Here is a 143,524-nt window from a genome sequence, read left to right on the forward strand (position 1 = left end):
TAGGTGCAGGGAGGAGCTCATGACCATGAAAGCTGCCACAGGAAAGGTAAACCTTCTAAGGACTAAGTGCTTTGTGAAAGTGATCCTCTAAGCTAAATCACTTGTTTTTTAATACCAGAAATACATTTTATAGCTTAGCCTGTCTACATTCAAAAGGTAATTCTCTGGAGAGACCTAATAGTGACTTTCTGGTACCTGAAGGGGGCTACATGAAGGATAGAGAGAGACTGTTTGCAGTGACAGGATGAGAGGCAATGTCTTCAAACTAGAGAAGGACAGATTTAGACTGGATGTTAGGAACAGGCTCTTTACCATGAGGGTAGTGGAGCACTGCAACAGGTTCTCCAGGGAGGTGGATGAGGCCCCATCCTTGAAGATACTCAAGGTGGAGCTCAGCAGGGCTCTGGGCAACCTGATTTAGTTGAGGATGTCCCTGCTGACTGTAGAGGAGGTTGGAGTAGATGACATTTTGAGGTCCCTTCCAACCCAGATGATTCTATGAATTCCTCTCAACTTCTGCTATCCATAGCACTGCATGCCTAAGGCCAGTGGAGGAAAGAAACCATCTGGGTTAAGCATAGAAAAAAGGTGTGTACACCACTGCCAGCACTCCAAGGACTTCAGCAATGGGCAGTCTTGACCTGTGCGCTTTCTAACAGCATGGAATGATTGAATTTGCAACTGTACTAACATCCTCTGAATGTGAGTAACAGAGAGCAGTGGGTTAAGGAGACAGGGAAGATTTTCACTGTTTAGAAGGGGACAGCTTTAGCAGTCAAATAGAGATAACAAAGGTGGAGAGCACAGGGCTGCTACATCGTGTCTGAAATGCTCACGCTTACTAGGACAGTCAAGAAAGAAGCACTGTCTCTGTGTTCTTGTTTTTGATAATACAAATCTGTGATAGTCCTTAGAGAGGTCAAGGCTCCAGTACCAGGCACTCACCACTGCTGCAGGAAAATGGTATTTGCATTAAGGAGCCTACAGTTCAAATAGTGCTCCTGCTCCTCTCCCATCCATGTCTGCCCAGTCTGAGAGTTAAAGCAGGTGGCAGGAGTTAGAGCTGATGGCTGAACTTCTGAATCCCAGTGTGCTGATGCATCTGTTAAACTCTGCTGCTGTCTGCACTCATCCTGAAGCCAAAAGGTCTGAGTAAATGCTCAGGGCTAAAAGCACTATGGGATTTCTGCCCTAGAAACCAGAATCCAACATAGGCTGATTTTAAAGGAAAAAGCAAATGTATTGGTTCCTATTCTGACCAGCTTGCTGCCACTATAGCACACAGTTTGTATTCTGTTAGGAGAGGAGAAGCCCCATTAAAAGAGTAGGATGACAGCCCTGAGCCTTGGGGGGAGATGCAGAGGTACCCAAAGCTGTTGATTTTGGCCAGGGAATACACAGGTTAACAGTAGTTTTAGCATTTACACAGGACCTAGAAAGGTCTTCAATGCTTTGCACAACAAATAAAGTAACTTCTTAATTGTGTCCTGAAGATTTATATGTGATGTTAGCAAGGCTAGGGCAGCAAGAACAGCTTTGACTGCAGAGCAGATGAAGGCAGCTATGCCAGGGAGGGCTCCAGCTTTGTGTTCTCCCCACCCAGACCAGCCCCCTTGCTTCTAGGCCATCAATTTACCCAGTGCTTGAGCAGTCAAATTCCATACTGGATTCTGCAGGAATTTACATGAGTCTTTTTGTATACAAATCTCAGCTCCTCTTCCCTCTCAACTTGGTGGAAGTGCCAATACACTACAAGACTTGCTTCTAGGACGTTACTGGTCACTTTGAGAAATGGAAGTTTGGGGATTAATTTAAGTGCTTAGTTGTCTTTCTGTACAGAGATGTTTGATTAACAGCAGCAAAACCATCAGAAGGAGCAAATCTGGGTCATTATGTCACCGCTGTGAGAGAGTATGACAGCATATGCTTTATCTGAGTTTAAGACATCCTGCTGCCAAAACCAGCCTGCAGAATGGTCAGATTTCATAAAGGTAGCATTCAGACTATTTGTACTCGAGACTTGTGCATGTGGTCTACCTGGAGTTCAGCAAGGCCTTTGACACTGTCCCCCAGAGCAAACTGCTGGCTAAGCTGTCAGCTCGTGGCTTGGACCGCAACGCTGTCCAGAGAAGGGCAACAAGGCTGGTGAGAGGCCTTGAGCACAGCCCTATGAGGAGAGGCTGAGGAAGCTGGGATTGTTTAGCCTGGAGAAGAGGAGGCTCAGGGGTGACCTGAAAGGTGGTTGTAGCCAGGAGGGGGTTGGTCTCTTCTCCCAGGCAACCAGCACCAGAACAAGGGGACGCAGTCTCAAGCTGTGCCAGGGGAAGTTTAGGCTCAAGGTGAGGAGAAAGTTCTTCATGGAGAGAGTCATTTGTCATTGAAATGGGCTGCCCAGGGAGGTGGTGGAGTCACCGTCCCTGGAGGTGTTCAAGAGGGGACTGGACGTGGCACTTGGTGCCATGGTTTAGTCATGAGGTCTGTGGTGACAGGTTGGACTCTATGATCTTTGATGTCTCTTCCAACCTCGGTGATAACTGTGATACTCAATTACAGGTTTATTTTAAATTTCCTCTTGCTTTACTGATGGGACTGTAGTGTTCATTTTTCACACACCAAGCACTGTTGTGTAGTCTCAAGGGAATTATTGTTACAGATTTAACAACTGTGACACATTTAAGGAAGAAATTAAAGGCTGAGAGGATATGACCCAAGGTTTCCACGGAGGTTTGCCAAAATGTCACTTAAATGCCAGTGTGATTTTAATAGGAATTGCTCTTTCAGAACTCATCTCAGTAGCAGCCATACTGTCATTGCACATGCTAGAAATAACTTCCTAAATTTTATTTTCATTTGGGAAACTCCTTTTAACTACTGGGTGATTAATGTGTTAGCTTTCTGCACTGTGCAGCTGATTAACAAGGAGGAAGTCGATAGGTGAGAGTGTGTAAGCAAAAATGTTTGAGTTAGATGCCTCATGTGCCCAGAAGACATTAACATCCTCAGTCCCACCATGTAAAACCTTTACTATCATTTTTTGAGCACTTGTTTGCACAGTAAGATATGATGGAGAACAGGATAACTTGATGCATTACTTCCAAATGTTTCACAAAAAGGCTGCTTTAAAGGAAGCCTTAAACCTTTACTATGGATATATTATTTCTAATTGGGCATAGTATTTATGTCCTATTTGTAGCAATTGATCTAGCTATTATTAGCCTGTTACTCCTTTGAAAAAACAGGATATTGGAGACTTGCTGCCTTATTTGGGCTTCTTTTTAGCCTTTACTATTTTAGAGGTAGCTCTTAACCATCTCCAAGGTAACAAGGCTTGGGCTACATAGAGACAAGTTGGGACACAGCTAAGTACAAAGCCCATGTAAGGGAGACTGTAGGAACATACTAGACTCTTCCACCCTTTAAAAGGCCTGTGGACAAATTTCTGTGGAGCTCTGAACAGCAGCAAGCAGAGCAGTATCCAGCACAAATGGCAGGTGAAACCATGCTGCCATTATGGCCTAGTAATCCACAGCCTGGGGAGCTGAGAGCCAAGTAGTACAGAAAGACAACAGGCTGTTGAAAATAAAAAGCAACAGAGAAGGTAACAACAAAAGCATGTGCGCAGGCTTCCTGCCATTTCTGTTTCTTGCTGTTGCCTTTCTACCCAACAGCAGAACCCGGCAGCTGATGTGAAACAGCCTTGCTTGAGTATTTATCACTTGAAATCTCAAAGTGGCTATGGTGATCCTGATGTTTGGTTCCCTTTGTTATTGTATTTTATCAGAGCTAAAGCAAAATGTGCCTGTGAGCAGTCCCTCTACTGTACTGACAATCTGACTGCAGGATTGCAGTCATCAAGATCCTTTCAAAGGACTCGTGTTTTTTCTAGCCCCAAATCACACCAGACCAGTGAGCTTCCATAAACATCTCCCTGTACTCATCCAGCCACAAACGCACACTTTGTGTATACCCTGTACTTTCTGGTGGCATTTGCATTATTGAAGGAAAAAACTGCCAGCAAGCTCAGTGCTTGGAGTGCATCATGCTGGGTTTGAAAGACCCCTGGGTTTCCCCAAGGCAAACAAGGAGTGCCTAGAAGTTGTCTTGAACACAGGCACTGCTAATGACACACTTGTGTTCCTTTTAAGTGACCTGGTAAAGCAGGAGGCAAACATAACCACCTCTGCTGGCATAGCATCCCTGCCTACCTCAGCTAATTAATTACAGCAGTTGCCTGCAATTTACAGCCACCTTTGGCTTGATGCTCTGATCATCACCATTTGGCACTCCAGGGGATTCAGGAATGATCATCAGGCTCTATGATGGCAGCTCAACAGAAGCTCCTCCCAAACTAAGAGGTAAGATGTTAATAAATCCCCAGCTGCTGAAACAAAGTCACTGCCAGCAACTTAAAGTGGCAATGAATGAACAGGACTCCATAGCAGCTGGGAAGGAATGAGCACTCAGCAAACAAAAGCACTACTCTCAGCATCCTAAAAATCTATCCTTGGAAATAACATACAAACATACAAGTGTACAGTTCCCATTTATTTTACTTGAATTAAATAAAAAAAAGTGTGATTTCCACATTACACTTCTAAAAATTTTTTTTTCATCTGAAGCAGTCCTAGCAGAAAGGAAATAAAATCCTCCCACCCTCCCTTGAAATTTAAACATACCAGCTGGTAGGCCCTGGAAAAGTTTGTAGCAATGTTACCTCATTGCAGAGTGAAAAGGACCTCAGGAACAGACTCCATTGCCAGTCCACCATGACTAACTTCTTGTTAACCCTTCATGGTTTTCACTGTCTGAACAGCATCCAGAACTCCCTTCTGGGTTGCCAGACACATATCCTGACAGAAAATCCAAACTGTGTTCTTGCCCACTGAACGCTGGCACTGCTGGTAAAGTCTGAGCAGAGTGCTCGTGTCTAACGAGGTTGGCCAAGCAGTCCTGCTTTAGCTGCCAGAGCTTCGTTCTGCTGAATGTGGTACTCTTGAAACCTCATAGAGATCCTCTGGGTCATTTTTAAGTATTTCTGTAGGCAGTGGTCTGAGCATGTCATCTAGAGGAAGAAGGAAACAAGAGGTATTAAACAGTACAGGACCCCAAACAGGACCCAAAGTATAATCACATACAGGGATAAATGATTCTATGACTACATCTCATATTCTGTCTTAACCTTCAAGATAAGGCCAACAGCACCTTTGCTTGCATCAGACAATGTGACACGGAGGACTAGGGAAGTGAATTGTCCCATTGTGCTCAGCACTACTGAGTACCTTGAATACTGTGTTCAATTTTGGGTTCCTCACTATGAGAAGGACATTGAAGTGCTGGAGCATGCCCAAACAAGGGCAGCTGAGTTGATTAAAGGTCTAAAGAACAAGTCTTACGAGGAGTGGCTGAGGGAACCGCGTTGTTTATTCTGGAGAAAATGAGGCTGAGTGGGCCTCTTATTGCTCTGTCTAAAAGAAGGTTTGTAATGAGTTTGGTGTTAGTCTCTTCTCCCAGGTGGCAAGTGACAGCATGAGAGGAAAAGGCCTCAAGTTGCACCAGGGGAGGTTTGAGTTGGATATTGGTAGAAACTTCTTCACTGAAAGGGTTCTCAAACACTGGAATAGGCTGCCCAGGTAGGTGCTTGAATCCCCATCCCTGGAGGTGTTTAAAAGATGCAGAGATGTGGTGCTAAGGGATGTGGCTTAGCACCAGACTTGGCAGAATTGGGTTGGTGGTTGGACTTGATGGTCTTAAAGGTCTTTTTAAACCAGAATGATTCTGCGAGGGCCTAAGTGAGCACAGCCTGTCTGTGCAGTGGAAAATGAAGTCTAGTTTTTGAGGGATGTCTGAAACAGCTTTTAATATTCCTTCTCATATGAAAGTCTTCATGGAAACATGCCACATCTAGGAGATACTATCATTTAGTCCTTGGGCTCCTCTTGTGAAATTGAAGTATATCAAGCATTTAATTTTGGAGTAAGTGTTAAATCTATTACATTAGCATTTAAAATTGTTTAAAACACATACTATTTTTGACAGCCAAATACAATCTACTGTCTGCTAGTTCAGTTTGATCTTTTTTTGACCTTATTTTTACTAGCTTTATCAGGTTCTTGTATCTGCTTGGCTAACCTTCATGGAAGCAAGTAAAGCACTCGCAAGTACTATCAGTCAGCTGAAGAGGGACAGAAACAGCAGGGCCTCTTCCACCCATGGTATTGTATTTTAAACTTTGAGTTTGTTTTGTTTTCTAAGTGTATAAAGAGTTATGGGATTGTTTCTGAGCGATTCTAAAGATTACCGTGTTGCACAATTGCTAGAGAACCAGAAGCTGCTTTGATTCTGCATTAAGGGATGTGAAAAGCAGAGAGGATGCCGATGTACACACCTTCTCTCTCCTTCACCTGGCATCAGCTACAGCAAAACCAGTTAAGTGAGAGTGAAGCCTCAATAGGAAACAAACCCTGGAATTACCCCAAGCCCCTGCTCCCAGAGGGTGTGGTATTTCTGCTGAGGTGCTTGGGGATGTTTAGACTTGCAGTGCAGCCATGCTGTAAGAAAGAGGTCAGAAGCTATTGTTGTGCCCTTTTTTGGGGGGGCAGGGTGAGGTTGGGTTTTGTTTTCTTTCAGTTTGTTTTTCTCAAATGTAGATTCTGAGGAGATTCATGGAGGTATTCATCGTAATTCTTTAGTAAGAAACTACATCTTTCAATAGGTGCATAGACCTTTCCATATCAGATCAGTCAAGTGGTCCAAAGAAAACAGGACATCCCAGGTCTGCAGGGAAGTGGGTGTCAGTCTCTTCTCTGAGTAATAAGTGATAGGACAAGAGGAAATGGCCTCAAGTTGTGCCAAGAAAAAAAAACCAAAAGGGTTGTCTGTCCTTGGAACAGGCTGCCCAGAGAAGGGATGGAAGGATTTAAAAGACATGTAGATGAGATGCTGAGGGATGCTGTTTAGTGGTGACTTGGCAGTGCCGGCTTAGTAACTGCACCCAATCTTAAAGGTCTCCTCCAAACAGAACAGTTCTATGAATCATTTTAGAAGACATTTTAGTAAGACTTTGGGTAGCAGAAGAAAGTATAATCCTCCACTGGAAAACAGACAGCATCCCAGAGAGGTAAAGAAGTTGTGCTGCTAACAATTCTGTCAGTTCTGTTGAATGACACTCTTTGTTTTGGTCAAGCAATTCAAAATGAGCTGGTAAAAGTAACCAGACCTTAGCCAGAATAATTCTGACCTTCTGCAGTCCAAAATCCCACTGAAGCAGATGCAGAGATCAGGGAAACAAGGAACAAGCTGAAGGAAGATGTGATTTTTGCCTGTGCTGAGGAGGAAGATGATGCTCAAAACCACTGGCTACTTTAAAACTTTAGGTTTTTCTCTCCTCCTGCCAGCAGAGTTGAGCAAAGGCTTTTAATCAACAAAATGATAACATTCTCGAAGATGAGAGGCATAAAAACATGCCACCTGTCTTATCAAGAGCTTAATCTCTTTTTTCCTGTGTGACTCTGATGGACTGCCCTGCAATGCAGAGAAGGGGATTTACCAGTCAGAACTCAGAGGCCTGTGCTTCTGTGATTCACTACTACACAGGGAGTGTGGGCAGAGGTAAACAAGTATTTCACTAGGACTCTACCTTCAAAGAATGAGATGCATGAGGTAGGGGGGCCTATAAAGATACTCCCATCAGAAGCTGAGGCACAAGAACCTCCTCTGGTAGCTCAGAGAATGAAACACAGAATTGCAATAAGCAGCCAATACTCAGGTGAGAGAGGGGAGAATTTCTGTGTGACAATGGCACAATTCAAGAGGTCCTAGCCTTTAGTTTGTCTGTAGCTGATGATCAAACACATCAAAAGCAATAGGTCTTGGATGGTTTCTTTTGTAAACAAACTATTAGGACACGGAAGCATTTCTCATCTTTGGATGTATAGGGAGAAGCAAAACAACAGGCAAGACATTTCTTCACTAACTTGCTTCCTTTCTCACTTGGAGACATGCAACTCATATGTCACGTGCCATAGTCCCTACATTCCACTGAAGAATGATAGCTGGCTTTTTAGCTGGTTGGAAGATCAAAGCTTTCTTAGTTGCTTCTGATATTGGAATGCTACATAGCAACTCCACCAAAGGGGCATTAAAATCATTTACCTACCTCTTCTGGTTGAACCTCTCTGCTAGTGAAATCCTTTATGCAATCCAGGAAGCAGTTTTCTGTAAGTTTATTGTATGTTCCAAGAAATTCCTTGAACTAGAAATAAAAATTGGTCAATGAGTATTCTAAAGATTCTGCATTGCTTTTTCCTTACACACAGCTGCATGGGCCATCTGGTGACACTAACATTCAAAGAACAAGTCATTGGAGGGGGTGGAAATCAGGGAGGACTTCAGTACTAAATGCTGATATACTTAAATCAGATACTATACCCTGCCTGCCAATGGGCAAATGTTTACATTTTAATTGCTACACAACTAGCCTTAACTCTGACAACTTAAAACTTTTTTTGTCTTTCTCCATGGCTTACACCTTTTACTATACCTGACAAAGTAATACAAGATCTCCAAAGCCACCACTCATGCATACAATATCTTACCTGTTTGATCTGATCAGACTCTGATATTTGTCCAGCCATTTTCCACCACCTGTGATTCTGTCACCTAGTCTGGAAAGAAAAGCAGAGTTTTAACACGATGGCGATTGGAGTCAATACACATGACCAACATGATTGAGTATTGTTCCAGTATTGTAGGACTATAGTGCGAGCATATAGCACAGTAATGTAAAGCAAGGAAGAAGAAGGGAAAGTAGAAGTATGTACCAAGGGAACTTCTACAACTTCTATAAACTCAGCATCGCTGGCATAGCTTCATTGGTTCTCACAAGTGACCACACATCGCACTGTTATAGATTATTGGTCCAACTACTAAAGACGCGCAAGGTTGTTGATGGAGGTGCATGTCCTGTTGTCCCAAGATAACTTTCTATGTTTATAGCTACCAGTGTCCCACTTCAGTTACATGCTGCAGGCACAGCGCTCTTTTGCTACACTGCTAGCTGGCTCTGCACTTATGCTGAGCATGGCCTACTAGCATGTCAGGCTCTAGGCCTGCACTGCTAGATTGCTCACACTGCTCGTCGCTGGCATTGCCAGAGTTTCACACACAAAGCATATATATGGACAGTAACATTTGACAACAAATGGAATTCTTCACATTCTCGAGGTGTATTTAAGTGTAACTTTTTCAAGCCATCTGCTTGAAGGAAAGGGATCTATCTGAAATGTATTCCAAGACAACTCCAGTTATGAAACCTTCCCCAATCTACCTGTTAACTGCTTTCCTTTAAACCCTTTAAGCATTTCAAACAGGTAAGGTGACTTAAGCACTTAAAAATTACCTTTTTTACAAAGTAAAAATGGGGCAGGAATAGGGGGAGAAGGAAACAATAACATTCTCTAGCCTTATAGTTTTGGTGACTTTAGATGTCATCTGTAAAAACAGTAAGGAAAAAAGGCAAATATAAGATGGTAGCCACTCTGAATAGATGCAGCATAAGCCAGCCTGCATCAGAGAAAACAATGTCTGGTTTCTATACATTCTCACCAAACACTTCAACTAGAACAAATGTTCTGGTCACTGGATATAGTGAATTAAAGGCAAAAAAATACCCCAAAAATATAAACAAATGAGAAGAGCCTTACAGGAAGTGAAACAGACAGAGAAATAGAAGAATGAACAGCCATGGATCCAAGAATGTAAGCAAGCATCTTCAAGAAAGACTTACATTCCTAATGCAGCACAGTAAACAATTTAAGGCTTGAAAGCATCCCTGCAGGTTTCCTAGAATACTGAAAGCCACTTTTCCTTTCTCCTTAATTCACATCTTATGTAAGACCTATCACAGATGACAATGCAAGCTCAGGTTGGGTGTTGATGAGAACAAGATCCTTCAGTTCAATTTACACAATTAGCACTGAAGTGTAATCACTTTGTGAAAGAAATTCATTTAGCCCTTTAGCAAGGGCCACTCACAATTAATCTTACATTATGCTTTGCTGAATTCTGGGCAAGATGCTCACGTTTTAAAAAGCTTAAACAATTCCACTGTCTCATCAGTGGGAAGGGAGAGTGAGCAAGGCTTCTGAACAAGAATAAAAGGACATTAAAAATTATTTTTACAACAGAAAGAAAACTAACCAACTAAAAATAACACCATGGAGCTCTCACAAGCATGCACTCACCCTGTACTCCTTCCCCGCAGAAGTGATTATAATGTCTCCCTCTTAACATTACACTTTGTCACTTCACAGAAACGCAGTTCAGGGATTGGAGGCAAAGAGCACATATGACTCCTGGATTTAGGATGACTGCCCTCAGGACCAAGAATTCCTCATGGGCAGGTTAAGAAGACCCTACAGGATATGGTTGCTTTGCAGAAAGGTGGTGTTACTCAGGTTAGGGTACAGCTCCAACTTGTTTTATGAGACATGGATGTAACTGTCACCTGGAACAGCAAGTAGTGAGTGAAAGTGGATAGCTACTCCACTCTCATTTTCAGCCTTTTAGAAGAAAGAAAGTCAGTCAGTGACAATTCTATAAAGTCAGATTAAGTGGATTATTAAACAGAGAGCTGGAAACCACAGAGTAGAGGAAAAGACTTCAGTCTTTTCCAAGCAACAGACAGCTAAAAGCTCCAGCTGTCAGCGCTGCTTTCTCACACTCAGTATTGCTTCATTATGCTGTTTATAACATACTTGAGCTTTTGTTCTCCTGTGACTAAGTTTGGCAAGCTTAAAATTACAGATTTACTGAACTACAGTTCCACAGAGCTTTTACACTTGCACTTGGGAGACAGCCGATTTACCTCAGCACAATGGCACTACCTGATTTGAAGTGTCTGAAGCACTCCTCCCTCTGCAGGTATTTTACCCTTTCCACACAGCAGGCAGTGAAATTATATAGCTCTACTGCGCCCCTTCAGTAGCTACAAACTGCAGGCAGTTGCCTTAACATCTAAAAATGTGCTACCTCAACCAGAAATGTGGGTATCTGGTTTATTCATGGAGGCTGTTAAATGTATCATGTTACTGCTGTTTGTTCCCTTTCCCTCCACCCTGCGAGACAAGGGAAAATAAGTGAAGAAAGAGCCTATTATGAGGCCTGGCAGCTCAACCAACACACCACAGAGCTTCTTACCTAGCTGCTCACACAACTTCAGCCTGCTTCAGGTTTAAGTCTTTGCAGCTTGGTTTTACTTTCTTCTGGGCTAAATGTGATTTGAGATTTCAGCATTGTGCTTTTAAACATGTCACACTGAGGGAAGTAAAATAAACATGTGGCAACAAGGGCCACATGTCTGGATGTTCTGGTTCACCAGGAAAGTAGCAACAGCTGGAAAGTCTCCCTTCTTGAATGGCCCTGGAGCTCTTCCAGATGTTTTGATGTTCTAAAGAGACCTTCTCTTAAGATAAGCCTCTCTGAGCAAAACTTGTAGTTAAGGATAACCTCTTCCATCCTCTTTACAAAGATAGTAAAACTTTTAGCCTATAACAGTTGGACTTAATTATCTTGAAGGTCTTTTCCAACTTAAACAGTTCTGTGATTCTATCCAAACCTACTCTCTCTGCAAAATCCATGTCAGCTCCCAGCCCTGTTTTTAGAATCTGGAAAATGCCTCCAGTATTTCCAGCTGCTGTGGCTGCCACTCCCATTGCCATGGAAACATGAAATCACTGCAGAGTGACAACTTTTAGAAAAGATCAAGTACACCCAATGATTAGGTTAAGGATTCCTAGCTACCCTGGGTTAATCATCTGGTTGCACAGCAGGAGGAACAGGAGGCAGAATACAGAGGTCAGAACTCTTCTAAAACTTATCTGCAGGAACACAGCTTCCTCAGCTGCATCTCCAGACCTTTGGAAGCAGAGGCTCATGAACATAACTGAAGCACCAGTAACTGGAACAGACCTTTTGATTGTTACTACTGTCCTGCTGAGTGGCTGAAAAAACCTGCTTCCATTTAACAGCCCAGAGCTCTTAGAGTCGAACCACATTCCATAGACTACATCAAGGAAGGCTTTTTTCCCCAGTGATGTCATCATCATCAGTGTCTATTACCTAATCTTGAGTCAACGGTAACCTTTCCCATGGAAACTAAACAAGCCCTGTGTTTCGGGGGAGCTATTTCAACCTTATTGCAGGGGACTATATTTTATTGTGGTGGTGGGTGTGTGGAGAGACATAAATCCATCACATTTTTAGCCTGAATAACAGCTTGAATTAGGTGTAGGTATGACCTACTCTCTGCGTTTTCTTCAACCTTCAGTTCCAATCATACGCTCACGAGTGTGCACATACCCCCTGAGTTTCTGCATGTGTGTAAAAGGGACAAAGAAGAATAAAAATAGCAAGTCAAAGAAATATGTGAAGATAAAGTACCCACAATTTAGAGAGAAAGGGTTTGGGTTTTTTATCATTGGGAATTACTATGCTAGAACCTGATTCACATCAGATTAAAAAAAAAACAAACCACATTGATTTAAAGAGCTCTTGAGCTCCCAGTGCTGTGAACCTCAGCAACCAACTCTCAGTGTTGCACCAGCACAGAAAGGCATTGGAAACAGAATAAACAGAATTAACCAGGCTGGAAAAGACCTTTGAGATCATCCAGCCCAACCTATCACCCAACACCATCTAATCAACTAAACCATGGCAGTAAGTGCCTCATCCAGTCTCTTCTTAAACACCTCCAGTGATGGTGACTCCACCACCTCCCTGGGCAGCCCATTCCAATGGCCACTCACTCTTTCTGTGAAGAATTTCTTCTAACATCCAGCCTAAACCTCCCCTGGTGCAGCTTGAGACTGTGCCCCCTTGTTCTGTTGGTGGTTGCCTGGGAGAAGAGCCCAACCTCCACCTGGCTACACCTTTCCTTCAGGTAGTTGTAGATGGCAATAAGGTCTGCCCTGAGCCTCCTCTTCTCCAGGCTAAGCAACCCCAGCTCCTGCAGCCTCTCCTCATAGGGCTTGTGCTCCAAACCCCTCCTCAGCTTTGTTGCCCTTCTCTGGACACATTCCAGCAAGTCAACATCTTTCCTAAACTGAGGGACCCAGAACTGGACACAGTACTCAAGGTGTGGCCTAACCAGTGTTGAGTACAGGGGCAGAATGACTTCCCTGCTCCTGCTGGCCACACTATGCCATGCCCCTTCCTGACAGAAAGACAGAACCCAGCTCTCCCCTACACCCAGAGCGGGTTCAGACACTTCCCTCCAGACTAGGTCTTGTAGTGTGGTTACACACTAAGGTTTTCTTTATGCACCACAGTCAGCTTTCAGAGGCACATGGTGAGATAATAAAGGGACTGGTCAGAAGGTGGCTGCGTAGAAAGATGCAGAGATTGCTTTAATGCATGATCTTGTGGAATAGCATATAATTCATTATCTAGTGGAGGGTGTCCCTGGATGTGCCAGGGAGGTTGGAACTCCCAGCCCAAACCATTCTGTATGATTCTATCTCACAGCTATCAGCTAGACCATACTCTGAAGAGAAAGAGGTCAATGGTAGAAGTGGTGCCTTAACACCAAAGGTGAGTTAACATAGTAAGTTGGAAATCAGACATTCCAAGAGCCTTTTTGAACAGACTGAACACATGCAATGAGGTCTGTCCTGTGAGAAAACACACTTTTCTATAAGTGGTTGCCTATTTCAAATCATAGAATGCTGTAGGGTTGGAAGGGGCCTTTAAAAGTCATGTAGTCCAATCCCCTTGCAGTCAGTAGGGATACCTTCAACTAGATCAGGTTGCTCAGAGCCTGGCACAACCTGAACTGGAATATTCCCAGGGATGGGACATCTACGAACTTTCCCAGCAACCTGGGCCAGTGTTTCACCACCCCTATTACATAAAGTTTCCTCCTTGTACCTAGTCTAAACCTCCCCTCTCATAGTTTAAAGCCATCACCCCTTGTCCTGTCACAACAGGCCCTGCTACAAAATCTGTCTGCAGCTTTCTTACAGGTCCCCTTTAAGTACTGAAAGGCCACAGTAAGGTCTCTATGAAGCCTTCTCTTCTTTAGGCTGAACAACCCCAACTCTCTCAGCCTGTCCTCACGGCAGAGGGATTTCAGTCCTTGTATCATTGTCGTGGACTCCCCTTGCCCCACTCCAACAAGTCCATGTCTCTCTCTTCTGTGCTGAGGACTCCAGAACTGGACCCAGTACTGCAGAGTAGGCTTCATCAGAGCAAAGGGGCAGACTCCTTCCCTCGGCCAGATGGCCACGCTGCTTTGGATGCAGCCCATGACACAATTGGCCTTACAGGCTGTGAGCACACATTGTCAGCTCATCTCCAGCATTTCATCCACCAAATTAATTTAAATTAGACCTGGGTGATACTTGCGACCCAGCAAGACAAAAACCTGAGCTGGAGATAAAACAACTGCCACACGATTTCGGGATATTTTTGTTTGTTTGATTGCATCCTTCAGTTCTTGCTTTCAAGGGCACCTTGAGCCCCTTCACCTTAAGGAGACCCTCGCCAAGCCAAGCCCCAACCCAACAGAGCAAACTCTCTCCGGGCCTGTGCAGATACAGATCGCTTTCCATCCCATTGGGAGAAAAGAGTAGGAAGCTAGGAAAAAATCCTCCAAATGGACAGCTTTTAATTCATCCATGGCACCTTTCTCCTCCCTCCCGCCCCACTTCTCCCGGTAATGGCCGCACCTGGCGGCTGGCCGTGGCTTGCCACCCCCAATGCTGTCCCTCCCCGCCGCCGGGCCAGGCGGCGCTGCCCCGTCCTGCCTGCCCGATCCTGCCTCGGGCGCGCCGCCGCCCGCGCACTCACCCGCACCGCCACGAGCCTGGACCGCGCGGGCAATGTAGAGTAGAGTGGAGTAGAGTGGAGTAGACTAGAGCAGCACAGAGCACACCCGGCCGCAGCGGGCCCAGCGGCCTCGCCGATTCGCCACGGGACGAATCAGCCAGCGCTGACTTACTGACGGCTTTACTTTCCTCCCCGCTGCGCAGCGCTGTTACATGACACTCGCGCTGTCCTGCCGGAGGTTCCGGGTGCAGGTTTCCTTCGGACGCTTTTGAGGCGCGGACCCGAGCGCCGGAGCTTGAGGTGCGACGGCAGGCGCCGTTGTCATGGCAGCGGGCGCTTCCGGTGCGGGCGGCGGGAGCGGGACAGGTAGTGGGTAGCGGGGTTCTCTCTACTCGTCGGGCCTCCGGGGAGGGCAGGTGTGCCCGGGACGCGGCGGGGAAACGTTTCCCGGAGCCTTCTGGCCGCTTTCCCTGCGCAGGGGTAGGCGGCGGGGTGGCCGTCGGGGGAGCCGCTGCAGTAGTGCCAGGCCCTTAGGGAAGGCCTCTTTGTTAGGGTGCTGCTTTTGGACTGTTTTCTAGAGCTGCACGATGCGATCCACATGGAAGAGGAAAGCAATTCCAGCTTCAGCCAGGACTCCGTGGCCAGTCTCACTGCGGGCGACGTGCTCATTCATTCCACTGCTGTCCACAGGGAGAAACCTTTTGAAGCTGTGACAGCTGCTGGTGGCCCTATAAAAAAAGTGACGATAGCTGTCAAGCTGCGTGACGTGGTTTCTCCCTGCCAGACAGCTGATGCGGCTTCGACTGGAGAAAGAACATCCGGCGTTCCTCCAGCCTTGTCAGCAACCAGGGCTCCAGTCAGGGGGGTAACCCCTGACAACCCCCGCAGCACCACATCAGGTGCGTGACTCACCACCATTTCTGGCTTGAGGTACCATCACTGTGTAGTATTTGCAGTCCTATACTTTTTGTATTCTGGTTCTGCAAATACCAGCACTCTTTCAGAAGTTGTGTGTGTTTGTTTTCCTGGACTGTTTTGCACATGAAAAGCAACTCGGTGCAGGATGAGGTGGTTAGTCAGAGCTCCCAGAGCTCCCTTAACAGAACTCTGGACTTGACTCCGGATTGTTGGCCCTTCAGTGTTGGGCAACTCACCTTTATCAGAGAAGTCATTAATCCCATTATGACATTTCACAACTACACTAAGCAGTAAGGTTTTAGTCAGCACTAGAGACAGTGCAAGAACACAGGCACCTAAATAAGAAAGTTAAGAAGATTGATGTCTTTCCAGTGTGTCACTATTCTTAATACAGTTTGTAGCTGATCTTTTTAGACACAGTATCTATCTGCAATGTTATGCCCAAAATACAGTCAGCAAGCAAATCTGTGGAAGATTGTAGAAATAACGTTAAATTGTGTCGAGATGCAAAAAGGAAGGCCAAAGCTCTCTTGGAACTAAACCTGGTTAGGGAAGTGAAGGATAACAAGAAGGGCTCTTTAAATACATCAATAGTAACAAGAAGAATAGGGAAAAAGAGGGTCCATTGTTCAGTGAGGTGGGAGACATGGTGACAGACAATGCAGGAATGGCAGGATTACTGAATGGCTGCATTGCCTCAGGCTTTACTGCAAATACCATCCCTCAGGAATCTCAGATACTGGAGGTACAGGAGCAGCTCTGGAGGGAGGAAGACTCTCCACCGGTCAGTGTGGATTGGGTTAGAGATCACTTTGGTGGAAGTAAAAACCGCACAAATCTGTGGGCCCTGATGGGGTGCATCCATGAGTGCTGAGGGAGCTGGCTGGTGTTGCTGTACCACTCTCTGTCACTGTTGAAAGATCACAGAGAATACAGGAGGTGCCTGAGGACTGGAAGAAGGCCATTGTCACGCCAGTCTTCAAAAATGGCAAGACAGACAACCCGGGCAGCTACAGATCAGTCAGCCTCACCTCTGTCCTTGGGAAGGTGATGGAGCTGCTTGTTCTGGAGGCCATCTCTAACCACATGGAAGAAAAGAAAGTTATCAGTAATAGCCAGCATGGATTCACTAAGGGGAAGTCTTTCTTGACTAATCTGATAACCTTCTGTGAAGGTATGACCAAATGGATAGATGAAGGGAGAGCAGTGAATATCATCTATCTTGACTTCAGCAGGGCTTTTGATACCGTCTCCCATAACGTCCTTGTAGGTAAACTCAAGAAAAGTGGGTTAGATGGTTGGACCATGAGGTGGATTGGTAACTGGCTCGACAACAGAGTTCAGAGACTTGTGGTCAGCGGTGCAGAGTCTGGTTGGAAGCCTGTAGCCAGTGGTGTTCCCTGGGGATCAGTACTGGGTGCAGTTGTGTTCAGTATCTTTATCAGTGACCTGGATAAGTGGATTGAGTGTACCTTCAGCAAGTTTGCTGATGATATGAAACTGGGGTGGATGACTGACACACTGGAAGGCTGTGCTGCCATCCGGTGAGATCTGGACAGGCTGGAGAGCTGGGCAAAGATGAACCTCATGAGGTTCAGTAAGGACAAGTGCAGAGTCCTGCATCTGGGGAGGAAATGACACCAGGCACCCGTACAGACTAGGGGCTGTCCTGCTGGAAAGCAGCTCCGTGAAGAAAGACTTTGGAGTTCCAGCAGTCAGCAAGTTATCTATGGGACAACAATGTGCCCTTGTGGCCAAGAGGGCCGATGGTGTCCTGGGGTACATGAAGAAAAGTGTGTCCATCAGGTCTAGGAGGTTCTCCTCCCCCTTCTGCTCTGCCCTGGTGAGACCACATCTGGAATACTGTGTCCAGTTTTGGGCTCCCTTGTTCAGGAGAGACAAGGATCTGCTGGAGGGAGTCCCAGCAGAGACCTATGAGGATGATTAAGGGACTTGAACATTTCTCTTGTGAAGAAAGACAGAGACCTGGGGCTGTTTAGTCTTGAGAGGAGAATGCTGAGAGATCAGTGTGTATAAATATCTAGGGCACGGGGATCAGGATGAAGGTGCCAGTCCTTTTTTGGTGGTGACTGGTGATAGGACAAGGAATGATGGGTACAAGCTGGAACACAGGAGGTCTCACCTTAACATGAGGGGACTTTATGGTGAGAGTGACAGAGCACTGGAACAGACTGCCCAGTGAGGTTGTGGAGTCTCCTTCTCTGGAGACTTTTAAAACCCACCTGGATGTGTTCCTGTGTGGCCTGCCCATGGTAGTCCTGCTTTGGCAGAGGTGTTGGACTAGATGATCTCTGGAGGTCCCTTCCAACCCCTAACATTCTGTGATTCTGTGCTTGCCAGAGTATTGCTCCTACAAACAGAAAGCTCTGAGGAATCCCAATATTTGGGTGTTCTTTGTGTTTTCATGGAATTTTGTGAGATATTTTGTGGTTTTATACCGGAAGAGAGCTCAAAAGTCTTTTAAACAGCTCTTCTCTCTCTTTACTTTAAAAGATGATTTATTTTTTTTACCTGGAGGGTCTGAGCTAGTGGATGTTCAAGCTACAGCATTACAAGTTTGGCTTTTAAAAGATATGTTTATTGCACACTTAGAGGTTAAATATTAAATGTTGGAAGTAAGCATTCTGAGAAAGCCATTCAACTCTAGTTTTAAATTGCAGAACTTTTGCAGGTGCTAGGGAGCAAAATGAATTTCAGAGCTGGTCAGTTGAACTCTTCACAAAACTCTTGGGAAAAATACCACATTTCCCTGCTAGCTACCATAACTTTAAATTTTACTTGTTAAAATTATTTTTCTTCCCTTGTAGCCTTGGAAAGCAAACAAACCAACCAACCAACCAAGCCTCCTCTTCCTAAAGCCACCTGCTTGAAACAAACAACATACACTGGTCAACCCCCTGTACCAATGAAACTCACATAAATGAGTATACAAAATGAATACAATAAATTGCATCCTTTTCTATGACTTTATTTAAAAATTCTTTGTAGTAGTGTGAAGTAAATAATTTTAAGCATTTTTTTATTAATAGAATGAAACCACAGTGATGCACCAGGTACTCTTCAAATTCAAAACTGACACAGTCTGTGTTAATTGCATAGTCACATAGAATATTAATTTTGTTCCTTGGAGTTTGAGGAGAGGATTTTGGTCTTTTGGAGGTCAATGTTCAAATAGCTTCAAAATGTGTTATTTTTGTAGTGTTAGGAAGACATATTAGTCTGTGACATAATTAAAATGTGTACTGTCCTAAGTGGTCTTCCTCTGCAAGTTATGTTATCATATTATTGTCTCTCTAGACAAGTAACTTTCTTTTATCCTATGACTTTTAGACTTGAATTTGAGCTTGAGATTGTATATTTTTAAACTTTTTTTTTTTAGTGCTGTTTCTCAGAGACTTTTTCCTCTATTGCCAAGCAGGTTTATGTTTTCAGGCTCAGAGAGTTCATTAATGCTTGTAAGCTTTAGCTTGATGATTGTGTCCCTTTCTGCTGCAGAAGTCTGTTTAGACATTCAGTGATACAGGCAGAGGAAATGTTGTGATTTGGGTCGGTCAAGGTATATAAAAAATGTATTAAAAAATCAAATAAAATTTTATTTTAGTAGACTCAAGTGCTAAAGGACATCCAGAACATCTGGTTTCAGCAGAAAATTCTCCTGAGCCCATGTTTTTATCACAAATGGTAAGAAAATTACTTTTGTTTCATACAGTCCCAAACTAAGAGAATATCTTTTTTTCTCTACAAAATGCTTCTGTAAAGACATAGCAAATCTTTGGCCCAGTAACTGTACAGCTGCTTTCCTCTTTTGAGTTGCTGCTCCTGTGATATTAATGCTGAACTGTTTGGAGTGGCTTCATTTACTGTACTGCTTCATGTTGCATAATTGATGCCAAGACTTGTTTTTAAATTTTAGTGTAATTCTGAATTTAAAAGATGGTTACACATAGAGTCATAGTAACTTTTAGGTTGGAAAAGACCCTTCAGCTTATCCAGTCCAACCATTCACCCAGCACTGTCAAGTCCAACTCTAAACCATGTTACTGTCACACCTACATGCCTTAAATCCCTCCAGGGATTGTGACTCCACCACTTCCTTGGACAGTTTATTCCAGGTCTTGACAACCCCTTCAGTATCCAACCTAACCCTGCCCGCTTCACAGCTTGAGGCTCTTTCCTTTTGTCCAGTTGCTTGTTACTTGAAAGAAGATGCTGACCCCCACCTCACTACAACCTTCTTTCAGGTAGTTGTAGAGAGCAATTAGGTCTCCCCTTAGCTTCCTTTTCTCCAGGTGAAACAATCCCAGTTCAGTCAGCCACTCCTTAGAGTCATTGTTCTCTGGACCAGCTTTATTGTCTTTCTGTGGACATGCTTCAGACCCTCAATGCCCTTCTTCTACAGAGCGGGGCAAAACTGAACACAGTATTCCAGGTGCAGCCTCACTTTGGCACAATATTTGCTGAAACCCCTAAAACCTCTTGTAGATTTTGCCCTCCGCCTTCATATCATCGATAATGAAATGAACAGTAGTTTATATGGAACTCTTAAATACTTACAATTAAAGTCTTACTTTCTTTTGATGAGGAAACTTGTCTCTAGGGTGTCCATATGGTGGTCAACATGCGCAGGGATAAAACTAAACAGTGCTGTGAAGGGATTGTTCTGCATGGCTCAAAGTAGAAGTCTCAAAAATATGGTGGCATACTCCACCATTAAATAAGGTTAAGGAAGAGATTTTTACCTACCTAACTTGCCTTTATGACTTCTCATAAACTTTGATTATTCATGGTTTTCACTTCAAGAAAATTAATCTCTGTCCCTTCACTTCCCCAGTCAGTGTTATGAGTGTTTAATTCTGTGTGCATGGGTCATCTTGAATTGTCTGAGATCAGCAACACAAATTTAAACATGTGTAACTTCACTACTGCTTCTTTGGCTGTTGAAGAAAATAATACATTCAGTCAGCACCTTAGAATAAATACTTTTAATCTGTGCTATGCTTCTAGCATTTTGTCATGTGAGTCGTTGACTGTGAAGTCCAGATGAGATCCTAACATGCTTTGTTCCAAGGTCTTGTGTTAGTGTGTGGAGATACTGACATTTGTGTATTCAACAGTTCCATCTGCTTCTAACATCTTTGCCACTGATAGCAGAGGCTTTGATCTATGTTTTTCTACTCTTGTTCTGAAGCAAGAGAAGCTTCCTAGAGAAGCTGCAGTACAAGAAGATCCTTCACTGATTGTGGAAAATAGCAGAAAACCTAAAGGTAAGACACATTGGTGTACTTCTACAGCCCCTTTTTCTGTGAGAAAGCTGATAATTAGAGGAATGAGGAGCTTTAATTTTATCTTAGATATTTTTCTTCAATACAGAAACCTGGGAGTGAAAATATTCCAAAGTTTGTTTGGTAAGAAGATGGTGATTGTAATTCATATTCTTAAGTCTTGTGCGTTTTACTTCAATCTTACTGGCAGTGCATGGGCTTCTGTAGCTCTTGTGATTAACTGAGAAGGACATCTACCAGTGCACCAGAATGTTGAGATTACTTTTGCTCATCAAACTATTCCTTTCTCTGAAGAGAGCACCTGGGGAGGGACCTACACCATAAAAAGTGTATTTTTAAATCCCTAAGAATCTATGAAATCCCATTGTCAATGTCTTTAACTTGTGAATCTGCCAGTCAGCTCCAGGCAGATTTGGGAAAGTGAAGGCTTTCGAAGGAAAATACATTTCTGCAGGTTTCTGTGGCTGTGTGGAGGAAAGAAACACAGATCACTACCACTATTTAAGGCCCCAAATTGATACTCTAGTTTCCTCTTTTACACTCCAGAGGCAGCAGATCGCTGGCTTACCAGCATGTGTGTAATCAGTAGCAGAGAAACACAAAAACTGCTGCATCTCGGGTTGTCACCTTTGCCCAGCAAACAGTGCATGAGGGAGAGCCTGCAATCCTTTTAGCACAATTTAAAGCTGTTGTGAAAATTTACTGTGATTTATGATGATTGCAGGGAAGTATTCTTACCACAATTTTTTTATTTAAATTAATTTAATTTCAAGTCAGGATTTGTAGTTTTATTGAATGAGTTATCTGAGCTCAAGTTACCATTTACATGGCTTTCTCCACCAGGATTTTATGAAAGTAAGATATTGTCATTTTCACAGCATAACAAAATAGATTCTATTGATATCAGCCTTCACTACTATATATAATTGTGTTAAATCTAGCCTACTCTTATTGTGATCTGCATCTGCTACTTAGTGTAGGGAAACAATTTGCTATTGGAAGAGATGATGTGGTTTGTGCAGGCAACAGGTTCCTCGCAGCAATTTTGTACATGACTATCTCTAAACCAGACATTTTGTGTCAGTAATCTTAGTGAAATATGTTTTATGTCCTCCACAGATGATGTATTTATTTCTCAAAATGCTACTGGTCAGAAAGAGGCTTTGAGAGCAGTATTAAAGCAAAAGTAAGTGTCTCAACTCTTTCTGTACAGCTTTGCTACTGTACTACTTCAGTTTCAGCTAAATTGCATAGCTGCTAAGGAAAAGTATTCTTTATTGTCCCATGTTAATATTCTTTTTTCTGTCTGTGAAGATGCTTTCCATTTATTTTACCATTCAGAGCTTACTGGAATATCTTGTTTGTTTTGTATAGGTCTGGCAATGTCTTTAGACTATTTGAATTAATGATTTCATGCTACAAGAGTCAATCAAGTTCTGCTCTGATCAATAATGCATTTTGTACCAAAAAACATAAAATGTTTTTAAAGACACGTAAGGACACCTGCTGCTTACCCCTTAGGCTTGGAAATCTTGAAGATCAGAAATTTAATGGGACTTTACATTAAACTTTGCAAAACACAACCTGTAAACCTTTTCTTCATTGTGGTTGCAGCCATCACAATGATATGCCTTTTATATTACATTCTGTCACATAATTCTGAGAAAATTTTTCATGTTAAAGTAAAAGATGAGAATAAAATAGTTTCTTAGGTGTCAAGAGCTTCAAAAAGAAATGCTTATGTAAATAGAAATATCAGGGCTACCTGTGGGAAATCACAAGAATTGTTTGGGTTCTAAGATATCTGGTTCCAAGCCCATGCAATGGGTAGGGACAACTCCTACTAGACCAGGTTGCTCAATCCTATGCTTGGAGGGGATACAGAGAAAACAATGCTATTTACAGGCATGTGTTTGTGTTTCTAGAATTCAAAATGCTCCCGTACCTAAGGAGGTGAAGGTACAGCTCTTAGGAAATGCCCATATGGAGAAAAAGGAAAGTGTTAGTCCCGACACCAGGTCAGCACAAAGTGAAGCTGATTCTGCAAGAGCCATTGCAGCAGCAACTGCTGCTGCCATTGCATCTACATCTCCACTTCTTAAAGTAAGTAGCTTGTGATTATATTCATTCTTTGTCCACTTAATGTAGTATATGTTCTAAACAAGCCAGAAATTGTTGATGGTAGAGCCAGAGAGAATTGGATGTGTCCGTGTCAAGGATTAGTCACTAAATGAGTGGCAGGCATTCTCTTTTAACCCCTTCTCTCTTCCCAAAGGGGAAGAGAAAGGAAATAAGGAAGTGAGACTGATGGGTCATAAAAGAAAGCTGAAACTACTTTAGTGAAAATAATAATAAAATATAAACAGATATAAAGTAAAATATAAACAAATATAAAATAAAATACAAACAAAATCAATATTGAACCCAACCCTGCTGATGTCAGTTATGGCACCGTCACCACTCATGCTGTGGCAGAAGTCCCAGACTGAACTCAGTGACAGACGGGAACCAGATTCAGGAGCTGGGTTTTGGAACTGGATTCAGGAACGCATGGATTGGGGTGAAAGGCAGAATAGACAGAGTCCTCTTTGGACACAGGCCATTGAAAAAGAAGAGTTTGACCCTTGTGATATCTCATTATACTAAATATGACATGTGTGGAATGGAATCCCTTGTTGGTTAGTTTAGGGTCACCTGAACTGTCTTCTCGACTCTGCAGTTGTGGCCTTTTACTTTCAGCACACTTGAAGTGATACACAAGATTAGCAATGACCTTGGTCTGCATTCCAATCCTTGGTACTAACTGGAAACATCAATTCTTACCACTACTAGAAGCAAACACTGTGTGTGCAAACATGCTGTTCTTATCAGGAGATGCAGTTAGAAATACTGAGGTGAAAGGCAAAATCTCTGCACAGAATTGATTCTGTCCTAACTCAAGCCAAGACAATCTGCTTATTGTTTTCTCTGTGTTAGTAATCTCCCATATACCAGAGAGAACTTATTTGCATTTGGCTAAACAGGCAAATGGACAGACACCACTTGAGTTATCTTTTAGAAGAATTTCATAGTAATCCTAAACCACCAAATGTTAGGGCTGACTAGGATTTTATTTGTGTCTTTTGGGAAGCATATTAAGCCATGATGATGGGAGGGATGTTTTATTCTTTTCATGCTTGCACCTCTTTTGCAGTAAGGGTTTTATTCTCTTCTTTTTTGTTTTTTTCCCCTCCTCTCTTGCAGGTTCAGAATGATTTGGAAGCAAAAGTTAACTCAGTTTCAGCATTACTTCATAAACTAGAGGAGACAAACAGACATCTGCAGAGTGTTGCCGAACAGCAAACAAATAAAAAGACTCAGCATGAGAAACCTCACTGTCATGAAGGGGTCCGTGAGCTTGAAAAACAAATGAATGCTTTCATGATGCAACGGATTCAGCATTTGGAAAAGTTACAGGAGCAACAAATGGAAATTCAGGTATCTTAAGTAACAATGTAAAAGCTTTACTGTAATCATTTCTTCTGTATCTCCATGTTAATAAGAATTTGGATTAGATCTTAGTATTAGAAAGAAAGAAAGATCCAGTGGCCAGCACATGAGCTTGGAGCTTTTTTGGCAAAAGTTTTATTTCTGGTACTGTCCCAGATACCTGCTTCCCTCTCCCCCCAAACATTTGTACCTGTGGAAAGTACATGTGAAAAATTGTGAAATGATCACATTCCTGCTAAGAAATTGTTCAGACCTTTGTTAATTCAGGCAACTTTAATTTAATAAGTAGTGAGTCTGATGAAAATTTTAAATACAGTTAGAGTTTCTTCACAGAGTCCTGCAGCTTCTTAAAAGGCAGAATAATGTCCAAGCACGTGTGTGTTCCAAGGCCTTCTGTAAAGGACTTTTCTTTCAAACAGCATGTCAAGATTTGTTTAATGTGATTACAAAGCAAGTGTTCATGCTTAGAGTTTTACTTGAGGAAAATAATGTATCAGAAATATATGCTATTCTGTGATTTTCTCTTCAGGACAGATCACTCAAAGTCCAGTTACTCTGGCTCAGTGTAGAGTTGTGACACTCACTAGCACTTCCGTGTTTTGAGGCACTGACAAGTGAAATTGTAAACTCAGAAAGATTCAGTCCAGGATAGATAACCAAATGAACACGAACTCCAGGTTTAATACAGTTGTCAACATACTTGGTGTGATCATTGGATGTATAATGGGGTAATGGCTTTAATCTGGAAGAGGGGAGAGATAAACTGGCAATTTGGAAGAAATTCTCCACAGTGATAGTCGTGGAACATGTTACCCAGGGAAGGTGTGGGTGCCTCCTCCCTGGAAGTGTTCAAGGTCAACCAGATCTAGTGGAAGGTGTCCCTGCTTATGGCAGGGGTTTTAGAACTAGATGATATTTAGGCTCGCTTCCAACCTGAACCATTCCTTGATTCTTCTATTGTATATATCAGAAAACCATTGTAATATCAGTAATAGTTTGTAATACTTTGTCTCTCAGTCTCATCTCATTAGCTCTGCAGTCAACCCAGGAGGCTTACAGCGAATTCCTGTGCCTTCCTCCAGTCTCATGGCAAAACAATCTGAGAAGCCAGAACAGCGACTGCTTATGAACAGAGTGCCTTCATATCACAGGGATTTATTTCCTGCCAGTGCCCAAGGTGAAGACAAATTCTTAATATCTTATTTTCAGTATTAGTTCTGCATTAATTTTGTTTTGATTAATGTTGGTTTGTATATTGCATCAGTAATGAGTAGTGAATGTTTCTTCTGTATAGTTTTTTGTACTGCCCCAGTCAGTAAAATAAGAGGGTGTTGGTCTCTTCTTCCTGGTAATAAGTGACAGGAAGACACGAATGGCCTCAAGTTGCACCAGGTTTAGATTGCATATTACAAGAAATTTCTTCACCAGAAGGGTTCTCAGACACTGGAATAGACTCTCCAGGGAGGTGATTGAAAGACACAGAGATGAGGCACTGAGGGACATGGTTTAACACCAGTCTTGGTAGTTGGCTGGACTCAATGATCTTAACGTTTTTTTCCAACCAAACCATTGCTGTGGTTCTATAGTATATTACATATACAACATATTCTGAAAATCTTCCATTTTAATTTGGAGTTTTGTATTTACTAAGTGCTTAATCTGTACCAAGAGAGGCCTAGATTTAACCTAAAATAATCTTACTGATTCTAATGAACTTAATTCATAGTACACTTAGGGTTTGGGTTTTTTTGGATCACTTCATCATAACACTCAGTAGTATGAAATTATCCCCTTGTTTAGTTTTCTAACCAGTTCTGCATTATTTTGCATTTCTCTGAAAAATTCACAATGGTGATGTGTTTCTTTTTCTAGATTTTTTTTCCTATGAAGAAAATTGTTAACATTTAAATAACTTTAATTTTTTCCCTTCTTCTTTTGAAGCATATTCAAGCCAATTTCAAAGTCATGGCATTCATACACAAAAATCTCCTCCAACAACACCAGTTCCTCGGAGATATGCTCCAGAACCTGTATCAAAAAATGTGAAAATCTCAAACAAAGGAAACCCTGTAACAGAAAAGGGAAATATTCATAAATCTACAAGTGAAGGTACTGTGAGTAAGACACTCCTGTTCTCCACTGGCATGAATAGTATGGCCTGGGAATTATTTTGTGTGGTCCTTACCTATTCTGAGCTGCTGGGTTGCTGGCACTTAAATACATGTATTCAGAATATTTGAAAGTACATTTGGGAGGGGTTAGTTTTGTGGATGACCACTCTTAACAAACTAAAGACTTCATGACAGTACTGAGCTGTAGCATTTCAACATAACTGCGCGCTGAGATGCTTTCTCAGATGGAAAATTGAATGACTGTTCATTGTCAGCTGTAAGAAAGATTATATACGAGACTGTAAAACTTGGGAACTCAGTAACTTTGTCATTATAATTGGAATTGGAATTTTTTTCTCCCAAACCATAGATCCATGGAGTCTCTAGGCTGTCATAGTGAAAACAGCACACGTAAAGCAACTGTGGAGTAATTTTCTTTTACTGTTTTTGATCATTTTAGTGTCATAAAACTCAGTTTAGAACAAAAAAAAGGCATTTCTTTTAGTTGTTTGTGTTTAGAATTATTTGAGGAAGAACGTTTTAGACAGTATTAAACACATTGAACAAACATAGCAGTAAATGTAACCTCCTTTTTTTAATGCCTTAGATGAAGAGAGACACTGTGAGCGTGTTCTGAATTCTCAAGAAATGCCACTGAGGCAAACTGAGTCTTCTGAGAAGATAGCATCAAACAGCAATAAAATGAGCTGGCATTCTGTGAGAGACAGGTAAATAAATACAACAGTCCTAAATTAAGGAAGAGCTTTTGTTTGGTTTAATGGAGTTGAGAAAGCTGTGTTAGATACTGATGGTATAATAGAGTCACTACTGCGGTCCTTAAAACTGACAAAGCTGTGCTTGAAATAAAACACTGGAGCACTGGTGTTTCTGTGCTCCTTTGGCTTTCTGTCATACTGAAGGTAGATGAAGACTTGTTGCTAAGGATAGCTGGTAACACTTTTCTCAGAGGTCAGTGGTTATCACTTGGAGTGTTTTTCTGTCTTCTGAGTCTATTTCTTCTATTATAGCAGCTTGGAGAGTACTGTCAGGAAGCCAGCTCTACAGGCATTGTGCTAAAGTGTGATTGCCATTGTCAGTGAGACTCCAAGCTGCCTGCTAATGAGAGCTATGTGAGAACACCTTATTGAGAAGGAGCAGCATCTGCCTAAAAATTTCTAAGCTTTAAAGTAGGCGAGAAAATGTTCTTAGCCATCCGGGCTGCAAAATATCTTCTCCAGGCAATAATTTTGATGTCCAAATTTCACTAATATAAGGAGAAACAGCCACATATATACTGCCTTATTTCTGATAGGATAGACAAAAATGTTAATTACTTCGAATAGAAAGATGTCCAAAGTTTCAATGTTGCAGTTAGATATGAATTTTAGGTGTAGGTTTGCTCTGGAAAATACAAGGGTATAGTTGTAGGTGATAGGTGGTAAACAGAGAAACCCCAATAACCTGCCTGTAACCTCATGTGAAAATGCAAACTCTGTTGTATAGAATGGTTTGTTTTTCTTACCCTTTACATTCGTGCTTACTTTCACTGTTGGCTGCTTTCTTGAGCCACATGAGGAGCCATGAGATGTGTAATCAAGGGTATTTCTCCATCAGGAACACTGCTGTGCATGAGGACACATGTCCTGCTCTGGAGAGCAACTTCCAAAACGGCAGTTCTGTTGAGAGAGTGGTGAAAAAAGCAGATGCTTTGCTTACAGATCTTGGCCGGTTGAGACAAGAAATGCATAATGTGCTACAGGTAAAGTCCCTGTGATCAGAATGACCAGGATTTGAGTAAGTGGAATAAAAAATGTGGAGAAAACCATAAAGGTTTGGGATCAATTAAATGTTGCTCTTGCTTTTACCTCTGTACTAAGACTGAGGTTGCTTGAAACGTGGAAGTCTTGTGTATATGGAGAAGCTTTGAGCCTTAATGTCCCTATGAGTATGCAATGGACTGGATTGTAGAGGCTCTTACTGCCATTCTACCAAACAAAAAGCAGGTTGAAAAGGAAGAAACTAACAAGAAAAAAAAGTGCTTTATTTATTTGTTTGGTTTAAGGTTTTGAGTATTTTCAGTGCCTGTTTTCTGGTGGCTCTTTTCCTGTGATACCAGAGCCACAGAGGTGATCTAACATTCCCATTTGGGAAAGAGCAATGTTCTATTTATCTGCAGTCAGCTTTAGAGATGACTTAAGCTCTAATACTGTGTTCAGTTTTGGCCCTTCATTACAAGAAAGACATTGAGGTGCTGGAGTGTGTCCAGAGGACAGCAAGAAAGCTGGCGAAGGGTTTAGAGCTCAAGTCTTACCAGGAATGGTTGAGGCAACTGGGATTGTTTAGTCCAGAGGAGTCTGAGGGGAGACCTCACTGCTCTCTACAACTCCCTGAAACAAGGTGGGGTTCAGTCTCTTCTCTCTAGTATCAGAAGACAGAATGAAAGGAAATGACCTAAAATTGTGCCAGGGGAGGTTTATCTTGGATATTAGGGAAAATGTCTTCACAGAATGAGTTTGCCCCTCATTGGAACAGGCTGCCCAGGGAGATGGTGGGGTCACTGTTCCTGGATGTGTTCAAGAAACGTGGGCATGACGCTTCAGGACATGATTTTATGGCTATGGTGGTGTTAGGTTGATGGCCGGAATCAATGGTCTTAGAGGTCTTTTCCAACCAAAACAATTCTGTGATTCTAAGTTGCTTCCTTGCTCAGTTTGCCACTTCTTTTTGTAAAGAGTGCTGTTCCCAAAGAACTGCCTGGCACACATCAGTGTATTGTAGCTTGTCTCTGGCATTTGACTAATGAGGCTTTTATCTGTTAACCTGGTTCATTTAGCCTGTCTTCAGTGGTAATCTGTTCTTGTAAATATACTCAGTGGGGAAGAAGAAAAACCTGAAGATTTAGAGGTTTGTGAGTTGGCTTGGAATGCAATTAGTTAATTTCTGTGGCTGAAGGTTTCAGGTTGTATACTTCCCTAAAAATATTTTTTATTACCTGCCAGTTATTTGTTGATGCATCTTTAGAAAACCTAGCTTCATCTGTTGTATCTAATACTATAGCTGATGTGTTGTTTCATAGATTTTGTGAGATACTGGTGGATAGCACCTTTAACAGTTCTTACTAGTAGGAATATGTGCCATGTGTCCTATTTATATTGCAAATATTTGCTTACCATATTTGCCAAAACCTGAAATGGAATAACATACCTTACTACAGGTGGCATAGAACAGGAAAAATGGGAGGGGGAATGGCAGATGCAAAAGGCACATTTGACATAAATGTTTTCAAATCTCTTCTTTCTTATGAAAAAGGTCCCTAGGAAGATTGGGTTGATACTTCAGCAAATGTGGAGTTGAGTCACTTAGATTCACTCTCATTATTGAGAGATTAGTAGAGTGAAAAAGTAAATGTTTGGGATAAATGACCTCTAGCTTTGCCAGGCAAGCAGATTTAAGAATTAACTGAGACATGCTGCAACGCAACACAAGGTGGTGCTCTAGTCCAAAAGAAGAGAGTTAGTAGGTGGCAGGGAATTCGTTGTGCCCGTTTACACTGATCAAACACCTACCCAAAATTTTACCTTGACAGGTCTCTCTTTAGATAAGTTTCAACAGCTCTTCTTCTGTCTCTTTAGGAAGCAAATACCTGGAGATCGGACATGAATGATCTTATCAAGGTATACTTTGAATTTTTACTTTATTTTAAATACTGTAGTACTGAAACAGTTTTGAATACGCTTGCAGTGAGCTAAAACTACAGTGACTGGTGCCTACCTGCATTAGTTAGAAAAGGTAAAGGTTGTATTACCTGAAGTGAGATTTAACTGGGTCTTTCACTCATTCAGTCCTACTGAACTACCTTGAGGGAATCATACAAACGTCAAGCATAAAGCTTCTGTCTCAAATGGACATAGACCCATTTCATGATCTGGGTCTAACTGGCAGGTCTACAGCATCTTGTGACTGAATACGTGTCTTACACTTTCTCACAAATTTCACATGTCTTACCTGAGCTTGTATTTACCAAAAAGTTTAATTTTTAAAAGTAAAAGCTGTATAAAGTTGGTAAGCAACCTGGTATATTGCGCTTTTTTCATCAGGCAAAACCAGGGTCATGGGATCAGTGTGTTGGTTTCTGTTTTGTTATGTCTGTTGCTATTTGCCACTGCACCTGTTAGAGCATAAAGCTTTGTTTATTTCTAGGTTGATAAAAGAGTAGCCTTAAAGCCCAAACTGATTTGTGATCTCTAAGATTTTTTTCCCCTGTTTATTCAGCTGATGCTTTGTCAAGCAGTTTACTCAAGTTTGGATGTTTCGCTTTTGTTTTTGGGTTTCTTTATGAACATTTATAACTTCTTAAATATTTTTCTTTGTGTTTCTTTCTTTTTTTTTTTTTTAAATGAAGCACTCTGCTTGGGGACCTCTGGGTTTCATCAGGAGTGTGAAAAGGAATGTGAGAACTATAGCTCCTTGTTTCCCATCTACTGCTGTCCCTTCCTTTTGTGTTTAGCAGCTAATATATGCTTGATTTTTATCTCTATAAAAAGGTTTTGCAAAGTAAGAGGCTAATAGCTGCTTCATTGTTCCTTCTGAAAGGTAGAAATTGGTGAAAGGAGGAGTGGATCATGATGCTGTTGAGTGGGTTATTTTGTTGCTTTCAAACACAAGTATATTGCATGATATTTCTTGGGACAGTGATGCCAAATGACTACATATATTTAGAGGACTTTAGTTTTTATTAGGCTTTTAATTGTATTTAAATACTGTTGGAGAGATTTGCATGTGATACTTCACATATTTGATTGCCATCTTCTCACATGCTTGCTATCTCCATTAGCCTTGCTTCTTATACATTACATCATTTTGCATTTGAGAGCTTTTGGATGTCTTTGCATTTGCTTGCCTTTTAAATATCCTTGCCACACAGTGAATGTTCCTGAGTAATTGAAGTTGATGATGGTACACATGGGGTGTATTTCATATGATGAACCTGGATGTGACAGTAAATTAATAGGAATTCTGATCAGTGTGTAGAAAACTGATGAAGATTGATCTGATCAAAAGCTAGAGGTTCTGTTTCAATTTTAGTTAAAAAACCCCACTGCTGCATCTGATCTCCCTGAACACCATCAGCTCAGAATACCATCCATCCTTCAAAGTGTGGAGGTGCCAACATCTGTACTGAGGGATGCTGAAAGAATTTTGAGAGAAGTTCAGAACAATAAAAAAGTTCTTGAAGAAAATTTGGATGCCGTTGTTCGTGCTAAAGACAGCGATGCCATGTATGCTTTTATTAACGCCTTGACTGCAAACAGGTTAGACCCCGTGATTCTGTGCTTTGTGTGACTCATGTATGGGCTTCTGTCACTCTTCTTCCATTTTTTTTAAACTCTGTGCATTGAAGAACTAGTGCACTTTGCTGCAAAAAGTATTTCTTGACTCTTCTGAACAATCACCAGATGATTCTCTTGACTTTCAAATGTTTTTGAACCTTCTGATCTGAGTCAGATATTTGATAGGTGCCTCTTCTTGGTGAAGATCATCTGGACAAACTGCTCTGCTGTTTTGACAAGGGGACATTTAGATTTTTGTAGACAAACTTGCATTAATAGGAAAATGAAAGAGTAATTTCATCATCCAGAACAGATGGGACTTCATAAGATGTGTATGTTACAGAATTTATCATCCTTCAGCATATCTTTGGCTTTTGAACTTTCGTTTCATTAGTTGTGTTAAATAATCCTACTTGAATAATTTTCAACCTGGAGAAGAGAAGGCTGTGAGGAGACTTTGCAGTAGCCTTCCAGTACTTAAGGGGGGCATACAGGAATGTTGGGGAAAGACTCTTTATCAGAGAGTGTAGTGATGGGATGAGGGCTAATGGTTTCAAACTGAAAGAGGGTGGATTTCTATTAGACGTAAGGAAGAAATTATTGTGAGGGTGGTGAGACGCTGGAATAGGTTTCTTGGAGAAGTTGTGGAGGCCCCATCCCTGGAGCGTTCAAGATCCAGTTGGACGGGGCTTTGAGCAACCTTACCTAGTGCAAGGCATCCCTGCTCATGTCAGGGGGATTGGAACTAGATGATCTTTAAGGTCCCTTCCAACCCAAATTATTCTGTGATTCTATGATACTTAATTTTGTGTTTTCCTGAGGAAAGTACTTACTTTCTTCAAGTAAAGATTTGTTTTCCAGTCATGATATCTGCAATAATTATTTTTTAGAGAAAGTAGTAACTGTTTTTGTTATCCCCTTGTTGTCTTTAGGTTTGGAATAGTTTTGTTGCCTTGCCTTTCAATTTTTGATCAAAATAGGAACTGACACCTGACTGCCACTTATTCATAGCTGCTGGTAATAATGACAGTATGTACAAGTGAGAAGGTGATTTGCAGGAAGCATTATGTCAGAATGTATTTAGGTTTGGGTAACTCTGGTAGACTATGCTTAGTGCCTTTTGGAAACTGTAGAAGTACATCATCTTACTACCTCTGTCTTCTGTGTTTTTATAGTGTTTATAGGTCACTACTATACTGGAACAAATCTGTGCTGCTGGAGAAGCACTGACCTAAAATAATTTTCTTCTGTTTCAGAGATGTATTGGAAGAGGTTTGTATCAGAAGGACCGTGGATGAGTGGATTAAGGCAATCAGTGAAGAAATCCAGGTATGGCTGGAAAAAAAGACTTCAGGTTTCTGCATTATGTTTTTCTGTCTTCTTTCATATCAATAGTTAAGCATGATTGACTCATAACCTAAAAACATGAGAAAACTGCTTGTTGTTACTAGCATGTATTATACTCTAATAAAATATTTACTTCTCTTTGAAAACTGAAGCTGATTAATGAAAATCACTGGTGGCAGTTGCTGGCTAACATGAAAAACAGGCCATTTCTCAGAACTTCTGATGGCCTTGAAGATAAAATCTCCTTTTATTACGTTTATGTTTTATCTTTAGGCTGAAATGGCAAGAAATGATTCAGAACAGGTGAAATGTGATCAAAAGTTCCCATGCAGCAAGAGAGCCCAAAACATCAAGGTCATGAAGACCAACAGAGAAATTAAAGAGAAAAATCAAAAAATCCAAGGGTGCTCCACAAGGAAGCCTTTATCTGCAGCTAAGTCATTGCAGAAGCAAGCAGAAGATAACAAAAGCAAACAGAAATTTAGATCTTACTTTTCTTCTGAAAGTTTGCAGAGGAAGCAAGAAATGGCAGCTGTGAGTTCCCAAGTAGTTGGCTTTGGATTTTGGTAATGACTGCTATGCTTTAGACTTCAGCATGCATGTGAAAAATTGTGTCTGTAACTTCAGTAATTTTAAATGAAATTGATAGCCCCGTCCTTCTGGTTTTTCTGTTCTTATTTTCATGCGCTGTAGAAGCCTCAGCTAAATGTCCATAGCAACTTTTGCAGCACTACTGAGGTGTTCACATTTTCATCCATGAAGAACTGTAAACTATTTTTTTTGTCTGTGTGTCAGGGTCCTGTGAGTGGAAGTGTGGTGGCACAAAATGAAGACTATCTGTGCCAAGTTTATGGGAAACCAGTTTACCAGGGCCATCGTAGCACGCTTAAAAAAACACCGTATCTGAGATTCAACTCTCCCTCTCCCAAATCTAAAGTTCAAAGACCCAAGGTGATAGAGTGTGTTAGAGGTAAGCAATACTTTCATGTGAACAAGGCATTCCCTTCCTTTTTTTCCTGTTAGAAATTCCTTATTTAAATGAAACTATTTAATTGTAGCTCACCTGCTCTTCAATTTAAAACTTAAGCAGCTGCACTAGGGAGGTGATTGGTGCCCCAGTATTTAAGAGGTATTTGGATAATGCCCTTAATACCATACTTTAATGTCTGATAAGTCCTGAAGTGGGCAGGCAGTAAAAGTAGATGATTGTTGTATGTCTTGTCCAACCAGGATAGTCTGTTCAGAAAAAAATCTCTTACCAGAGATAGCATGGCCAGCAGGAATAGGGCAGTGATTGTCCACTTGTACTCAGCGCTGGTGAGACTGCATCTTGAATACTGTGTTCAGTTTTGGTCCACTCACTACAGGAAAGACACTGATGTGCTGGAACATGTCCAGAGAAGGGCAACAAAGCTGATGAAGGGACTAGAGAACAAGTCTTATGAGGAGCAGCTGAGGGAATTGGGATTGTTTAGTCTGGAGAAAAGGAGGCTCAGGGGAGACCTTATAGCTCTGTACAACTCCCTGAAAGGAGCTTTTAGTGAGATGGGGGTTAGTCCGTTCTCTTAAGCAGCAAGTGACAGGATGAGAGGAAATGGACTCAAGATGTGCCCAGGTGAGGTTTGAATTGGGCTTCAGGAAAAATTTCTTCGCCAAAAAGGTTGTCAAAGCCCGGAACAGGCTGCCTGGGGAAGTGGTGGAGTCGCCATTCCTGGAGGGATTTAAAAGACCTGTAGATGTGGTGCTGAGGGATGTGGTTTAGCAGCAGACTTGGTAATGTTAGGTTAATGGTTGAACTTAATGGTCCTAAAGGCTTTATTCAGCCAAAGCAGTTCTATGTATCTATTCTTTTCTAAAAGATGCTCTTTTCAAAACTGACAAATAACAGCAGGTTTTCAGATTTGCTTTGTGTGTATTTCACTTATTTTGGATTGTCAAATTAACACTTATCTCAAAATAAAATAAACACCTTTGTGTCTATTTATTATTATTCAAATCTTAAAAGAGCTGAATTTCTGGAAGGAATGGCATGAGCACCTGCAAGATCAGCTTGCTGAAAAACTAACTGAGCTGTTCATAAAGGTTACCGAGAGATGTATGCTTCATGTCAGGTTTATCCAGTCATGTCATCTAAATGATTGACTTATTCAGAGTTAAGAAATCTATTGGGATTTGAAAAATTAAGGAAGCTTCATATTTCATTTCCCACTTCTGATCCATTAATTGAAATATGAAAATTTAAGTTCTGAGTGTGAAGATGACATCTAGTGACTTGAAAATATTGAGAGACATGTTAATCAGAAGCATCAGCTAAGTTCACTATATGCAGCGAACTTATTTTGTTAGTCAAGTCAGGGTTGAAAGTAGAATGTAACTCGTGTACTATCTTGTTAAGGCTATTTAACTGATAAAGGTTATTAGTTGATTAATAATTCCACTCATTAGATTTGTAGACGAAGTATTAGGATCAGAAGATTCTAATTTTCAAACCCTTGAAAAATGTGTAGAAATAATTAAAAGGGGAAGCTGTGTGTCTGATATGGGCAAATGCAGATGAGCTTTATCCTGAGTTAGCAGGAAGTCCTGTTTTAATTGGATCTGGTTTATTTCGTAATACACATCAGTGTTTCTGACATCAGTTATCTTTTTACTGCAGGAGAGAGTGAGCAAATTATATGCTAAAAGATAATGATGGAGAGAGAGAGTGTAAGAGGCAGTTGAACTGGTAGTGGACACAATGAAGTTAATAAGAGAAGTAGAAAAATATTAGTTGGCTTCTGTCTATGCTTCCTCCACTTATGCTGTTGTTACTTATGCAGGGAAAATACACTTGATGCAATCTTAACTGTCATGTTTGAATAATGGTGCCCAAGTTTTTATTATGACTGTCAAAATATTATATTCTGTATGAAATATAGGAGACTAAAGTGAAAAGGCAGTCATCTGTTGAGACCATGTTTTTAGACCATTAAAATGTATGGTATGAAACATAGCTATGTCTTTGAAGGCAAGCACTGTTGTTTTGGAGGCTGTGGAGGGTTTTTGATATTATGATGTACATCCACAGTGGTAAATCCTCAAAATGCTGCAAGAATCTTTTGTTAAGCTTAGCATAGGCTTTATACCTTTTTCCTGGCACTTTTCATACCTGTGCTCTGGAGTCCAGTTGTGATCTATGAAGATGAAGTGATGTTGCTAGAAAGTACTCACAATTCTCATAACCCTCCTGGAAAATGTGGGTTATAGTCCAGGCACAAATCTAGAACTTTCAAAACTTGCTTTATTTTTGAAAGGTGAGGACTTGGAACCTGAAAACTTTTGTGTTTGTATATGTTATTTTACCTCTCTTGAAACACTTCTTTTCTTTGTGAAAAATTCTGGAGAACCTCTCTGATCTATCACTCTTTTTGACAACTTGCTATGCTGCACGTCTGTAACTTAGTTTATACTGCACAGACTTTTCTGAATAAAATGTGTGCTAGTAAGCACTTAGCCTAGCAATAACAACAACACTGTGACCACTAAGATTTGGATTGAGAACAGACACTTCTTTAGAGACATTTAATCAGCAGTTCTGCTTTTGCTGAATCCTAAATGACATCTTTCCTCGATATTTATTGGGCTCTTGTGCTTTATAGAAGGTCACAGCCTTTCCATGGAGGCCAATTTCATCATTCCAGAAACAATACCTTGTAAAGAGGCAGAAAAAGTGCTCCCCTTCCTCCCAATGTAATTATAAGAAGTAGGCTGTTTGATCCTGCCAGTTTTCTACCAGTAAGGGGTTTCATTCAGTAGTGCCAGTGAAATGCAAAGGTACAGGTTGCACACAGTTGCAATAGGCTGCCCCTGTGCTGTACCTTGTTTGCTGCTGGGGGCAGATAAAAATGAAGGAGAAGACTGTGTACTAGACCCATGATGCATTCTTCTAGACCTCCTGTGTGTGACAAATAACAGTTGAAAAGCTCTTTGCTTGAAGACAGTGAACTCTGGATAGCCTTTACCCAAAGTGATTCTCTTCCAAGTCATGAAGTCATACTAGAGCAGTACAACAATGTGTTTGCTATAATAAAGTCACCATAAAATTTGTTTCTCTATTTCACATCAGATTGCAGGTACAGAAAGTTGTGGTTTTGTCTTTTTTTTGACAGTAAGTAAAATAAGACACCTCCTTGTATTCTCCTTTAAGGAAGAATATGGACATTTGTCAGTTACCAGACTAGCATCCCTATTGATATAGGTCCTGTTTCCAAGTTTTCTGATCTTAATGGATTTAGAGTGAGGTCAGCCTTTGTTTGGTACTGGCAGTACTTGTCTTTGACTCTTCTTCTAAGACAGTTGGTCAAACTGCATAATGTTTCTGCTTTCCTACATCTTGCCAATAAAATGGAAAAGCCTTGGTCTTTCACATGGGTCTCATGAAGACAAAATAGTTAAATGCTTTGAGGGCTGCTATTGTGAAAGATGGTATTATGGCAGGAAAGTATAAATAATAAAATTAGCAACAGATCTGTACTCATCTAGAGTAGGGGTGTAAATAAAAGGAAATAAAGTTGAATTAGCACTTTAAAGCACCAGATTCTTAAGAAAAGAAAGAAATCTTGCTTAGATTAAGAATGGTTAGTTCTTTCCTTCACAGATCTGCACCCAAAGATTCCCTTCCCAGCACTGATGTACCAGGTGATAAAGGCTTAAAAATTATTAGAAGTCTTTGGCCTTGGGTTTGATTGGCTGGAAAACCCAGACTTATTAAATGACTCTTATTTTGTTAAAGTAGTCTACTGAGCTTGTTTTAAATTAGTGTTAGAATAAGGATGTTTATTTAAGACTGAAATGGCCATCTGGAGAGTCTCTTTTCAGTCATTTTATAACTCAGCCATTTTCTTTGCAAATAAACTGTAGTGACTAATGCTTGGTTTCTTAAGGGAAGTTAGGGAAAAAAAGTCCAGCTAACACTTTCCTGAGTAAGAGGGCATTTCTAAAAAAAAGTTGTTTTCTTGCATCATTTGAACTGATAAATATATGTAAAACATTAGTTTTTAAAGCTAAGTTTAATTAAATGTCTAGTTTTTGCCTAATGCAAATAAACTTTTCAGGGGGAAATGAAAAGTTGAAAGCAATTAAAACGAGGTGCTGTGTGTATACAGTACTTAATCATTCTTACTGTGAGAACCTTGTTTTTACAACTTGGTAGTATTACAGATATGTTGCCAATTCCTGCTTTTACTCAAGAGTTCAAGGCCAGGGGGACTGTTAGATCATGTGGTGTGACCTCTTCTAAATCACAAGCCATTGAACTGTATCTATTTATATTACTGAGTCCATTAATTTGTCTTTGAAGGACAATTTTTCTGGCTAAGCTACTCTTTGCAGAAAGGCACGTGCTCATCATTTAAACAGACCAGAAATCCTGCCCTTAATGACTTCTCCCCATGTCTATGTATCTTATGGTTCAGAAGTAAATGGGACACTTCAAATTTATAGTGAGCTTTTGGCTTCACTTTACTGCTACTTCAGTTTCCAGGTGATTTTCCTTAGAAAAATCAAAAAGGGCTTTTAATGTCCAATCTATTTTAATATTTACAGAGACAGAGTTAGTACTGAGTGCAGCATTATCATGTATGGAAGTCTTCTGACTAACGTCGTGTCCAGACATCCCACTGGCCACAGCATTGTATTGTGATTTCTCATTGTATTGCTTATCCAACATGACCTTAAACCCTTTTTCAGAGACACTGCTTTCTGACCTATATTTTCTCACTGAAGAGTTATGACTTGTCCTTCTTGTTTCTAGACTTATAATCCATAGTTTGTGTGTACAAAATACCACTTATTGAATCAATTGCCTTACTTGCTTGTCTGCATTTGTTGAAAGTCACATTATCAATCTTTATTATCTCTAAATTTTATAATCACTATTAAATGTGAACAGACCTAAAAAGTGCTTGTTGCTGTGTGTTAACTGTCCATTAGTACAGGAGGGGTGATGATTAGAAACAGCAGAGGAGTAAGATGACATTTTTCAGCTGTAGTGAAGATATGAAGTTGGTTACCAATGGGATTCTTTCCAGGTTCATTTTTCTAACGCCTACAAAATAGCAGTAGAAGCACTTCTCTTTGATTCATGATTGTTGAGTACTTTTTGGGGGATGTACCACTCAGTTTTTACCCATTTGGAGCATTCATAATTTCCTTAATAATATCCATTGTTCGCAAAGAATACAGGTTGAATAAGACCTTACATGGTGAGAAACACACAATAAATGTTCTCCCCTGCTGTATGCTTAGGCACTGCTCCATACAAATTACTTCTGGTAACAGAATAAATGTATTTCCAAAACATAACAATACCTTTTTGAAACTGGACCAAAAAACTAGTGCTTCCTCAATGCTGCAAGTCAAGGCTTATGAATATTGGTTGTGGCATTATTTTCCAGTAGCAGTGAGTTGTTAAACTGGGTATTTGTAGGTTATAGGTGTTCCTTTGAGTACCTGTCAGTCTTGTGTCTGGAGACAAACTGTGTGTTTATAAAATGGAGGCAGTTAATCAGATAAACAGCAGATGAAATTTAGGCTGTATTCTAGAGCCTGTATATTTTTAATGCAGGTTCTTCTAATCCTCTATTTCCAACCTAAATCATGGATTTCCTCTTAGGTGATGAATCACGCTTCATTCCAGCCTACTACCATTCTTGTGTCCTTTTCTTCACATTTCTATACCTTTATTTGCTAAATGCAGATGTTTAAAAAATTGTAATTTTAACTCCTTCAGTTGCTGTCAATGCTGAGACATCTAACTTGCCACTTCCAGGCTCTGCCTTTCCTTTCCTTCATTCCTTCCATCACTCAGCAAAACATGTATAGTTGTATCAGTAGAAGGGCTTAAATTAGTTGAAGGGCTTAAATTAGTTGAATGTGTGATGTTACTGGGTTTGTACATGCGTTGATGACACACAATCTGTCTGTCTGCTGTTGTTCCAGGTACAAAGGTCAAGTCAGCAAGAACACAGACTAGTTCTCACACACAGAAGGTGGCAACCAGCCCTAGGAAGCAGCCTCCTTTGTACCCTCTTGCCCAGGAAAATCAGTATTTTTTTAGTCCAAGCCAAGATGATCCTGCTGTCTGTGGTCCACTTGAAGGTCACCTAATTCCTATGGCTATTCCACTAGGTAGGAGAACATAACCTGCAGAAGAATTTGTGAAAGTTAATTACTGCCATTTCATGGAAGTACAACTTCCATCTTATGTCAGTGATTTGCCGTGAGCTGTGAAATTTCAGCTGCCTTTCTTGTGGGAAAGCTACAGAGGGGAAGAGCATGAAATGTTCTGGTTCTCCTCCTTTGCGCTGGATGTCTTGCAACACCTTGAGAGGACCGTTATTTGCTTAGCCATAACTTCTATGGTACATTTTACAGTTCTAGGGTTATTTTATGGCTTTTAAGTTTGGTATTCATTTAAGCAGGAACTGAATCGTGGGCGCCTTGAGTTCAACATTTACAATGACTTCAGCCCAACAGTTTCAGCAAGATTCTGCCAAACACACTAAATTCATTGTCATGGCTTCTGTATTTATGAACCTTCAATAGAACCTTTATACAGATCTTGTGTGGGGAGGGGTTAGTATTATATTGGCATTTAAAGAAGGTAATTATTAATAAAAGGGAGTGTCTCAAACAAAAATGTGTGGGATGCTATGCTAAGTATAATAATATTCTGAATATGATTAAGAAAAAATGAGGTGGAGAAAGCATAGCATGTAATTTTTGAACAGCAAGCACAATGTAGCTATTCCGGGTTTCAGCAGTAGGTGTCATTGTAGTCGAGAGAAGTGAGTAACATCAAAAGATGGCAGTGTTGAGTTCACAGTTTCTGCTGGGAAAGCCTTAAAATTCCCTGGTGAAGCACTATACTTTACCTAGTGTTAACAGGGGACTTTTTAAATTGCTCTGTAATTGAGCACAGGATCTCCATCTCTCATGAAACACAGATGCTCAGAATTCAAGTGTAATTAACTTATGAATTTACTGACTGTGGAGATTTTGTTTTATATATATATATATACACACACACCCCTGTAATTTCTTTTTAAACTGTCCTTAGGTCAAACCCAAGTTAGTGACACCTCCCTGCAGCCTACTGGAGTAGTTATTGGTAAACCACACCCTGTAACAGTTACAACCTGCCTTCCTCAAGTGCCACCAAAACCGCTGTTTGAGGTAAAGAAGCCAAACATAGCTGTAATAGAGATGAGATCAGAGAAAAAGGATCCACCTCAACTGTCTGTGCAGGTATACATCAAGAGTGGTGATTATTTGTTTATTTTGATAAATGATGACTAAAGACAGGCTTCATCCATCAGTAACTTAACCTTGGACATCAGCAAATGGTTTTCAGTGAGCATTAGAAACGTAGAATGAAGAGACCAAGATGCTGTCATGTTATGCTAATATTTTTAGTTGTATTTTAACAATTACCTTTATTATTTGACCAGAATAGAAAGTTATTCCTACCTATGCTGGGTATGTGTAAAATAGCTCTGTGTCACCTTTTTTTGTTTGTTGGTTTGGTTTTTATTTTTCCTTTTAAATGAGATTGTTGAGCCAGGACAAACTTAGAATAAAAGCAGAACACTGGAACAGGCTGCCATGGGGGATTGTAGAGTCTCCCTCTCTGGAGATATTCAAAACATGCCTGGATGTGTTCCTCTGTGATCTGGTATAGCGGTTGTATTAGATGATCTTTTGAGGTCCCTTCCAGCCCCTAACATTCTGTGATTCTGTAATATAAATGTCAGTTTTCTTGGATTACTGTATTGGCCTTTAAGATTTCTGTTTCAAACATGATAGGCAGCCCAAGGATTTCACTCCTGATTAACATACCACTTCAGTCTTTACTTAGTGGGTTGGCTGTTTTTGTTGTCAAGGAAGTTAATGTTTCTTGCACAGTCATTACTTTGGATTCAAATTGTTGAGAATGTACACACTCCTACACACACCTTTCAGATACAAATGATTCCTAGAACTCACAGAGTTAAATATGGGTAGATTAGTGTGTGGTTTGTTCCCTTGCTGTTATTGCTGCATTCCACCCATGTGCATTTTGCTGTTATTTCACCTAATTCTTAAATGTTTAAGGTGACTCTTTTATTTTTTTGTTCTCTCCCAAAGAATCAAGCAAGCCATTAATTCTGTGTTCTTCAGAAAAAACCTCACAATACATTTTGACCCTGTAATGGACATGCCTTTATTACAAACTATAATACAATTATCCCTTTATTTTACTGTAGCATATGTATGACAATGTGAAACCAATAACCAGCCTACACAGTGGCTGGTTAGACCAGCATAGTGTAAATGAATTGCAAGTCAAGAACACCTCTGCTGTGTAAAGAGTTGTAGGTATACTCGCCTTTCGTCACATGCAAGACTGTGTATCAGGGAATTAGAGAACAGGGGAAATCAGGTACTGCAAGAAAAGAGGTGAATATTTCTGGGGTTAGTTTTGGTGTGTTACAGTATTTTGTTTTTCAGAACCAAGTTATCAGATACAGGTATGAGAAAAGGAGCTCTCCAGCAGCAAGTGGAAAAGAGAATCTAAAATGTTTGATGATAGCAGTCAAGCTAATAAATAGATTTTCAGATTGGTGCTTTTTTCTATCCTAGGTGTTACCCAATGTAGATATTGACAGTGTTTCAAGTGACAGTGGAAGCATAAACCACATTGTTCCAGGCTCTGAACCTGCACATACTCCTGTCAGTGCTGTAATACAGGTATTGATTATCTAAATGTCTGCGAATTTAATTTGTTGATAAAGAAAATATGTTAAGTTGTTAAATTTATTAATGTTAAATTTATTAATATTACATTTACAAATGTTAAATTACTACAAAGTTATCTCATTATCTCATACTTTTAGTTAGAGAAATGGGACAGTTCCAGGAAAAATGGAGTAATTATTCCAAAGAATTTATGAGATATTTGCTCAAGAAAATAAAAAATTGCAGCAAGACACTGTTCTTCCAAGTCTAAATAATCACCATAGCAAAACTCTAAGGAAAACAGCTTTTCTTGGTCTGCATGAACAGCAGGTTGAGAGAAGTGATTGGCCCCCCCAACTCCACTCTGGTGAGATCCCCCTATTACAGGAAAGATACAGACGTGCTGGAACGTGTCCAAAGAAGGGCCACGAGGATTGTCAGAGGGCTGGAGCACCCCTCCTATGGAGACTGAGAGAGTTGGGGCTATTCAGTCTGGAGAAGAGAAGGCTCTGAGGAGACCTTATTGTGGCATTCCAGTATCTGAAGGAGGCCTACAAGAAAGATGGTGAGGGATTTTCTAGGGTGTCAGGTAGTGATAGGACTAGGGGGAATGGAGCAAAACTAGAGGTGGGTAGATTCAGATTGGATGTTAGGAAGAAGTTCTTTACCCTGAGGGTGGTGAGACACTGGAACAGATTGCCCAGGGAGGTGGTAGAAGTGCCGTCCCTGGAAGTTTAAGGCCAGACTGGATGACACTCTGAGCATCCTGATTTACTGTGAGGTGTTGTTGCCCATGGCAGGGGTTTGGAACTGGATGATCCTTGAGGTGCCTTCCAACCCTGACAATTCTATGAAGTCTGAGGGTGTTCTTCATTCCTCCATGTCTCTTGGCTGTACTTGAGTGGTTAGTGGCATGTAGGCAAAGCCTCTTCACTGGTAGCCTGTTGTGTGGAAGTGGCTGGTCAACTCTATTCTCTTTCAGAAATGCTTTTAATCTAATCTAAGCAGCAACAAGGGTGTTTGTGTAACAAAAAAGGTCAACTAATGCATGCTGGATGATGAAGCTGTAAACTAGGGCCCATGTTGACAGGATGGTATATTGTTTCTACCAGTGGACTTCTAGTTTGTGCATTGCACAGACTGGACAGTGTGAAGGTGGGGTGATGCAGTCATTACTTTTGTGTAGTTACTGTACCTTCTATTTTCCCTGTGCATTAGCTGCTATCCTGATTTAAGGAGTTAGGTCCTCCAGAGTCCAATGGTCAAGGTATTCACTGAATAAGACGGAGACTGTGGACTAAATTAGTGATTATTATTTACAAATTTTATTATTAAATAACACTGTAGAAATCACAGGTAAGTTAATTCCTTAAGGTAATTCTAGACTCTTGTGTGTGGAGTTTTGCAATATTTCATCTTGCTGGATTGTTTTTGTTAAGAGTTACAGGTATGGTCCTAGGACTTTTGATGTTGAGCTATTCCATTAGATTTGGTATCAGCAAGTTTTAGTTGTCAGTATACAAGATAAACTCTGACAGTCTCTCTTTATGCCATGCAAAGCAATCACTCATAACTTTAAAGGCGGGTAAAGCATTTTTTCTGGATTCAGGCTGTTGACAGTGAGTGGTGATTTAGTTGCATTTTTGTCATGAAGTTTTTCTGCAAATGCATTTTCCCTCACAATGTGAAGTACCTAACTATTTTAATCTGTCTTTATAAGACTCCAGAAGATCTCCATAGTGAGGAGGAAGACACAAATCTTCCAGGAAATAATTTAATTGATGTCACTGATGTCCTGCAGGTAATTATATTGCACAGGTCTCCTCTCATTTTAAACACTTTTTTTTTTTTAAAAACATTATTCTGTCATAACTGAAAGTGGAAAACTGGTTTGCTTAACTAGCAACTTTGAAAATAGAACAGAATAAACCAGGTTGGAAGAGACCTTCAAGATCATTGTGTCCAACCTATCATCCAACACCACCTAATCAACTAAACCATGGCACCAAGCACCCTATCAAGTCTCCTCCTCAACACCTCCAATGATGATGACTCCACCACCTCCCTGGGCAGCCCATTCCAATGGGCAATCACTCTCTCTGTGTAGAATTTCTTCCTAACATCCAGCCTAAACCTCACTTGGCGCAGCTTGAGACTGTGTCCTCTTGTTCTGGTGCTGGTTGCCTGGGAGAAGAGACCAACCTCTGCCTGTCTACAACCTCCCTTCAGGTAGTTGTGGAGAGCAATAAGGTCACCCCTGAGTCTCCTCTTCTCCAGGCTAAGCAACCCCAGCTCCCTCAGTCTCTCAATACTGAGCTATTCACAGTGCTATAACTAATATTAGAAATGAATGTCTGTTAGTAAATAAACTTTTGAACAGTTACAGCAAGAAACTAAAATTAGCTTTTATTCAAATGTGTTAGAATCCACTAGAAATGAAAGTAGTCCTCTAAAATCATCAGTGATTACAGCACTTAGATTTCACAATTTCAAACCCTCAGTGTAATGCATATGTAAGATACTCTGACAAATTTTAAATAAGGAGGCCTATGTTTAAAAGGTAAAAGCATGTTCTGAGGGTTCCCTTGTAAGAAATTTCTGTACAGAACGATTTGCATTTGCCTTTGAGGTCCTTACGTGCTTTTAGGAAAGCATCACATTTCAGTCAAATGTTGTGTAGCTTTACAAGGACAAGTGGTGTGTGTGAGTTCATGCATACCACATGGTCTATTTGTTTCATGGATCCCATTACGAGTTTACCACTTTTTTTGTTTTGCTGGATGCCTTGTTAGTGTGCCTGTGAATGTTTAACCACATTGTTTCTGGATTACAGTAACATGGGTTTACTTGAGATACTCTTCTATGGTTTGATTTTTTTAGGTAGCAAGTTCTTCTTTTGAGTTAGCTGACCTCTTGTCAGGCAGTAGGGGCTGATAAATGCTCTGGATTGGTAGAGCAGCCTGTATTTCACTTCTTCAGATTCAGAAAACCTCAGAGGTAGCTGGGAAAGGCTGCCTCTGAAGGAAGCAAGATGCTACCACCCAGGTCTGGTGGAGTATTTTGCCTCTGTGGATGATCGCAGCATTCACATCCTCCTTAATTTAGGACTCAGTAAACACCAAGAGCTTGATAGTGCTATTGCTGGTTAGTATTTCTCTTAAAGTGCTTTTTCATCAAGTTTCTCTCCAGTGAGCTAGATTTGCTGTGTGCCTATCAAAATCCACCAAAAAATGAATTCTCTTCTCCTGTTCTATGTGCTGTCAATCGCAGGATTAGTGTGTGCACTAAATATTAACTCCATAGCCTATTTTAAAAAGAATTAATCTTTTAACATTATCAGTTAGTAAAAAAAAACATTCCTAAATGGGTACTTTACCTATCAGTGCTTTATTGATTTTTAGTTTCAAAATTATGTTATTGGAGGTGAGGAGTTAAATCTACTTGGACAGCTTTCTTCTATTAAAAAAAATAAAAGCTTTTTTATATTAAAATAAGTAGGAAAGCTATTTAAGAGATCAGTTTATGAACTAACAAAAAAATGCTGCAATGTTAAATTTTTTCTATATGAATAATAGTTATTAATATTTTCTTTTTTCATTTTTCTCCTGGATTGCTTTTATCTTTTATTTTTGGCAATGGGATATATTTCAACCACAATACCAAAACATGTTCCAAGCGAAACACATGTTTGGCCTATGACCACACAGACAATGTTCTAAAAAATGTGCAAGGCAAACACAATGTGAAAGCATAAAATCAGCCTCTGGAGTGGCAGGGGTATTTAAGACATCAAGAGGAAGCAAAGTTATTGTTATAAAAGAGGCTTCAGATTCATGAAAGAATGTGCATACAATGCTATACAGGAAAATAACTTATTGTTGTCTTCCCCCACACTCCTTTTATTATGGAAACTTAATTCTGTTTCAAGGGAAGAGGGTGTTTGTATGAAATATCTTTATTTTTTTTTTTTTTTCTTCCCTGATAGATTTTGCAAAAAAGCCTCAGGACCTTGTCTCAGGTGTCTCCTTTACCAAGGATTTGTTTTACCTTGTCTACTAGAAGAGACCTGTTTAAGAGATACTTAGATGTTGCAATGCCAGCTGTTAGCTGCAGTAGCCCAACAGAGGCAAGGCTGCCACAGCTGCCTGCTCCTGGATGCAGCCAGTGGTGAAGGCTGAGCATGTATTGCTGGTGGGCTCACACAAAAGCACACTTAAGTGATACATGTGCACATACCTGTACATGGGTGGCTTCACAGAGCAGCACTCAAACAGCACCAATGTGCTGATTCTGTTCCCCTCTTTCACAGCTCAGGATGGAGGTCTAGGAGAGAATCACAGAGTCATTGAACAGTCTGGGATGGAAGGGACCTTTAAAGGTCATCTAGTCCAACCACTCGGCCGTAAGCGGGGACATCTTGAACTAGATGAGGTTGCCCAGTCCAACCAAACCTGCAGTGTTTCCAGGGATGGGGCATCTAGCACCCTCTCTGGGAAGCCTGTGCCAGTGTTTCGGCACTACCACAGTAACTTTGCTGTCTAGGGTTTAAAGATTGACTCATGCTCCAGAAGAGTTGAATTAGATGTTTGTTTCACAATAGGAAAATTCGTGTAGAATAAAGCAGAAAAAGCTATTACAGCTTTGATTCATTTTTGATCAGTGGATGAAGCTAAAACAAAGTAGATTCACATTTTTTGCACAGTTGTTCCATAATGCCAGCACTTGCATCAACCCTGCCGTGTCCCAGAGTGAGAAACTTGCTCAGCTAACATGAGCCCAGAACATACTCTCAGACTTAGCCACATCCTGCAATACTTTTAGCTAACTTACTAGCGTTTAAAATTAGAGACACTATATAAACTGCAGAGATAAGAGCAAAAGAATCTTCCTCAACCCTGGTGTCCCAAAGATGCTCCTTGTTCTTTCACATGCATAACTCTTCAGACAAAAGATCACAGCTGGCACCTGCAATGCAGCATGACCTTACTTGTGAAAATTGCTTTAGAAATCTGTCAGGAGGAAATCCATGGTTAAGTTTTGGGTGGCTTTAATACAAACCCATGCATATACTTGTTTGGAAATGGAAAAAAATAAATTAATCTATACCACCTAATAATTTCAAACATTTTTTTTTTTAAATTTAATTATCTGAAAGTAATTTGGGATATAGAATTTTGGCTTGATACTTTATTATAAAGTACAGTGATTAATATTCCAATCATAGCTGAAAGACTTTCTAATTTATGCTATATTTTGATTTGGAGTCATGATAGATATTTTCAACTGTCTCCAGGGAGGTAAAACTCAGAGTTGAGTGCAGATTATTAAGAATTGGTTTACAAGTTGATATATGTGCAAGTTCAATCTGTATAATTAAATACTGACTATTCAGCACAGATAATGTATCACCCCCAAATGAAAATAATTTCTTTGGGGTTTGTGCACTATTTAATATAAAATATTTTTACACATGATTTAGAAATGTAGAACTGCAAAAGTTTATCAGAAACTGCTAAATATATGCAAGATTTATTGTATGTACTTGGTTTGTTTAATCCAGATGTTTATATTTTGCATACTTTCAGAAAAGATTATATTAAATAGGCAACATCAAAGAAAATTTATGGAGTAATGCAGTCAGAAGAAAATGCATAATGAAACTCTGGACAAAGATGTCTTTACATTTGCTGTCAGGATGAATTATGGTTGTGAATACATATATCCTAACAGAATGAACTGCTTATCAGCTTGCAAGGCATCCAGTGCCGTTCTGAGTTTAACTTCACTGTCTTATTTCTGTGCCTAGAATGGTTTAAGAGATCTTTGTCACCCAAATATACATATTCTGGTTTGCCTGCTTTTTAAGTTAGAGCTTTTTTTTTGAAGAGCTATTACTATTCAAAGATCCAGAAAGATCCCACTCCTTGATACCTATTTTTTCCTTCTCTGTTCTTCCTGGTTTCTATGATTTGTTCTTTTATTCATAGAAAATGTATAGTGAAGGTATTTTTAAATATTTTTTTTTTGTGTTAAAAGTAAATTTAATTTATATAAGGAAAAAGAAAACTTCTATCTCCTTTCACTATGTTGAAGATTAATTTTTGTAAGTGTACATTTACAGTGAGCTCTTTTATGCAGATCACATACTTCTTACTGGTCAATTAGGGCTCATCTCTTCATCCCTGTCTGGCATGCCAAATTTTCTCCTTAGACAATCATATTTCTATTAGATACATTTGTTTTTAATGTTGTAAGTGAAGGATGCAGGTTCTCATCTGTCATGAGGCATTTCTAAAGCATTATGGTACGGTGGGTTGGTGACTGCTTTTTTGGAGCGTACACAAGCTGTGTATGTGGTCAGGGTGGGAAAGGAGGGTGGCATCTTTCAAAACTGTCAAACATTACACAACACACACCAACCAACTTCCTTAACTTCTACAAAATAGCACATTAAGCTTAAATGCAAAGTGTCTGAGGATTTTGTGAGTTGAGTACCCAGTACCTATTGACTCTTGGCAGCTGAAGCTAATGGAAGTGCAAACATACATGTAATCTATGCGTAGACAAGTAATATGTAGTCTTCAGTGCTGGCAGCTTTATTAGAGCTTTGACTGACTACATGCTTGTTAACTTTTGGGAATGTAGACTTTAAAGTGGAATTTTATTTTCTAAAAAAACAAAACAACAACCCAAAAGGCCAAAACCAGAACAAAACCCCCCAAACTAAACCACCAAAACCCCACAAAACAACCAATCCCCCTCAAACCACCAAACAACCCCCAGACCAACCCAAAAACCCTAATCAAATGCGTTACTGTGGAATGTTTCCTAAACTTTGTTTAAAGGAGGAGCACTTCTGGAGTTTATATTAAAGAAACCTGACTTACATCACGAATAAATTTCTCAAGTATTAGCATTACCATTGGCTCCCTGCCCTGTGCAGCACAGGCAGGAAATATGAGCCAAATCATGTTTTACTTAGCAGTTCCTATAGCTTTATACCCCTACAGATTTATGAATTGCTAAGTTTAGAATTACATCAATTAACTTCAACATACAAAAAGGGAGAGTGTGGTTTGTGTGCTGTGACACATCTACAAATGTTTCTTAAAGAAAAAAAGTTGACAGTTACCTTAATGACATTACCTTCCAGAAATGCACTGTAACTTAATTTACTACTTATTTATTAGGATCAAGAAGAGGAGAGAGATGAAATTCCAGAATTCTGTGAGCCTCTTCTGGAACTCAATGGACAGCTTAAAGTTGCCTCACCAAAATACAATGGTCCTTTGTTTCCTCCAGTGGCTTCTCCTCCTCAGCAGTCTTCTGATGTTTTGGATGAACTGATTCAGAGGAGAGAAACTATAGAAAACAGGTTAATAAATTGGTGAGTTGCAAAGTAACAAAGAATATATATGGAATAGGGAATGACTCCATAAAAACACCTTCCCTTTCTTCTCCCCTCCCTTCCCTTCTCCTTTCTCCTTTACCTGCCTTGCATTCTATGTCAAGAATGCTCTTTTGTATACTTTTAGGTGTCTTGGTGTTTGCTGATAGTTAAATGGGTTTTATTTTGCTAGGGTGGAACAAGAAATAATGGCAAAAATTATCAGTGGGATGTGCCCAGCTCAGAAAGAAACAGTCCCCAGTGTGAGCACCTCAGAAAGTGAAGACAATGAGACTGTAACCTCTGACATTGGTAAGTAGAAGTTATTGGTCTTAGCAGATGGATTATCTCAATTTTTTGCTGATTTTATCAAGCTGGATAGGTAGCTATCGCCTGACCATAACAATGGATTATACTGAACCAGGGAAACTATAAAATGTGAAAGTGCATGTTTTCATTTATGTTAAGATAGAGCAAGTGTTATAAGGCCTTTGAAATAAATAATAGGAAAAAAGAAAGAAAAGAACACATTAAATACTCCACTGTACAAATCAACTTCTGTTATCAGCCATCTAAATCAGATCTGGCATTTTGCTAAGCTTCTTAGGTTTGCCTTTTTTTTTTATTAATAAGCATGGCAAAAATTACCCTTTATAAATGTGTGAGAATGGGAAACAAGCATTTCTCCTGTGATGTCACAGGCCCTTTGCTGCTGCCATCTTTTATGATCCTGAATTGCCTCTCTACTGTTGTTTCTTTATCTGTAAAATAAAACCATGTTTTGCAAAGGAGTGGTTAAAAGTTCATGGAGAATAAAATGAGTGCTGCAGTACAGTACATTGTGTTTTAAGAAGTGAGACTTGGATGTGTACTTTATATTTCTTCATTTTCAGTTGAATTTGCAGGTGGTAGAGGAGTTCAACTTTTTATCGATGCTGGCTTACCAGTGGACTCAGACATGATCAGTCATTTGGTAAATGAAGCTCTCACTGAAACAATTGCCACTATGCTGGGCAACAGGCAGGCTGAGACAGCAGTTCCTGCTACAAATGTTCTTCCAAGTACAGTGATCCCTGTGGTAAGTGTTCATTTTATTTAAGCTTTCCTACCTATGTTCATAGAATCAATAAGGTTGGAAAAGACCTCGGAGATCATCCAGTCCAACCTATCACCCAACATCTCATGACTAACTGAACCATGGCTTCAAGAGCCATGTCCAATCCTCTTCTGAACACCTCCAGGGATGGTGACTCCACCACCTCCCTGGCCAGTCCATTCCAATAGCCAATCACTCTTTCTGTGAAGAACTTTCTCCTCACCTCAAGCCTAAACCTCCCCTGGCACAGCTTGAGACAGTGTCCTCTTGTTCTGGTGCTGGTTGCCTGGGAGAAGAGACCAACCCCCACATGGCTACAACCCCCTTTCAGGTAGTTGTAGAGAGCAATAAGGTCACCCCTGAGCCTCCTCTTCTCCAGGCTAAACAATCCCAGCTCCCTTAGCCTCTCCTCACAGGGCTTGTGCTCCAGACCTCTCACCAGCATCGTTGCCCTTCTCTGGACACATTCAAGTGTCTCAATATCCTTCTTAAATTGAAGGGCCCAGAACTGGACACAAGACTCAAGGTGCTGAGAACAGGGGCAGAATGACTTGCCTGCTCCTGCTGGCCACACTATTTCTGATACAGGCCAGGATGCCATTTACCTTCTTGGCCATCTGGGCACACTGCTGGCTCATGCTCAGCCTACTGTCAAACAGTACCCCCAGGTCCCTTTCTGCCTGGCTGCTCTCCAGTCACTCTGACCCAAGCCTGTAGCACTGCATGGGATTGTTGTGGCCAAAGTGCAGCACCCAGCACTTGAACTTGTTAAATGCCATCATGCTGGGCTCTGCCCATCTGTCCAGCCTGTCAACATCCCTCTGCAGAGCCCTTTCACCCTCTAACAGATCAGCACCTGCTCCTAGCTTGGTGTCGTCTGCAAACTTACTAATGGTGGACTCAATCCCCTCATCTAGATCATCAATGAATATATTGAATAGGATTGTGCCCAGCACTGATCCCTGGGGGACGCCACTGGTGACTGGCTGCCAGCTGGATGTGGCACCATTCACCACCACTCTTTGGGCCCGGCCCTCCAGCCAGTTCCTAACCCAGCACAGAGTGCTGCTGTCCAGGCCATGAGCTGACAGCTTAGCCAGCTGTTTCCCACAGCAAACTATGTCAAAGGCCTTGCTGAAGTCCAGGTAGACTACATCCACAGCCTGCCCCACATCCAACAGACGGGTCACCTGATCGTAGAAGGAGCTCAGGTTGGTCAGGCAGGACCTGCCCTTCCTAAATCCATACTGGCTGGGCCGTATCCCTTGGCCATCCTTCAGGTGCGCTGTGATTGCCCCCAAGGTGATGTGCTCCATAATCTTTCCTGGCACTGAGGTCAGGCTGACAGGCCTGTAGTTTCCAGGTTCATCCATCTGGCCCTTCTTGTGGATGGGCATCACATTCGCCAGTTTCCAGTCATCTGGGACCTCTCTGGTGAGCGAGGACTGGTGGCAAATGATGGAGAGTGGCTTGGCCAGCTCATCTGCCAGCTCTCTCAGCACCCTAGGATGGATCCCATCCGGTCCCATGGACTTTTGAGTCTCTAAGTGGCTCAGCAAGTCCCTAACAACTTCCTCATGGATTTCCAGGGCAATACACTGCTCCCTGACCCCATCTACCAGTTCAGGAGGCCAGTTATCCTGAAGTCCTCCTGCCTTACTGTTGAAAATGGAAGAAAAGAAGGTATTTAGTACCTCAGCCTTTTCCTCATCTTTAGTTACAGTGTTCCCCTCCAGGTCCAATAAAGAGTGGAGGTTCTTCTTGCCCCTTTTTGTAGCATTAATATATTTATAAGAATGCTTTTCATTATCTTTCACAGAATTAGCCAGCTTAAGTTCTAACTGGGCTTTTCCCTCTAAAGGCCTTGAATTCCTTTTTGATTGTCCTGGTACCTTTCTTACCAATCTCATCGCTTCCAGCTTGGATTACCAACAATGGGTAATAGTCAGAGGGCTGGATTAGCTTGGGTGGTCAAGTTCTGAGGGCTAATTTCTCTGTGGCCTGATGGTTTGACGATGTGCAAGACAAAGACAGTGGAAAAAGGCTGATGAACTGAACATGTATGATTTGCATTTTGAAATTATTCCTTATTATATCCCAGCAAGCAACAAGTTGAAACCTATTTCACATTAAAAAAAATATAAATTCCTTTGTGCTGCATGCAGCTTGCTATACTTATACATTGTGCTTAGGAGGCTGTGCACAAAACTAGTCTCTAAAGGGAAGACTTGGTGCTTAATTTCATGGTGTCAAAAGATAGCTCATGTTATTTTCAGCAAAAATAGCTATGCTACTTTCCTGTGAAGAAATGAATTATGGAGAAAGTCATTTCTTCCTATAAGAGGAAATAGAAGCTGAGAGGGATATTATTTTTGTCTTATGGGCTTGCAGCCATTCTTTAATATCTGTAAAATTAAGCATTAATTCTTTCTAAGTTCTGAGTTTGTTAGTTTTCAGTTAATGCTTTAATGGTTGGTAGGGCTTCCTGTAAAACAGGATAATTTTCTCTGTTCCATTTGATAATCAATGACAGTTGGATCTTATTTTGATGTCTGTGCTACAATCTGGTGTTGTATAATGACTTCGGGATGAATGTGGAAATTAATGTGCTTAGAAATCTAACTATTCAAAGTTTTATTGAAAGTGAGTTCAATTACTCCATTTGCTACAGTGCAGGTAGCCTGAAATACCACCTAGTGCCTGCTGTAAGTGACCAACAGATTGTTCTGTAGCCAAAAGAATTTATTTCACTGTTGCAGGCTTAAATACAGGCATTCTGCATCTAAAGACCTCTTCCCCACTCCATTACAGATTAAGGAGGGTGTGGTGGTAAAGAGGACTGTTCTTTGCAGGTTATTCTTCTGATACACAAAATCCTCTTCTAATAACTGTTCTGCATTTACTAATGGACCTCTTAAGCATTCTTGTTTCTATACCAGCTTAAACTGAAATATCCTTAGGCTGAAATGGTTGTTTCTTCCTTATTCAGAGATCAGTTTTGTCCTTTGGGGCCTTTGTTTGATTAGGCTAAATAAAGCCATAATCTGTATGTGTACCTTTATGTAGCTCCTGCTGGTGGGCAGCACTTTTATGTTTCCTGGTTTAGATTGGTCTTGACTGTGGGTAGCACTAGTGTGCTAATAGACACTTTTAATAATAATAATAATAATAATGTAGTAGCCAAGATGGTGTTTCCTCAGTGCCTTGTGCTATAGTAGTGATACTCTCTGACCTTCATTGAATCTCTGGTAGCTAATAATATGATTGGTTTTTTTAGTCTTTCCTCATTTGTAGCTGATAATTATCCTCTGGATGAATTGTACATTCATAAGGGTTTTTCTCTTCTCATTTTTCCTTTTCTGCCTAGCTTAGAGCAGAAGTTCTTGAATATGTAGTTTATACATTCTCGATCTACCCTCCTTACCGTGAAAGTTCCTATCTATCACTTTCTGGAAGTTTCCTATCTAGCTGCCCAGTTACCAAGTTCCGTTCACAGTGTCATGCGGTTGTTTCTGAACTGCCAAATGTGTTAGCATGTTCCACTTCCCAGAGAAGATTTTAATAAAAATCATCAGGCTGAGGATTTACTCTTCAGAAGCTAGCTTGGCAGCCTTCCTTTAGCTCCATTATCTTGTTTTCTTTGTAAAATGTTGGAGAACGGGGCTGGAAAAAACCTGGAAAGATCCATAGCCTCCATAGCAGGCTAAAAAGAAACCATCATACTTACTTGTCAGATTTATCTTCATGGCTGTCATTTTTTTAAGGAACATCAAACTATGCTTGTGCTTATTTTAGTGCTTTACTGGCTTGGCTATTGCTTTGTTTGTAATCTTTTCTTTAGCTAATTCTTTTACCATACAGTTATGATACTGATTCAATTTTATCCATGTCACAAACTTTTCTAATGTAACATTGTATCAAATGTTTTATTAATATAATCATATAATTCATATTTATACTGGACATTAAGAAACAAGGGGGTGGCCAAACACTGGAACAGTTACCCTAGAGAAGTGGTTGATGCCCCTAATTCGTCAGTGCTTAAGAAACATTTGGACAGTGCCATTACCAATGTGCTTTAAGGTCATGTCAGTCCTGAATTGGTCAGGCAGCTGAAATAGATGATTGTTGTAGGTCCATTCCAACTGAAACACTCCTATTCTATTCTATTCTATTCTATTCTATTCTATTCTATTCTATTCTATTCTATGCTATGCTATTCTATTCTATTCTATTCTATTCTATTCTATTCTATGCTATTCTATTCTATGCTATTCTATTCTATTCTATTCTATTCTATTCTATTCTATTCTATTCTATTCTATTCTATTCTACTCTGTTATATTCTATTCTGTTTAATCCTAATTCTACTTCTGCTTGTACTTCTAATTCAATTCTATACATAATGATTTTCAAATGTAATCATTCTAATGCATAATTTATTGGGTTTTAATTTATTTTGTCCAGGCATTCCAATTAACCTGATGCAAATGTATGTTTAGATGGAGGAGTTAGATCCGTGAAGCATGTATCTAAGCAACAACTGTTCCTGTTCTGTGGTAACCTGCCTTTCTCTCTCTTCCTCAGCTATCTCTGGGGATATGCAGAAGATAGGAGTTTTGCATTGAGATAATAACTCTGGTTACATTTTTTTTTCCCCTCAGGATCCTCATGTGCCTACTCCATTGCCAACACCCCAGGCCACACCACCACAAACACCACCTTCAGAAAAAGAGTTGCCCCCAGTCAAAACTCCAGAGTCTTCTCTGTCTCTTACAGAAATGAGTGGGGATATTCAAGAACATGAAAAAATTAAAGAAACAGGTAGTGAAAATATTTATTGAAGTTTAGAAGTATCAAATATGCTTTAATCTACTGCCTTTAATTTTCTTCTTCAAAGACATGTTATCTCTCAGGATAAATATTCTTGAGGCTATAATTTAAGTGAGAACTCAAGTAGTATAAAAATTGTGGCCTGATTCGTATTAAAAAGAAAACATCTCTTATTTTCAAACTTAGTGCACATTTCTATGGTCTGTGTGATTTCTATCCCTCCCACCCCCTCCACACTTTTTTCACATCAGAAAAATAGCTGTCCTTTGCTCTTTCCTGTGTTTCTAATGTTAATTAAGTGAAAGATACACTCTCCAAGTAAAGAAGCTTATTTTGTAAAATGTAGAGCAATCTTCCTTGTTAAATGGAGTAAGAAATTGAGGTTTTCTTCTAGCTCCTTTGGTTGCCAACAGCATATTGAAAGAAATGGTCTTAATCTAGTCTTGTCTCCATAACTATAAAAAAGTATCACAAAAACAAGTGCTCAGTAGAACTGACTATCTCTCTGTCTGTGATCTTCTTCTTTCTCTCCTTTCTGATCTGAAATTTGACTTCACATATGGAGGAGTTAAGATTCCAGCTGCCACTAGTCGTGTTGGCACACCTGTGGTTACCCCTGTCAATACACCTCCCAGAACAACCACACCAAGCCCTCCTTCCTCAGAATGCGTCTCCAAAGACACAAAAATGGAAAGTCCAAAGCTTCCAAACCCGTGGGATGATGCAGAACTTCCCCTGGAAGAAGAAAAACCCAGTCCTGAAGAAGTGTTCCATCCCAAGGCTGTGTGAGTTGAACAGTCTGCATGGTTTTCTCATTTCTTAAAAAAAAAAAAAAAAGAAAAGAAAAATAATATATTCTTTCTGCATATATCATCAAAAAGTCAGGAGAAAGAAATGCTTAATGTATGTGTCAGGAGGCACTGAGATAAACCAGGATTTAAAATCTTTTTTTTTTAGTTGCTAGACTTGCATTTTGGAGAAAAATGTGTATTCAGGACCTTTCTCAAGCTTTATCAGTCCTTATTCATCACCCTCCTAAATGTTGCACTTAGTAAACTTATATTTTTATCCTTACCAGTAATAAATGTAGTGTCAAAGAAATATTGTATTATTAGCATTTTAGGTTTTCTATTAGCTCAATGGGAATACACATGGTAATTTTTAGATACAACCAGAAATTCATTAATGATGTTACTTAACCATGTTGATTCTCAAAGTATTCTATCAAATGCTGTGCTCTTTTATTTGAAAAAATACTTGCAAATTAGTTTCTTCTCAGTATTTATTTAAGACTTTATATTGATCATTGTGTTTTAGTGTCTTCATATTGTGTATTCTTAATTTTGTAGAGAAATGTCAGTGGCTAATGATGAGGAACCACAGGCTTTGATTTTGCCACCTCAGCAGTCATCACCGAGGCTCCTTGAATTACAGGGCAGTGATCCACAAGTTCCATCACCTGTGCCTACAGTTAGTTCGGAGCAGTCGACACAGGAAAGCAGCCTTACCCTCACAGAAACAGAAACCGCAGACAGACCCATCTCAGAAGGGGAGGTGCTCTTCAGCTATGGACAGGTGCTGGCTGAAAGAGGTAACTAACCAGAGAAATTTGTGGAAATTAGAATTTGGATTAATTTTTTTCACGATAATCTTATCTTCCAGTCTTGTGAAGCTACTTTTCATACATTTTCTAATAAAACTGCAGATATGAACCTAGTCCTTCACTTCCAGTTCATGGTTTTGGATTTAAGAGAACTCGTTGCTCTTTTCCTTCTCTCTGAACAAAATGCTTCTGCTTACTGATGAAAAAAAGGCTAAATCTGCTCATTTGTCATAAGATCAACTTGGGAAATAATTGGGATTGTCTTGCATGAGTACCATGTGATACTAAGTTTTTATTAAAAGCAAAGTATAAGACCAATTTTCTTGGGAGCTGAAAATATGTCTTTATAATACACATCTGGCAGTAGGAATTTCCAGCTTTACTGAAACACTGTGTTGCAATTATTAAAGAATGTGGCCTTGGCCTTCTTTCACATAACTTGCCTTTTTTTTAGAGGTTGTAACTTAAAGTATTTTTCAGCCTTAGAAGAAGGACTGTCTCTTCCAAACCATGCTGAGAGCTTAACCAGTACTCTACAGGATGCCAATGAAATGGTAAGGAAATGTTTCACAAGGAAATCGAGTTCCTGCGGTATTCTACCTTGAGCATCTTGATAAATTGGATGTGCTTTAAGCATTTTTGCTTATGAACATTTTTAATGTATGCTCTTAAACTGTACACTTAACAAAGAATGTTAGAATGTCAGGTGTTCAAGGGAAGATTGGACGTGGCACTTGGTACCATGGTCTAGTCATGAGGTCTGTGGTGACAGGTTGGACTCGATGATCCTCGAGGTCTCTTCCAACCTTAGTGATACTGTGATACTGTAATTTCAGAGTTCCAAAGTAAACCCCAATATTATATAAGCTAATTTAGATTTTAAAAGAAGTTGAGTAATTTATGTACTTCTGTAGGTGACAGATAGCTAATACACATTTTAATTTCTTCATCGTTTTTAGTTTTAAGACATCTCAAACAGAATAGAACATTGTTGTGCTTTGAGCTGTTTCAGCTTGGAGCCATCTTTTAATTGATTGTGTGCTTAAATTATTAAAGTAGGTTAGCTAAGGCTGGAGTTAGTTACTGCTGCTTAAAACCCCAGTGTAGTTTCATATCTGATGTCTGCTTTAGTCCATTGTCCTGGAAGACTTCCAGTTCAAGGTATTCTGCATTCTCTTTGTCTTTTAGCACTTTCTTTCTGCAAATGCATGGGCTAAAAGGCAGAAAGGAGAAAACGTTGTGTTGTCAGTTTGCTTATTTTTAAATGCCTAGATTTTCATGATACCACTTTGAAGTGTGGAAAGTAACTAATTTTGTACTAAAGCAAGAATTATTCAGGTTCTTACAAAAATGGTTTTGGGTCATGTATTATGTGGATTTTGTATCTTTGTTTTAGGATGATGATCCTCCCAGTGAAGGGCAAGTGGTGAGAAGACCAGGCAAAGGCTTTCACAGGGATCCTGTTCTAACTCTTTTAGCCAAATTAAATCAAGCGCCAGTGACTGCACAGGAAGGGATGTACCATTTGGAGGTAACTTACAGTCTTTTTCCTTCCAATACAGTAGTTTTGAAGTGATACTTTCCTACTCAAAAGTGGATAAAATATTTCATGCTTTTCCTTCCGTTGGCCATAGAGCAGGTCTGGACATTTCATTCCCTACTGGAAGTGATCCCACTTCTGTTGGCTGTGTTCTCCTGTAAAACCTTTTATAAACACTGAAGGTTAAGTGTTGTTATAAACAAGTCAGCTGTACATAGATCACACATACCTGGTTTTCAAGATGTGTATGCAACTGTTCCAGCACACCACATTTGTCCTGTCCTTTTGAATAGCAGGGAGGTTTTCTGTCACTTCAGCAATATAGGTGGTGTGTTTGACAGTACATGTTCACTGCAATTTACAGCTGTGAGGGTTTTAGTGAGGTATGAAGAATAACTCAACAATGCACTTTTGCACATTCTGTTGGTAGTAGTATGGAAACTGAACCTTTTAAAATAGTCATATTTAGCTGACAGACAAAACCCAGACTAACAGAAAAATACAGAGATCTGCATCACAAAGAAAAAAAGTAATTTTTTGTCACTCACCTAAGTATTTTCTATGTGGAAAATAGCAGTTTGGACAGGTCGTCTGTTCTCACTGCCGTAGCTGGAGGAATGTTTAAATGAAGTGAAATTTGAATCGTAGAATCACAGAATGGTTTGGATTGGAAGGAGCCTTAAAGATCAAATTGTTCCAACTCCCTGCCATGGGCAGGGACACCTCCTGCTAGACCAGGTTGCTCCAAGCCCCATCCAGCCTGGCATTGAGCACTGCCAGGGTTGGAGCCTCCACAGCTTCTCTGGGCAACCTCAGCACCCGCACAGGAATTTCCTCCTAATGTCTAATCTAAATCAAACTTCTTCCCATTTGAAGCCCTTACCCTTTTTCCTGTCACTACATGCCTTTGTAAGAAGTCCCTCTTCAGGTGTCCTGTAGCCCCCTTCAAATAGTGGAAGGCTGCTATAATGTCTACCCAGAGCTTTCTGTTCTAATACAGTATGGTTCATGAACGCCTTTATTTATGGCAGATCTTGCTTTTTGTGATTTTATCAATACATATGCACTTTCTTCTTTCTGTTTTGGTCAGTTTAGTCTGAATAATTGCTAACTTCACTCACTTCCTTAACTGTTCCTTTGTCTGTCTTTATTTTGCTTAATGAGCTCTGGTGGATGGATTTAGTGAAAAGCTTTCTACAGTGTCAGCTCTGAGTCTGACTGGAATTGTAGTGACATTTTCTCATCAGCACTGCCAATTACAAATGCATCTCTAATTTGCTTTTTCTCTTTCCCATAGTTACAGACAGCACAGTCTGTCCACACAAGACACTTACAAACTACCACCCCAGGTGCTGGCAAGCATGCCTTCTTGAAAAAGAAGGAGCTCTTGAAGTGCCTTAGAATGAGTCTGTGCAGCTGTGTGTATCTATATGCAGCCTGCTTTCCTGAATAGAAGCAAGCTGGGTTTTCCTCTGCAGCTTTGAAAGTCAGAACCCAGAGGACTAACCCTGTTTTAAGTGCCGTCCAAATGTACTTAATAATTGAACTTTTTCTCTGACAGGCTATACAGCAGAGAGCCAATAGCTTATAGATGTTTTCAATGTTGTAAGGTCAGACAGTCAACAGTGGCCACATGTCTAATATTAAAGGCCTTACGTGCTAAAAATGTAACTTAGGTTTTGATCATGTTGGGATACCACTAACAAAATGGCTGTAAGTAATTCCTTTCTGTCCAGTACTGATACCTAGAGATTTTACTTTTAGACCCAGTTAGATGTTATCTTCTCAGCTTCTGTTTCTTTATTCAATGCTTCAGTTTATATATACTCTAAGGGTTAGTGTCATTAGGTAACAATGCTACTTTTGGAAGAAGGACATTGGGGAGGTTTAATACTTGATGTTCTGATGTTGCTGCTCTGTGTAGGATTCTGATGATAGTGTTGGGGAGCTCAGTGAAGGCCAAAGACCGAGGCTGACCAGAGCAGCAGAAAGAATCCTGATGGGACACTCAGTTTGTATGGACCATCCAACTGCTTGGACTTCTGAGAACAGACAACACCAGGGTTTCCGTTCTCTATCACCAGCGCAGCTTGGCCAAATTGGAGGTACAATTGGCCTGTTATTTCTTCTCTGTGATACTGATGTGGGTTCTGAGGATTTTCTCTAACAGTAGCTGAAATAATTTCAGAGGATATGTTCAAAATCCAAAGTTAATAATTTACAGGCAACTGCTGCAATGAAATTAGTAGCATTCCTATTCTGAGAACCAAATTTAATTCAGATCTTGTCTTCATTCTTCTTTGTCTGTAATAGGCTACAATTTGGACAAAAGACATGACAGGTAGCAACTTATCAATGCAAAAGTTGACTTGCAAAATAGGTATTTTATTCTTTTAAATCAAATTTAGTTCTCAAAAACACTTAGTTTGACCATTCTTGATGTCACTTTCTTTAGGACAGGTATTAATACCAGCAGATTAAGTTACTTCTCTCTGTGCACAGCACTCCATTGTTTTTTTTACTCCATCGCTGCATTGTCTCATGACTTGGTAACATATTTCAGCTTCACATATTCCTATAACAACATAGAGTCTGTTTTTTTAACCAGATGGGTAGCTGAGGCACACACATAATGGCTCACACAAAATAGTGCAGAGATAAATTGCTGTGGTAAAGCAGGAAGGTTAATTTATTTCTTTAGTTGAAACTAGTGCTGTAACCAATAGCCTATCCTTCCTCTCCCTTTTTTTTTAATCCCAGTTTCTCAGCTGTTATCTGAAATTTACTTCTTTACTTGCTTAATTAAACTGCTTACAAGCATGTAGAAATGCTTCCTTTTGTGGACTGTGGTTTTAAATATGATTGAACTAATCATTATTAAGCTGTTACAACACAAATGTGGTTGCACTGATTCATTGAAAGTTGTGTAAACTAAAGTGATCAAACACGTGGCTGTCTGTCCTTTTAATTTTCATATTTATTAATTTGACAAGGGAAGCATATCTCACATTATCAACCCTTAACCAGCAGGAAGTGGATTGAAATTGAATGTGTTCAACATGTGGCAAAAATAATCTCAAGAGAAATTATCATGTTTGCTTAGTTTTGAACTGAAGTTACATTTGAACTGGTTACACAGGGAGGAAACTTTTTAAGATCACTGTTACAAAACATTTTGGACCAGCTACACCACTGTCAGCTTTGAAAATAGGTTCTGATATGTGATGTATTATCAAACTTTTACTTGAAAGTAGCTTTTTAGATGTTTGGAGATTGGTTACATTTGGCTCCCTGACACAAAATATTTCTCCAAGTCACTTGTTTGACGCTGCATTGTGAGAGGACAGCCAGCATTAAGAAGGTTGTGATGCAAGAACAAATTAGTGATCTACAATATCTGTAGTGTTCAGGACCATAGAGAGAATTAGAAGATGTGCCTTAATTGGGGGACCCACCTACTAGAGGACTATTTCCTTCTTACCCAGGCTGTTTGTAGCTGTATCTGGTGTAAAATGTTTCTGTCACCTCTATATGTATATCAAAAATGTATTTAATTGAATTCAGGATGCCTTTTGTCTGTCCTGTAAGTATCTAAGACTTTTAAAACCAGCTCCTGCATGTGATGATAATCTAGAAGCAGTGTAGTGTTATTTCTGTTATAGCGCTCACCAAGGTGAGCTCTTTTTAGCTCAGTGGGCTCATGATTCATCAGGACATCAAGGCAGAGATGCAACCTACCAGTGGGCTCGTGACAGATCCATAGACAATTCCATGGGAGCTATCACGCAAGTCAAACTGTGGGGATTGTGTGTCTTTGGATGTCTTCAGTGTTGTGACCAGGTTTTATTTGCATTAGGAAACTCGATGTCTGTTTGTAGGATGGAGCAGGTGTTGCTTCTGTAGGTATATGTCAGCATCTTGATGATCAGTCTTTCATTTATAAATCCTTGTTTTCAGTGCTTAAAGGCATGGATATAAAAAAACCAACATGCAAATGAAATGTGGCACATGTAGTTTTACAGTGAACAATAATTACAGTTAATTAAGCAATTTTTATACTTAATTAGTCTTAAAATTCATTCTTTGGCTCTGTGTGATAGCAGAAGGCTAAAGTTAGTTCATGAGCTGTCAGTACGTTTTCCATAAAGATGCTTTACCCACATGCAGGCTGCAACAGCGTGATAAATGCTGGGTTATACAGCAAATTATCCCTTTAAAGAAGACTATATACAGGTTTCTTTTCACACAACAGTGAAACATTTTCATGAGGAAGCCTTTCCAATCTCTTTCCAGGGTACGTGTTAAAGCTCATTAAGCATATAATGGTATGATGAACTGCACAGCTTTGAGGCTGTCATAAATGCTTGCCATGTGAGAAACCCACAGATGATAAAACTGATTTATTTTTTTCAATTTCCACAGACACTTATTTTTTATTTCTTTTTTTCCCCTCAAGAACAATTTAAAGAATATAGAGTGAGCCATGTAAGGAGGAAATAATGCTCGTTAACATTGTATGTCCCATTGTTGAATCTTGAAAGGCTCTGCATCCTACCACATTAGTTGAACTGGGAGATTATTTCTCCAGCTCATCAAGGAAATTTTTTCTCTTTAATTTTTCTCTCTAAACAGAAATTCTTGAAGGTGAAGTTACAAGTCATGGTCCAATGCTGATGGCCGAATTGGAATCGCAGCCACTTTCAAATCCTGTTCTGCAATCAGCCCAGCTAAGGTGCAGGGTGACATCTCTCTCAGAGGATCTGTCCCAGGTAAACTGAAAGGATATTTTCTGTGACTAGTAAGAAATTGAAGACTGAAACCTAAGAAAACAAATTTTCCTGTCTCACTGTGGTGACTGAGGTCACCAAACTGATGCACTTAAAGTGACACGTTCAGCTGAGAAACCAAAGTCAAAAGTACGTGTGTGTAATAAAAAGGAGTCTGTTTGCTGTGATGGAATATCACATGTGTCTACAAATATCTGAGGGGTGGGTGTCAGGATGAAGGTGCCAGTCTGGTTTTGGTGATAGGACAAGGAACAATGGGTACAAGCTGGAACACAGGAAGTTCCACCTCAACACAGGGAGACACTTCTTGATGGTGAGGGTGATGGAGCACTGGAACAGGCTGCCCAGACAGTCTCCTTCTCTGGAGACTTTCAGAACCTGCCTGTATGTGTTCCTGTGCTTTGGCAGAGGGTTGGACTCAGTGATCCCTGGAGATCCCAACCCCTAACATTCTGTGATTCTGTGAATCCTTACAATATGCTTTCTGATAGATTCAGACCTCCTCTTTTACCTTTTCTGCACTTCCTCACAGCTTCACTGGTCTCACAGGATGTCATAGTCTACATACTCAGTTCAGATGGGGCATTCCTCTGTTTTAGGGGCACAGTACTTTAAATACAGAAGAAAAATATAATTAATATAGAGGAGAGGAAGCAACAACAGAGGTTTGGCCTCAGAAATTGTAACTCACTGATTAAGCATTTCAGGAGATTAGTTCTTCCTAACAGAGGCAGTGTAGGAAAGTCAGTAATGATGATGTACCTCAGAATACTTGAAGGTAGAGGAAGATCCTATTGATCTCTGATTGAAACCTACAGAGTTAATCTGTTGCTACTTTACTGGTATGTGCTGTTACCCTAGAGATGATGATTTAATCACTAACTAAAGAGAAATTACAAGAAGGAGTGGCAAAAGCTGAAAATGAGGTAGCAGACTGCACTCTGATACAGTAAGCTTCACAGTGTGTTTGAAAGTAACCACATACTTAACCCTGATTGCTGTGTTCATGGATGCATTCTATCCTTCCCTGATGTTCTATATTAAAAATAACCTGAAGTATCTTACATGGACCTATCTTTGGGTTTATTTTTTTAAGCCTTGATGTGTACTGTGCCCTTGGTACCTGAGCAGCTCTTACATATGTCATCTGCAGTGATGTACTGCATTTTCAAGGCAGATTTTAAATGTTATGCCTCATTCACTCTGAGATCACTGGAACATATTGTTTCTTGGAATGATTGTTCACAGGCAAGACTGGATTCTGTTAAACCACTGTGTCTGTTGGGGTGAAGCTCACATCCTTCTTATCTTTTCACAAAGCCAAAAGTAAAAGGGACGGAGAGGGCAAAACATGTTTCCTTCTTTTTTAGCATCATTAGCTGTGATAAAGAACACATCAATACCTGCATCAGATACTCCACCTGATGGGGTTAGGATTGATTTTTATTTGCCTGGGGACAGGCAAATGGTAATGTACTACGTGTAAGATTACCTGGGGAAAAACATTAAAAAATCCCTGTACTGGCTGATTTTAAAGCTTATTTTGACAGCATCTATCTACCATGTAACAATGATGAATCTCTTCCCTAATTTTAATAAGGGATGGCATCTGTATTCAGATTTACAGCTGTATCTGCTTTGTCACCTGCCTGTAGGAAACAGATTTTTGTGGTCGCACAATGTCAGCTAGGAGAGCAAGAGATATGCAGGCTTTCAGAATGATTCATTCTATGTCATATTTAAGGCAATCACTTTAAACTTCTGAAAAGATCTCCTCCCAAGTTATTCACTGACTCACATCAATTGTTTCACATCTTGGTTTTGATGTCTAAGACAGTGTTTGCCTTCATTGAAATGGAACTGTATCAGCTATGTACAAAGCAAGAAGACAGATCTATGAGCAAAACCAGGCTGTTCATGGTGTTTGCTGACAGCCCTGAGAAAATACACTCTATTTTAGATGTTGCCCAGCAGGGTCTTTGGTTTGGTGGAGGTTTTTTTCTCATTCAATTGCCAACAATCCTCGTGGATGTTAGAGTTTGTTATGGCAAAGCTTGGATGGTTTGTGTAATCTGAACAGGATCCTCATTTCAGGGAAGCTGTGGGCAGTGCTGTTGAGCTGCCATACACCTGCCACTTGTTCGCTCCCTGGCACCAGTGTGTAAATCAGATTTTGACCAACAGGAAGTGCATTGTCTTTCTATGTAGGGCAGGAGCAAATGCCTTTTAGTCATGAAGAGTGAGGTTTGTGCGTGGCCTATTACTCCAAAACAGGAATTTTCTTATCTACCCAAATTCCTTGGCTGCTCCTCCTCCATTTGTGGCATTGGATGTTTTTGAGATTTATATCTGCTTTTAGGCACTGTTAGACAGAACGGAAGACTAAATACATCTTTGGTTTGACCCCTTCTGTCCATTCTTGTGCAACAATACAGGAATTGACTGTAACTTGTGGTCACTTTGCCCCTGTGCTCATAGTTCTAAGAAGCAAGAGAATCACTAGGAGGAAGCTTGGTTCTTCCTATTCTAGATAGATCATTTTGTTCATGGGAGGGACATGAACATTGAAGTAATATTAGTCATATTAGTGATAAATCTAAATCATGTGAAATCCCAAATGCATTGTTCAGATCTTAGAAAATGAGTTACTTGCGAAATATTTCCATAATGTTCTTAAATAAGTATGGATGTTTTTATACAATCAGCATTTTTTAAGTGGGATTGTCAGTTTGGTATTCTCATTATCTTTCATATTTAATATTTCAAAAGGCATGTTTTTTTAATCTTTGGGAATGCATAATTGTAGGTTATGAATCTTGTGTTATCTCTCAAATTCTTTTTGCACATCAGTTCAAACTGTTTTTAGGTTTCTCTTACTAAAAATTCAAAACAAAACAAAAAAAGACTTCAAATGGACTCATTATTAGGCTGTTATGCTGCTTACATTTAATGTGTTCTGTAACACTGGTGTCCTTCGAATATATCTCTGTAACAACTTGCTTTCAGAAAATCATCTTAACTCTTTATTGTGTCAGCTTTAAATGATGAGCTGTGGTGTGTAGAGGTGCCAAAGCTAGTGGCAATCTTAACTGATCTGTCCATGCACATAGCACCTGATGGAGATGCTAGCTTGATCTCAGGTGGATGTATATTGGCTTTTGTAAGCTTATGCTCATGACTGTCCTGGTGAGATTGTGTTGGTGCTCGTTAGAATTGACATGCCATCTACTACTGTAACTCTCTCTGTGCTTTGTTTACTGGGGAATGTAAACAGATCCATGCAGCCATTGAGAACACAGTTACTGAATGGCTTACCTTTTTGTTTCTCCTGATTTTTGTAACACCAGCTTAAATGACTGTTATGTACATGAGAAGCAATGCTATTACTGATGAGATTCCTGTTATGATAGGAGACAGTTGTTAGCTGAAAGAAATCGGAAGCCCTGATTGTGTAATTGGCACCATGTTTTACTGTTTGCCAGACATAAAGATTTCTTCTTTTTCTCTGTCTTTTGGGCTGTTTTTTTCACTGGTGGCTTCCACAACAGTGGAGGATTTCTCTTACAGAACTGAAACACACTTTTCCTTTTCTTCCATTTTAGTGTTTGGGGAGCAAAATACCACTGGTACTTTGTCATCAGGTCTTCAAGAGAGTACCTGTGCCATTCCTTCTCAGGGCATACAATTTTTCCTAGATGCTGCACGGCAGTTCTGTCCTTAGGCTCCAAATGCTGTGTGATATGCAAATGTTTATGATGTTTCATGTTCCTTCTTTAGGATTCATCTATGGAATTAACAGAATAACTCATGAAATTAAATTTGTCTGCCTTAGAGAATGCTTAATTCTTCTAGGACTCCTTGGTTCTCTGTTTTGCACTTATCTTTTTTCTTGTCAACGTCTAGTGAAATGTCCTTGGGCCACAATTCCTGTTCCAGTTAACACATAACAAGTGTACTTGACAAATAAGGTGTTTTCCTTTTTAACACTCAGAGCTTTCATTGCCTCTGAAAAACCTGTTTTCCTTAGACATTGTTGCAGACCTAGGTCCTGAAGAGCATTTCAGGAAGAGTAGAAAGTGGTTTTAGATTTGGCACTTCCAACCTGTGTGCTGAAATTTTGCTTTTTCTTTCCCTTTTCAACATTATCTTTTTACTCAGGAGGATAATACCTAGGGAGAAGTCCTGAGTATTGCAGAAAGCTGAAAAGATTTTATGTTATTTCCTCCACATGCTTTGAGCAGAAACTGAGGGTCTCCTGTGTCTTCAGTCTAAATGGCATTTTGCCATATCTACTGCTCCCAGGATGTTCGTCTAGCGGAAATAGCATTGCAATAGGCTGATTCAGAGATGAATTCTTTTGAAGTCAAAAGGAAGGGTAACAAGAGCATATCCTTTAATTTATCTTTAAAAACCTCTTTGGATGTTTCTTAGATTTTACTGTGCTTTTAGATCAAAAGTCAGATTTTTAATATGATTTTCATGTTTAATGTATAGAACGAAAGCCAAGGAGCTGCACAAGTTGAGGCTGTGAGACCCCAAGTTGTTCATGTGAGAAGCAAGTCTGAAGAGACACTAGAAGAAGGTAAATCAGTGTCAAGCAGCAAACATAGGTCTTTCAGTTAAGCACATCACATTTAAACATTGCTGTATGCTGATGCATAATAAAGTTCTGATTTTGCTTAAATTTGTTTCTAATTACTACCAAATTTCCAAGCATTTATATAGTGTGTTTAACTCTGTGTACATAGTTCTATTGTTGGGGTGCACTGAAAGGAATGGAAATATATCTGTATGTAAGTCACCAGAATTATTGCAATTAAGTATTTATTTAAATTTTTATTTGCCTAGAGTATTACAATGTGCATATTATGTTGTCAGCTGAATCTTAATTGCTTTATAGAATGCTGTTCAGCAAACAAATTATTTATAATGTTGTGATAGATGGCAGTGGTTTGTGTGTATGAGAAAATGCAAAGGTACTAGAGGAGAACTGAAAGATAATACAAAGTTAAGGTCATGCAAATGTGCAAAAAATAAGAGATTTTCAGTAGTAAAATGGCCTGGTTTGGGATGCATTTCATGCTCGTGTGTAGCAGATAGCGATTCTTCTTTTGTGGAGGGCCCCATGCATAACCATGCTATTTGTGGAGATTACTTGACAGTGTTTGTTAAAAGTGTTAAGGATGTTGCATGAGAGGCAGAGAATATTTTTTGTTTGCTGCAGTTCAGATCAGTGTTGCAATAACATAAACTGTGCACATTACTGCCATATGTAATTATTTTAGCAGATAATAAGTTTGAGGAGGTGGTAGCGTGAGATCTGTAGCAGTTTTAATCTTGTGTGCTAAGAACAGGGAATCTAAAACCCTGCACGTCTACAATACATGCAATTATAACTGCTCCACCCTAGTATAGACAAATTCTTCCTCCAAGTCCTTTTAAAAATAATTCTTTGAACTTCTTCCATTTAATTTCTTTTTTTTTTTAACATCCAATCAAGTTAGAATTCTGAGGGAATTATTTTGCTTCAAATATTTATAAGTGGTAAGAAAAGCCCTAGGCCAGTGTTATTGGTTGTGGGACTTGGAACCTAATTTCCAACCCATGCTTTACATATGAAGAGAGTTATGAATAATGTAAAACCTGGCTTCTATGGACAATTAGTGGAAGAGCTTACAGAAGTGAAGTGGCACACCTCAGTGCATGTGTGTGTTTTGTTGCAGGGACGTTTATCACCATATGTTTTTCAAGTGGGTAAAAAAAGACTTCATTTATTAAAAAATGGAAGTTATTTTTATTTAATATTAGTGCAAAATATTGCAATGACTTTTTCTAATAGGAAGAACTGCATTTTTTTTCTGGTGTTTAGAAAATCCAGGTTCCCCAAAGAAAGTGAATCCCTAGTAAGCTGAGCATGACCTTTGAATTGCCAGAAAGGAAATTGTGTGGCAAGCCTGTCTTGCAGGATCAACCCATTTCCCATTTTAAAGCACTTTTCCTTACTAACTGTTACAGGAGTCTTCATTTTCTTCTTATTCCCAACACTTGCTATTAAGCATCAGAGAAAAGGAAGAATGGGGGAATCACAGAAGCGCAGAATGGTGACGTTGAAAGGACCTTTAGAGATCACCTAGTCCAACCCCTCTTTAGATAGTCTTCCTACCACATTACTTCACGCTTTGACACCTCAACTTTGTCTCAAAGTGTTAACAAGGCAGCACTTCCAGCCTGTATTTTTGAACAAGGCATTAGTGATGGATAGAAATGAAGTAAAAAAAAATCTTTTTTATCAAATCTGTTGTTTTGTGCCATATTTATATTAAAAAAGAAAGTACTTATACTGTAATACAAGGTACTTGGGCATAGTCCAGGTGAAAATGTTTGACCAGGAGATGGCAGTAGCCAATTTTCTTTCAGAGGAGCAAAAAAGAAGAAGGAAAAAAAGAAAAGAAGAAAAAATGATTTATATACCAGGATAATTTAAATCACATTCAAAGTATACATATTTAATGAGTCAATAAAAATGGAAACGGCTGTCTGTCAGTTTTAACCAGGAGGTCTTGTCTCTATGAGCTTCACCACAGTAAACTTAATCAGGCAAAAAGTTGAGGGGTAAAAACTAGTAAGAATCCTTTGAAAGAAAAATGAAAACTTGCAACATGATAAGTGTACATGGGTTTAAGTAAATGCAACATTTCAAAATGAAGCACATCTGTTACTCTGAGTTCAAAGCACCCTGATTATAAAAGCTTCATGTCAAAATGTTGCCTTTGCTGAGGTAGCCGAGGACAAGGAGGCTGAAAATGGAGAAGGATTTCAGCCGCAGAACCACTGAGGTATTTTTGCAGAGTTTAAAGGGTGAATGGTTGTGCTGGTATGAGAGCTTAGAAAATCCAGAGCCTTGAAATGAAATAGGAGTTCAGGCTACTGGGAGAAAAGAGAAATTGTTTTTGGACTTTGGGTTGGATGTAAAAAAAAGCCTTTTTTATTTAATTGATAAATACATGACAGAATTTGATTCATCTTTTGTCTGTGGTCATAAATATATATACAGTAGAGCTTTCTTTTGTTGTTCAAAAAATTTTTGTGGTCTACAGGGAACATGTGTTTTCACTGAAAGAAAGTTGATTGATGTGTTCTAATGAAAGTTGAAGTTCAGTAGGACTGTTACAATATCATGCCTGAAAGGGTAATGTCTCCTGAAAGTTACAACTGAAAATAAAGCCTCAATGTATTATTAATTGAAATGTGTGCCTTTGCTAGACATAGTGGAGACAGTGGTTTGAAAACATATATTTGTAGTATATCATATACATGCATATATATATTTTGGGCTTTATAATACCCTTTAATCTTTGTACTAGTCTTTCATATATCTCCATCAATTTAATGTGATAATAATTGTCGTGGTTGGTGACTGCACATATTTCCAGAGTAGAAGCATTTTCAGGCTCACGTTAACATGATTTAGAATTTTTCAATTAAGATGAAAGGACAGGTGGCAATGTTTGACTGCAGAGCATTTTTAAACCTTAACATGAGCAGCTCAGATCCAAGAGGTAGGAGTATCTTCACTTAATTATTTTTCTGCAGCACAGGTTCTTAAAATGTGACCTAGAGAGAACAACTTCATGATAGTAATTCCTTTTTATCTCCAGATAGTGAATTATATTCAGGAAACCATAAATACATGTGAAGGTAATATTGGGACACTAAGCAATTGGCTTTGTTGCCACAGAGAGATTGCACAATTGCTTGTGGGAGGAGATGATCTGTGTAGTATATGAATAAGAGGGCAAGAAGCCCTTTAAATAATCTGTATTAAAAAAACCCTTGCAGAGTCCCTTGTTCAGTATTGAAAATGAGCCACTTCTGTGTTAACATTGACATTATGCTGTAGTGAAAACGGTAATATTGAAAATATGGCTATAACTAAATATTTCATTGCCTCTCTTCTTCATCCAAGAATTGCTCTGAGTTAGGTTTTAGGTTATTTTTTCTTAAAACTGTTGTGGCATGAGGCAAATCTCTAACAGATGCTTCAAGGAAGGAAGAAGATTAGGATAAGCCTAAAGGTCTTTATTTTTTTTCTTGGAACTGGAACTGTTTTGGTCAAACTCTTAACAACTATTCTACTGAAAGTTTACTTTCTCCTTAATATCCTGCTGTTTCTTCCTTTGGACTGAATTTAACTAAAGGCTTTTGCTACAGACTGTGCATACTACCCTGAAAAGAGCAGCTAGTGAAGCAAACCAGAGCTATTCTTTCTCTCAAGTAGAGAGTACCACCAGAATCCAAGACAAAGAATAGTCTAGGTGGTCTACATTGCTCCTTGCATTTGACTAATTTCTGAGACTAGATCTTAGGAAATGAAGTAATGAAATCACATAGCTAAAATGATGGCATTTTCCAAACAAATACTTTGATAGAAGATTATATGACTTTTTTTCAGTGCTTCTTCAGAACGTTTACTTCTGGTCTATTTTGACTCTGGTTTTCCTATACAGTTACCTCCTCATGATATCACATGGCTCATGGACATGAATTCTGTTAATGTATTTTACATTCAGGCAAGTCAGGAGATGCAAAGCTGTTTTTCCCCACAGAAGATGTCTTTTCTACAAGTAGTCACTAGCTTTTAGGTGCTCCAGTTCTCAAAGAATTTTCATTTGCTTTTTCTGCGTGTGTGTCCATAGCAGTTACATCACAGCCCATGCATTAAAAGACATGCATCTGAGTAATAAGTATGCACTTTGCATAATCATAGAATGGTTTGGGTTTGAAGGGACCTTAAAAATCATCTAGTTCCAACTCCCCTGCCATGGGCAAGGACACATCCTACTAGAGCAGGTTGCTCAAGGCCCCATCCAACTAGGCTTTGTACAGTTCCAGAGTTGGAGCTTTGACAACTTCTCTGGGCAATCCATTCCAGCATGTCACCACTGTCATGGTGAAGAATTTCTCCCTAATGTCTCATCATGTTCCAGTTTGAAGCCATTACCCTTCGTCCTGTCACTATGTGTCCCTACCCACGTAAAAACCTCAGTAGCCCCACATGAGAGTTTCTAGTTTAAATTACTGTCAGTCAACATTTAGCTGTGTAGCAGTACATTTGGAACAGGAGTTTTTAATTTCTTGGCTTTTGTAAATAGTATTTATCTGTTAAGAATTGTCATTTGTATCTATGGTTGCTTCTTTTCCCACTGAGCCACTGCAGTATTTTTTCAGAGAAAATGTTAAAGCAGAAATTTGCCTTTTTTTTTTTTTTTCATAGCTTAAGGCAAAGTCTTGTGTAGAATTGTTATTGTAAACAATGATGTGCTCCTGCTGTGGATGTGCTCTGCTGCTTCAAGTTAGGGTCATAGGAAACCAGGAACCAGGAACTGCTGTGGATTTCATGGGACTGTGCATCCATGCACCCATTCCCAAAAGATCTCTTTCTGGAAAATGATCCTCCAGTCTCCTAGACTTGTCATTTCTTCCCCTCACTTCATTGTGCAGAAAGCATGAACTGCAGCAACTGCTAGCAGGTGAAGCATGAACCTCCCTGCTATGTTTATTAGCTTCCTAGAATGTAATTTGGTTTTCTGAGACATCTAAATTAATTGAAATCCAAGTAATCAGATAGAGAAATGAAAAACCAAGAAAAAACACACCCCAGCTTATACTCAAAGAAAACTGTACCAAGCAGACTTAATGTTGCCTTGCAGTCTTAGGATTTCCTCCTTACGGGCATGCTTGGCTAGAAGTCATTCTCTGGAGGCCAGTTTGACACCTGTGTGACCTAGCTCTTTTCTTTCAGATCTCTGTGCATTAGGGTTTTGTTCACTTGGTAATTTTCTTCAACTTTAAAGAGTTTGAGAGTTAGTTCAGCTCTTACTGCATGTCTCCTTCAGTGGCACAGAGGGACACAGCTCTCATACTGCTGCAGTACTGTCAAGACATTTCTCTGACCTCATACTGAGGCTTTTGCTGTGGGTGGTATGTGCAAAGGCAGAAAACATCCCCCTTTAGTCTTCCCTTGGTGCCTATACAGAGAGTGCTTTACACCCATCGTGAAATCTGCACAGCTTTGTGTATCTTCAAGTTTCCCTTGTACAGTCCACATAAGAATCAACTTCTGCACTGTGCTGGTTGTGTGTGTGGTTAATCTTTGGAAGGAAGGCATTTTGCAGTTTTCACACAGTAAAAAGGGGGGGGGGGGAAATCAGGAAATCTTCCAGTGTGGACTTAAGGAATGCTTCTGGTCAGATGTTCTAAATTTGGGAGGTGAGACTGGTATCTGTACCATCACTTGAGCAGGTGAAAGCAGTTCAGAGTTACTTCCTTCTCCCTTTTGATCAGATCTTTGTGTTTAAACTATGTCTATTTTCCTGAGACTCAGAGTGTACTAAGACCCTCCTATGGCCTGTACACAGCAGCAGGAATTTTCATTGAAATTCCAGAACCAGTTGGATCTTTTTCTGTGGGAAAGAAAAACTTACTCAAACTGACATGCTCACCACTTAAAAGTTTATTTACCTGTGGACACTTTCAAATACTTGGATTTTTACTTGTCCTTTTTCAGATTTACTGGGCTCAAGATAAATATCCAGAAATCTCATCTGATTCACTCTTCAAACCAAGATTTTAAAGGATTGCAAGTGATCTAATCCAGTGACCTTTGGCATCCCTCAAAGTCCATTTTATGTATTGTAAACTAATGTTCAGGGCCATGACAAAATGAAGCCTGGTATTGCACTCATACATAGGGGTTGTAAGTGCAAATAATGAGGGACTGGTCCCTTTTTCATAAACCTGTGCCATCCAATGTACATTCTGGAGGTGGTCTGTCCTTTTTGCCTCAAAATATCATATGGTTCCAAGTACGAGTGCTTGCTGGCCATCAATGGTCTGCATCACATTGCACAGACACCAAAGGATTCGGAGATTTTCTGTTCTTATGTGTGTCTTAATAATGTAAAAGGTTTTACTTCCAAATGGTGGTCTTAGATAGATGGTTGGACTTGATGGACTTGGTATTTTCCAATTGAAACTATTCTATGATTCTGTGATTCTGTCCACTCTTAAGAGTTGGAATGTATTAGCTGAGAGACCTAAATTGCTATTTCCACTTTGTCAGTCTACCTTTGATCTTTTTATCAGTTCCAGTTTCCTGTTGTATAAATCCACCTATTGTCAGCCTGTCTGGGGGACAGGCTGGACTGGGATGCATTTTCTTTTGTGTGAGATTCTCATGGGGGGTTGAATCAGCTGGAATCACTGTGTGTTGCAAGCAGGGTATGGCCTTGATAGCAAGTATTAAATACAGTCTCAGATCTCCTGGACACTAATACACTCCTCACCAGTCTATCCAAAGTGTTGTGCCAAAGCAGCCTTTCTCACAGCCTGTGTAGGATTCGTAAACACGCTAGGATCTGACTGAAGCAGCTTTGTATTGTGTATTATGATTTGTATGCACTTTTACAAACTTACAGTAATTGCTGTTGCCTTCATTGTAAAGAGCAAAAAATAAACACACACAATAAACCTTCTTAATGGGCACTGATCCCACTGGCACTGATCTTGAGTAACTCTGAATAAAAGCAGATGGTAGCAGGCTGACTAGGCTGACCTCCTTTCCCCTTTCATGCAAACATTGCTTATATAAATGGGGGACACACAAAAAAAATTAATGGGCTTGGGTAAGCCACCTAAGGACAGAGACTCCCCATGTACTTAATGCTTACATCAACTTGAGGGCTGTTTCCAGTTAGCTTTTCTCTGGAAGGAGAAGTTTCTCACAAATTAGTGGTTCCACAGCTCAGAGTCCATGGTTTAATAAGAAAGAACTGATGTGCATCTAGAAAGTCGGCGTGCCTAGCTGTTCTGTGTCCTTTGTGTTGTGGTGGGTCATAGAAAATGGTCAGAATAATCTCTCCTGAACCTGCTACTCATTTATGTACTTAAAATGGAGACTGGAGTCTGTTTGTACTACTTTAATTCATGTGCCTGTTTGTTAGCAGTGATGGCAAATGAATTTAAATTTAGATTCCTAGTTCTCCTAAATGATGTGCTTCAGTACCTCACTGCAAGAAGTGTTGTCACTGCAAGATGTTACAACAAGATGTGTTGTAATAAACATCATTGTCTTTTGCTTGTTCAGCAGAGCATTTGGTTGGAGTTACTATCTTCAGGAGTATGCTACAGCCTCTGCCAGAGGTTACAGCCTGCAAAGATAGTTCATAGATTCACAGAATGGTTTGGGTTAGAAGGCACCTTGAAGACCATCTAGTTCAAACACCCCTGGCATTACAAGGCACACACCTCACTAGACCAGATTGCTCAAGGCCTCATCCAACCTGTCCTTCAACACCTCCAGGGAAGGGGCATCCACAACCTCCCTGAGCAACATGTTCCAGTGTCACACCACCCTCACTGCAAAGAATTTCTTCCTAATATCCAGTCTAAATCTGCCCTTCCTCAAGCTTCAATCCATTTCCTCTGGTCCTATCATGACAAGCCCTTGTAAAAAGTCCCTTCCTGGCTTTCTTGTAGGCTCCTTTCAGGTATTGCAAGGCCACTTTGAGGTCTCTCTGGAGCCTTCTCCATGCTGGACAACTCCAGCTCTCAGCCTGTCCCCACAGGGAGGGTGCTCCAGCCCTCTGATAATCTTTGTGGCCCTCCTCTGGATCTGCTGCAGCAGTTCAATGTCCTTATGCTGGGGGCATCACAAGAGCAGAACAGAGGGGGGAAGATCACCTCAATTATTCTGCTGGTCACACTTGTTTTGATACAGCCCAGCATACAGTTGGATTTCTGGGCTGTAAGCACACGTTGCCAGCTCATGTGTTTCCAGTCCTCAGTCACTTTCCACTCCTCAGCCGTTTGAATTTTCAGCCCAGTGCATCAGTACCAGCAGAGCTGGAGTCAGGAAGTATTTCAGCTGTCTCAGGTAGTCCCACTGCCCACTCTGTGTTAGTTCAGTTGGCAGATACACTGTAGGATTTTCTAGGATGCCATCTATACTTGGATTAACAGCCTGATAAGGAAGCCTCTTGTCTCACATATTTTTCTTTAGCATGGAAGTTGCATTTCTTTTATAATAGGTATCGATATCAGACCAGGAAGTCTTCATGCCTTTGGGTGCTGGGAACACGTTGCAATGGATACTGTATGGTGGCAGGTGAAGACAAGGAGTATCAGACATGCGTATTTCAACTTGGACAAACATTTACAGAGCTGATAGGAGAAATGGAGCCTTGCTGTCTTCAGTACGTGCTGAGTTGGTTTTATTTGTCTGGCTGGCAGGGGTGGCAGATGTTGCCCTTTATAATTCAGTGGCTTGTGTGTGTCTGAAAGCATCACAACAGAAGGAAGAGCTTCTGCTTTACCTGCTGTGTTGGTTTTGGAGACCCTTGGGCAGAGGCAGCTATAGTCCCTTCAGCTTTACCTGTTCTTAAAGAGGTCCCAATTCAGCTTCTTTAAAGCACTACATAAAAACTGGAAGGAGACAGCTGTAGGAGTTTGTGTAGGCAGTGTCTGTGCAGAAGAGAAATTACTAGCGTGAGAGTGTATATAGTGAGTGGAGGTAGCTTAATGTGAGTGATGAATAACCCACAGGTTCTGACTGTCTGCCCCCAAACCTCCTTTATAAAGGAGATGGGGGATTTACAAAAGCTGTCATTCTCAGCCATTAAACTTCTTCCTTTTTCTTCTCTAATGCTTTGCAAATTTTTGTACTGCTGGCAGCAGTGAGGAGTAGCCGTAAAAGTTATCAATAAAACCTAACTGGCCAATAAAGACAGATAGATCACTGGTGTCCAAAATCAAATGGTAATGTTATTTATAAAATGTGCTGCTTATTGTATTATGAAAGGGCTTGACTTACAGGCAATTTTCACGCTCGTGAACAGTGTCGTTGCAAGGTACTTTATTTGCTTATCTTTCTAGGTACTTAGGAGTAAACAGACTTTCTACTTCATGCACTGAAAAGAGTGCAGGTTTTGCCCTTCTTAATACAGAGATTCAAAGCCTGCCTGTAATTAAATATGAATACATGTTGCTAGTGCCCATGTGATTAATTTCATATGACTAAGAGCCCAGGAAACTTTCAAATGAAGCAACAGCATGGAGTAAATGTTATCTAGGATGTCTTCCAAATGAAGAATACTATATAAATAATGGTAATGCTACTCTCTGATAACATGCTGATTTTGAGAAATGCAGTCTGCCAAAGTAGCTTTCTTCTTAAAAACAGGGTAAGGATTGGTGAGTGAAGATTAAAGTTGTCATGTGTGACCTGTTGCTCACTGCTGAGGTTGCATATGGGGCTGCATTTTGTAAGAGTGTTGTGCAAATGTAAAACTTGGTTAAGACACATTCCATCTTCCATCAAACTAATTTTGAAAGTAAAATACAAGTCCTCATCTCTGAAGTACCAGTTTCAAATGTACATTTGGTGACTGCATTTGCAAGGAGCGGTAGTAAGTAATGGAGATGGGTTAAATTTTGTCTGTGGGCTACTGTGTTCTGTTTTTTGTCATGAATGCTGTCATTCAGAAAAAAAACAAAACCCTACACCTAGAAAAACTTCATTTAGAGTTAGAACCTTTGTATCTCTGTTGTCATTCTTCACTAATCTAAAACTTATGTTTTGCTTTTAAAGAAGGAAGAACTGTTTCTAACCGCAGTTCTAAACAACTTGAGTGAAAGTTGTTGAGTGTGACACAAAATAATGTGTCTGTAAAATGCCTTTCCCCTCCGGCCCAGTGCTTTTGCTGCAGGGAGGTAACTGTTTCTCTTTGTGTATGGCATGATTTTGATTTTCTATTAGCTCTTTCTTTTTTAATGTCAGATAGGCATGTAGTTTTAATGCAAAATAGTAAATCGTCAGCCATATGTGTATCTCAACTTTCCGGGTTTGGTAGAATTACCTGTGTGTTTGGGCTCAAAACTATGCCATCAAAGCAGGTTAGACTTAATATGGGATGATCTGCCGACCTCCATCCTAACTCAGGTTGGTACAGTGAAATAATAATCTCTGAGTTGCATATCATGGCCTTGTTTTATGCAGTATACGTATTGCAAGACTTGGGCAGAGCTATGTTTGTTTAAAGACAGTTTAACAGCTGCAGTTTTTGTCCTTGTCAGGCCATTGTATCTTCATTAGAAGTAAAAAGCATGGAATTTGCTAGCAGTTGCTTAATTTCTGGAGTTTTTTAGTTTGTTTTTGTAATCTTAAAACCATAATTGCAGATCTTGAGAAAATGGTTTTATTTACTTAATAGCTGCCATTGTGCCCTGTTACGTAAATCGAATTATAAATGGGACATATTTACTTGCCTGAGTTACAGTGTAAATACACAATTCACTTCTGAAAAGTGCATGTAACTTACTTCAGTAATTGGACCCACTCTTAGGGACAGGCAAGCAGGGAGATTACACAGGGAATGCTTGTTTCTGAAGATGAAGCTTCCTTCCTGATTAAAAAAGCAAAAAAAAAAAAAAACCAAACCAAAAAAGAGAGAGAGGGAGAATAGAAAAGGGGGGGGAGCAGTTTCCTGCTGGAGTCCTCACGTTAACTGAGGCTGGGCAGTTTTGCCTCCCCCTGCTCCAGCTGGCCTTTCCATGCTGGCCTTTGTGGAGGCGTTCTCTGATGAGTGATGTCCAAACCCATTTTTTACAAGAGCAGATGTGGGATTTAAAGAGGTTTTCAGTCCTTTCTCATCTGCTTTTAAATGCAAGGCTATGGACAGCCAGGATCTCTGAGGTTAAGGCTTGGTAAAGGCTGATCTGTCCCTGAGATTCATAATCTTCTAGAAATGGCCAGACGAAGAGACTCAACCCCAAGTTTCATCTCTGTGTAAAAAATGTGTTCTAACCTCAACATGTATGATGTGAAAAATTAATAATAGCAGCACTGCGGGCAAAAATCTTCTCTCTGCTGGGATGTGACAACCCACCCCTTCATTGGAGGTTTCAAGAATTTGGCTGTGCTTTTGGAAATAAGCCTCATGATTCTGCTGGAGAGATCTTTGAGCTCAGTTAGAGCGCAGCACACAACGGCTTTGTTGGAGTATTGGCTCTGAGCTTATGGCAAGAAACTGAAGTATTTTAAATGTGGCCAAGGCTGCATTTGAATCTTTCCTTTGAAGTAAAACCTTGCTCACGTGCTTCAGAACCGCAGCAGCTAAGAGGTAGAACCACTTGAGATGACAATTAGAACCTGACTCTATACTCCTTTAATTCAGTAGACTTTTTTCTTTTACTTTCTTTTAAGGACAAACTTCTTTGCACTGTCTATGCAGTGTGGGCTGTTAAATGAGAACCATACATTCAGTTCCTCAGCCCAGCTGCTTTTTGCAAATCCACACGGAAAGCAAAGTGCTTATAAAGAGTGGACTTCCTGTGTACCCATCGCAGGTCCAAGTGGTGTGTTCAGGAGAAGTTTACATCATGCTAGTTCAGGAATCTGTGAACTAGCCACCACGCAATCTCCAGAAACAGTGAAACTTAGGGGATGTGTGGTGGTGTGCTAAAGCTGATGGGTCCCAGGATGATTTGATTTCATAAGGCAGCCAGGACATTTGCGTGTCACTGCATTTTGTAGACGTACTTGCTTGGGTATCCAAGTTTGTGACTGTCTTTCAGAGTGTGCCATCTAGCCCTTCTCACTTGTGTTAGAGCACTGCAGTGCAGAGCCTGCCAGAGGGAATATTTTGAAGTATATGAAAAGAAAGTTCAGATGTTTTCAGTCTGAGAGTGAAATTGCAGAAGGCCCTTAGAGGTCTGACTTATTGTGCAATCTCTGTAAGTAATTTGTAATCAAAATACCTTTGCACATGTCACTTCCATATTTCCTGTAATAAAACAGCAAGAGCAATTAAGATTTGGGACCATAATATTCTACAAGCTTCTAAAAGTGAGTGGGTTGGGGATTTTTTGAGTTATGGCTGAAATAGCCAATTTTCTAATTTTTGACTGCTTTAAAACCAGTTTCGTAACAGCCATTTAAATAGATTTTTAACTGTAGCCTGAGAAACAAAACTGTTACATGGTAACATAATTGAATTTTACTTAGGAAAAAAAAAAAAGAAGTAAGAAACCAGAAGAACTCTTCACAAAACTGGAAGACATCTGTACTCTGGTAACCCACCATGTGACCTACTGGGCTCGATACATTGCAAATCCAAAAGAATCAGTAACTACGCTGCCATATGCATGCAAACGTGTCTAATAACACACTGTGTGCTGTGTATCTGTAATGTTGTTCTGACACGGTTCAGAAAGTTGTCTGTGGTCTTGGTGTGCTTGAGGAAACATTAGATTAATCTAGCTGCCTTTGTCATGTCATTTTTTTTCTGGTTTAAGTAGGTGTGTGAAGGCTGGTGCTACATAAATGAATTATACGGAAGACTTTGGAGGAAGAAGGGGGCTTGTAAACGAGACTGAAATTAATGAATATAAGAATTAGAAATCAAAACTTTATGTTTAGTCTGAGGAGAAACAATTCCTTAAACCGTAACCACATGGCTGTTTCTTGTTTGCATCAACTCTGGTTGACTGTTATTGTCTTCTGTTAATTCTCTGGGGCAGTGGCCTGACTTTGTTGAATGAGCCAATTGTTTTCCTTTGTGTTGCCCATCAAGTAAGTCCCCATCTGGTTTGTATCAGACTGTTTTCACAGCCAACAACTGCTGCCTTTTCTATATCCTGACACTTAAGGGCCCCATGCTATCAAAGCATTGCTGTGATAGCCTGTCTGGCTGGGCCCATACAGCTGTGCCTTGCAGCTTGAAACTATTACCCAAGTAATAGTAACTTAGAACTTGAACTGGCTCTTATTCCCATTGGTGTCGTGTGTACAGTGAACAGAATACATTTTTGTTGAACTCCATGTTCAACAAAAAAATTCTTTAAAGCTCTCATTTTAGTTTATGTGATTGGTTGGTTTTTATTCTCCAGCAGCTTCTTGTTTCTAGAGGCAGTTTTGTGTTCTTCTAAAACATTAGTGAGTACAAGACAAGCAATATTTATTTAAGGCACTCTTGCTATTACTTACTTTTATGGTACATTAAAGCTCAATAAGTGAAAATTAAACAAGCAAATGATTCTTAATGAGGTTTTTTTCCTTATCAGATTTAGAATGCATTTCCAGGGAACTTTTCTGTGCATGATAAATGTAGGTTGTGTGAATAATGCTACACGGTGCTCACTCTCCAAGTCGCTTTCTGAAAATACAGAGCAAAGGACAACGAGCCTGCAGGAACCTGTTTATTTCTTCTCTGGAGGAAGAGGGAAGGGTTGGTTAACTCTGTAACCTGGACAGTAAAACTCTATTACAGTTTGCATTGCGGAATCACTGACAGCCCCTGGGCATGATGCAGGCCTCTTTCTGCCAGCCTGCCTACGTAGCAGTAAGCAGTCTGCTTTCAGAGAGACCTTGCAACATCTGCATTCTCTCCCTCCAAGATGTACAAAACCTCAGCGTTGCATCAAATAACAGTGACATTCAAATGTTGTCTTGTGTAAAGAAAGTTGATCCTTAGGCGTTTGTTCTCTTCTGCTCTTCTGTCGGCCCTGTAATGCTCAGTGACAGTCATGGTGAGGAGAAGCATATTTCCCAACTTCTATATGTATTGAGTCTTAAGTATATTCTGGATTCAGTCCTTTCATTGTATTTAAGAGGGAGAGAGAAAGAAAGTAATAGATAATGCAGTTTTAAAATTTGTCTTACTGTAAGCATGTGTAAGAAACTGCTAGAAAGCAGACTGATTTGTCCAATACTTGCAGAGTAAGTGTTCCTGAACTTGGGAGTGCACGTGTGTGTGTATAATGTCAACTAATTTGCTTCAAGTAAAATGCCAGGGAGCCATTAAATTCCATAAGACACATGTGGTAAGGGGGATTTTGCCTTTTCCTGCTGGTACACACTGCGTGTCATTGTGGCAGATTAGTACTGTGCTAAATAACTGGGTTTATGTCACTGTCAGGTGTGTGGAGGGTTTGCAAAAGCTCTTTCTTTAGGAGCTTTCCATAATTGCTCTTGCTATGAACCCATATAAATTCAGGAGTTGCAGTGTGTGCACTAGTGTTGAAGACACCCAGGTGCCATTCACCTGCACAAATGGTGTCCTAGCAGTACACAGGAGCCCACACCTCTGCAAGGAAGCTGCTTCCATACATGCCAACTGGATTCTGTGCAGGCTCCTTTGCAGTGCAGATTTCCCTGTATTTTGTCTAGGAGTATTTAAACCCAGACAACTGATGAATTATTTTCGTTCAGGCTGCTTACAAGCTGTATTAATCATGTTTGTGGCCCTTGATGAACTGAGTGCAAACCAGTTTTGGCACCAGCAGCTTGAAATGGAAAGATTGAATGTCCAAGGGCTGCAATGCTTTCTCAAATAAGTTGGCAGTAGATAATGGAAGGAGTTGTCACCATCAGTTAACACAGCCAGCATTCAAATTTTCAACCTGTGTGTGCGCAGCTTCAGAAGTAAAGAACATCTGCCCAGATGAGACCCTAATACAAAGGAGTATGTCCAGCATTTCACAGGGCACTGCTCCAAGATTTGTGCAGAGCTGCTCCTGGGTTGCTAACAACAGTTGTTGGTTTCACTGTGGCTGCTGGGGAACCATTGGCCAGTAATGAAATCTTGAAGAAGCAGAGTTGCTGGGAGCAGTCTGCTGTGCTTTCCCACTTTCTATAGTGGTTAGCAGAGATGGAGGTGTGTGTGGTATTAAAATGAGTAGCAGTGTGCCTAAGAGAGAGTTAAAAAGGTGGTGTGGTGTGCTGAATATGTAGCATAGTTGTGGAGCAGTGGTTTTCTGCAGTTCATTTGTTCTACTGATTTAGAGCTCAGATTCACCCATGTATTGCAAAGGGATTTTGTTTTTACTTTTTCCCATGTAACAAGCCAAGGTTCTTGGATTCTTTTATTGTTGCTTTTGTTGTTTTGTTTTAACCAGGAGGAATGCTTATCTCTATTGCATAAAATTTAAACATTTCCAATTTTGATGAACTTTAAAATCACACAGGATAAAAGCATATATTTAATCTCAGACCTCTTCAAGTCTTTGGTTCCGGGCATTAAATTGTACAGGCTGTGTTACTTGTCAACACACTGGGTACTCATTTCAGGACAAGGTTTAGATGGTTTTGGCAAAATAGAGCCTGGACACCAAAATAATGGCTGTCTTCCAGCAGATCTTCCAGTAAAGACATGTAATATTGTCCTTATTTTAACTTATGCTTACTTATGTAGATTACAACAGTATCCTTTCAGAGCTAATAGACAAAGTGCTAATTCCTAATACACTCTTCAAAGTTAATTGGTATCAAGAAATGGCAAGACATTTAGCGATCATCTGCTGTTTAACAAATAACTGGAAATGAGGTCTTTTAGAAGTTTTAAACTAAAAGAGGGTAGGTTTAGACTAGGGAAGGAAGACTTTTTTTACACTGAAGTTGATAAAATACTGACACAGGTTGCTCAGAGAGGTGATCAAAGTTGTATCCCTGGAATCATTCAAAGTCAAAATGGGTGAGGCTCTGAGCAGCATGATGTAGCTGGAGAGGCCTCTGCTCCCTTCAGGGGTGTTGGACTAGATGACCTTTAAAGGTCCTTTCCAACCCAAACCATTCTATGATTCTACAATGCTGTTTGTCAGCATATGTGCTAAAAACACATGTAGAGATGTTCCAATGTTTATTAGAATGTACCCACTGCAAAATGCTAAGTATGTAGGGGTAGTTTTATTCTGCCTTGTTTTGTTGTTTGGGGTTTTGTTTTTTGTTTGGGGGGTTTTGTTGTGGTTTTGGTTGGTTGGTTTGGGGTTTTTTTGTTTTTGTTTGGTTGGGGTTTGGTTGGTTGGTTTGGTTTTGCTTTGTTTTGTTTTTCCTGGGGAGAACATTCATAATCTCCTTTTAAAAAGATGTAATTACCAAAATTGAGTAATTGTGCTGTAGGTATAAGCATTTTAATATGCCAGATCTTTGTAATGGTAGTACAGTAATAGAAATCTTGGCAAACTTTTCCCATATAGAGAATCCCATGACTTTTTAAACTGAAAATCATCAGAACAAATTCACAGTTATGTGAACATTTAACTATTCAAAATGGAGAAATACAGCTTGATGTCATCTAGAAGAACACTCTTTATTTGAGCAGCTGTTTTATGTGTGAGTATATCTTGTTTGATTTTTTAGTATAGGAATGCTTTTAGTGACTTCAATATATGTGAAGAGCGCCCTGCAATGAGAAAATTCTGCCCTGGAGCACTGCTTGAAGAGCTGTGTGGTACAGAAAGGTTCTGATGGTTTTCCTGATACCCATCCCCTATCCTTCATTGAAGTCTGGGTGCTGCAATGGCTGGAGGGGATGTAACCTCCTTGACCGGGAAATCTTTCTGTCTGTTGGAAGGAGAGCTGATCAAGGTTTCCCATGACGCTTTAAAGTGACTTCTTACACTGAAAGTTGTCCTCTTACATTCCTAGCAATTTTTATGGTAGCCCTGTAGCTGAGGAGTTACTAGGGCTGGATGGTGTGTAATGCCTAGGAAGCACGTGCAGCACAAGCGTTTCTGCAGATGATGTTCTCACTCTTGACACACAACATACTGAACCTGTCTGATAAGTAGAGATTGTCATAGGTGCATCCCAAGTGAAAGAGACAACCACATATTGGGATAAGAGCAGCATGTTGGAGTAACTGGTAATTTAACTGCCTGGGCCAAGTTGATGTGAAGGCAGGAGACTCCAGAGTAACCCAGTATGTGCCCTAGGTGGTACACTAGCTTACAAAAGAACATCATTTGCTTCGGGGATCCCCTCACTGGGACACCCATCTTCATTTCAAGTATGAACTGGAAAGATCATAATAAAATCACAAAATATCTTAGGGTGGAAGAGACCTTAGAGATCACCTACTTCAACCTCCCTGCCATGGGCAGGAATGCCTCTCAACTAGACTTGGTTCCTCAAGGTCTCATCCAACCTGTTCATGAACATCTCCAGGGAGGACCATCCACAGCCTCTTTGGGCAGTCTGCTCCAGAGTCTCACCACCTTCTTACTGAAGAACTTCTTCCTAAGATCTAGTCTAAACCTATTCTCCCTCAGCTTATAACCATTCTCCTTTGTCCTATCGCTAGACACTGTTAGGAAAAGTTCCTCTCCAGCCTTTCTGCAGGTTCTCTTCAGGTATTAGAAGGCAGCTATAAGGTCCCCCTGGAGTCTTCTCATTCCTGGGCTGAACAACCTTAGCTCCCTTAACCTATCCTCTTAGCAGAGGTGCTCCTGCTCTGGGATCATCTTTGTGGCCCTCCTCTGGACTTGCTCTGGCAGTTCCATGTTCTTCTTATGATGGGGACACTAGAACTGGATGCAGTATTCAAGGTGAGGTCTCACAAGAGCAAGATGTTAATTTTCAAACCCACTGCAACCCTAATTTATGATGTGACATCACTGGATTTGTTCATTCAACTTTAATTACTCTTGTAAATTATTTTGTAATTATTTAAGAATAAAAGCAGGTCATGTAAGTCTTTGGAATTAAAAAGGTACTTTGATTGATTTTTCACTTGCCACTCCCCATGTAGGCTATGAATGCCATTATGTCTAGCACTGTGTTATGATGTAGATAAGCTGAAGGCAGTATTGCTGCAATTAATATTGTTAAGATACAAGGTCTCTGTGGAGACAGTCCTACTGCTAGGATTGCAGTGAATGATTCTGTATCCTGAGGGAAATCTGAATAACTTTATCTAAGAATTGAATGTGAATTCCCACTATCGATCATTTGAGTTGTTGGTGGTTTGGGGCTTTTTTCTGCTTTGTTTTGCTTCAGATACTGGCATTAAAATGTATTTGGGATTCCCAGACATGAAAGTGTGGAAATACAGGCAGCACACTTTTAAAATTACCTTCCTGTCCACTTGCCTGTTAGGTTTTGCAGAAAATGAGAAAAAGATTGGCATGTAGGTGACACTTAGTTTTCACTGAACAAATGAAATATTAATTACACAATTAGATATGCAGTTTTTCTAGTTATCACTTGTCAGATTCTCCTGATTCCACCAGCGTTTACCTAGGTTGTCTCCTGTGGATTTAGAGATTACTCCTCCCCCCAGCCCTTGCCCAAGATACACATTTCATAGTGTTTTTCAAAGACTCTGAACTAGCAATAGACCAACTCCTCCTTTTTGACTTTGAAATAAAGCTGCTGCTTCAGGGTTTACCACAGACCCCTCATCTCAGTCCTCCCCAAGAAAATGGCTGCAGTCAAGCAAGAGCAGTGCTCAGAAGTTGAGAAAAGACTATTTCTTCCTAGCCAAATTGTACATCCAAAAATCACAGGCATCTGTATGGAAAAGTCATGCTGACTTTTCATATTCCTTCTTAATAATTACTGTAGTTATTTGGAAAGATCGTTGCATGTATTTTGGAAGTGATTTGCTGGGAAACAACAGGAGGAATTGTGGCCAGGGAACAAACTCGTTAAGCAGTGAGATATTCTACAGAGGAGAATATGCCAGATCTAAAGGAGCAGAGTAGATTTTCAGCACCAAAAGGAAATATTTATTTAGTAAACTCCGCAATCTCATTCCTAGATGTTTTTGGAGCTGCTTTCTGTCTGCCCTTCCCTACCAGTCTCTGGGTTAGGATTCTGAAAAATCTGGTTCTAGTTTATTTTATGTATTTTTAGGGGTTTTTTGTTGTGTTTAGTGTTGTGATTGGTGGGAATCTAGCATGTTTTGGAAAACCACTGAACCTTGAACTCAGGCTTGAGAGGAGGAAAAATAATTTTCAAGTATTCTGCTTTGAAAAATTTGTTAGCTGCTTAGCCTGTCCCCCACCCTTGTCTACTGATACAGGGCTTTATTTTATTTTCAGAAATACATTCAGGTTTAAACAAACAAACAAAGAAGGGTGCGTGTGTGGATGCATGTTTATTTTCTGTGTGCTTGTATGCAGAGTTTCTGTAAGTACATTACACCATAGGAAGGTGGGATTTGCCAAGTTTAGGTCAAAACTTGAACTGAACTCATATTATATAGTTCTCTGTCTCTGCTGGTGTCTGTGGCCCACTTATGGAGGTTTATGAGTTGGCTGAAGCCTCTGAGAATGAAACTGTGTTTTTTCAGCTCAAGCAGTAGACTCATGCTTTTAAATCCAGACATTTTTGGCTCAAGTCCTACCTATGTCAGTCCATTTCTGTAAAGCAACTGAAGTGTTTTAATTGTAAATCTATCCCTTTCATGTAACTCAGCCCTAGAAATTTGGCCTAAGTCTGCCTAGAGCCTTTTTTTTTTGTCATTAAACCAGCTAAGATGGGGGCAGTCTGTTTTTGATTTCCAAAAACAGACCTGCATGCATTTGCAGAGCATCTTGTTCTTGCTTTCTGTATTTCTGTCTGAGTGGAAGGTGGTTTCTGACCTGCAGCTGGAGACCCTGTGCTTAGCAAACCATTTACACAATGAGAAGAGAGCCTTTGCCCTAAAATACACATGCACATGAGCATTTTTGCTTCATTTCTGGCAGAGCAGAGCGAGGACACCTTCACAATAACATAAATATGCATCTGGATTCAAGGTGGTCAGGGCTGGAAAAATGGAGGAGCTTTCATTTCTAATGAATGGAGAATACCAAACAATCGGATTCTTTGAGAAACTGTTGTTGGTCCTGCTTATTCCTGAGAATGTGCACTCTTTACCATCTCGAGGCCATGTCACAAGTTCTTTCCCATTTCAACTCTCAACTGTGTAAGCTATTAAATTCCAGAAGCATTAAATTACATAGCAAATGCACATGGTGTAGCTAGATATGAGTCTGACCTGGAAATACTGTATATAAGATAGTAATATGACTGACATTGCAGTGTACTTGCTCTTTCCAGTGTAGCCTTCAGAATTGCTGCACATCAAAATGTGAATGTTTCTCATCAGTAAATGTTAGCCCAGCAAGTCTGAAATAATTTTGATTTTGCCAAAACTCTTGCTTCTTGGGTTGCTATACTTGGCAACTTGCCTGTACAACCATGTATGAAAATGAGTGAATTCCTCGTTGGTACCATATGGATATCCACAGAGACATAGATTACACACATATTGGCACAAATATTTATCTCACATCTTTACTCACAGGTAAGAGGAGTAGATAAAGTTTCTTCTGATAGTGGTTCTGTTACCTTTGAGCTTTTGTTATTCTACTTTACAGTAATTACTGTGAAGAATTTCTGACAACTCTGTTTCCCTGCTAATGATCTTTGTAATTAAACCTCAGATTTTTAATTATTTTTTTTTGGTAGAGAAAAAGCAAAATGAGGGAATGACACAGAAAAAAAAAGGCAATGTCATTGAAGATTTTAAGATACTCAGTTACAGATTTGCAGGTGCTGTGCTGTCCCCAATGCTCTGAACACTTGAGATAATGCCATCTGGAGGAAGTTATTTGTTGGGACAGGACAGTCTTTTAAACTTTGAAGTCAGTAATAAACAAAGGGAAGCAGCTGGAATCTGGCAGAAGAAGAAACAAGCCATTCATATCGTCCCATGCTATTAAAGGAATGAGAGAAGTGCACTGGAGTTGTTTTCATATATGCTGGGAAGTTTATTCTTGCTCCAGAATGTAGCTGCTTCAGTTAGAGAGTAGAGGGAGATTTGCTGGCAGGTGACAGTTGCTTTTAAATTTTTGCAAGTCGTATGTATGTAATCTGAAACAATAACCTGGGTCCTGATCCTTCAAATCTCTCCCTTGTCTTGAAGATAACTCTCTTCACTTGCAAGCTCCTTTCACTGGCTTACCTCTGGGTAAATTAAAAATGGAAGTTTTATTTAATGTAAGAACACCGACTAGAAGGAGTTAAAGCACACAGGTTTTATGTGGCTTAAAAGCCAGACTTGTTTAGACTTTTTATTTTGCCAAATAGAAAAAAAAATAAAGGAAGATTTAAACATTTTTCTTTGTTCTTATTGCTGCCATATGGTATTAGGAACCAAACCTCCTTTGGTGTGTTTAATTCCTTTTCCATACTCATGATACGCTTTTACATCACACACTCGTACATCACACGCTCTGTGCAACAGCACCTCTTGGAACAAAACTCCCTTCACAGGTCACTGGACGGTTGACACAGCGTTCCTTTTTATGTTGCTGTTAAGCAGAGATCTAGAAATTTAGTGCTGCACATGAATTTGTTATAGATTGCCAAGAACAGGAAAAATGTCTAATCTGAGATCCGACCTTTCCCATCAGTGGGTCACCAAGATGTTTTCAGTCACTGTCAAGTTTCTACCAGTCAAAGACCCTGACACATATTCCGAGTGTCAGTTTTCACAGTTTATGTGAACATATTCTATTAGACAGTGACGATGAATTTGGAGAACTAGGGGTCACCTCAGGTTGCATGTTTCATTTATTGGATTTTAACAAGGAAGATTTTTATAAACACATCTAAGTACATGATTACAGAATTGTTCTGAGTGCTTCCAGAGCCTCTAAAGAGATGGGGAAAAAAGCTGAGGAACATCACCTGCCTTCCTGCCCCGCACTCCTTTGTACATGGAGGAATTTTCCATTCCATTTTTATATCAGATTAGAAGCATGACTGCAATTTGCATATTTGTGGTGGTGAAGAGCTAATGGGTAAGAGGAGATAATTTTGGCATTGGTGATGAGCTGTTCTCTGATGGGGGGAAGAAATAAAATGGAATATCATGTTGTTAAAGAAGGAGCTGGCCAGGGATGAGTGTAACAAAAGGCAGATAAATAAATCAGTAAATATGTATACCTAAAACCACGTATGTCAGCTGGATTACAAGCAGTTAAACGTGTATTTGTATTTATGGATTTATTCACATGCCCATCCCTCTATGTATCTATGAATGTGTTTCATGCGCCGTGTATGCAGGAGGCTAGATCTAAGCAAGAGGTGATAGCAATAAAGCACACATGAGTGTAACTTAGTAGTTGTGCCTTTAGGCCACTGTAGAGTTTCCAGATTTTCTCTTCTGGACAGTTGCAGCCATAAAGCAGCCTATCCCAGGTAGCTGATGTAGGATAGCCATAGGTTGGTTTTTTTATAGTTGAAATGCTATAAATCCAGGTTTTGTATTTTCTGTGTGCATCTAACAAAGCCAAAGAATTCAGATTTCTGGGAATAAAAGAAGATAAATGTTTACTTTTCCTATGTTTCAGCTTAACTTTAAGGATATTTAGATGAGTCAGGACCTGGTAACTTTTCTGTTGAGCAAGTAGATGGAATTATTAATTTTTTTTTTTGTCCTTTTAACATTTTATAACTATCATAAAACCGAACTATAATACGTCTGTAAAATACGTTAGAGTATGTGTTAGGAAGAACGTGGGCTAATATGATCCTTTCTTTCAGCACCCCAGGATCAAACACTTGGGAAGCTACTAGAGAGCTTTGGGATAAGGAAGTATTTCCCCCCTCCCCTCTCCATTTCTTCCTTTTTTTTTTTTAAACAAACCTGAAATCAGCTATTGAAACAATGACATCATGGAATGTGACATGACTGTGGAAATTATTAACAAAGGAAAGCTTTGAAAGCATCCAACTACATGGAGCGTTGGAGGTTTGCTTTAGTATCTAGGATGATTTACAGACTTTCCTTGGGCATTACACATTCATGTCTTTACTGTGTGTCAGCTTCACGTCTAACCAAATAAACTCTTGGATTTTCTTCAGTTCTCCTTCTGAATAACCTATTTTTATCACGCAAACATGGCTACAGACCAAGCTCATGGAAGTACTTCTGGAAAAACAAAGCACATATGTTGCTTGCACATCTTTGTGGTGTTACCATAAATGTGCTTTTGAGTAATGTTCAGAAAATGTGGGAGTTCTCATGGCTTCTTGCTGCTTATGCATTAGGTTTGCTCAGGCCCGTGCCAACCCAAATGCTGGCAGCTGTGCTTTGTAGAGGGATTTGGGTTGGGGGTGATGAAAGCTGTCCAGCTAGTGAGGATAGTTAAGTGAAACTATGAACATTGCTGTTTGCAAAGTGTGTAAGCAGCTGTGGCAAGCAGGTGACATGTTGATTCCCTGGGGTCACCAAAAATGCTCTTGTGCTCTTGCTACCTCTCTTTAGTGCTGTGCCTTCCTGAGGGGAAGAAGTCTTGGCTGGCACAGGTTGCTCCATGTCCTGCTTTTAATGTCTTTGGCCTCATTTGTGTTTGACGTCCTAGGCAGTTGGCTGCTGTTCTAGCATGAAAAACAGCAGATTAAATTTTATTTTAGCACTGGGTTTTTGTTGTTTTAATTAGCCATTTGAAGTGTGCTTTGCTACAAGTCAGATGAAAGCAGGTTAGTACTAGAGTGACATAGTAGATAATTAACTGGGGTGAAAGAAAGCCTAACTTCATGCTTTTATTGGGAAAATAGTGTTTTAATTACCTCATCTATCACAGAGGAAGGGAGAATTGTTACAGCTTACTGGAATAAATGCAAACTCTAAGAGAGCCTTTGCTGTTGTACATAGACTCATACATGTCTCTTATGCTTGTAGCTGCTACCCTGAAAATAAATATCCCAGAGACAACAAAAATCTCAAAATGCTCTTTCTGTACCTTTGTAAATGTTGTACTGTTCATCCCATGCTATTTCTCCCATCCTCATTCTGTGTCTGTAGCCTTGATTCATGTTTTTCTGCCCCTGCTCCATGAGTTGATTCATCTAATCTCCTTTCTCTGGCTACATACAGTAACTGGCCCATGACCTTCTCCCTTCCCATCACTGGTGTATGGCTACAGGTTAATTTCCACCCCTCCCCTGGTTCTCCATCAGGAGGACTTTTCAGTTCTGCAGCGATCTTTTACAGCTGCTTAGCAACCGGTGGTGGTGGAAGCTCTGTGGGATGTGTCTCCTTCCCTTGCAGGGGCTGCTGGCACAGTGGTGGTCAGGCTGTGCAGGTGCTTTTCTCCCTTTGAGGATGTCCCACCTTTTGCAGGGTCAGCTCACAAGAATGGGAAGTGGCAAAGTGCCAGCTAGGGCTTTCTGGAAGATGAATGTGACTTGTCAAGTCCTGCATGCCACATCTTGACCTGCACCTGGGGTGGAATAACCCCAAGCATCAGTACAGGTTAAGGGCTGACCTGCTGGAAAGCAGCTCTGCAGAGAAGGACCTGGCAGTTCTAGTGGACAAGTTCACCAAGAGCCAGCAATGGTCCCTCATGGCCAAGAAGGCCAAAGGTATTCTGGAGTGCATTAAAAAGGGTGTGGCAGCAGATCAAGGGAAGTTCTCTTCCTGGTCTCCTCTGCCCTGGTGTCCAGTTCTGGGCTCCCAGATTCAAGAGACATAAGGAACTACTGGGGAGAGTCCAAGGGAAAGCCATGAAGATGATTAGGGGACTAGACCATCTCTTACAAGGAGAGGCTCAAAGAACTGGGGCTCTTTAGCCAGGAAAAAGAGAAGACTGAGAGGGGATCTTATCAATGCATATAAGTGTCTAAAGGGTGGAGGTCATGAAGATGGGCTGGGCTCTTTTTAGCACTGCCCAGTGATAGGAGCAACAGGGACAAACAACACAAGAGGTGTCACTTGGACTTATGGAGTAACTACTTTGAGAGTGCCTGAGCACTGGAACAGGCTGCCCAAGGGAAGTTGTGGAGTCTCCTTCTCTGGAGACTTTAAAACTGCCTGGATGCATTCTTGTGCAACCTGACCTAGGGGTACCTGCTTCAGCAGGGGAGGTTCGACTAGATGTTCTCCAGAGGTCACTTTCAGCCCCTGCTGTGATTCTGTGATCTCCAGTAGAGAGGCTGTGTAGATTTTTCTCTGGCATCTGTCAGAGGATACAGGAAGGGAGATGAACCACAAAGGAGTAGCAAGAAGGATTCTCAATGAGTCAGGAAAATGGATATCAGATAGGAAGAATTGAAACTAATTTGTGTTTTGGGCAGATGAAGCATTGATGAGTTGTTTTTCTCTGTAGGACTTGTAGCCAATAGGCTCAACTTGGGTTGCTTTGCTTTTTGTGATCCTATGTAGGAATGTGATCTTCAACAGCCTGAAGGTTTTCTAAGGTTGTGATACAAACATACACATAGATATAGATGGAATTCAGAAATACTGTTGGTATCTAGGAAACAATTTGTGTGTAAGACACTAGTGTACATATTTGAAATTATTCTGGGTCTACTGGAGATTATATATGTATGGGCCTGCTTGTGTGTGTGTGTGTGTGGTGTATCTGTGTGTAAATACAAACCCAGTCTTGATCTGCACAGAAATTCGTCCCTTTGTCACCTGTTAAAGAGAACTCTGATAGCTACCGCAGCACTGAAGACAGTGAACAATAAAGGTGTCTGTGTCTTTGTATTTCCATGGAGAGGTGGAGTATGGAGATGATTTCCATGTACTTGCTTGTTTTAGACAGCAAATAATGTGGTTCTTTTATTCTGATTTTTTGTGTTTTTCTTGGCTTTTATTTAGGAGAAGCTGCTGCCCCACATTTAAATTCAGGTGTTTCTGCAGCAAAGGTATCAGTGAAGCTGCCCTCCATGGACACAGATAACCAAACACAGAGTGTGAGTAGTGTACACAGCACTTCAGATTCTTCAGGGACAGACACATTTTAAAGCTTATGGCTTTTTATGGCAGTTGCTGCCTGAAGATTTTGTCATTGGCACATTTGTCTGACTAAGTGTGACATTCTGGGTGTTTCAGCAAATTGCCAGTCTTTCAGGGCTGTTTATTTTCTACTGGTTTTTCTAATAATTTTGTTATGATTATGAATTGAGACAATTATTCTGTTTCTGAACATGTCAAATACGTTAAAGCCAATAAAATGCAATTCTTTCACAATTGTTTTAAGTCAATAAAGGCCATTTAAATATTTGTGGTATGTACAGGTAAATGTGGAGGCGATTGGTATTACAGTCCACGGCAAAAGTCTGTCTTACTGATTGAAAAAAATGCTTGGCTCAGTACAATGTCAGGACTGTCAAAATGTTGTGCCAAAGGGAAATATATTTGAAACCAAAGTCTGCAAGAAAATTGTGTTTCTAGGTATCTTCAGAGCTTGTCCACTCTTTGAAGACTGCTATCACAAGACAGCAACTCAAGATTGTATGCAAAAGAGACCATTAGAGTTTGCATTGACTTATGAGGAATTATTTTCTTTTCAGAATTACAAGAATTTTTCAACATTTTGATGTTTCCTCCCTTAAAGATTTTTTCACACCTTGAAAGATGTCTGAGTGAGAGATTGTGTGGGTAAAGTTATTTGTGTACATGTTGTAATGCAAATGTCTCCTCCTTCGTGAGACAGAGCTAGTTGCTGCAGTCTCAGCCTTTCAGAAGCTCGATAATATCAAGTCACCCTTGCAAGGACTGCTCAATTTTTTGTTATCTCAGTCAGAGCAACATGGTCAACCAGCAGTGTCTGGGGAAGAAAGTAGGTAGGATCATCTGGCCAAAGCAGCATCCCAGCAAAATAAAAAAGGGTAATCCAGCCATGTTCCAGAAGGAAAACCAGGAAAGCAGCATTTCTCTGAGCAGGGCAAATACAGCTTTTGCTCTGTTCCTAATCCAGTCTGAGATTTTTGTGAGATCTCTGTGGGAAGGAGAAGATACTGTGCCACTTCCAAAGACCCAAAGCATGAAGGTATCTCTCAAAAGCTAGGAAAAAATACTTCTTTTTGATTGATTTGTACCTTGTTGTGACACCGGAGCATGAAACTTCATCTGTATAGCTTCACCACTTCTCTTAATGAGAAGCACTTTGTTGTGGCAGATACTCATAGCTGTGAGCTGTTCCAATTTCTCTAGTTTTATGGAGCCTGCACTGATTTCATCTCTCTGTAGTAGAGAAAGATTGGAAGTTTCTCTTGGGTTTATTTTGGTCTTATTGAGCACAAGGTTCTGTTGATTTGCTGCAGAATCTGCAAGAGTAAATGGAAAAAGAGAGAGCTTCAGCCATTCAGGGTTGCTAATTTCCAGAGCATTTAACTTAAAAGGGAGTCTCTTTGGCATGTGATGGATCTAGGTGAGGGGTAAAAGTGTGGCAGGCTTCATGCAAAATGCAACATCACTTTAAACCAGGAAAAGGTATAGAATATATTTGGTTGGAAGAGACCTTCAAGATCATCAAGTCCAACCTTTGACCCAGCACTGCAAGGTCAATGCAAATGACACGGCATTACCAGGAGCTGTTTTTCAGCATTTGGTACCATGAATCAATGTTCTCCAGTGGTAAAGCTGCTTCTAGATGTTCTTACACCATGATAAACCACCAGGAGCAGAGTGTGAGTTTATGCTGATGCTGTCTGTGGAACTGTGCTGTATATCAGACTACTGAAACAATGAGTGTTTTAAAAGCCAGCAGCCTTTCTTGGGAAGGTGGAGATATTTGTCCTTTTACCCTGCAGCAGGTTGCTACAACAAGGCATCAAGTGGTTGCACTAAAACAACTGAGAGGATAAAATGCAGTGGGAAGAGCAAGAGCTTCTTAAACCTGCTTTCCTGCAAGAGAAAATCTTCATGACACTGTATTCCAAGCACTGTCTCAAGCTGCTAGGTTTTTTAGGATGCTAATATATAATTTAGGTCCCTTTGTTGAGGTGTAAATAGTAACTGAGCTGTACTGTTCTTGCACACAGAACTGTAGGCCTGGATCAGGACTTTGCTAAACAAAGAACTAATCAAATTGAGAACATGCAGGCAGCTGACAAACTAGGGACAAAACAGGAGGCTGAGGGAAACACAGGTAAGAAGAGTGTACAGGAAAGGATGAGACAGCTTTGGCTGATGGGAGAGGAGTTGTCTTATCATACCCGGAAAATAACAGTGTCAGGTTTTACTGTGAGCATCTCACATTTTGCCCTAATTCTCTTATTTTTCTCTTGGGTACAAATGCATTTAAGTCAAAGATCTTGTCAGTGATTGACTGAATCCTGAAGACATGAGCTGTATTTTCAGGAAAGTATGTCAGATAATGCCCAGTGAAGACCATTTTCAATCGGTTTTGAAAATTCCCCCTAGATTTATGTTCTTTCTCAACTCAGCATGACTGATTCATCTTTTCGGAAGCTTCTGGGTTCCTGGCAGAGCGCTTCAAAGATCTGCTGCTGGTGAGGAATATGCTGTGGCGGTGCGAGCTGCTAACTGTTCCTCCCCACCGTAACATCTCCTATTCACATTAGAAGAGAATTTTGGAGGTAAAGAAAGCTTTTCCTTGCTTTTTCTTCCTCAAAGGATTCCTAAAATGAAGTAGCCTACCACATAAATATAAGGGGACCTCTGTAAATCTGGCACCTTGTGAATAGATTGTATTACAATCCTAGAAGAAGCTAAAGGCTGTGGAGTGTGTATTGGTTTTAATCAGGGTCTCCAATTTTCCTTTGCAATGGGGGAAAAAAAAATATTATTATCTTCTAGAAATGTATCCATTTCTTACTTTTGGATTCAGCCTTGTGTTTCAGATTCCTGTAAATAGTCTTCCGGAGTTAGAAACGGTAAGCACGTGTTCTGTGAACACAGCCAAGCCGTGATAAGGAATTCTTCTGCCTATGTCTCCCAAGTTCCATTTTGTTTCTACAGCTTTTATGATTGAAAATGCACATTTCTCATGGGCACTCACAGAACTGAAACAGCGTGATTTGCAAGCTCGCTAAATGGATTTCTTCCAAGGAAGTCATTGGGGTATGTCATCAAAGCTGAACAGCATCAAATACAATTCCATCCAGGGAAAGTATTAAAACCCCAGCTCTATATAGCTGTATTTTTCAGTTAATTCTCAGCAGCAGAGAGGTGGGGGGCTGAGGGGGTGTTATTGGATTTCAGGACTGTAGCGTGGAAACCAAACCCCTGGCTTTACTTTTTGGTTCAGCTGAATTCCTGGTAAAGCTTGCTTGTGTCTTACGTTAGGAGAGCACAGGAATGAGGTTATTTATTCATGGATTGGACTTGCAGCACAGGATAGTGCGAAACCGAAATGTCAGAAGTGTTTACATTTGCAGAGAATCTTTTTCTGACTTTGATGAGTAAAATCTGGCAGTTTGGAAGTGAGGTGCTGAAAATCCTGGTTTTTTTTCCTTCTCTCCCCCTCCCTGAAGGGAAAAGGGAGATGCTTTGTGGTGAGGGTGGCAGCAACACAGAGGATTTGTGGATCTACAGGGACATCATGCAGTTCCTGGCACAGTGTTTTGGAACAGGACCCCAGCCATAAGCTGGTAGGTCATTTTGTCTGACCCAGTGTCACCCTTCCCTGGTTCAGATGTGATATCTTGGCTTTCAGTATTGGAAGTGGAAAATGTGCATGCTTATACTTACCTGAATTGTGGGAAATTGGAACAAGTGGATTTTCTCTTATTCCTCTTCACCTTCGTAGCTCAGAGATGAAAGCTGTCAACATTAGCTGCTAAAAACATCTGCTAACCTTCCAAGATGCTTTACAAATCACTACAGGATAAGGTTTCTCTCCTGAGTGGGTAAAGATGTACGTGCCAACCTCCTCCCTGTGAATAAAGGACTCAGATGTTTAAAATTGCACATGTGCAAAAATTTGCTGCATCCCAGCCTGAAATGTACCCATTTAAGAGCTGGAACCCTGCAGCTGTTTAGCAGCTTGCTGTTAACACTCAGCACAAGAGTTTTAAGACAAAAAGGAGGAAGATTGCATCCTATGGAATTGTTATGACATGAGAAGTTCCTCCTTTTTGTCAGTGTCCAACAGTGTCTTGTGTGGGGGACTGGAAGCTATTGTATGAGCATTGTGGTATTTGTACTGTTTGGCAGGCGTGTGCCTATGGAGCTCTCTTTATTTTCTCCCCTTCTCCTGCTGCACCTCTGATTTAGATATATATCTGTCTTAAGTTGTCTCTAAAATGTTGTTACGATTGTGTGTTGATGCCTCCTCCAACCTTTTAGGATGTGGACATGATTTTGCTTCCTTGATCCTGCATGTGTGGCCAGATCGTGTATCCATTTCTTGATGTTGTGGTGTCCTTAGGTGAGGGCACTGCAACACAAGCTTTAACCAGAAATCTTAAACAAAAAAAAAAAAAAGGAGAAAAAACCAAGGAAAATTATCAAAATCTCACTGCAGTGATGTGGCCATAACAATGGCCTGGGTCCTGCCCCTCTGATGGCAATAGTACAGACCTATAATTCTGTGTCAATGTCTAGACCTTTTGTTTTCATCCTGTGCCCTGTGAGGTGACTGCAGAAGTGGACTCATATTTTAGGGCTTATTTGTCTTCCTTATGCATTGCTTTCTATTTTGGTTAGAAACCAGGATGGAAGAGAAAAGTCAGAAGTGGAGTCAGAAGACTGTGAAATACTTTCATGGAGGAAGTTATTCCCCAATGTTTTCCAGTCCAGGAAAGGCCATTTTGGCAAGAGGTGCTTTTTACCCTTCTTCTGGAGCTTGCTTGGGGCAAAGAAGCATTGTTGTTGTGATCAGACTTCACCCCAAAGACCTGCAGGTCATCCATGCTTATGGGTCTGCACTCATGTTGTTGAGTTCCTTGACAGGATACATGAAGACCCTGAAATGGCTTCAACTGAAAGGTAGTGCAGGAGTGCCCAGCCCTGTAATCTAGTTTTGTCTTGAATTGGCTGCAGGCAGAGCCCCCTGTGCAGGGACATGCTGTGGTGCTATCGATGGGGTCACTCCTGGCTCTGCCATCTCAGCACACTGATCTCTTACTGTCAGCTGAAAAATTCTCCCCGGGTTGGTGCCTGTTCCTTAATATACATGCAGTTGTACTTACCCCACAGTCTATTATCATCTGGACAACCAATTGTTTGATCACCATGTAAAAATCTTGCTACTGAAATGATTACTTAGTTTATTTTTAATAGGTTCTGGGAGATGCTTATTGCAGTGACTGGGGATTTTGCTGGGTGAGTGGCATCCTGTCATTTTTTCTCCCCCTTCTTTTTATTCTGACAGTCTTGGAAATTGTGCTCTTCCTGTGTGATGTGCCCTTGGAGAAGGGCATTCAGCATCCTGCATCTGTCACATAAATACCATCTTCCCTCCCCTGCTGCAGAGTCACAGCTCCTTCCCTGCTGTGTTTCCTTAATCAGCACCTATGGCAAAGCAGCGGGCACCGAGCCACGGATCAAATGTGGCACTTGCTGTGAAACTCAGCATCTGCTTAAATAGCACTTAGCTCTGGTGGTGCCTTTCTGGTGATGCCTTTAATGCGGCTTTCTAGGCAGCATGGTGCCAGGTGCTGTGGAGTGAGGGATTCCTCTGGCCCATAAGCTTTGCAGCTCAAGACTGAGAAGGATTTCCCATTCTGTGCTTGGGCTGCTCTGTCATTCCCTCTTTTGATGCCAAACTTTGAACAGCTGATTGTGGTTTGCTTTGTTTGGTTTCCCCAGATCAATTAGCTAAAGTCATCCTTGCAAGTAGTTGCTTTTTAAAAGCAGTCACACTCTTGCCACCTCTGATTTCAGTAAGGATGTCGCTCAGGGCAGGGGATGGCTGTAGTTTTGTTTAGGTTCTCACAGACCTTTGTAAGGACAATAGTGGCTGGTTTCTGTAGTCCTGCTAACACCAGGACAGTGCAGAGGGGCAAGACGGGGGCCACATCATGAAGAGATACAATTATGGAAAACACAGAGCAGGAGTGTGAGTTGGAGGGTGGCAGATCCCTCTTTCATGCTTGTATGCACAGTTTTGCATCTGCTGGTTGTACTGTTTGAAACATGAACATCTTTATTTTCTCTGCACTGGGCTAATAAAGAAGAGCAAATAACTGCTCATCCCTGCCTACCTGGACTACTTTTGTTACCTTAATTGCTTCTTTCTCACAACCCACACTCAATCAGAAAATTGAAGCCTTGAACTTTATTCCAGGATCTTGAGGAAATCTCCCATCTTCCTGCCCCTTCCCAGCTTCTGCCGTCTGTGAGAACAAACTCTATTTTTCCCTGCTTGATGCAGTCTGAATTTCCTCGGGGATTATCTAAACAGAGCTCATGTGATCCATTTCTCTCAACCCCTCTACAAATGGGAAAACATAAATCATGGCTCCCTACAAATAAACACAACTGGCAAGATGTTATTCTTCTCTGCCTGAAGTAACACCAGCTCTTTGCTCTGCCGCCTCCTGGAAGCACGTCTGCTCAGAGAAATTACAACTATTACAATGTATGCACAATGTTCTTCTGCCACTTCTTGCAAGCTATAATGGGAGTCCTACACCAGAAACAGCGAAAGAAACATGGCCAAGTGAATGCCTCTTACAGTTCTCAGTTCTCTTCTTCAACCTGACTTTGGAATCAGAAAGCACTCCTACTTGTAAGGAAAGGAATGGCCAGCTAAGAAAGGGAAAATCCTGACTGTGAAATACTTTTGCATCTTAGTTTTCAGACTTGTGACTTTCAAGCATTGTGTTATAGCTGGGGAGTTGTTGGAACATCATTGGTTCTGAAAATACTGTTTTTATGCTGCAGAAAGGGTAAATTCTTGCTGTAACGAAAACAACTCTGAGCTGAACGCTTTAAAATGCTGCAAAAACTGGAAATGTTTTTGCAGTTAAACCTCGTCTGGAGTTCATTTAAAATAATCATGTTTACATGGAGATGAATTAGTGCACTGAGCTCTGCCAATGCCTCACTGTAGTTAAAAGTACACAGCCAAGAATTATAACCCTAGTAATGCAGTCCCTGAGTGCTGCACTCCCAGGTATTTGCAAGAACCCAGAGGCAAAAAGGCCAGTCTGAGGGGAGGGAGCCAAAATAATTTTAATTAGTGATCAACCTTGTAGGAATATTCCAAGGGATTAAGTGCAGGGTCCATGCTTTGCCTTTCAGTACAAAACAACTAGTTCTGTGTATGTGAAAGGTAAATCTATACAGAGGTCCTACTGCTGTGTCTCTGCTGTGGATGGGATTCAGTTTGGTGGGCAATGAAGATGTCCCCATCTCTGCTAGCCCTCTGCACCTCCTTATGGTTTTTTGGACAGGCTCTCTAGGATGCAAGTCATCCCTGCTCTTGGAGACATCTCCGAGGTGGCTTGGAGACACCTCCAAGGTAAGGTGGCTCTTTTCTTTCAGCAGCCCTGCACAGCAGGGATAAGAGCAGCGTAGAGATGGACCCACCACAAGGGTCATTTCTCAACAGTACTGCTGGCCAGAAAGCCTCCAAGTGAGCAGACTTCATCTTCTAACCTTCTTTTGAGGAGTGTTGACTGCTAAACATGTATTTGGAGTTAGTAGTGACCTGGGTGAATCCCTGCAAACATTTCACTGTTCCACTCCTGCCCTTCAGTTCAACTACTCCTATTTTAAGGACTATCTATCTACTTAAGAGTGAAATGTACTTAGGAAAAGAGTTTCACACCTGATACACATGTACAATACCTGGCATGTCTGTGTTGCATGGTCCTCCCAGGAGCCTGAGAAAGCATTTCTCTCACTAAAATTGTGAGTGGCAGGATTACTTCCTTGCTAAGGTCTGTGAACAATTGCAGAGAGCAATGCTTTTTGGTTTTGCTTTGATAGTCAAAAATGCAGTTGCCTTGAGTGTTGGCTGATATGAGAAGGAGCTTTATTTCAGGCAGCCTCAGGCAGTTAACTGAAGCTTGTGGTTCTTGCAAGCCCTCTTCTGACCCTCAGCTTGTCTCCTGTCTCCGTCTGCTGCAACTGAGGTGTTACCGGAGATGCTGTTCCTGCCTGGGCTCTCAGCCTGCTCCTGGAGATGCTCTTCCTGCTCAGCCTGGTCCTGGCAGCCTAAACCTGCCCTTGCCAGGCTGCATGTCAGCAGGGACAAGTGGCCTGGCAGCTGCTCCATGCTGGAAACTTAGTGGTGGCCATCTTCCTTGTTACTGCATCCTTTGCTGGCCAGGAAATGTCAGTTATGGGTCTGCCAGATTGGGCTTTGCTCAACCACCTACATCTCTCAGGGCAAGCACCTCAAGAGAAAAAGAGACACGGGGAAATAAAGAGAGATGACAAGAAGCAGGGTTACAAATCATACCAAAGAAGGTGCAAAGCAGACAGGGACAAGTGGAGGATGTGTGTTGGCTCTGTGCTGGGTGCACACTCATTTTGTTCTGTATTTGTACAATCATGAGTTCAATTTCTCCAAGTGTGATGAGGCTGTAGGAATCTTGATGAGATCAAAGGGAGATAATTTCATTACAGCAGCCTGCAATTATTTTTTTTTTGGTGGGTATTGTTGCTGCTTAATGTAGGGGATCAAATTCTCAACTGGTATCAATCTGCCTGTAGCTCCATTGACTTTTAGGGCACTACAGCCATTTACCACATCTTGTGATTTACTGGGTCTGTGTTAGCACCCTGTGTGGAAAATTTTCAAGCTGTTGTCTGCTTATGACTAGACTCTCATCCAAGGGTACATGGCTCTCAGATGGGTGTTTGCAGTCTTCTCCAGAGCATCTTCCATTAAAAATGTAGTAATCGGACTGCCTTGTATTCCACCGAAAATTTCACATGTTGACAGTTGTAGTAGTTTGGGCTGGGTGCCCTCTGCTACGGGGGTGTTTCCTGTGTCCAGAAGTCCAGCCCAGTGGGTGGACACAGGAAATTAGGTATTTCCTATCATGATTCCTGCACCACTATAAAATCCACAGTGGGATCTGGCACTTCCTCTTTTTCCTTCCTCTCCACCATCCAGTAACTGGGGAAGATGTCTCCCAAGGCCACGGGGGGATGGGCAGTCTCAGATTTGGCCAACTGAGACTAGCCTAGCAATGGCCGGCGGGGGAGGAGGGGGGGGGAGGAAGGAGGAGCCCTGGGGGTCTTGGGTGCACCCTCAGGTGGGGATGGGATGTTTCTGGGTCTGTTTTGGGGTTTCTCTTGTCACTGTGCTTCTGGCTTTCTGTACACACTCACTGTTTTCTATTTAAACTTTTCATCATTTTTGCAATCCGTTTGTCTGAGTCGTTATTTCTGCCTGTGGGGGGGAGGGGGTTTGCCCCAACCCATTACAACAGTAAGTAGTCCATACTCCAAAAGCTATGGATGCCACTGCCTGTAAACACTCCTCACATTTGTTAGCTTTTACTTTGTGTAAATAAAGATTCTCATTGCCCTTTTTTTTCGGTGTATGTGTCACTTGTGGAGCTGGAGAAGCTCTTTCCCAGCAGCTTTGCCCAGAGATTGTTTTTTTTCTCCAGATAACAGCAGCTGATCCAGGACATGCTGCCATTTTAATGAACTGTAAATTTAGAGCATCTTTGCATATGTGGAAGAAGTGTCAGTCATAGGTTACTTCTCATTTCTTTCTTTCTTTCTTTCTTTCTTTTTGTTTCAAAAGAGAACTAGTAGCCAACCATTAGGTTCCTTTCAGTGGTGACAGGCTAATTGTTTCAAAATGAGGACATGAAATACGTTGAGAGCTGTGATGCAGGATCACCAGGAACATCTGTTCCCAAAGAACGCCATGCAGGAACATCACTTCTAAACAGAGATAAGCCAGTTCGAACAGGATATGAGGGAACCTTGCAAAGCTGAGAAAATTGCTGTCACGACAGCTGTAAAACCAAAAACCTCTTGGAAATGCAGCCAGGGAATGCTGCTCTTAAACAGAAGCAGAGAAAAAACTGATCTGGGTTTCCAGCAGAGGGTGGGGAAGCACGGTCCTCTTGCAAAGCCATTACTGGCTTTAAAATGTTCCTGTCTGCAAGAGCATTTTGTAGGCTGTGAGATGGCTTAGAAGGTCAGTTCTCACAAGAGGTAATTAGCTGGAAATTCAGATTGTTTTCAGCAAATGTGAGACAGTTGTCACAGATTTGATTTTTCCTGTGCTGTGAGCATTTGCTGGTGGCCACCACCAGAAACACAACACAGAACTGGATGAATGCAGGACAGCTGTTATGCTTCATCTGTTATTTTTACAGCTATTTCTGTATCTTCCTAAGGTGTCTGTTATTTGCAGAGCTATTTCCGTATCTTGCTAAGGTGTCTTTGTGAGGGAAAAGGTTGGGTTGGAGTTGTTCTTTTAGAAGATGTTTGAGGTAATGGGAATTTTTGGCTGTGATACTTTTGCCTGGCAAATGAAACATCTGAAGAAAGCAGCGCTCCGAAATTGGATAGTTTAAGGGGTGCAAAGCTGAGCTCTTAAACAAGGGATGAAAAAGACTGAAGGTAACACATACACTTCTGATGCGGCCAGAGTACACGATCAAATGCTGCCTTTCCGTGACTTTGTCCCTGAATTGTTTGGGCTGCTGCTAGTAAAGCTGACATAGTATCCAACACAAAATGGAAAATTTTAATGTTCAAAGATTTCAAGCAACTTGAAAGAAGCTCTGAAAGGGGTAGGACTGAGGACAAGCTTAGAAACGTGAAAGTATTTTGGATTACTGTGCCAAAGCTTCAGTTTCACAAGATATTTAAAACACATGCCTACATTCATGCACGTGAATACTTGTACTGGCTTCAATGAGCCCCTTCTCTTGGGTAAATTAGGCATAGGCTCAGATGTCTCACTGAATGAGAAATGTAGAAGAACTCCGCGTACTTCCTCCTCAGAGCCCAAATAGTGACAACTCTGAGTAAATCCCAGTTGAGTACATAAAGCAGATGAGAGCAAAAACCACTGTGATAAATCCTCTACCAGTTCTTAAATCTTGCTGATCTTTAATCTGATAAATCTTCCTCTGTCAGACAAAGGGCTGGGTATAGTATTTCAGCTCTCAGCCCGCATGCTGGTATGCATGGATGTATTACGTGCTGTGTCTGAGGGCAGTGAGCCTATGCAGAAATTAGGAATTTGGGTTGTTCAGTAAGAAACAGCTTTTGAGCTGTCTTTCATTAAGTTTATTATTTAACAGAGAGCTTCCTTGCTCAGCCAGGAAACACTTGTGTGGAGGTGCTGTTGCTGCAAAGCTAGTTTACACAAGGATTCCTGATGCTTGCAATGGAGATGAAATAAAATAGTTTCTCCTGCTGCTCCCTGTCCTCTGCTGCTGTCCCAGCCAAGAGATTTGCTCCAGATGACAGTGGCAGGTGGCAGCTGTCTGTGCTGGGGGAACAAGGAGGGAGATGCATTCTGTTTCTTGAGCACCCTTCACTGGTGATGTCCAGAGGATGCATGTGCCGAAGCCTCACCACTGTTCACTCCAGCCAAGCTGAGAAATAGCTGCAAAAGGACTCCTGCTCTTGTCTCCCTGATAGCATCATCTGGCCCTTCCCTTCATCCTTCAGGCGTCACGAGAGGTAATAGGGAATGACTGAAAATCCCTAGATTTGTGCTTTGTCAGAGCATGAAGCAAACCATCCTATTTCCTGCCCAATGCACTCATGGCTCCCCAGTTGCTCCCCAGACTGTGTGGATCCATGCTGCTGCGTATTACCCTGCACAGCAGAACTGGCATCCAGCCTGGCTCCGTGCCCCACTGGGAATATCCTTCTCCATTTGAAAACAACTTTTAAAAACATTATTTTAGTTTTCAGAACTCCTGATCAAAGATATTGGAGACATGATGGATCAGGCCGACGGCACAGCTCCCGGATGAGCTGGCAGCGGCCCGGTCAAGAGGTACGGTGGCTCCGGAGCTGATGGCTATCTGGGGATGACGCCAGCTCTCGGCTGGGGTGTGGCCCAGAGTTTCCAAAAGAAAGGGAGAGGGTTGAAAAGCGAAGCCGCTCTATTGAGCGTAGCCAGGAGAAGCCAAGGACAAGCAGGAAGCTGCCAGCACTTACAGCCTGGCAGACCCAGCGTGGGAAAGGCAAGGCAGCCACGAGTCCCTGCTCCTTTCCCTGTTGCAGATGACAGGGCATCTGGCTGTGGAAACAGTCAGAAGGGACTATTAGGAAAGCTTTAAACCTAACAGGTCCCCAAATGTGAAAACTTCCCCACTGGCCAGAGAATTACTAATCTCCTGCAGACTGTGCTTTATTGAGCTGATGCCAGCACTATGTGCTGAGGTTTCTGCCAGCCCCATGAACCTGTGGTATAATAAATGCTGTGTCTCTCAAAGGCCATCATTAGATGAGTAGCTCAGCCTGTTTTACTGTCACTCACCATTGCCTTTGCCCTCCTGTGCTGGTGTTGGGGTGCTCAGACCATCTATAGTCTGCCCTCATGATCGTTCACTGGGTTTTGTGTTCCTGTGTCCTCAGGTTGGCTTGGGTTGGCTCTGTCCTTTGCAGGCTGGGGTTGCAGTTAGGTGGTGCAATACAGCTTTAAATCTCAAATAGCCCCATTTTCAAGGATGATGGGTGCACAGACAGCAGCATCAAAAGGAGTTTTGAAGTCCATTCTATATCAGGGTGCACTGAAGTCATAGTATGCTTGATCTTACTGATGAAGACTGGCTGCAACGACAAAAAATCTATGAACTAAACGAATCTACTTTTTGCTAGCTTGGCTTGATGTTCCCACTGAGAAAAGATGTTTCTCACAAGCTTCTGGAATAGGGGAGCAGCAGCAGGGGCTGTTACTAGTGTCTTCATTTTGCAAAGAGGATTTAAAAAGAGCCTCGGCTCCTGCAGCCAAAGGTCAGTGATACAGGATCTTTGTGTAAAAGCTGATTTTAAAACCTTTATTTGGTTACAGGTTAAGAAAGGCAAATCAGAGCTGCTGCTTAGGGCATCAGATGTTGATCTCCCTGCATAGAATCTCAAGAAATTAACTAAAGTCTCAACTTGGAAGACATCCCTCTATCATGGCACAAAAACCTGTTGGTGCTTTCATGTATGTCTTTTGTAGCACATTGTGATGCTCACTCTGCTCTCCACCATGCAAGTTCCATCTGAAACCACAGCAATTTGGGTGCTGTGATTTTTGTGTTGGGTTGATCCTCATACAGTGAGGAGATGACGTCAGCCTTAAAAGATGCAGAGATGTGCTGAGGGATGTGGCTTAGCACCAGACTTGGTAGAGTTAGATAACGGTTGGGCTTAATGATCTTAAAGGTCTTTTCCAACCAAAACAATTCTATGATTCTAGTCCTATTTTCTGGCCATGTTTTCTTAGAGCTCCTTATGGTCTATCATTTCCATCACTAACTGCCTGGGCTGGAGGCTGTTCATGTATCCCTATCGATCGTCTCACATGTCCAGCTGAGTTCATTTGGCTGCTGTGGCTATTTTGTTGATCTCCACATTAATCTGTCTGCAGACTCCTCTTTCAGCCACTTTGCAGCTTCTCAGCAGCGTTGCCTGGAGCTGGAGCATATTTTTCATCTTTCTGCTGAGTTTACATGAGGTGAGTTTAGAGAGCTGCCAATGCCTGCAAACTTCCCAGGCTGCAGCAGAGGCGTTGCTGCCATTAAGTGAAAACCCAAAGCTGAGTTGGGTTTCTCTTGTTTCATTAATTGGCTCAGCACTGAGGTTGGCATTTATTGCTTTTGTGCTGGTCCTTGATTTCTAGGCCTCTCAGCCTATATAGTGCTGTTCCCATGAAACACAGGAATATCACACTCTCCTTGGGATATGCCAACAACTTGGGAAGGGAGCAAGTGTAACCAAACAGATTTCCCACCTTCAGGAGCAAGGAAACTGCTGAACTGTTGCCTGTCTTTTGTTAAGCAAGTGAGCTGCTGTAGAATCATATTTATTTTGTTTATTTCTTTAAAGACAGCCAGCAAAGAAAGGCTGCCTCCTATGTGCTGCAGATCCAGCTGCTTTGTCTCGTTCATGGAGAGTCATTTGAAAGGGGTTGTCCTGGCCTTGTCCTCTGCCAATCCACTCCTCACTTCCCCAAAAAGGAAGTCTCCTGCTGCTCCAAAAGACGTGTTGTCCAGTGGTTGTGAGGCTTTAAAAAAAAGAAATTGAAAACTCTGGGAGTAATTTTGCAGAACCTCGGATGATGCACCTATGGAATGGATGAAGTAAAGCACTTGGGCCACACTTCTGAAGCTTTTGTTAGTGATTAACTTCTGGCAAAATCCACCATCAGTCAAGCTGGTATCAGTGGCAATGCAGCCATACCCTCCCTGATCCTTTGCATTATGGAAACAAACACCATTGTTTTTCTTTCTCTCTCTTCAGTTTTCTCTTGGCAAATGTGGACAGGCAAGAGAGGGGGAACTAGAGATGATGGCATGATCTGTTGCTAAAATCAAAGCTTTGGAAGCCATCCTTGAGTGGAAGTCACTGTGCAGCAGATCCTTTGCAGGAGGGAAAGGTGGGGGCTGCAAGGCTGTGGAGGGATATGGTGGTGTTTTTTGGGTAGGTGAAGGGAAGTGTGATGGAGTTAAGCTGCCTGTTCTGGCATGTCCCAATGCTCATTTGCTCTGAGTCCATCAGAAGAGTGCCGTGGGATGTGCTGCCTTTCTTACCCTTGTGCTTTTTCCGTAGGACTTTTTCCCCATGACACAGCTGCAGAAAGTATAGTTTAACAGCAGCCTCCTTATAACTCTTTATGCAGCCACATTCTAATTAAAACCCAAAACTCATCAGAAATTGCTTTCCAAGGGACCGTCCCCAAGTGGGAGTTGGGGGGCATTTGCCATACAGCAGCAAAAACATTTTTAAGAATGTTTGGTTTAAAGTTCAGCAATTTCAGCACATGGGAATGGGCTATCCCAGCTCATGGGAGCTGGCTATTCCCTACTGGGGAACCATGAGCAGTGCTTTGCTGAGGGCAAACAAGTTTTAAGTACAAAAATCCCCTTTAGCTCAAAGGCTCAGTGGATGGTCATGCTGGGAAAGTGAAGCAGCAGCAAGCAAAGTTGCTCCTTCATGCTCTGCTCTATGTTGGCATTTTGGAGACCCAGTCACTATGCAGGATTCTTCCCATTGACAAGTCCTTACAGATCCTAAAGACATTATGCCACTTAATCCTTGGTGACTTTCCAGGTCTCATATGTCATTAAACAAGCAAGCAACAGGGATACCTCAGAAATAACAATGGAAAAATGTGTAAGACCAGGATCAGAAAATCCCTAAGTAAGAATGGGCTTCTTTATGCTTCTCATCAGTGTCTGGCATTGCAGGTCTAGGGGCCAATGGGCTCCCTGTGTTTTTTACCCCACAGTCATCGAGAGACAAAGATTTTCTCTCCTTTATTAATGGGAGCTGGTGTGATGTGACCTGAAAGAGGCAGGTGATGGTTTAGAGCTGTGCTAAATACAGTGACTTAGTACTGTGACATTTTTGATGGCACCAAGTGACTCAGGATGTTCTTTGTGACCAGTGACTGGTGAGAGACAGTGACAATACGGTCCTGGGTTGGGACACTTCATTAAGAGTATGGTGGCACCCAAGCCACTTGGTTTTGAAGGGTTTTGTGAATGTCCTGGGCCCTTCACTGTTATGTTATCCCAGGTTTCAATATTTTAAAATTCCAGGTTTTAGCATAGTGCTGCCCACAAAGGAGTCATCCATGGAAAAAAATCAGTTGCAGGTTTTTCTTGAACCACCTAAGCCCTCCCACTCCTCCCTCCCACAACTGCTCACATAAATCTCACCTCCTGCTCACAGAGCGCCTGTCTCCTCTTGCTGCACCTCTCCTGGAAAGGGGAGCCACGCTGCAGCTCTTGTTCTTTTGGGATACAATACTGGACAGTAAATTTTGATGCAACTGACTGAAGAAAGCCTGTAGAGCTGCAGAACTGAGCCGCAGTGATGGAGCTGAAGTTGCCTGCAGTAACTGTAACAAAGCTGTGAGCATCTGTAGCGCACCCCCCTCTCCCCCTCACCCTATCTGCAGTGGGGTCTGCTTATGGCAGAGGGTCTCAGCAGGGATGCTGGGCAGGCGTGGGGGCATCGAGAAATGCTCTGAAGCTCTTTAAACTTGGATTCTGCTTCCTGCATGGGTTAGAAACAAGTGCATTGGTATTTTTTCTTTCTTGAGGGCTGTTGCCCTGCCTTGTCTTTCTGTGTGACATGGACAACAAAGTGTGTTGATGGGTTCAAGGGCCATGACACTGATGGGGTGCTTGCTCCCAAAATGGGTCCTGAGCTCAGGCTGTCATTTTAGAGCCACCTCACCAGTGGATTAAATGGAAATTTTTATTCAAAACTCATGTTTTCTTGGCAATGGAAGCATTTTTGCTGTAATTAAAATGGAAAAAAACCAAACAAACAAAAAAAAAGAACAGTAGCTGTAAATGACCTTTTATTTTTCTGCTCCTCCACCCAGAAAAAGTTAGAGAAATCTTACATTGAGAATGAAATCGTGAGGAAATGATGTGTCTAAGCAATGCAAATGTATTTTTAAAGCTCTGAGGGTTCATCACTACAAGCACCTTAGGTATCCTGATCTATTCATAAAGAGAAGTCCTGTTCATGTTGTAAGTGGCTGCCTTGAGGTTGCCCCAGCAATCAAGGACAGATCCTGGGGAAAAACCTTCCCTTTTTTTAAATCCTCAGCCATACTTTGAAGAAGGCAGCATTCTTCCAGCTGAGTTTGTTTTCAAATCAGACAGAGGCACAGATGAGTTACCCAAGATCTCATCCTACCATAGAATTATTCATATTCTTTCATAACTATTCATATCTTCCTCTTTTTTTTTCCCCTCTCTTTTTTTTTTCAGGTCACTTTCTACCCTGTGCTACTGACTCAGCATCACCAGGCCTGTCCATAAGCCCAATGTCACATTTTTCTTCTGGTCACCAAAATCTAATCTGGGGCTCAGACAGAGCATTAACAGCCACCTGTGCACAGAGGACACATGCCCTTGGTTTTATTGCAGTGCAGAGGGAAATGCCTCGTGCATTTCCCAGCAACCATGCTGGGTTACAGGGTTCCCCCACCAGATCTATTATTAAAGATACTCCTGCCACCAAGCTCATTAAGAAGCACATTCCCCAGCTCCTTCCTGCTTAGCCCTGCCTCTTTTAAAATGGAACCTTTTAATTTGTGTGAATTTTTAATTTGATTCCATCTTCTTTTGTGCTCTCCCCATGAAGAGCTATTCCCCAGGTTCCTCAGGATGAGGAGTTATTTGATCAGGTTTAAATGCGGATGTGTAGCCATGGAATTGATCTAATTTTGTTGAAGTGGCTGCAGGATTTTATTGCCTGCTTGTAGTGAGGATGTGTAATCATAAAAGCGTGAGAGTGTGGGAAGTCCTGAGTTTTCTTGGTCTACACTGCTCATCTCCAATGGATTTAGCTGCAAAGGGAAGGACTCGCTACTGGGCTTGTTTCCTCGTTTTCTCAGGGGGATGCTTTGCTTTCAGCTGTGCATTTTTTTGTTTGTGCTAGAGCTCTCCCTGCAATAGGATAGTAGGAGGGAGGGGGAGCAAGGGGAGAGCATTTAGCATCAAAAATTAATCCACGGGGACTTTTTGGAGGGGGGGTTAACAGCTACTTCTAGGTCTTGACCCTATTTCTGTGAAGAAAGTGGCCACAGGGCTGGAGCTGTTTGTCTCTGGAGGAATGAACCCGATTGGGGAGCAGAGCCAAGCTGGAGTGTGCCAAGAGGCTCTGTCTTTGTGGGCTTTTGGTTTTGACTAGAGGCTGAATATCCAGCTGGTGAGCATGTTGGGTAATGCTCATGGCTGTTATTAACCGCAGTGGCTGCAGGGCAGACCCAAGCACGACATGTCTGAGCCAGGCCAGCCAGCAGCAGGGCCTGCTGGGGCATGGTGTGGTGTGATAGGGACCAAATCCCTTTCCTGCCCAGACCACGGCAAACTCTTTCTTGTTTGACAGCTGTGACTATACTCCATAAGGCTGCACCCAAAACCAGCCCCTGGGTTCCAGAAAAGCTCCAGGACGCTCCCTGCATCCCCATGCTCCTCAACGACAGCCATGACCAAGCTGCAGGGCTTTACCTTCAATTACCCTGGCTCCCCAGCAGCAGCAGCTGGGCACATACAATCTCAGCTGCCTGAGCCCCCCACTTGCCAGGACTATCAGCGTTTGCACTCAGCTTGGGAGGACACAGCAGGACTGCTCCAAAGAGACATGGACCATGCCACTTTGGGAGATTTAAACTAGCCCTGTGCCCCAGGCCTGACTTTGTGCATGAATCTTGTGAAAACCCTGATCTGCTGAAAAGCTTATTTCCCATCCAGGGTGGGTGGACAGCACAGTGGAAAAAAATGCAGCTTTCGTGCAGCCAGATCCAAATCACCATCTGTGTTTAAGAGCTCAGCTACTATAAATGCAGGCGGTGAAACCTGGTTAACCCGTGCTTGGGGTCTCTGGGAGTGCAGGCAGCCAAAATGTGCAAGTGGTTGTGCTGGTCCTGGCTCTGGGGGTGGGAAGATGATGGAGGTGCTCTGGACTCCTTTATTTTTAGGTGCCATCAATGCAGATAAATCACACTTCGCAGCTGATTTACATTAATTTTGACCAGCGACACCATTCACAGCCTGATTTTATATCTCCTTTCCTCTTCCCCTGTACTCCCCCTCCACTTCACCTCCTCTTCAAATATTTTATGGATTTTGCACCTCTTGCCAAAGGATTTGGGTTTGAAACTATACTGTATTTTGGTTGTTGAATGAATGATTTAAAACTCTGAGTCATTAAAACTGTCCAGGAGAACCTAATGAATGTTATTTACTGTGCTTCCCAGCTCAGCTAAAATCCAGCTTTTTCTTTCTTCTGCTTTCTATACTTTGCTTTTAAAAGCTGCAGCCAAAATCATCTGGAAAGCATTCCTTGCTAGAGACAAACTGGATCGGTAAGTGGAAATGTCAGTTTTTAAGACTCTCCCCCACTGCTTTGAAGTGACTTCATTTTTTGGTTTGATTTCTCTAATTCAAAAGCTTTATCTTCTAAGCTATCTCTTAAAAAAGGAAATTCAGTGGCTGCAGCTAGCATGAGGGGGAAAAGAGGGACAAAAAAACCGCTGCCAAATCCTGATCTTTTGATGCTAGGCTCTTCAGAAGGCTGCCTAGGTGGGCTGGCTCCTGGGCTCCTGCTCTGGCTGGGCAGTACTGCTGAGCTGAATGCAGTTATTCCCCATTCCTGTGATGCTGGGGAGGTCAGAATAGTGTGTGTGTCGTCCCCCCCCCCCCTTTAATTTCTGTTTGTGTTGCTGAGTTTAGCCTTGGAAATGGAAATCTGACTTGAAAGGAAACTACTTGCGATTAGAGGCTGTGAAGAAAAAATAATCTAATGAGTTGCTGCTTTTAATTCCACATCTGAAAGGCAATCTATTACTGTCTTTTATCACTTCTGTCTCCTATTAGAGAAGCAATCTCACGCTGGGACTCTTTCAACACCCAGGCAGTTAATATACATTATAATTATTGCCTAATGTATGAATAGCCTGGTGTGCCCAAGTTCTCTGCTCATTTGTACTCAGCTCCTGGAAAGCCTGTGCAGTACGTAAGCAGGGCTGGAGTAAAGATCTCATGAGACTGATGAAGGTTTTAGTTTAAATTATTTCGGTTTTATTTCGGTTTTGCATTGCACCTCAGAGGTTCTGTTTGAGCACAAATGCAGAACACTCCTGTAGAAAGAGAAAATTCCAGGAAAGGGAGGAGAGAAGCTCCAAGAGATCAGCAGGGGATGCTACTGAGGGCATCCACCGGCTGTGAGCTCAAGAGGTTGGAGTTTACAGTAGGCTTTCCAGTGCTGTTTAGAAAGACAAAGGGGGGTGGGGGAAAGGACATTTTTAAAAGGAGAATATTCATTTCAACCAAAGCAAAAATATTTTTTTTGTCCTTGATTTATAAACCTATGCTAATTTTCAGCTCGTTTAGCTAGTTTCAAAGCAAAATGGCTGCTATTTTCAAACCAACATCCTCTGCATGGTGTCTGTCAAAGCAAAACCTTCCTCCACATACTCACAGAGGAGTTTGTTGTTGCCCTGGGTTCCCCAGCTGTGGGCTTGCGGCTGAAAGGCTCTCAGGACCAGCACGAGGTTGCTGCTCAGTGCCCTGACCGATCAGCGACACAGCCATTAAGCCCCAACCCTTCCGTGACCTGGCACGTGGGTTTTCAGACAAACCAGAAGCTCACAGCAGGTTGTGAAAATCCTTTATTCCTCACCACATGTTTGGGACAGCTTGATGCAATGATGTATTTTTGGTGCAGCTATGAGCACCAGGCAGTGTGGTACAGCTTGATCTCTTGAGCCTTCATTTTAACCTTCTCTCAAGGGTATTTTCAAACTCCTGCTTCTCTCTTTTCCCCATGTCAGCTTCCCTGAGGACCATCCATAACCAAGAACAATGTGAACCGCAGAGGTGGTCGATAAACCACCCTATGAACCAGCATCACCAAGAGATGAAGTTCTGGGCTGCTCCTTCTACCCAGTGCAGAGCTCAGCTCATCTTTGTCAGGAGCTTACACTGATCAGAACCCCAGGGCCAGCTGGAGCAGCCCAAACCCACAGGAAAACTTACTTGTCCCTTCCTAAAACTCTTAGAGTGCAGTTAGTTATTTACAAGCCTTAACACTTATGGCCACACGGATCCAAGGATAGGAGAGCATTAAAATTCCACTTGATGCTCACCAGGCCTGACTAATAAAATAATGTCCAACAAGGACATCAATTAGCCGTCGATTCGCTAACGCTTTGCGAGGCTAATGACAGCTGGAGCGAGGAATTTGAAACCCGAGTCATTTCTCCAGCCTGCACCGGGGTGCCAGGGATAAAAGGTTAGTCATGTGTACCAAATGCAGCATGAGCTCCTCCATTATTTATGTGTGTCAGACAGACAAGGCGCAATTCAATGCCCGCAGTCACTCTATGGTAATTTGTATTATATAAACAGATATAATCTGGTCATTAATACACATAATTCTGAGTGAGCTGACAGTAATGAATCTGGAGTATATTACTCCGTTCACTTCTTCCCTTGCTAAAGAACAGTCTGCATTAATAAGAACGATATACTGTAGCCAGCAGCACCCAGGAGTGCGGAAGGGTTCATGGTAGACTCAAGGTGTGTAGCTTTGCTTTTTGTTCTGAAGTTTTTGGCCAGGCCCTAGCTATACACAGACGGGATTTAGACTCCTCTCTCACCAAACCAGGTCTCTTCTGTTTACTGGCACAGGACAGCTCATGTTGCATCAATCACTGCTTGGCACTGCACACCCCACATCTCTGGCTCTGGTAAGCTGGGCTGGGCTCATTGGCTTTCCTGTTCCTTCCCACCTCTCGGGAGAATGCTTTCATTAATAGCTAATAATCAAGGGGGGTTTGGTAGTGGTGTAACAAGGCGTTTTCTGGGAAAGTGGAGGTGGGTGTGTATGGACATCATTTAGAGATGTGAGCCGACTCTCACCATGGCTGCATGGATACAGCAGATCTGTGCCACTCCATAGATTTGCTTCTTTCTTGACTCTAGAAGTTGAAGACACCACCTCTACATGCCTCTGCACATGTACCAGGAGCAGGGTGGCTCAGCTATTGGCTGCTGAGCCAACAGTGGCCCAGAGGATAAATACATCCTATCCTACCCAGGCTGATTTCCATGCATCAGTGCCATGAAGCATCAGCCCCTCATCTTGAAAAGAAGATCTGTCAACCTGTGTGGGAAGGTGGTCAGCATGGGCTCAGTCAGGGGAGCAGAGAGCAGTGCGGTGCCTGGTCCTGGTAGCAATCCTAGCCATGTGCTCATTGAGCTGCCCTGGGGTAACCCTTCCTTTGGATCAGTCTCCATCAGTAAAAGGTTCCAATAACTAACTCTGCCTTTCTGACAACTCTAAGGATGTTTTGGGAGCTCCCTGGAGGGCTGCAGCTCTGCTAAAGATTGGGGAAGAAGCGGAAGATTATTTATATGGGGTTTCTAAACTGGCTTTGCAATAAACAATCTCTGTTAACAAACCCAGATGAAGTGGGTTTGGGAGTGTCCAGCTGGAAAGGCAAAACTTATCCCACAGTGAGTCCCAAGCCCAGGAGCTGCAGGGGAGTGTCAGCAAGTTCCTGTCCCACCCTAAACCCTGGTCCTTCTCACTGCTCCAAGGGAAGCATCTAGCAACTCCTCAGCATGACTCCTCATAAGATTTAATCTCCAGGATCCAGGAGGAAAACTCCACTTTCCTTTCTGAGGACAGGAAAGATCTGTTTGCCAATGGTAGCTCATATCTACCACTAGAGTTATGGGAGAGATTTACTGTAAGTCTACTCCCTGTGTTTTAGGTGTTGCATTACCCATTCTTAGCTAACATACTTCTTGGCCTTGCCCCTGCACAGAAACTCCCAGCATTACTTATGGCAGCAAAGCAGCAATGGGCAATTTCAGAGTAAAAGCCCAGTATAGATGGTTCTGCCCAGCTGCAGGGTATACAAACCTGTTCATTTAAGCGTCTAGCCTCCATCTAACAATCACCCTAGTTATCACTGGAGTGTGTATGTCATCAGCCCCATATGAGGTAGCCTTAGCATCTGGCTGGTTTCAAAGGGCACACACCAAAAATGTTGCCTTTATCTTGATGCCTTTTCTGTGTGGGTTATTGCCCACACATGGAAAACAAGAACTTTCCCTGTACTGGGAAAAAAAAATGCTGCAATTGCTCTAATTCTCTTGGCTGTCTCCTGCTTCTTGTGCACTTTTGTTCACCACTTGGATGATCTGTACACCCTACCTTCTGATTTGTATTCACTGCCTTCAGCTGCCCTATTCCCCATTTGTTTCACAAAGGTTATTTATAGTCTTCTCTTAGTGAAGAATGAGTTGTTGTTTTAGCCACTGTAATAGTCTCTTGGCTGTCAGATTGTGGCTTTTGGTCACTATACAGAAATTTCTTCAATATTCTCCAGTTCTATCATTCTTGGGTTGGTTTTTGTGTGGTGTTTGTGTTTTGGTTCTTTTTCTTCTTCTTTTTGTTTCTTCTGTTTAAATTCCTTCTCCAAACTGATTTGGCTCATGATTGTTTTCAGGTTTGTAACGGCAGCCTGGCAGAGCAGCAGGGCAATACCTTACTAGGATTGATTTTACTCTGTCTGCACATAACAAATGTTTTCAAGTGGCAATCACTTCTTACCTATGCTACTGTGCTTCTTCAGTCCTGTGATCATATTCTCTGTATCTGCCAAGGAAAAAAGTCTCAGTTACAATTCTCCCCTGTTGGATGTGCAAGTTCTTTTGAGACAGGAAATAATCACCATTATCTTTACAAATACAGAGGCTGTTTCAGTGCTGGAGGCAGCTTTCCTGCTGAATTCACTCCATTTGAAGTTTCCCTGTGACAATCTGGCCCTTTTCCCCTCCTTGCCTTTGGCAGCTGCTCAGGGAGATGTTCAGATGGTTCACAGGTTTGATTTTGTGCTCCACTGCAAGTACTGGTTGGTCTGTTTTGTGTTTTTTATTGTAGATGATTGAGCCATCAATTTTCCGATTAATTTACTACCAAGTCCAATGACCTCGGTGCACGTGATCCCATTTCTTAACAGTTCTTCATCTTGTCCCCAGTTCAGCCTTCTTAAGAGCCATGATTTTACCACTTCAGTCAGCTTCCCAACACGTTTCCACTTTTCCAGCCAATTTTTTCCCTGTACAACAGTATTTCCTGTTTATTAGCCAGGACCTATCTCTGGTGAGTAGATGATGAAAGAATCTCTCTCCACTTCCTTCTTTGCTTTGATTGTATTTGTTCTCAGCACCTTCATTATGTGCTAAATGAGTTTCCATTTGTCCCCTCTTTGCACCTTTCCCTTTTGTTGTTAGTCTAACACCTCTCAGCCTAAGGCTGCCTGTCTATGCCTCAGAAAATTGCTTTCCAGTTTGGGATGGAAGCTACCAAAAGCCTCCAAACCCTCTCATGGAGAGGTGACATAAGTGCTTTGCAAATGACACCCATCTTGCCATGGTCAGCTTTGTCATCAAACACTTTCTGGTTTTATTCATGTACAGGCAAGGAGTGATCTCTGGAAGCTCCTTTGGGCACCTTTTCATCATCCTTTCAAGTAATGCAGCCTAGAAACCATTAGAGAGGTTGTGATTTAGGGAGATTGATGCTGGTATCAAGCTGCAACAGGGCTCCAGTCTTCCTGTCTAAGTGGTGTTCCTGCTGGATCCAAGGTAGCTATGGCTTTCTTTTGGAATGGATCTGCCAGCTGGATGTGGCACCATTCACCACCACTCTGTTAGTCTGGCTAAAATAGCAGAAAACTAACCTAGCACAAAAAGATTGTGTTCTGCTGGGCTATGGAGAGGATGACAGTAAGCACTCAGGAGAGGGAGAGAGGAAAACAAGGAATGATGTTCCTTCTGCAGCTTGGCTTCTGCGGTGAACCCAGCCGCAGTCCTTCCAGTGACTTGCCTTCTTGCAGGATCTAGGCATTTTCCTGGGACAGCTGAAAGCCTCTTGGTGGGCAGGCTAGATTCACTTAGTTTTGATTTATAATTGAAATGCAATTATTTTCACTCTTTATGTGCCATTACCTCTGTCTCGGCTGTACCCAGTACAGAGGATGCAAGTCCTGCCAGCCCCTCTGCTGCACTTCCTCATCTGCAAGAGCAGGGAGAGATTTTGTTGTTTGCACACTAAGAACTTCAAGACAGTGGGGAACTCCTCATGACACTGAGTTTCTTTTTGTTTGTGTGTTTTGTTTTGTTTTCTCTAGGAAGTGATTTCCTCTCCCCTGGACACTAGTGATTAGATGGGATGATCCTAACTGATCATCCCATTGATTTTGACTGCCATTGAGAAAATGCTTCCTCTCCCTCCCTGGCCTTAAGCAGCTGTAAGCATCCTGCTCATCAACAATCACTCTAGCAGATGCAAATCGTCCCTTGGAAACCACGGTGAGAGCTGCACACATGCTTAGGTGCTCCACTGAACTGCGGCCTCTCTAAACAAGGAGAGACCATTAGTTTTGGCTCATTACCTTAACAGGGATGACTATTAAACCCCACTTCTCCTGCCACTTTCTGTAAAACAAACTTAGAAACGACCCATCTTTGCAGCTGTGACTAGTAATAAATGCAATTAATTTCCATGTCTTTGTCTACATGCATTAGCTATGTCTCCTCTGCCTTTTTGTTTCCTTAGTGGAAAAGCTTGTCTCAGAGATTCCCTTCTAATTAGAATGGGAATTTTCTCCTTTGTGGATATATTCCTCCAGGAAGCCACTTACTGAGATGCAGCATCGCCAGGGAAAGGTGTTGCTGATTGGTTTGGGTTTTTCTAAAGGCATATGGCAATTAGTATCACCACAAATTCGTACTTCCTCTGCTAATATAAAGGGTTAAGGGAAAAAAAAATAATCCACTTTTTCCTGTGAAGATGTCACCAAACAAAGCAGAAACCAAAGGCACAGATGCACTTCTCTTTGAAATCTGCATCCTAATTACTGTTTACCCTCCTTCCCCCTCCATTGATGACTCCAATACAAAGGGTACAGTAAACAGCTGTGTGGGATTCATGGTCAGATCCATTAGCAGAAGCAGTATTTCAGCTGAGTGCAAGTCTCGTGCCAATCCTTTAAGGCTGGATAACAAGCAGAGAGGAAAACCACACAGGTCATGGCTCTAGCAAAGTCTTTTAGAAAGCATTGCTGGTAGTGTTCTTCTTGATTACAGAGAGATCACAGCCCCAGCACAGATGGAGGGGCAAAGTGCACAGGCTCCAGCAAAGCCTTTGAAAAATTATCAGCCCTTGTACTCCAAAAACTGCCCAAAGGTGCTTCACATGTCAAATAGCATAGCTCACTCAAAACGGGAGTCCAAGACTACTGGGTGCAGACCTCAAGGCACCACTTCAATCCTGTGCAGAAGAAACTTTTAATTGTACCACATCCAAGAGAAAACCAGCCCAGAAGTCAAATTTACATGAACCGATTTTGCTACCAACCTCCTTTCGTCCTCCTGCTGCCCCAGGACTAACCTTTCTTCTCTACCCTTACAAATAATGCAAACTCCCAACTTCATTTACTGAGATTTCCCAGATCACTGTGGATGCTTTTCTTTCTGCCTATCGCTCATGTTACATCCAGGAATGGCTATTTTTGCTCGCAAAGGTTATCTGTGTTTGAAGCCTCCTCCCTGTGGACAGAATCATAAGGTCTCTGATGAGGAACAGCAGGTCTTTGTTCATTCTCAATGCATGGGGCTGTAAATCCTCTGAGGGTGACCAGGGAAACCAAGAGCTTGCTGCCCTCATAAATCTCCCACAGCGGTTACTGCAGCCATCCTGTGCTCTCTGAGGGCTGCAGGTTTCTGATGGTTTCTGCAGTTGTGGGATAGAAGATAAGGCAGTGTATGTCCTAGGGGTCAAGGACGAAATATGGGGTTTGGTCACTGTAGTTACAAGGTTGCCTGGTTAAGCTGCTGGGAGTGGTTGGGAAAGCAAAGTGTCTAGCAAGGCTTTGGAGCTTTTTGCCTGCTTCTTGGCTAAGCCAGTGTTGATCATCTGGACTTTGAGCATGGAGCGGACAAAACCCCTGCCACATACAGGCTTGGTGCACCCACTTGGAAATGACTTGTGATCTAGAAAGTGATGGGGAAAGTCTGAGCAGACCAGCACAATCCAGCCAGCACCCTATGGCCTGGATGTGGCTCTTGGGCTGGGCCCATCCCCTCCCCACCTTTTATCTTGCTCTGGCTTCAGAGCAGGATGGGAGAGGGCAGAGAAAGGCCTCTGGGCAGTGAGCAACATTGAGGAGACAAACCCTTGTTACTGTGCCAGCACTTTCCACCCAATCCTTTCCAGTACTGTGGCCCTCTCAGATATGGTGTGGTTAGTGCCTTCATATACCTGCTCATGAAAGATAAAGTTCTTGCCTCATCAGAATAGTGCAGCTGCTGTGTTTGTCTTCTGCAATGTCAGTGGGGTAATTTTGAGAGCTCGTTGCACCAGGATGTCATCCATTTGCATGGCTGGGAAATCATCTGCTGAACCACTGCACCGTGGCATCATCAGCACAAATGCAGAGAGGTGGCTGAGCCCAGCTGAGGGTGACAGGCTCTCTGTGTGCTCCTGGGCTGCAAGGAGCTGTTATTTTTCTTATATATGTATTTTTTTAATATATATTTTTATATATGTGTGTGTATATATATATGTATTTTTTTTTTAATATATATATGTATTTTTTCCCCTCTTTCTTTCTTCAAATTAACCAATGAACAGGGCAGGTTTAAGGCAGGTATCACACCTGCCTCTTGTCATTACTGGTCTCATGTTTAGTCTTTGTGCCAGTCTCCCCTTGAGCCTAGCTGCCTGGGAAGGACAACAGCTGCCTCTCTGGACATCTACACCAATAGAAAGGAGCTTGAGTGAACTGGTCCCTCCAGCTGCTCCGACTTTGCTGGTGTTCTTACTGCCATGACCAGCAAGAAGAGGCCTGCTGGGTCCCTAGGCATTTTGTTGTTCAAAATGACAACCTCCTTATGGGCCCTGCAGCCTTTGGCTGGGTTCTCCTTCCTCCTCTTACCCTACTGGCAACCATTTAATAAACAAACCTTCCAGTGATGCTCTTCCTGGCAGGCCCATGGTGCAGATATTTGAATTCTGCTGTTTCTTTTTAACCAGGTTTATTTTCTTCCTCCTCCAGGCAATTGGTAATGCCTATGGAGGGCTTTTGCCTCCTCCTGCTGCCTTAGATGCCTGAATACCCCTTACTCTGCTCACCCAGACAACTGACAGTGTACTTGTTTTGAGTCTCCCAGGGACAAGCCTGGTCTTTTATTTCATAGCTTCATTCTGTCCTGCCAGAAGTTGTTCAGCCTGGAGGAGAGAGGGCTCTGGGGAGACTATATTGTGGCTTTTCAGTGCTTAAAATCAGCATATAAGAAAGATGGAGGCAGACTTTGTAGCAGGATCTGTTGTGATAGAACAAGAGGTAACAGTTTTAAACTAAAAGAGGAGAGATTCAGACTAGATATAAGGGAGTAATTTTCTATGGTGAAGGCGGTGAAACACAGTCACAGGTTGCCCAGAGAAATGGTAGATACCCCACTCCTGGAAACATTCATGTCAAGTTTGGACTGAGCTCTGAGCAACCTGATGCAGCTGAAGATGTCCCTGCTTATTACTGCAGGGCAGGAGGGTTGGACTAGATGAGCTTTGAAGGTCCTTTCCAACCCAAACCGTTCTATGATTCCATGAGTCTATGATTTATTTCTTTGCTCCTTTTCGTGATACCTGCTGCTTTGCTCTGGAGCATCTCACTTTTTGTAGGAACCAAAACTTCAAAAATACGAAAGAGAAAAAGGTGGTGTTGGAGGAAGCAGCAGCATTTGGAAATGTGTGCAAAGCAAGGTGGTGATGTTTGCCTTAATCTGAAACAACTGCTCAGAGGCAGATTGAGGCTGTCCCTCTTGGCTGTCAGTCCCCTTCCTCAGCTGCGTCCCACAGCATTCCAGGCTCACTCCCTTTGCACTTTCCCTCTGCAGCTGCTAAATGAACAGTCTGTGGCATTTTAATAATAACCAAAGGCTGAGGGTTTCACATGACTCTGGGAGTCAGGCTACAGAGCTGGGCTGTGACAGTTTTAAATTTTTGGATGAGCAGCCAAACTGGAGGAGTTCTGCAAATGCTGCATGCTCTTAGGCTGAGCAGATGCACACTATCGACTGAGGTGATGCCTCAGTGTTTTATCTCAGTTAGGTGGAGTTGAGGAAAGCATCGTCAACTTAAACCTTGCACAGAAATACAGTTTAACAGCTCCCTGCCTGCAGTTCAATCTCTTTAATGATCACAAGCATAGATCAGAGTGAGGTGCAAGCTGAAAAGGTCAGATCCCAGTCCAAAACATGAATGTGCCATCATGTGGGTGTGTAGGTCCAGAGCTGGAGTGTGACTCACTTGCAAGTAGGGGCCCTTTGCAAAACATGGATCAGGGCTTGAATTCCTGTCCCTCCTCTGAAATTAAATAAAGGTCAAAGAAATCCCGAGTGCTCGGTGCTTTGGTTCTGGGCCATCTAAGAGGGGTGAAGTATGTGTTTAAGTGCTTTGTTGAATAGGAAGAGACTTGAGCATGTGCTTAATGTTATTAAGTGCTTAGCTGGTTTTGTTGAATCAGGGCCCCTGGCTTTTAAAGTCAATACTAACCCCTTAGGCTGCATCTGAAAGGATTTGGAAAAGTGGCATCCAGATACTGCTGGATGTTTGACTGCTGAGCGCTGCATTCCTGCTTTGAAGGCTTGTTCCTCTAAAATTGCTCTCACTGCTATTCCACATCATCTAAATGACTTGTCCCTGGCCACCAGGTGATGATGCAAGAGAAGATGGGGAGTTATGGACACAGGTCCAGCACAACCCCTGAAGAAATTCTGCTGTCCTGCAGTTTCCATCAGTGATCTCAAGGCATCACGTTAATACTGGGATGTCAAAGGGTGATGCTGCTCTGCTGGCCCAACCAAAGAGGCACACTGCAGACCTTCTCGTGTCCTCTTCTGGTGGCTGCTGTGCTACTCCTTGTAACCAGCTTCTTCTTCTGAGGGCCCCTGGAGTCAATTTGGTTAAAAGGAGTGGGTGAGCATAAGCTAAGCATGCTCCCTGTGGGTGATGTGGGTTAGGGAGTGATCACAGGACCAGAGCCAGCTGATCCCTCACCAACAGTAGGGAACTGACAGTAGCTGCAGGCAGTGAACCTTTCAGTCAGTGTAGATGCTGCTGGAATGGAAATGTCCCCAAAAGAGGATGGATGTGAACCTTATCCCCTGAAAGACTATTTTGGTGTACAAGAGCTGGAACTGGCATGTGATGTTTGAGAGATATGAGGCTACAGAAAGAAGTGGGGAAAACAGCAACTTTTCCTGCTTTGCAGGTAAAAAGTGTCTGAGACCTGGATGGAAATAAATGGAAAACTTATGCACAGATGAAAGGCTTGAAATGAAATACATTATGCATGAGACTAACAGTTGGAATCTGAGAGCCACTTGGAGGTAATAATCTGAAGAGGGAATAGTTCTGGGCAACAATTTCAGCCTACTGCAGAGGCACCAAAATGGAACCAGAGACTAGGCTTTCTTTTAAAAGAAAGACAGAGTTAAAATCACAGAGTGACCTTCTCCAGACAAACCAGATGGAGCCCTCCCTCCCCTGTGTCCTCTCAGTTCTGGAGGGACAGGCAGCCTGGCTGCTGAGTTGGTCCTGGGACAGGGCTGGCAGTGCTGTCCCATGACTAGCAGTGCCACATGAAGGAGAGGCTTTCATTCTCAATGCCAACGTCTTTTGAAACAAAATAACTTATTCAGGGCTGCCTTGCCATTGCAGGCTATTTTCTAAGAAACATAAAAATTGCTGTCTGCACATCTGACGCTCACACAGCAAACAGTAACACAGAGATGCAGCCTGCCCTGAATCAGTTCAGCTGTAAGACTCAGATTAAAGTTTTGGGCCAGTAATTTCTGGAAATTGAAATGCCATTCTTTTCTCTTGCAGGTTTGCAGATGCCTGAGTTGATAGAAAATATGTTCTTCCAGGACAACGCCTCCATTAAAGAAGATTAAAAAGTGATATTCCCTCTTAAGCCAACATAAGTAAGAAGCTCAGAACTCGGGAAATGATGGAACAGGGAAGCCAAAAGAGATTCAGCTACCATTGCAGGTCATTTTGCACCTGAATTAAAATCCAGCCTTTCATGTGTGGTAATCTCTCAGCTCAGATTTTAAATTAAAGCTCAGACTAAGGGTAAGTTCCACCTGAACACTATCTGTTCCAATTCACATCCTGCTGTTTACATGTCACAGGCTCCATGACTGCAAACCCAACCTTCCAAGTTTTATGGGACTCACTGATGCAAAGCCTGGAGCCAGTGACACCTCCCTTCCTCCTGGCACGTGCCCTAAGCAACAACAAGAGGTCTGTGTTTGTTCTCCCTAGCACAGAGGAAAGAGAATGATTTCAGATAGAGATTTATGCTGGGGGTTTTTTTTGTTTGGTTTGTTTTTTTGGTTGTGCTTTTGTGTGTGTGTGTGTGTGTTTCCTTGACCTGTTGTTGTAACTAAATGAGACTCACTCCTACTAACCCTGTGTAGATAAAGCTGAAAATATTAGGCTAAGTTCTTAAGTGAAAAAAAGTAAGATTTTACATGCAAAGAACATGAGGGTGAGACAGTGAGAGCAAAGTGATGCACTGAGGACCACCTAGCAGACCAATGTTACCACAAGATCTTTTGAGCCTTCTTCCTTTAAAAACATGCCATCTCCTGGCATAAAGGAAGAGCCCAAATGACAGGGGATCATATATCTAATCTCTCCTTTCTCTGTCACTGAAGTTTTGTGATCTTGATTATTTTGCCCTTCTCAGCTTGCCCATATCAAAAGGAAGGTTAAAAGCCGGTTCATAAAATGTACTCTTTGGTGCACACAAGATACATGCAGGTTGACTCTGGTTTGTATTTAGGGGTCGTTTTTCACTGGCAGCTGGTGTAAAGGACCTTTGTCCAAGTGATCATCAGCTGAGACTAAATCAACTCATTTAAATACTGTGGGGTTAGAATCTGCGGAGGAAAAAAAATCCAAAAGTGCTTGCTGTTGCTGTCAAGGCTGTATGAACTAAAACATGTGGGTGCAGTTTGATCTTGCTCAGCTTCCCATGGCTTGCAGACAGCCTGCACTGGAAAGCCTTTCTGTGAGCATTTCTGCCCAGCTCCAGGCTCCCATCATGTGGCTTGCTTCAGCAAAGTGGTCCCAAGGCCATCCAAAGAGCACAACTGCATCCAGCTCTGCCTTGTCACAGGCAGTTTGAATGCAAATTCTACTGCAAATTAAGATTTTTCTTCTGGGAAGGGCTTACTACTTCGAGCATGAACCTCAGGTCCTGGCCATTTGCAGATGTGTGGTGAGGTAGGTGTCATGATTCAGCTAGCAAGGAGAGCATGGGGTGTATAAGCTCATTTGGGACACAACATCTGGGCCAGGCAGCTGTCATTATTGCTATACCTTCACTACCAACCATACATTAGCTAGCTAGGTTAACCCTGTGTGGGATAAGTGTTCACACAGACTGAAACTGCTGTGTAGTGAGAGCTGTTGCTATACTTAATTCCAGTAGCAATGTTACCATGGTTTTGCAGTGTACCCAAATCAGAGCTGCCCCCAGCATTGCCTTTCCTGCCCTGCTGTGCTTTGCCTCCCTGCCCCTACACAGATGTCTTGCTGCTGCAGCCCAGGGAGGGCTGGAGACAAAACCCACTACTGTTCTTCTTCCTCTTGGCAGAGAGCTGGAGCAGAGTGGGGCTGCTGGGCACATGGGCCTGAGAAGGGAACACAGATGCGTTTTGCTGGGAGAACAGAACGGCTTAGCAATACGAATGAGCAAGGGAGGACTTGGCACCACGAGTGATCTTTTGCACAGCTGCCATGGTTAGGTCTCCAAATGTTAGACTGGGGGTATTGGGGATGGCAGGAGGAAGAGATTTCTGTATCACAGAATCACAGAATTAACCAGGTTGGAAAAAACCTTCAAGATCATCAAGTCCAACCTATCACCCAACACCATCTGATCAACTAAATCATGGCACTAGGTGCCTCACCTAGTCTTATTTTAAACACTTCCAGGGACAGTGACTCCACCACCTCCCTGGGCAGCCCATTCCAATGGCCAATCACTCTTTCTGTGAAGAATTTCTTCCTAACAACCAGCCTAAACTGCAAAATTGTTTTAGAATCATAGAATTGTTGGGGTTGGAGGGGAGATCAAGGGTCATCCAGTTCCAACCACCCTGCCATGGGCAGGGACACCTCACACTAGATCAGGTTGCCCAGAGCCACATCCAGCCTGGCCTTAAAAACTCCCAGGGATGGGGCTTCTACCACCTCCCTGGGCAAGCTGTTCCATTGTCTCACTGCCCTCATGGTGAAGAATTTCTTCCTAACATCAAATCTGAATCTACCCATTTCTATTTTTTTTTCCCATTCCCCCTTGTCCTATCACCACCTGACACCCCTGAAGTCCTTCACCCACCCCATTTCCCCCCTTTTTCCCCCACAAATCCCAGAGCACCTGGGCTCTATTAGAGTCTCCTCCCACCCCAGGTGTGGCCACTTTGCCCTCCCCACCCACTCCCCTTTTTAATCCCCCCCAGGAAAGGCAGAAGCCCTAAGCTGAGCCCATCTGGGCTGAGGGATCCTCCTCTCATCACTGGTGAGTGCCCATGGTGCACACTGGGTGATGGTGGTGGTGACAACAAAGGCCGGGGGGCCTGGTGGCCCCCCGGTTAGGTAGGAAGAGTACTGATATCCACTCCAGTATCACAGTATCACCAAGGTTGGAAGAGATCTCAAAGATCATCAAGTCCAACCTGTCACCACAGACCTCACGACTAGACCATGGCACCAAGTGCCATGTCCAATCCCCTCTTGTGGTAGGTTGAGAGAGGGCCTAGCTCTCCCTCCCCCACAGAGTAAGAAACCACGGCTAAACTCAGTGGGAGAAAGCAGACTATATTTACAAGCATGTATAGGAAGCAGGCTATATATAACACAATATATACAGGTATTTACAATATATATACAGAAATATACAGCAAAGGGAAATAACAAAAATCCCTCCTCAAGAGGAGGGTTCCCCCCTCCCTGTACCCCCTCTCTCCCCCTACCTCCTTTTTTTTCCCAAAAAGGGGTTAGAGAGAGAAAGAAAGGCAGTTAGTAAGGAAAGGAAATGTTATTAAGCTTCAGAAACTCATGAAGGATTAGTTTTGCTTATCTCAAGGTCAGCTCCAGCTAGTTTGCTGAGAAGCAGGCAGGCAGAACAGGCTGAAACCCAAACTCAGAAAAAATTCCAACTGCCCTACAATTTAAAGTTGCATTTTGCCCATCCACCAATGAAATTTGTTTAGAATATCATGTTTTCATTTTGATACAAAAAACATTCAGCCAGTGTCCCAGTACTGTCTCTCTTAAAAGCACAGCCTCAAATGGTCACACCTGTTGAACACCTCCAGGGATGGTGAGTCCACCACCTCCCTGGGCAGCCCATTCCAATCACAAATGACTCTCTCTGTGAAGAACTTTCTCCTCACCTCAAGCCTAAACTTCCCCTGGTGCAGCTCGAGACTGTGTCCTCTTGTTCTGGTGCTGGTTGCTAGAGAGAAGAGACCAACCCCTTCCTGGCTACAGCCACCTTTCAGGTAGTTGTAGAGAGCAATGAGGTCACCCCTGAGCCTCCTCTTCTCCAGGCTAAACAATCCCAGCTCCCTCAGCCTCTCCTCATAGAGCTTGTGCTCAAGGCCTCTCACCAGCTTTGTTGCCCTTCTCTGGACACGTTCAAGTGTCTCAATGTATAGCCAAGCAATGGTGGAACTCCCTTTCCTGTGTTTTTTCTAGGGCAGATAAAGTGATGAAGGAAGGGGGAGAGGAGAAGGGAAGGCACCCAGTGGTAGGACCAGGTCTGGCTTCTACTTGCTTTACTAGACTGGCTGCCATTGGAGCATATGTTAATATAGGACCTAAAAAGCATGAGCTCATGCTCAGTGCATTGTTGTCCCTTGAAGAGTGTTTATTAGTCTTGACATATCCATGCCTACCCTTTTGTCAAAGACACCTTATGAGGGAGAAGCTTTCTCTTCTGCAGGCAGTTCCAATTCTTTCTGTTGGGAATTTCCCCCAGACTTTCTAAATCTCAAGCTGTAATTTAAGACCATCATTTTTATTCTTCCACTCCCAGCAGCTGATTGTTCCCTATTTCATAGATATTCTTCTGCAAAGGCCACACTGGTGAGGGCTATTCCCAGCCTGATATGCTGAGATGGGTGCAAGAAGGCATTAAAGTATGAAGTTTGTGTCACCAGGATTAGGCATTAAAAAATGTAAATATGAAACCTAGACCATGAGAGGAAACGAAAACAAAGTACAAGAAAATCAGACATGATATTGTAAGGATGAATCAAAAATAACTGCAGCAGGACTCAATGAACATCATCTGCTTGGTGATGAGGGAGAAAGAGGGAAAAAAAAAAAGAACAAAAGTGCCCCTTGGAGTAGTCCAGCTCTGATTTAATTTGAACAGTGTCCATGAGCCTGGGGAGGGAATGCAGTCCTCATCAGTTAGCATCAGGACATGATGTATTGGGTGATTTGCTAAAATGCTGGTGAAGTTTCTTTATAGTGAACTATGAGGGGGGTAGCTTCAAGTTCTGTTTCTTGTCAGCTGTGAACATCATGAGTGACACTGGTTTGTTTAACTCTATGTTCCCCCCTCCCTGTGTTGTCCTTATCAGTCCCTTTCTTATCCTTAAAACAGAGGTTGAAATGGAGCTGATCTTGCCTGGCATTCCACCTTTCCCATCCAATTCTCTCACATGTCTTCTCTAATCTAAAGATTAGAAGCAAGTTTTGAATTTTCCTTACTAGTTTGACACCTGAGGCAGGCAGCATGCATTGCTGGAGCAGCACTGTGATACCTTCCTGAGCTCAGGTCTCACAACCCCTCCAGAGGGGGTGCTCTGGCTGCAGCAGAAGTGGGTCTTTCATAGCCTTGGGGAGCTCCACAGCATTTGAAGCAGCAATGGGTGATTCAAAACCAGTTCTCTTCCTGATTCAACAGATGGGCTGCTGCCTGCAAAAAGGAAATTAATGTCTTTGCATGGCTCGTGGTCTGACAGGAATGTCTGGAGGAGCTCTAATGTCACTTCCCCACAAGCAGCTGTTGTCTGCATCCTCTTCCATAGCCTCTTGAGTAACTTCTTGTTTTGCAAACAGTCCATCCTTCCTTTCACATTCCCTCTGGATAGAGCTTTCTGAAGGAGGGTTTCCTGCTCTTTTCTCTTCATTCCTGTACAGATCTGCCTTCTCAGTTGTGCCCATGCAACTCTCATGCTTAAATTGCTGCAATATCTGGGTTAATAAAAAGGAAAGAAGAGCTGTTTGTTTAAAAAACTCACTTCAGGGTAGTGATCTGATTGCCAGCCATGGTCCCTGCACAGCTGGTGGGACAATAATCTGCAACAGAGGAATAGCTAGGAAATGCCCAAACTTACAGTCAGGAGTAAGGAAAGGGACAGTATCGCTGTCATTCCTGGTTCCAGTGCCTGTTCCTTTCACATACATCAGATCAGGGGAATCACATCATTGCAGTGGGCAAACTCTATCCCTTCCCTGGCACATGGACAATGGGGGGTGAGGGAAAGTGGGACCATATCTTTTGATACTGTCCAATCAGATTAGAATAAAGGGAAACTGGACCCTTGGGGGCCTTAATCAAGCTGTCAATGGTTCCTAATGTAGCAGTCACTAGCATTTTTTGCCATAACACAAACGTGTTAATGTTTTGACAGGTAGTGCTTGTCATCTGAATACTGTGAGATTGTGTTAAAGATTCTATTCCACGTTTAAGGAATTTGGCCTCTGCATCTTGTTGACAGCATGGAAATTTTTCAGCACTGTACAAACACAAGAAAATAAATGTAGGCTGGAGAAGTCTGAGTAAAATGCATTGCAGGTGTGCTGCACCTAGAGAAATTTGGATTGTTTGACAAAAAAATGGAAACACTGCTTCAGTTTAGTGTTTGTTTGGTGGAGGATTTTTTTTGCTAGAATTGTTTGTGGTTAGTAACCAGCACAAGGTTCACATGTATAATAATGTAACCATGGTAATATGATAACACAAACTGATGTCGGTCTGGTTTGCTGATAAGATTTATACCCTATTATATTATCCCATGCAATTAGGAAATGCTTAGAAAATTAACATTAGAATAGATTAAAGTATCAGCAGCACAGTGACAGATGTGGGTCTTAACCATAGTCCCCAGGTGGATGTGAAACAGAGTAATCATAAAAGATGAGCCATTTCATAACCACCTCTGTACCAGATAGTTACACCTAACATCCTAGCAACAGAGCTCCTCAATCATCATCTCTTTGTCCCTGCAGATCACTCAGTGCCTCCCTCCTTGCAGTATCTACGTTCAAGTTTAGGGTGGGGAATCTGGGATTACTTGCTTTTTGAAGAATTTCAGATGATTACCCCAGTGAAGGAATATCAACTTTATGGAGGAGTGTAGGACCAAGTCCACAAGGCAGGAGAGGAATGGGACAGAGTTTTGAACCTGGAGATTTTTTTTTTTTAATATATTTTTTTCTTCATGTAAAGAGTCCTATTACTTAGTTCTTGATAAGAGTTTTGAGATGTTTGGTTTGCTGAGAGAGAGAGGCCTCCAAAGATTGTCCAGTCACAGTTAATGTGGGGACTAGAGCCTCCTTCTTATCTCAGACTAGTTTTTCACTGAGGATGTTTGACTGCAGTGTAACTGAGAGGGGAGAGCCCAGTCTTAGTCTCTTCTTCTTTCTGTGTTTATTTATTTTACTTGAGGATGATACCTAGAAAATGCACCTTTTTCTCCATCTTGTCACCTAAGTGTCCTCTTCTCATTCTGTCTTTCATCTTTATTCCCCTATAAACAGTTAGTCTCTTTCTCTTGATACTTATGGGCTTGTTATTTTGTTGTTTCCTGACTAAATTAAAGGGACTGTATTTTATGCTCATTCAGTTTGGCATTTCTGCAGCCTTCACCTTCTGCCTTTCCAGGCCCTCCCTCCCCTTATCTCCATGACTTACACTCTGCTGCGATGCATCTTAATTCTTGAATAGTCTTCTGTGGCCTGGCCCCTCACTTGTGGTGTCTAAGGTCACATCTTGTTTTCCTTCTGTCATTTACATAATTTGACATCTTGCACGTCTCCTTCTCCCATACTGTCCAGCTTTCTCATTCTCCCTGCTTCTCTGGTGTCTTATTATTCCTTCGCCTATGGGAAGAAACTCAAATTTGTCTTCTCAGATTCCCCTCCCCTTCTTCTTGGCTGATCCTAGCCACACAGGGACTCAGGCTCTGTTGGAGCTTCTTCTCTCCATGCGACATAGGCAGTTGACTATTTTACCAGTTCTTGTATTTCTTTTCCTTCCTGGAACCAATGCACTGCAAAGGATGAACACAAATCTGTCAGCAGGGAGTACAGGATCTTATACTCTTCAGAGAGGAAGAGGTGATGGGGGAGGGAAGACCCCCCCCTTGGTAGACCAAAATCTACCAAATGATAAGTGGCAAAATAAATAAATCTGAATATGAAGACAGATTTTATTTAGCAGTGTGATTTATTTTTGAAGCAACCTCTACAGTGCAGAGTGCACAAGAGTGCAGAAGTAGTTGAAATAGCTTAACATAAATATTGCATGAAGCTTTGTGTGCAAACACATACAAGACACAGAGCTGCATGCAAAATCTGGCTAAAAAGGGTGAAGGGAAATGTGGGAGCTTTTTTCTTCCATATCTGGAGAGTGTCTGGTACCCACTCTGTAATTCTGTATTGCAGCACAGCTTTCAGCATAAACGTGCTCAGAGGGCATTGCGTGTGGAGTGGCACGCAGTAGAGCAAGCCATGGAGCAGGTTTTTAGGTCAGCAGCAAGAGGCCTATATTGGTGGGCGTGGGCCAGAACCCACTTCTGGGCCTTTTATGGGCCCAGATACATTAAATGAGTAGAGAGACAGTGGTCCAATATGGAACTTGGGTTTTATTTCCAGTTTTGCTTAGCAGCCTCAGTCAATCCTTAACCCTTGAGGCATCCCTTATCCTTTCAGTATTTGTTGGTTCTTTCTGTGCTGCAATTTCATGGCCTCTTGCATCTGGCAGGAGTAACATTGCTCCCCAAAGAAGCTGCCCTGCCTTCTCTGGCTGCCAATTCCTGTACTATTCATGTCCCCCTTTTGCTGACACACCTACATCTACATCAGCAGCTAGGACAGCACAGCAGGCATGAATTTACCAAGCAGAATGGCTGTCCTAAGGATGTGCCATCCATCTTGTACATATTTCAAGGGTGTAAATTTAGGCTGGTTGTGTTCTTATCCTGCATACCAAATGTCTGTTCATGAACATCCATTAGTGGCTGGAGTGTTTTAGGTGTGCTGTTTCTTCTGCTTCTGCTTTACCACACATCAGCTCAGTTCTTTTGTTCTCAAATCTCCCTGTGATGTGAATTGCAGGACGGTAAAATAGAATGATCCAGAGTTAGTTCAAGAAGGCACTTGTAGTCCAAACTAAAATATCAACCTGGGTACACTGCGCTGACATGGCTGTGTGGTGAACCAGCTCTGGGCAGAGATCAGAAGCAAAGACAAATGGAGCTAGTTTTAGCTTCAACCATCTCTGAGCTGATGCATGTGACCTCAACATTTTGGCCAGCACTTGGCAGGGATCAAAGGCTGGTTAAAAGCTGCAGTAGGAGAATGGATCTCCTTTTCAGAAAACACTTTACATTGCTTTAAGAAGACTGCAAAATAATGTGTCAGCTGCAGGCTCTTGGAAAGGACCAACACCTCCAGTGGATAAAGCAGGTTCACACCACAATGTATTGTCTACTGCAACAGCAAAGTGGCTACATGCATTTCATCTGAGACCTTTCAGTACCACAAAAACTCATGATCTTCTGAGGGACAGGAGAGCAGTAAAGTTCATAATGCTTACAATGTCTGTACGTCAGGCACACAGCTTTCCACACAAACCCCATATCGTGAAGGGCTCCCTCAATACTTTCTTCTTCCCCTTCCATCCTCCCCTCTCAGAACATGTCTGCAACTCAGTTTTTGCTCTAACATTTTTCTTTTTTTCTTCAACATCTGCATTCTCCCCCTCCCCTTTCCACCACATGCCCATTGAAAGCCTAATTGCAGATCCCTTACTGCAATTAGTCTATACACTGTTCCCAAGTTCACTTCATTATGGCTTTTTGGCTGGGTGGCTCAAAGGGGCTTTGAAGCAACACCTCGCTAGTGCTTTGATCCTTGTGCCTACGCTGCCGTCAGCATCCTGGTGCAAGCACTGCCATGTTCTCCTCTGCTTTCCACCTTTGCCTACCTTCTTCTTATCCCCTCACCCCTTCATACCAGGATTTTTTTCTCCCCAGAGGCACCATTTATGCTTCTGTTTGAGCTGTTCGAGCAATGCGGTACCAGATGGCCCACAGCCACGCCGTGCAGGTCTCTGGGGTCACTGCCGAAGTTTTTGGAGAGGTCAGTAGGTAGCACACCCTCCCACCCCACCTTCCAACACCCCGCCAGACCCCGGGACTATGGGAGACGACGAGGTGCGGGGCGGGAAGAGGAGGTGCAGGAGAAAAGCGATCGCGGGGGTGGAGGGAGGGAAGGACGGAGGGGTGGGAAGAAAGGAGGGAGGGGAGGCGGGCGGGGGGCGGTCACGGGGCGGTGGCAGCCGGGGAGGGAACCGGGAGTCCCGCGGCCCATTCGCGACCGGCGGTGGCGGCGGCAGCGCGGGGCTCGGCGCCTCTTGGCCCCCCGCGGGCAGGGCTTGTCAGCGGCGGCTGCCCCCTCCCCGGCGATGAAGGCGAGCCCCGCTGCAGCCGCCGCTGCCACGGCCACGGCGACGGGGCCGGGGCCAGGGCCGGCGGGGGGACCGCGGGAGCCTGATGCGCGCTGGAGGGAGAAGGGCGAAGCGGAGGCAGAGCGGCAGCGCACTCGCGAGCGGCTGGAGGCCACGCTCGCTGGGCTGGGCGAGCTGGAGTACCTGAGGCAGCGGCAGGAGCTGCTGGTGAAGAGTCTCCTGCTGCAGCGGCCGGCGGGCATCGGGCCTGGGGCGCAGGCTGGCCGCGGGGAGCCGCCGGGCGAGGGGCCGCCGCCGCGCAGCCTGGAGGAGAAGTTCCTAGAGGAGAACATTCTCCTTCTGCGGAGGCAGCTGGTAAGCGGGAGCCGCCGGAGATGCGGGAGTGTGTCGGCGGGGTGATACGGGCGTGTGTTGCCGGGGGATGCTCGCCTGTCGCGTTCCTCCGGGGTGATGTGACTTGCGGCTGGCTCCCTGCGAAGGGACCGTCGCAGTACCCCCGAGCGGTCCATGCCCACGCCGCTGTCACACCGGCACAACGTCCAAGCTGGGCGTGCAGATGAGGCGGCGGGATGCAGGGAGGGGGACACGGCCGTAAGTGGGTTTCGACGAAGAGGTGACAAATGGGTGGCGGTCGCATTTTACCTACGTTCTGGTGGTAGGTGCACTGGGGTTCGCACGGCCAGGCCGGCTGGTCCAACTTCCATTCAAGGCAAGGAGAGGCACAGCCGTTGCCTTGAATGGAAGTTGGGAGCGAGCTCCTGGGCTGCAGCCCGGGAGGAGGTAACGAACGCTCCAGCACGGGCAGGATCGGACCCCTTTAAAAGAAGGGATGCTTTTGTTGAGGGACGCTCTTTGTAGCTGGTGTGGGAAGAGATGGAGGACGGCGTGAGGCAGCGTGAAGATCATTTTTCAATGAAAATCGCGTACAGCTGTGCCGGGCGGTCTTTGTGCACGGCTCAGCATTTGCTTTCACCCGCGGAGAAGTTGGATTGCGTGATTTATTTGCCTGATTTATTCTTCTTCTGCAAGCCTACTCCCCCCCCCTCCCCCCCGCCTTTTTCCTCCTTTCCCTTCCAGCCCCCCCTTCCCTTTTTTTTTTTTTTTTTTTGGCTCTGTTAGCCTTTTAATGTAGTTAATTTGGGATTATTTCCTTCTTTAAAATAATTTGGTTTGCTGCTGAGAAAGGGCTGACTGTGGAAGGACCGGGGGCTGGGGGGGGGAAGGACCAACACCCCCAAAAGCCGAGATTTGTGGTAGCATTTTAATTTGTGCACTTGACATTGCAGATTGGAACCAGATGCGGTGCTGGCTGGGGGCGGGGGGGACACCGGTGGCAGTAGGTGGCGCAGGGAGTCACCGCCTGAACCCATCACCTCTGCCAGCCTGGCCTCCAGCCACCTCCTGGCTCCTGTCACAATTGTGGGAGAAGACCTGAGACTGCCCCTTTGGTTCTCCAGGGATGGTGTTACATGCCAGCACATCTTCAAAAGCCACGCTAATACTCTTAGCATTTGCTTTCCCTTTGCCTGAGGACTGGCCCACCCCAAGGGAAAGGTTGCCCTAGATTTAATGGGTTTAGAACTCATCCAGTTATGAGCATCAAAACTCTTTGCAGTGAGCATATTGGAGCACTGCTGAGCACCGATAAAATGATGCACTTAAAAAAAGAGATGAACCTTCCTCCTGCCTCTCCTGCTTTCCCCAAAGCCAGAACAATTAAAGGGTATGAAGCTGATCAGATGATGGATAAGCAGCGTTGTAATACACACAGGGAAACTGATTGCATTGACCGTGGGTTAATGAGTGCCTTGCAAAATCATTTCTTATTGCTGATTTTATGCCATCAAGTTACCTTCATAAATAGCCTTAAAATCCATCCCACAGCAATTTTATACAATTATAATGGGAGAAGAGGAAGAATTACTCTTCCTTCCTGCTGCACTGCAAAACTAATAAAAGAGCTTCGAGCCCAGCCCTTGGAATCTTGCTGTCTATATAGTAGACTATAAGCTCAGAATGTGCAGCAGGACAAGGTGGTTCCCACACTATGGACACTTGCTAGCCGGGCTGTTTCGTTCCATTGTGTGAACAGATGTGATCTTTGACTAACATCATTGAGGTGTTGCACATCCCCTGTTATGCTGGCAAAGCTGTCCTTTCACCAAAGCAGCCTGTTTCACAAGCACGGATCTGGCTTGACCATATCATACAGTCCAGCTTTGTTGTAACAGCTGTGGTCCTGCAAAGAAACACTTTGCCAATGTAGTGTGTTGGTCTTCCCAAACTCTGGAGCTTGCTTTTTATGTAGAACTGCCTGGAAGAGGCTGAGATGAAGTAGTGTCTGCATAATTCTTCAGTTAAGTATTTATCCAGAGCATGCATCTAGAATTTCAGGGCTTTGTTCTGGTTTTCTTGGTTCTTTTTCCCCCACCTTTTTTGTTCTTCTTATAAAAACTTATCAACATAGAATTTCCTTTTCTCGATGCCCAGATGGAGAAGGTTGGTTGTTTTTGGACTCCCTTCATGTCTGCCTCACGATATTTGTCATCTTGTTTTCCAGAACTGCTTGAGAAGGAGGGATGCCGGCCTACTAAATCAGTTGCAAGAGCTAGATAAGCAAATAAGTGATCTCCGCCTGGACGTGGAGAAAACGACAGATGAACACCTTGAGACAGACAGCCGTCCAAGTTCAGGTAAGGCCCATATTCAGCAAAATGGAGCCTCCCTTGGTAGCTGGAATTAAACTGGCTATACTTTTCAGTACTACAGCAGCAAATGTCTATAGCATGTTCACACTGATAGTTAAATGCCTACTAGCAAAGTTCACCTACTGCTAGATAGGTTTCTGCTTGTAAACAACATATTCAGAAGAACATTTCAAGCTTAATTAGATTTTTAGTGTTTGGGGCATTTTCATTTCCAAGGTCACCCACAAATTAGTTCAAAATCTTCTAATTTTCCTGCATAGTGGGAAGGAGGCTGCAGGAAAAATGGTGAAAGCAAGCACCACCAGCAGAAGACAGATGTCAAAACTGAGCTTACAGCCAGAAGGGAACATCGAATCAAATAATTTGATCCCTTCTATATTGAATCTCATTGCATTCTAACTGTGTTGAAGCCAGAAAGTGGTGTCTAACTATGGGGAGCCTTTCCTGGAGGCATCTAGTCTTATTCTGAAAGCACTGAAAGGTGGAGAATCTGCCAATTTGCCATTGTTAAAATCATTGCTAATTTTTAATCTGGTTTTATGTCATTCCATCCCTGAATTTTACATGCCTTTCTTCTAGAGACTAGGGTCTTTTCTAGTACCCAGCTTTTTCTCTTCTGGGAGGTGCTATACAGTATAATTCCTGACTCTTTTTGATGAGCTAAACAGGTCAAGTTCATTAAGTCATTTGTTTTAAGGCATTTTTCCAAGCTCTTCAATAGCTTTATGGCCCCTTTCCAATTTTCTAGCTTTGTTTTAACTGTGCTGGAGTCGAGGACCAGGCATACCATTCCGGTGTCTTTCCTACCAGTGCTGTATAGACTGCTGAAGTCACTTCCCTGCTGCTATTCATTAGTCTCTTTGTACATCCAACAATCTCATTAGCTTCTTTTTTTTTTAAGCTGTTTTTTTTCTTCCATATCATTAAGCTTGATTGAGCTGCTTTTCCATGCTGACTAAGTCCTTTTTCAGGATTGTTGTTTTCCAGGATGTGTCCCCATTCTGTAGACAGGGCCTGCATTCCTTTTTTTCCTAAATTTAAATCTTGATTATGGTATGTCATACTTCTCTTAAGTGTACCCAGTTTACCAAGAAATAAATTTTTCTATGTCTGCACATTATTTACTGTTTTCCTTCTTTCATGTCATACACTGTTTATCTCCAGAACTTTGATGAAAATAATGGATAACATTGGGCTTAGCACAGTGACAAAAATTGTAGTCCAGTAATGAATAGCTGGGGAGTTTGTCTTGGAAGAGTCTTACACTACTAAATGAATAAGGTGTCAAGCACAGCCTGGATCCTTCTTGCTAAAATCTGAAAGTCCCTATAAAGGTGAAAATTTTTTTCCAAGATTTCATATGTAAGGCAGAGTTCTGCTTTTTAATTTTTTTACTTTTAAGTGTTTTACTTTGAAATAGAATCCTTCATAGCAATAAGGGTATTGCTAAACTGTGCAGGTTTTTTGGGTGACTGAATGAATTCGCTTAACTAATTGCAGCAGGGTAAGCCAACATAAACATGAGCTTGACTGCCTTTCTGGGGACGCAAATGGTAACTTTATGTAGACATAACTAACACAAATCCAAACTCTTATTTTTATAGGGTTTTATGAGCTGAGTGATGGAGCTTCTGGATCGCTCTCCAATTCATCTAACTCTGTCTTCAGTGAGTGTTTATCCAGTTGCCATTCTAGCACTTGCTTTTGCAGCCCTTTGGAGGCAACACTGAATATCTCAGATGGACGCCCTAAATCTGCAGGTATAGTAAAAGCAGGTCAAATACATCATACTCCAGGAGGTGGCTTTGGCTTTGGAAATACTACCTCAGGAGTATCTGGGTTGGATTAACCCGTCTTCCTTTCATTTGATGTATTGTGCTCTGAAAAGATTCCAGTGCCTATCATGTACATGGGTCACGAGGCAGGACCATTTGCCCTCTCCTACTCCAGCCTTACACGTGAATATGTCAGTTTAAGCCCAAGAACATTAGGAGGAAAATATAACAGCTGCTCTTCCCAGTAGAGGGCAGTGGTACCTATACACAGAAACACATTAGCTGGCTAGTTTCTTACACAAAATCATTTTTACCAAATAATACTCATGAAATATACTTCAATAGCCGTGGCCTCATTAAAATCACATAGTAAGGAGATAGCTACAGGTTTTAGGAGGTCAGGGGATGTGTCAGTCTGTCTGCGGCAGTGACCATGCTGAGGTGTGTCCTGCATTTGTATCATCATGAAGAGGGAGAAGGTATTTTGTCTCTTCGGCAGAGAGATGATTCCTTTGAAGATGCAAGCCTTAATGAGTGGGATAGTGAAATAGGAAGGCTTCCTCTGTTGTACAGAAAGGACACTTCAGCAGGACTTTTGTGATTAAGCATCAACTGAATGCAGACTTACTCAGTCAAAAGCCTTGGTTCATTCTGGGTTATGGAGGATGCTTCTAACCATAGTATTTACAATTAAAGGTTAATTTTTAGTGATTTTTTTCTGTGTGAATCAAGGACAAAATAATTTGGGTTCTTCTAACTCCAAATTGTCTAATACAACCTGGATTATATTCATTCTGAGATCCCGAGGAGTGAACTAAGTTACCCTTTGAGCAGCTTGAAGTAATTTTAATGCTCACTCTCATAAGGTATCTGTGACCTTCATAATCCATACATAACCAGAAAAACATACCCAAGGGTTTCCAGCAGGTTGCATTGCTGGTTTTTGTTGTATACATCACAAAACCCTAAAACTTTACTCATACTGTCTTACTTTCAGAGATGGAATTTCACTACCTGGCATGTTTTTGGGCAACATTTCCTGACTCTGACATAGAATTTAGGAAATGCGGGAAATCTGTGAGGTGATCTGGAGGAAGTTCCTGCTTCTAACTTCCCTATTCTTCCTCTCCTGCCCACACAGGAACATCATCTCTATCAGCTAATTCCATCAGAGAGACCTCTTTTGAAATAAGCCTTAGATAAGTGATGAGCACTGAGCATTCAAATTTGAGTACCCTGGCTGAAGTTTCTAGCCCAAGGGTGGAAAAGAGACTGACAGTGATCTGGAAGGATCATTTAGATTGTGCCCCTACTCAAGAAGTCAAGGGCAACATAAGCTTGAGGAAAGAATAGTCTTAGGTGCTTGGATTGAAGACTTGCTCCTAAGGTCGCTTAGCCCTAGTGATTAAACCTGACTCATGCATCTTGAAAGGCACTGGATTTCTCTTATAGAACTCTTTGCAGAGCCAAGGCTAGGATGTCAGCTGGATTGACCTGCATTCCTTGTACTTGTGTGGAAAGATGAGCCTATTTCCCATTCTTGAACCCTTTATCGCTCAGAAGGAGTATCTATTATTCTTATTACCATTTTCATAATAATAAAATCATCATGATGATGATAATAGTAGTAGTAGTTATAATAATAACAGAAACAAAATTAATCCTGGATCTTTTCTGACTCAAGATATGCTTGAAAAAAGTCTGGAAGTTAAATTTGTCAATAAGCTGAAGAAATTCATTGGTCTCTGGGCTTTATTGTTTATGTTTCTCTTCGGATTTAACAAATTAAAATACAAATTTTATACACTGTCATGCTGAGGCCTGCAAGAGTTTTACAGGTCACTGTGTAACATACAAACATAAGAGGCCTTTACAAACTTCTGAGTGGCTTGGATGTGAAATAGGAAGCTCCTAGCAACCTAGATGCAATTTTGAAACCAATGTGAATGTTCTCACTAGGGCTGTGACTTCTACCTTTTCGACCATGTAGACATATTGGGGCAAATCCTACATAGATGCAGTTACAAAGACAGCCACAGAAGAATAGTTGCTGCGTTCGTATCGCTTGAATGGCTTCCCTGGTTTCAAGGTTTCTGCTGTTTGAACAGTGCTGCTGTAGTATAAGCATTGCATTGCACATGTAGATGGGACCAGAGTCCTTGCTGGCACATGTATAACCTAGCACAACTGTCCCTGGCAGGCTCTCTAAACTCTTCTAAAATGCCTTTCAGATCTCATAGGCTGGATGGACTATAATAAGGAAGGCCAGCATGAGGACCAGACCACAGGCTCTGTCTGTCGCTCTTTGTCCACACCGCACTCAAATTCCCTCGATGTCGTTGCAGATGTACACCCAAAGTACCAGTGTGATCTGGTGTCTAAAAATGGGAATGACGTCTACCGGTACCCCAGCCCACTCCACGCGGTCGCTGTGCAGAGTCCCATGTTTCTTCTCCCCGTGACTGAAAACCCCCAGCGAGAAGAAGAAAGGCTTGGTTGTGATATTAGTGATGTTTGTGCTGGATCTGAAACGGACTCAGGAAAATCCACCACCACCTTTCTCCCACAAAGCTCCTGGCAGGCACCATGCCCTTCCACTAGCAAGAGGATAGATGGATACATCTTAAGCCTGGTTCAGAAAAAGACTCATGCGGTAAGGACTAACAAACCGAGGACAAGTCTCAATGCCGATCCCACCAAAGGGATCTTGAGGCATGGAAGTATGTGTGTCAGGCAGCCTGCAGGGGTGGTAGCTCATGGTAACATTGTGAACCTGAAAAGCTCCAAGCAAGTGTGCCTGCCTTCTGGTGGGACAGCTGCTGTGGACCACACAACACCCTCCCCGTTAAAGCAGAGGCCAAGGGAGCCAGCTGGTGAGCAGCTGGATAGTAGGAAGGCATCTTTGCCAGTGGCTTTCCCACCTGGTGCAACCAGCGAACTTCAGAGCAAGCACCTGCCCCGGAGCGTCAAACCGGCACCTCCAGAGCTCAACCGCAATGCAGTGGCCACAGCAGGAGATGTTCCCAAGGAGAACGGGCAGATCTTTGCCACGTCTCCCAAAGACAGCCCAGGGAAGCCTGTGCTGTTGCAGCCAGAAAACAGGGTCAGTCACGCTCCCAAAAAAGTCCTGCTGAAGAGCAGTTCGCAGGCAGCTCGCTCCTCATCACCTGCTGTTGAAGAGAGGCCCACACTGGATTTGAAAAGTGAGGGCTCTTCTTCCCAGAGCCTGGATGATGGGTTGCTGGTGAATGCCCAGTACATACCAGCTCAGCAGCAAAGCGTGAAGCTTCACAAAGGCACCCGAAATGTCAAGATTTTGAAAAGCTCCATGCTGAAGCACAGGCCCCACCTTGCCAATGGGTTGGAGAACAGTTCGCAGACCTTACGGGAGAAAGCCAAGCCCGTTGGCAAGAAGTGCCGCTTTCCAGATGAGTTGGATACAAATAAGAAACTGAAAAAACCCTCCTCGCGGGGTAAGAGAGGCAGTGGTTTGCAGCCTGAGGCCGGCCTCCAGAGTCGGCAGGCTGGACTGCACAAGTCCACCATCCGATCCCACGGGCATGGCCGGGAGGTTGTGGTGGCCAAGCCTAAACACAAGCGAGCCGATTACCGCCGGTGGAAGTCATCGGCAGAGATTTCCTACGAGGAGGCCCTGCGGCGGGCAAGGAGGAACCGTCGGGAAGGTGTAGGGGTCTACTC

General features: G+C 42.0%; 3 protein-coding genes across 7 annotated transcripts in view; 2 read left to right on the forward strand and 1 right to left on the reverse strand.

The window, feature by feature from the left end:
- Positions 1-3,215: 3,215 nt before the first annotated feature.
- Positions 3,216-8,668, reverse strand: TIMM9 (translocase of inner mitochondrial membrane 9). Its single transcript, XM_009908265.2, has 3 exons — positions 8,595-8,668; positions 8,156-8,251; positions 3,216-5,062 (listed from the first exon to the last, which is right to left on the reverse strand). The coding sequence occupies exons 1-3, from the start codon at positions 8,631-8,633 to the stop codon at positions 4,928-4,930; spliced, it is 270 nt and encodes an 89-aa protein (XP_009906567.1). The 5' UTR covers positions 8,634-8,668; the 3' UTR covers positions 3,216-4,927.
- A 6,598-nt stretch (positions 8,669-15,266) lies between these two features.
- Positions 15,267-95,677, forward strand: KIAA0586 (KIAA0586 ortholog). Its single transcript, XM_054161707.1, has 34 exons — positions 15,267-15,726; positions 17,503-17,520; positions 19,374-19,443; positions 20,957-21,026; positions 22,164-22,230; positions 22,970-23,147; positions 24,288-24,521; positions 25,551-25,710; positions 26,475-26,642; positions 27,252-27,372; positions 28,259-28,403; positions 30,277-30,318; positions 31,730-31,956; positions 33,231-33,303; positions 33,595-33,855; positions 34,117-34,291; positions 40,300-40,488; positions 41,420-41,607; positions 42,982-43,089; positions 44,798-44,878; positions 50,268-50,464; positions 50,658-50,776; positions 51,358-51,542; positions 56,225-56,384; positions 56,959-57,178; positions 57,743-57,984; positions 58,477-58,550; positions 59,393-59,527; positions 61,461-61,641; positions 63,422-63,424; positions 64,169-64,305; positions 68,818-68,915; positions 89,395-89,450; positions 94,764-95,677. Exons 1-34 carry the CDS (start codon positions 15,422-15,424, stop codon positions 94,907-94,909), a joined length of 4,833 nt encoding a protein of 1,610 aa, XP_054017682.1. The 5' UTR covers positions 15,267-15,421; the 3' UTR covers positions 94,910-95,677.
- A 39,267-nt stretch (positions 95,678-134,944) lies between these two features.
- The window catches only part of DACT1 (dishevelled binding antagonist of beta catenin 1), a 10,318-nt gene continuing 1,738 nt past the window's right edge, over positions 134,945-143,524 (forward strand). The window contains exons 1-4 of one of the 5 annotated variants that reach the window (XM_054161709.1): positions 134,945-135,014; positions 137,903-138,035; positions 139,655-139,810; positions 142,057-143,524. The exon at positions 142,057-143,524 is cut by the window's right edge and continues 1,738 nt beyond it. In XM_054161709.1, the coding sequence (XP_054017684.1) occupies positions 134,946-135,014; positions 137,903-138,035; positions 139,655-139,810; positions 142,057-143,524 (1,826 nt within the window). In that variant the 5' untranslated portion in view covers position 134,945. Of the gene's footprint in view, positions 135,015-135,282; positions 135,697-137,902; positions 138,036-139,654; positions 139,811-142,056 lie in introns of those variants that run through there. The other 4 variants (XM_054161711.1, XM_054161710.1, XM_054161712.1 and 1 more) reach the window with 4 other exon arrangements.

The sequence above is a fragment of the Dryobates pubescens genome, chromosome 5, assembly GCF_014839835.1.
Source record: "Dryobates pubescens isolate bDryPub1 chromosome 5, bDryPub1.pri, whole genome shotgun sequence".
Taxonomy (NCBI): Eukaryota; Metazoa; Chordata; class Aves; order Piciformes; family Picidae; genus Dryobates; species Dryobates pubescens.

What these genes read in the sequence shown, in the direction of transcription:
- KIAA0586 (XM_054161707.1), top strand. Translation starts at nt 15,422, where the DNA reads ATGGAAGAGGAAAGCAATTCCAGCTTCAGCCAGGACTCCGTGGCCAGT. An exon ending in AAATGCATAATGTGCTACAG is followed by an intron (nt 28,404 to 30,276) that starts GTAAAGTCCCTG and finishes CTGTCTCTTTAG; the next exon opens with GAAGCAAATACCTGGAGATC. An exon ending in TACAGGATGCCAATGAAATG is followed by an intron (nt 58,551 to 59,392) that starts GTAAGGAAATGT and finishes TCTTTGTTTTAG; the next exon opens with GATGATGATCCTCCCAGTGA.
- TIMM9 (XM_009908265.2), bottom strand. Translation starts at nt 8,633, where the DNA reads ATGGCTGGACAAATATCAGAGTCTGATCAGATCAAACAG. An exon ending in AGTCTGATCAGATCAAACAG is followed by an intron (nt 8,252 to 8,594) that starts GTAAGATATTGT and finishes TTTTATTTCTAG; the next exon opens with TTCAAGGAATTTCTTGGAAC. An exon ending in GAGAGGTTCAACCAGAAGAG is followed by an intron (nt 5,063 to 8,155) that starts GTAGGTAAATGA and finishes TTCTTCCTCTAG; the next exon opens with ATGACATGCTCAGACCACTG.